Source organism: Dama dama, chromosome 2 (genome assembly GCF_033118175.1).
Source record: "Dama dama isolate Ldn47 chromosome 2, ASM3311817v1, whole genome shotgun sequence".
In the NCBI taxonomy this organism is placed as follows: Eukaryota; Metazoa; Chordata; class Mammalia; order Artiodactyla; family Cervidae; genus Dama; species Dama dama.
In genome coordinates this window covers 5,642,486-5,774,319 of record NC_083682.1, presented here as the reverse complement: position 1 = coordinate 5,774,319, position 131,834 = coordinate 5,642,486, and the positions used below count along the sequence as shown (strand labels likewise).

Here is a 131,834-nt window from a genome sequence, read left to right as displayed (position 1 = left end):
CATTACAAATCTATTAGATTGTTTATTTCTTGGGTTAGTATTGGTAGTTTAGGTCTGAAAGTGAAAGTGAAGTCGCTCAGTCGTGTCCGACCCTTTGGGACCCCATGAGCTGTAGACTGCCAGGCCCCTCCATCCATGGGATTTTTCCAGGCAACGATACTGAAGTGGTTTGCCATTTCCTTCTCCAGGGAATCTTCCTGACCCAGGAATTGAATCCAGGTCTCCCACACTGCAGGCAGACTTTACCATCTGAGCCACTGGGAAAGCTCTAGGTGTCTCTAGGATTTGTTCATTTCATCTAAATTATCTAATTTGTTGGGGTACAATTGTTCAACATATTGTTTTATTTATAATCCTTTTTATTTCTGTAATGTCAGTGGTAATGCCCTCTCTTTCATTTCCGATTCTGGTAATTGGAGTCATCTCTCTTTTCCTGTCAATTCCATTGATCTTTTCAGAGAACCAGCTTTTGGTTGAATCAGTTTTCTCTATTGTTTTCCTATCCTTCATTTCATTAATTTTCACTCTGATATTTATTATTTCCTTCCTTCTGCTTGCTGTGGGTTTAGTTTGCTATTTTCCCAGTGTCGTCTTATGGAAAATTAGGTTACAGCTATACATTTCCCTGTGAGCATTGCTTAAATTGTGTCCCACAAGTTTGGATATGTTGTATATTCATTTCCATTCATCTCAAAGTATTTTCTGATTTTACTTTTGATTTATCGTTTGATCCGTTGGTTATTTAGGAGTGAGTTACTTTTTACATATTCATGAGTTCCCAATTTTTTTTTTCTGTTTTTAATTCTAACTTCATTCAGTCGTGACTGGAAAACATCAGTCCGTCAGTTCAGTTCTCAGTTGGGTCCTACTTTTTTCGTCCCCATGGACGCCAGGCTTCCTTGTCCATCCCCAACTCCTGGAGTTGGAGAACATACTTTGTGTAATTGCTTTCCTTTCAGTTTTGTTGTGTTTTCTTTTATGGCCAAGCATATAGTCTGTCCTGAAGGATGTGTATTCTGTTGTTGTTGGGTGGAATGTTCTAAGGACATCTATTAAGTGTAGTTTATAGCGTGTTCAAGTCTTTTGTTTCCTTGTTGATCTGCCTACTCCTTCTTTCCCTTCTTGAAGGTGGGGTTATAAAGTCTTCAACTATTATTGAGTCAGACATTTTTTTAAAAATTTTTATTGTGGAAAATTTAAAGCACATAGACTAGTATAATATATTCATCACTCAAACTTTAACATGTATCAACATTTTGCTATTTTTTTTTTTTGGCTGTGCTGTGCAGCACGCGAGATCTTAGTTCCTTGACCAGGGATCGAACCCATGCCCCCTGCAGTGGAAGCACTGAGTCCTAACCACTGGACCACCAGGGAATTCCCAACATTTTGCCAATCTTGTTGAATCTACTCTTCCACACTTTTTTCCTTTTTTATTTTCCTTTATTTTTTTTTTTATTTTTTTTATTTATTTTTTTTTAAATTTATTTTCCTTTATTTTAAAGCACATCCCAGATGCCTTATCATTTCAACAGTACATGCATCTGTATGTGACTGTAACAGATAAGATGTTTTTAAACTGAGCCCTAACACTGTTAGCAAAAATGAACAGTTCCCCAGTACTTCTTAGTCCTCAATGCTCTGTTCATTTGTCCGAGCTGTCCAGGCAGCCTCTTCAAGGTTCCTGTGTGTTTCACAGCGGGAAGGCTAATTGGAGGGGGTCTTTGGAAGGGACAACTTTGGCCAGAGTTGGGGGGTGTGAGTCCTCATGAGCTCCTGTTTGGTCTGTTTCAGGAACAAATGTGGTATCTGGGGCTGGCGGTCTGAGAAGATGGAAACCGTTAGCGGCTACGAGGCCAAGGCAGGAGAGCCTAGTGGTGGGGGCTGGGGTAGGAGACAAGGCCCAGGAACTCGGCCCCTTCTCCGCATCCACCCCGTGTGGAGGGAGAGACTGAGCAGTCCAGGGGCTCCGGAAGCCCCGTGTGGCCCCCGCTGAGCCCACAGGGATCACCCACAGCACAGATCCCCACCCAGATCACCAAGATGAAGCGAGGAGTGTTTCCCCTCGTTAGTGACTCCCTGGGGTTCAGACCCCTCCGCCTCCACTGCGGGGAGCGAGATCTCACCTGTCCCTGGGGACAGTAGGCCTTGGGTCCTGTGCTAGTGAGGCCGAGTGTGGGGAACAGGCTCTGAGCCCCCAGCTCCCCGTGTGTCCCCCCTGCTCCCCAGGTGTACAGCGCCACCAACGTGGAGCTGGTGACACGCACACGCACGGAGCACCTCTCTGATCAGGACAAGGCGAGGATCAAAGGTAAACCCAGGTGCGCCTGCCTGCTGCCCAGTCACACCGTATGGGCGGGCCACCCATGTGCGGGGTCAGGGCCAGAGTGTCTGGGCCAAGCTGGGAGGTGTCCCCATTCCCATCTACTCTGCTTCCCACTACCCGGGAGGCTCCCAGGGTGGAAGGTGGGTGTGGGCAGTCTGGGGGCAGTGGCCCCAGGTCCCCTGATGGGCTCCACCCCTTCTCCTTAGGGGGAAAGACTCCATTCCAGTCCTTCCTTGGCATGGCCCAACAGCACTCCTCCCACAATGGGGTGAGCCAGGGCTGGGGGGCGGGAGCTGGGAGCCGGCTGGCAGGGGCCACTGGGCAGGGCCAGGCCAGCGCCTCCGGAGCGCTGAGCCTGGTCCTGGGGCCCACGCAGGCTCCTGTGCAGCAAGCAGCCAGCCCCACAAACCCCACAGCCATTTCCCCCGATGAATACTTTGACCCCAACTTCAGCCTGGAGTCGAGGAACATCGGCCGCCCCATTGAGATGTCCAGCAAAGTACAGAGGTGAGGTCTGGGGGCTGGTTGCAGGCTTCCCTCTGTGCCCCAAGCCGTTGTAGATTCCCCTCACACCCGGGGCCCCCTGGAGTTGGGGGGACCACTCACCCAGCCGGCTGCCTTCTAGATTATCCCCTGGGGGTAGGGGCCTGGTCTGCTTTGGCTGCCATGGTCCTCAGCACCATGGGGCTTTGCTTAGAGGCCTGATCGCTCTTCCTGGTGAATGAATGAATGAATGGATGGCTTTCTGTTCAACTGAATGAGCACCTGCTAGGGGCCAGCTTGTGGCAGAGGGGAAGGGTACGGGGCTGTCACACCTCCTGGCTTTGGGGCCTGAGGAATCATCTTCCCCTCTGAGAGTCTAGACACCCCACCCCCCCCCCCACCCCCGTCAGTAAAATGAGAACAGTCGCATCTGACCATCCGCTCACAAAATGCCGGGAGGCCCCGATGAGCTGTGAGGTCTAGCACTTCCCATGAGCCCGGCACTCTCCCGGAACTTCACGTGGGCTCCCTCAGCCAGGGGCTAGGATATGACCCTAGTCGTACAATCCTAAACTGTGTGTGTGTGTTGGGGGGGTGCTGGACCCCAGAGGAAGTGATGTGCGTGGTGCTGGCTGTGGGCTGAAGAGGAGGATGAGCCAGACTGAGCCTGGGGACAGCCCGGGCTGTAGGGCCAGAAGGACGTAAGCTCCCAGGGGAATCAGGCAGGGGCCGCTGAGCAGAGAAGGGGGCCCCCCAGGCTAGGTGGAGAGCATATGTAGAGGCAGAGTAGGTGGGCCTCAGCAGAGGGGCCACCAGAGCTTCCTCGACCCATATCCTGCGGCTGGCCGGGCAGGTTCAAGGCGACACTGTGGCTGAGTGAGGAGCATCCGCTGTCCCTGGGGGACCAGGTGACGCCCATCATCGACCTGATGGCCATCAGCAATGCTCACTTTGCCAAGCTGCGTGACTTCATCACCCTGCGCCTTCCGCCCGGCTTCCCGGTCAAGATTGGTGAGAGGGTGGCTGGGGGCAGCAGGAGGGTCCCAGGCAGCCCCCACCCCCCGGGAGTGGCGGCAGGGCTGGCTCAGGTGGCCCGTCTCCTCACAGAGATCCCCCTCTTCCACGTGCTCAACGCCCGCATCACCTTCAGCAACCTGTGTGGCTGCGATGAGCCCTTGAGCTCGGTGTGGGTGCCGGCGCCCGGCTCTGCTGTTGCAGCTTCAGGTACTGCTGCGGGCAGGCGTGGGGCCATGAGGTTCACCCGCCTCTGTGTGCTGGGGAGGGGGGCTGAGCACGACCCCTCTGCTGTGCCCAGGGAGCCCCTTCCCCTGTGAGGTGGACCCTGCCGTGTTCGAGGTGCCCGAGGGGTACAGCGTGCTGGGTGCAGAGCGCAGTGAGCCCCTGCGTGACGAGGATGATGACCTGCTGCAGTTTGCCATCCAGCAGAGCCTGCTGGAGGCGGGCACGGAGGCGGAGCAGGTGGGCTGCAGGCCGGGGCCGGGCCCTGGGCGTGGGCCGGGGTGGCAGAGGTGACAGCTTAGGGCTCTGGCTGCTGCAGGTGACTGTCTGGGAAGCCCTGACCAACACCCGGCCTGGCGTCCACCATGCCCAGGCCGCGGCCTACGAGGAGCAGCTTCAGCTGGAGCGGTGAGCTTGCTGGGACCTACCAGGGCCAGGTCTCAGCCCTGCCCTGCCTTGCGGGTCCTGCCAGCCCGGGGGGCTCTTGGCCGGTGGAGGGTAGGGAGCAGGGAGGTGCTGGCCATAGGACCCCACACCCTCTTTGAGGCCACGCTCCATCTTCAGGGCTGCCCAGCAGGGAGGGCGGCAGGCATGAAACCTGAGGAGACAGGACCCTGCCTTGTCTCTTCTCTCGGGTCTTCCGGTCCCAGCCTCTCTGCCCTTATCTGCACCCTCCACAGCCGTGGCCCAGCCCTCCGTCCCCTCCCCAGCCTTAGCGCTCATGGGTCTGCTCTCCCCTCTCATGCCTGGCCTGGAAGGGCCCTCCAGGAAAGCCTGCGGATGTCCACAGAGCCCGGGGGTCCGGGCTCCCTGCACCAGATGCCCCCATCCCCGGCCCCCCCCAGCTTCGAGGAGCAGCTTCGCCTGGCCCTGGAGCTGTCCTCGCGGGAGCAGGAGGAGCAGGAGCGCCGGGGGCAGCAGGAGGAGGAAGATCTACAGCGGATCCTGCAGCTCTCGCTCACCGAGCACTGAGCCCCGCCCTCGGGAGGGCGTCCGGGCTGCTCACCCACCCACTTTTGTAATTTATTTATTTATAAACACTCAGCTGCTGGGCTCAGGGGGCCTGGAGCCCTAGATGGGGGGAGCTGCCCTTTGACCAAGAAGGAAATAAAGAGACCCCAGCAGCAGGCTTGCTCTGCTCAGTGTGGGGTGGGGCTGGCGGGGCCGGGGCGGCGCGGGGGTGGGGGGTGGGGGTGGTATACCAAGGCAAGACACTGTGGGTAATGGCCTTGGGGCTTGGATTTGAATCCTGACCGTGGTCCCCTTGGCCTGTTTCCTCAGCTTTAAATGAGACCCCCTCCAACACTCAGGGCTGCTGGGAGGGTAAGATGAGCCGACAGGAGTCAAATGCCCTCACGGGGTAGGAGCTCTGTGAACGTCAGTTCCCCTGAGGCTCATCGCACCTTCTGGAGACCCGGAATTTCCCGGAATTCCCCGGAATCGGGAAGGGCAGAGGCTGGTTCTCCAGGTGGCTCGGAGGCGGTGCCGCCGCAGACCAGACCTGGGTTCCTGCCCCTACCTACCTGGCAGGTTCGACTGCAGTGACAGACAAGTCACTTCCCTCTGCCGCGGCTCTGAACCTGCTCAGCCCCGCCCAGCTTACCTCCAAGGTGGCCCCGAGGACCCCTTGTGAGCCTGTGGGTTTGTTCTAAATCCAGTCTGACACCCCTCAAGCCGAATGGAAGTGCCAGGAACAACCAGCCAAAAGAAATAAGTCTGGGGTTCCTCCACTTAAGACCCACCGTGTCTGGTCCTCTCCAAGACCTGGGTCCTCAGCCCTGCCTCCCTGGGCTCCACCTCTGCGGGGTAACAGAATGGTTGAGGCCCAGAGTACAGTTCAGGTGACCCAGCCGGGCGGAGCCGGGGACTGGGGCTGGGGCGCCTCCTGGGAGGAGGGACCGAACCCTGGAGCTCTGCGTAGGCTGCCTTTTCCCGCCGCGGAGGCCCGGCGCCTCACCTGCGCCCCGCCCCCGGCCCCGCCCCCGGCCCCGCCCCCAACGTGCCTTGAGGCGGAGACGCGGAGGGAGGGGCGGTGGCCACAGCGTGCGGGCTCCGCAGGCCGGGCTGGACGTGTGTCTGGCCCTTTAAGGTCCGCCCCGAGGAGGTGCCAGGCCCTGGTGGCGCCGGACTCTCCTTCCTGGTCCTGCGGGGCAGGGACCGCCTGTCCGCGGGGCCAAGGGAGGGCGTCGCGCCGTCCCGGCCTAGGGGCCCCCGGCCTGGCCCCATGGCCCTGGTCACAGTAAGCCGCTCGCCCCCGGCCAGCGGCCAGTCCACGCCTGTGGGGCCCACGGTGAGTCTGGCTTGGCTGCGGTCCTACCCACGCAGTTGGCTGCCAGTTGGGCCTGGGGGAGTGCTTGCTGCCCACGGGCAGCCGCCCCTCAAGCCTGGGGGTGTGCGGAGGGGGCCTTCACGTCTCAGGCTGGAGCGGCTTAGGGGAGATCTTGAGGCAACCAGGAACTCGGACCAAGGCAAGATCCAGAGCCCCGAGCGCCCGCAGAGGCCCTAACCCGTTCTGGGCCCAGACCTGGGCCAAACGCTCAGGCATCTCCAGCAGCGCTCCCACTCCCTTACCTCTGGTTGCCAGCCTGGACCTGGGCCCGGCTCCGCCAGTGTCTCCATGTGAAAAGTGGACTGGAACAGAAAAGGATCTGATACCTTTTCTGGTTCCTTTCCCCACTGCGGGGGGGGGGGGGGGGGTTAAGGAACGAGGGAGGGCAGAGAGGAACGAGGGAAGAGGGCGGAGTGGGGGGAGTGTGATCCCTGCACTCCCAACCCCAGCACCCTGAACCTGGGGAGGAGTCCTTTCCCATCACTTCACTCTGCCCTGGGGGCTGCCTTCTCAGCAGGACCAGGTGTCCCAGCGCAGAAGCCGGCTCCAGCGAAGGTGAGCACCTTTCCCCACACACGCACCTCCATCCAGCCACCAGGCTTGGCCACTGCCTTCTGGGAGGACTTGCAGCCAAAGCCCACTACTTAGTATGTGGGGGCAGAGTTGCTAGTGGGCATGGCCGGCTGCCTTTGCTTCCATCTTCCCCCAGTCAGTTGAGGCTCCTTCATCCACTATTCTGGACCTGGCTCTGGCCAGTGGTCCCACGTTATGGGGCAGGATGGGACACCTGGGTCCACACCAAGTTCACAGTTATTTCTTGAGTTAGTCAGATGGGAAGGGAAAGTTGGGCTCGAGGCTTGAGAGCCTCCAAGGCAGTGGTTCCCCGAGCACTGAGGCAGCATCACCTGGGAACTGGGTAGGGATGCACCTTCTCAGGCCTCCACTCCAGACCCGCTGACTTTCTGGGGATGGGGGCCAACACCTGATTTAACAAATCTTCAAGGCGGTTCTGGGGGGTTGGCTCCCCCGTCCTGAGGGGTGGGATGGGCCATCTCGGTGTCGCTTTTCCCCTGCTTCCCTGCCAGGCAGAGCTTTGCAGTACTCCGAGGGGCTGTCCTGGGACTGCAGGATGGAGGGGATGATGGAGATGCCTCCAGGCCCAGCCCAGAGCCAGCAGAGGAGCCCCCCAGGGAAGGTCAGCCCCACGGGGACCAGACAGACAACGGGCACGGGCCCCCAAGTCCTGGCAAGCAGGAGCAGAGTCAACACCTGCACCTCATGGTGGAGCTGCTGAGGCCACAGGACGACATCCGCCTGGTGAGGGCCCCGTCCAGAGCCCTCTGGTCCCCCGAAAGGGGAGAGAGCCACTCCTCAGGTGGGAGGGGAGAGTGGAACAGAGCCAGCGTGTGTTTGGAAAGCCTGTTTGGAGAGCCGTGGTGTGAGGGCAGGGGACACCCTGGGGAGCATAGAGGTTACCCAAACCATGATGACTGCTGTTTCAGCTAGAGTTGTTTTAACAGGCCGAGGTGGTGTCTTCAGGTCTCTGGAGAGAGCTGGGAGAGAATGGGGAGGTTTGTCCCACGTGAGCCTATAGGGCAAGATTAGGACCAAGAGCGGGGAATTACCCAGAGGTGGGTTTCTGTTCAACCAGCACAAGACCTTCCTGACCGTGTGAGGTGTCCACAAAGGGACTGGTGCTCAGGGGGGCCTGCTGAGCACCCACCTTGGGCTGGTGTCCTGGAAGGGCCCACATGGGGATGGGACACAGGTGGCAAAGTGAGAACCTGGATGCCTGTGGAACATCTCACTGTCTACAGCAAGATGGGAAAAACGAAACACAGTCGATCTTTTGTAAGGCAGAATTCATTTCACGGAAGCACCATTGTTTATTGTGAGATTGGGTCCTTAATATTTCTTTGGTAACAAACATTTCTTGAATCAAATTACGGTAATGGTAACTGGAAAGGTATTTTTTAAACTTCCTTCCTAGCAGGAAGAAAAAAAAAGGGTGATGTCATGCCCACGCTCCCCTTTTCCCCCCCACATACATCCCCTTTGAGAAAACTCTTTTTAAACATTTTAATGGACCATGAAATCCCAAAGCTGGGAACCACTAGACTGTAACCACTGATCTGGTATCTGTGGAGGGCGGGGGTGGGCAGAGTGGGAACAGGTGGAGGTCTGCTCCAGACCCAATGTGTGTTGGGTGGGGGTGGGGAGAACAGGTCGCCTGGGCCACTGCAACCCCACGCTTCTTCTTTCCCGTCTTCCCCAGGCAGCCCAGCTGGAGGCGGCTCGGGCCCCCCGGCTCCGCTACCTGCTGGTCGTTTCCACCAGAGAAGGTCTGAGTCAGGATGAGACCGTCCTTCTGGGCGTGGACTTCCCTGACAGCAGGTGGGAGCAGGGGGAGGAGGAACAGGAGGGCCCGGTGGGGAGGCGCTTGTACTGATGGACAGCCACTTGCCCTGTGTCCCTGCCAGCTCCCCCAGCTGCACCCTCGGCCTGGTCCTGCCTCTCTGGAGTGACACCCAGGTGTACCTAGATGGAGACGGGTAAGAGATGGCACCTGGAGAGAAGGGAGAGAAGAAAGCGGGGCCAGAGGGTGAAATAACCAGGTGTGATGTATGCCTGGGGGGTTGGTACTGGGGAGCAACTGCAGAACTCCAGGCTGGACCTACTCTCAGCACCACCGAAGATCCACTGGGTGAGCCTGGGCGAGTCACCTAACTTCTCTGGGCCTCAGCTGCCCCATGTCTGTAAACAGGGCTCATTTTGAAGCTCAGACGATGTGTACATGTTCTGAGGACCAGCTGGTTAGGTGACTAATGGGTAGGCCTCTTGGAGGCGCTGTTCTAGAGCCAGGTCCCACCCCACCGGGTCTCCCACAGGGGCTTCAGCGTGACCTCCGGGGGGCAGAGTCGGATCTTCAAGCCTGTCTCCATTCAGACCATGTGGTAAGGGGCGTGGCTCCACCGTGGCCGCAGGGGCCAGGGAGGGCCGCTGGGAGGACGGTGTGACCAGCCTCCCCTCTGTCCCAGGGCCACGCTCCAGGTGTTGCACCAGGCGTGTGAGGCGGCTCTCAACAGTGGTCTTGTGCCAGGGGGCAGTGCCCTCGCCTGGGCCAGCCACTACCAGGACAGACTGAGCTCTGACCAGAGCTGTCTCAACGAGTGGACGGCCATGGCCGACCTGGAGTCTCTGCGGCCTCCCTGCGTGGAGCCCAGCCGGTCAGTCCAGGGAGAGGGCTTGGGGGGAGGCGCACGGCAGAGCGGGGAAGGACCCTGCCCTGACAGGCTCGGGTCCCAGGCCCTCAGAGCAGCAGCAGATGGAACAGGCGATCCGGGCCGAGCTGTGGGAGGTGCTGGATGCCAGTGACCTGGACAACGTCACTTCCAAAGAGGTGGGCCGGGTGCGGGGGTAAGGGGGAGCTGGGCCCTGGGTGGGGACCCTCCGGCTGGGTGCCAGAGTGGTCGTCTCCTTGGAGCCTTCCCCTTTAGCTCTCCTCCTGTCTGAGCTGTTCCCACGTGCCTGGCCTCAGCTTCTCTGCCACGATGGGACACAGTACTGACCTCAGAAGCCCCAGAGGGGAGGCTGGGGCATAGGAGCCTTGTGAGGCACCCCAGCCTCGCCTCCCCTGCCCGCCTGCAGATCCGCCAGGCCCTGGAGCTGCGTTTGGGATGCCCTCTCCAGCAGTACCGTGACTTCATCGACAACCAGATGCTGCTGCTCATGGCCCAGCAAGACCGGGCGTCCCGCATCTTCCCCCACCTCTACCTGGTGAGCTGCAGGCTGGGGGTGGGAGGTGGGGATGGCCAGAGCCGGCAGAGACCGAATGACAGGCTCTCCCTGTTCCCAGGGCTCAGAGTGGAACGCAGCGAACCTGGAGGAGCTGCAGAGAAACAGGTGGGGTTTCCAGCCGTCTCAGGACTGCCCACCCTCCGTCTTCCCCAAGGAGAGACCTGGCCAGAAACTCCCAGAACCCTCTCCCAGCTGCTAACTCTGCTTTCAGCTCTGCCCCGGGGCTGCTCCCCTCCTGTGGGCTCAAGCCCGGACAGGCTGGTCTGCTGGCAGCTCCCTGGCCCCCTCTCCCCTCTCCCCAGCTCTAAAGCAGAAAAGCCCCTCTCTGCCTGACCACGTCTCTTGGAGAAGGAAGGGCCCCTCTCCGGCTGCCTGCTCCTGACACTTCAGTTCCTTGTCCACCATGGGCTTTCAGCAACCCTATGACAAGGGTCATAGGTTTTAGCTATTGCCCATCCAGCCAGGCCTAGCTGAGCTCAAAAACCCTTCTCTGGGGACTTCCCTGGAGGTCCAGTGTTAAGACTCTGCACTTCCAATGCAGGGGGTGTGGGTCAGGGAACTAAGATCCCACATACTGCACAGTACAGCCCCATTTCCCGCCCCCCCCCCCCCCAAAAAAAAAGGCCCTAACTGACTTCTGATGGTAAGATAAGATAAGGGCTTGTGCTGCAGACAGCCCGCAGCTACCTGGAAGGCGGGGGCAGGGAGGGGAGGACAGTCCTCAAGCCCAGTGGGGTAAGCCGATGTGCTCAAGGTCACAGTCACCCCTCTCCCCCCTGGGACTAGACCACACCCCCAACCCTCAGCACCGGGAACACCGAGCGCCTGGCGCGCACTGGCCCCACCTCAGCCGGCTCGTGCCTGGGCTGCAGGGTGAGCCACATCTTGAACATGGCCCGTGAGATCGACAACTTCTACCCCGAGCGCTTCACCTACCACAATGTGCGCCTCTGGGATGAGGAGTCGGCCCAGCTGCTGCCCCACTGGAAGGAGACACACCGCTTCGTGGAGGCCGCCAGGTGGGGCCGTGCTGCCTCGCCGCCCGCCACGCCTCAGCGCCTGCCTGCCCTGCCCTCCACTTTGCTGGCCCCAGGGCCCTCCCCCACTTTCCCCTCTTCTCTGGGCTGCCCTGCCCCCACACGGCACAGCGACGGGGTGGGGAAGGGGAAGCTGACCGCGTGTGGCCTCCACAGAGCACAGGGCACCCGGGTGCTCGTCCACTGCAAGATGGGCGTCAGCCGCTCGGCTGCCACAGTGATTGCCTACGCCATGAAGCAGTACGGCTGGAGCCTGGAGCAGGCTCTGCGCCACGTGCAGGAGCTCCGGCCCATCGCCCGCCCCAACCCCGGCTTCCTGCGCCAGCTGCAGACCTACCAGGGCATTCTGACTGCTAGGTATGCGGTGGGGGGACAGGGAAGGGGGTGTGGGGGTGGCCGCTGGGTCACCAAAGCTGACTCAGGGCCCCCCCTCGCAGCCGGCAGAGTCATGTCTGGGAGCAGAAAGCAGGTGGGGCCTCCCCAGAGGAGCCCCTGGCCCCCGAGGTCTCTACACCGTTCCCACCTCTTCAGCCAGAACCGGGGGGCAGTGGGGAGCTGAATGCCGTGGGGTCAGAGGACAGCCAGGCAGCCCCAAAAGAAGCGCCTGGGTCGCGGCGCCGTATCAACCTCCGTGGGGTCATGAGGTCCATTAGCCTCCTGGAGCCGCCCTCCGAGCTGGACAGCCCCTCCGGCGATGCTGACCTTCCAGAGGTGAGGCTGCGGCCACTGGAGGAGCTGGGCTGAGGCAGGGTGGGGGCCAAGAGGAGGAGGGGGTGGGTGGTGGGAGGATGAGAGAGTCCAGGACTGAGGCTTGGCTTGGCCCTGAGCAGGGGGCTCCTGAGCAGGCGGCCGTGCCCTGGTCTGCTCCTTTTCATCCCCTCAGCAGTGGAGGAGAGACAGGGCGGACAGGTGAGCCCCGCTCTCCACGGGAGCGGGAGCGCAGCCTTGGGACAGGGCCATCTGGTGGGCGCCACGGCCCAACAGGCCTAGGCTGGTGGCTGCAGGCAGCTCTCAGCCTGCCGAGGGGACTTGCTTCCTGAGGCTCAGGGCTGCCCAGACTTGGGGGAGCATCCTCCCCAGGCCAGGAGCTGCACAACCAACTGCTGAACCCAGACGGGTATGGACGACCTCAGCACCCCCTCCCAAAGCAGAGGGGCAACCCCTTGAAGGATGGGGTGCAGAGTGGTCACAGCACTCACACAGCCAAAGTTGCGGCTGGAGAGCTGAGCGCTCTCGCTCTGCTGAGAGCAGCAGGGCACACGTGTGAGACCAGAAGCTGGCCCCTGCCTTGGAGTCACCTCACACCCCGCTGCAACTTGAGGCCAAGGTGGCTGACCCGGAGGAAAGAAAAACAGCTCATCTCACAGAGGAAGGGGACATATGGGAGAGGCTTCCTGGAGGAGATGACACTGGGTGTGGAAGGCTGGGGGGAATAGATGGTTGATGGGGGGTGTCAGTGTTCCTAAAGGCAGGGTGTCCTCACTCAGCACCCATCTCAGGGCCTGGCATGGAAGATGTGTCCCTTGTGGCACACAGGACGGGCTGTACAAAGCAGTGGGGGCAAGAGGAGGGAGGAGAGGGGGGCTAAGAAGGGCTTCTGGGGGCCACTCGGGGGCAGGTGAGGAGCAGGAGCAGGAGGCCTGGGGTGCTGCCTTCCCTCCTAGGGAAATCTGACCTGTCAGTAGCTCAGTGTTTCTGTATTCACTCAACAGACATTCTGCATCTACCCTGTTCATGCCCAGCCCTGGAAAGACTGCCCCTGACTCTATAGTCTCACTCTTCCAGGTTTTCTCTTCAAAAGAATCTTCAGATGAGGAGACTCCCCAGCCCTTCCCTCAGCCCTCAAGTGCCAAGGGAGGCCGGCAGGTCCGCAGGGGGCCTTGGCCTGCCCTGAAGTCCCGCCAGTCGGTGGTGGCCCTCAACAGCGCCGCCCTGGTGGCCAGCCGGACCCGCGCCTTCCAGGAGCAGGGGGAGGCCGGCTGTGCGTCCACACCCAGGCACCAGAAGATTGTGAGGCAGGCCAGCGTGGATAGCAGTGGGGAGGAGGGCGAGGCGTGAGCCCTCACGCGTGCCCATGCCCCCTTAGACACAAGTCGAGGCACCCAAGCACAGCTCCTGGGGCGAGCACCCCTCAGTCCTGCCAGTCTGTTCACATTCCTCTTAGGAGGAGGCCACAGGCTCCTGTCACTACAGCCTCAGCGCCTACAGCCTTAAGTCTCCGACCCATGTCCACCTCTCCAAGGGCTCAAGATTTTCTCCATATTTGGGGATATGGTAGAGACTGAAGGTGCCTTTGCGGGCAACAGTACCCTAGCTTCATTCTCAACTGCTGCCTGAAACACACACTTGAAGCCACAGATTTAAAAAACAGAGTTTCCCAGTGCAGAAAGGCTCAGGCTCCCTCCCTCTCCCACTCCCGTCTGCCTCATCCCCCCAGCCCCGCCATTTCATTCCTGGGGCCCTCCAGAGAAGCAATGGCCCCTCGCCCGCCCCCCCGCCCCCCCCCCCACCAAGGCCGAGAGGAAACTCAGTCCTCAGAGCCCGGACCCCTCCAATGGGGCTGGCGGTCGGCCTCACTCACACGCCCTGTAAGCAGCCTGAGTCTGCTGCTGCCCCAGCGCCCTCACCAGCACTGCACTGGAGCCCAGGGCACCAGGCCAAAGAGAGTCTTCTTTGTGCTTCATGGCCTCTGGCCAGTTTTTCACAGTCTTAATAGTATCTCGCTTTGTACTCAGAAATAAAAAACATTTTCATACCATTTTCAATTTTATGATAAAGCCTGTCAGTCCACTCTTTCTCTGGTTACACAAGGAGTCTGGCTTCTCATTACCCCTTCCAGTCTCCTCACAGTTCCCAGGTATCTTGTGACAGGGCCATGTGGGCAGTGGTGTGTTTGGGGTGGGGTGGGAGGAAGAATGGGGAAGAGAAGAGGCGGGAGCTATCTCCCTCATCTCCCAGGGCAGGGCCTGGGTAAATGCTAGCGGCACACACCCCCTCAGGCAGGTCAGCAGGGGAACAAGTCTACACTGGGCAGCAGGTGCTTGACGCTGTTGGGGCAGCAGAAGGGAGTTACCTACGCGGAAGTGGAAGCTGCCAATGCCTATCTGGACAGGACCGAGCCTGTCCCGGAAACTGAGGTTCCTTTCAGACACTTGCTGCTAGTTCCTGAACACACTTTGGGTCCCAAGAATCTTCCTGCTACAATGCAAGAAAGCCTCATTTTCCAAGCCAGCCCACCACTGCCAGGGAAGAAGGAGCCTTGACGGGCCCTTCCCTCTGCCGAGGGGTTCTTTCTGTGCAGTTACAGTGTTCAAGAAGAGTAGGCAGGTCCATCATTGTCACTTCTCTTCCTGCTTCCCAAGATAATATAACACGGTGCCCTATAACACTAGTTTGGTTGGGGGCGGGGAGTGGGCGGGTGCAACTCCTTCCCTCGCAGCAGACCTCACAGATAGGAGCTGGTAGCAAATGTTCTTGTTAACTGAGATGTCATGCTCAGTTCTAAAAGTGAATCTCTCACCCAGACCATGGTTGGACCCCCAGCCCTGCTCTAACCCTGGTGGACAGAGACTTGGGTTGTAGCCCTAGCTTTATCACTTGCATGTTACTTCACCTTAAGTCCCTGTTTCTTTCTGTAAAACTAAAGGATTAAACTAGGAGATCCCTATGCTTCCCTCTCCTGCTTTGATATTTTAACAATACACGTCACCTATACATTGACAGAATTCAGCCTCAACGTGCTCTCTAGAAGAGGAATCGTTTTCTGTGGGTAGCAGGTTCAGGGTCACAATGTGAGGTTCAGAAAAGCTAGATCTGACTCTTGATCCACTAGGCTGATCCACCCTACTGAGCTGTCTGCAGGCAACCCTGGTTCCCACCCAGGCTGCCCTTTCAGCAGTCCGAGGCCTAGGCTGGGGGGAAGTGGGGGTGACAATGTTGGGCCGGAAGTCAAGGCCAGGCCCTGCCCTCCTGAAGTCTGAGCAGCTGGGAAGGCAGGATTCAATCAGGAACTCAGAGCTGTGGGGCCCACTATAATCTACGGACTCTGAGAAGTAAGAATTCACCACGTGGAGAAACAAAAATTGGAAGGAAAATTATCTGTATCAAAATTGCAGATAAATGATTAAGAACCATATGTATACTGGGAGTTTCCTGGTGGCCGAGTGGTTAGGATTCCAGGCTTTCACTGCTGGGGCCTGGGTTCAATCCCTGGTTGGGAAGCTGAGATGCCTCAAGCCAGGTGGCACCGTGCCCCACCCCCCACCCCCATCCCCACGCCAAAAAGAAAGAACTATATGTATAGACAAAGATCACACAAATTGCTAAAGGGGCAAAAAATACAGTATTAAAAAAAAAAAAGATATGAAAATAGTGTCTCCATCTGATCTTGCCCTCCAATCCTTCACAGGCAAACACTGTTACCAGCTTGAATCCCTCCAAAGACATTCCATGCTAAGTCATCCAATATATTTGTATATTCTTTTTAAAATATAAATTAAATCATTATTATTAACATCCTGCATTTTGACAATTTTTTTCATATCACAGAGAGCTGCACATCAGTACAGTAAGCTCTGTCTAATTTTAAAAATAACCACACATATCCTCTTTAATGGAATCCATCATTATTTAAGTGGTCATCTATCAATGATTTGTTGTTTTGTTTCCATTTCAAGTAATGCCTAATTACTTTGTATATACTTTCTTGTGCACACATGACCACTAATTTCATAGGAATTATTTCTAGAATCGCTGAAGCAGAGGTTATGTGCATCTTTTTTATTATTTTCATTTTTAAAATTTTATTTTTCTTTTTAAAAATTTGACCACGGATGGAACCCACGCCCCCTGCACTGGAAGCATGGCGTTCTAACCGCTGGACCGCTAGGGAAGTCCCACTACGTGCATTTTTAATTCTAAAAGGCACTACCCTAATTTCCTTACCATAAATTGCACTAATTTACAGAGAATGGGAATGCCTGTTTACATTCTCAAAGGACTGTCCAATCTGCACATCAATCATCTCATATAAACCTTGTAACACTCTCAAGAGGAGAAATGGGAGCTATTACAATTATCACCCTTTTAGAAATAAGGAAACCGAGGCCCGGTAGCTCCTGGGCCAACTCCCATCTCCACATCTTTCTCCCTCCGGCCGGCCCGGCTCGGCCCGGCCTGGGACGAGTCACCAGCCAGGGCATCCCCTCCTCAGGATAAATTTTCAAACGGCAAGACGAAACGCTCCGAAGACCGCGACCCCCACCCCCACCCCTCTTCACCTCGCTTCCCAGACGCCTCAGAGCCGCAGCTACCAAGAGAAACTACCTTTCGGCCTCCACGGCCTCTACTACCCCGGCAGCACCCAGAAAGGGCCCAGGCCGGCCGGGGAACCTGGAGGCTCAGAATGGACTGCGACGCTGGGGCGCCATCTTGCGTCCGTTCCTCTGGCCGTCGGGTGACAGTCTGGAAACCACATTTCCCAGTGTGCCTAGCGCCGCTGCGCAGGCGCGAAGATTCCCCCTCGCCCCCGTTTCCATAGGAACCTTACCCTCCCGGGTGCCGGCGGCTAGACTCTGAGGAGAGTCGGTTGTCGGTCTCTCTGTGGTGCCCCGACGCCAGGACCTGGTCCATAGACTGTTGAGGGGGCAAAATAGGAGCCCGAGGAAAGGAGACCAGGTGGCCCTGCCTTCGGGCTGGGGCCAGCGCTTCCCAATTCTCCTCAGCCTCCGGGCCTCCGCGTTCTGAGGCGAAAGGACCCGGGTTGGCGAGACCAAGTCGGGCACTGGTCTGCGCGGCCCTGCTGGTCCCACTCAGCGCTTTGTCACCCCCTGCCAAGAGCCTGCGCCCCGCCGACAGGTATTCCCGGGGCGCGGGCCGGTGAGTTGATGATTGGCGCCCCAGGTGAAGGTGCGGGTAGCATCCGGCAGGATAACGGACGCCCCCGGAGTTGGATTCCGCTCTGCCTGTGATGGATCGGGGACCCGCGCTCAGGGCTTCACGTCCCCCTCTGTGAAGTGGAGCTTGGCCTGGTACTCTTGCGCACATTGCCATTCCGTTGCAGAGCAGTTCCTGGCTCTGTGAGACCCAAGGAACATGTCCCTTTATCTCTCTGGCCCCAAGTTTCCTCTCTCTAAAATAAGGAGATTGAAGCAGATGGTCCCTAAGGTCTTGTCTAGCAGGTATGGGGTCATTGTCCCTCATTGCAGACCAAATGCAAAAAGGAAAAAAAAAAAAAAAAGGGACCTGAATGGTCTGGGCAAGAAGAGCCAGAGACGCTTGGGTTTGTGACTTTGGGCAAAGTGGCTACATCTCTTGAGGCTCAGTTTCCTGATTTGCAAAACTGGGGGTAATGATAGAACCATCTCAGGCTTTTGATGGTTAAATGGGAGTGAGTTTTTAGCCTACCTGTAATAAGTGCTGACCCTGTCCCAGCCATCAGTTCTGATACTTTCAAAAATATTCCTTAGCCACTGTGAGAACTTAATTTTTGGAGTCATTTCCTCCTAGGCAGGATGGTTTTATAGGCTGATCCTGATGGGAAAACCTAGGCCTTCTTACCCAAGGCTGGATGCTCAGAGCCGGTGTATCTCTTCCCTTCAGCCTCAGTACAGCACAGGATCACGAAGCAATCTTGAGTACCAGTGATGGACACTCCTTTGGCTCTTGTGGCTTTTGTGTCGTTCTTGGCTCTTCTTTTTCTGTGGCTCACTCTTCCCCAGAGATATTCCTCTCCCAGCTCTGACCCACCTGGGAGTGGGAAACTATGTACCACACCAACAGATTATTGAGACCAACAGCTGCTGCAAAGGAATGAGGCTGGCTCAGCAGCACCATCTTCAGGCTGGCTTCTAGGCCCTGCCCTTCCACAGGCCCGCCTAGGGCTGAACTTGTGCCAGGAGCTGATGCTGAAGCGGACCACTCAGAGCAGCTGTCCAGTGACCTGCGGAGTGGAGAACTTCTTTAGGATCTGGGATGGAGCTGTTACTTGAGGAAGGCAGAACAGAGAAGATTGAAGAGAGAATGGCTTGAGGACAGGACAAACCCTCCCAAGTCTTGTTTAGATGTCCCCTGGGATCCCCTGTTGCTCACAGAGGATGTGATCATCCTCTGAACAAGAAAACTGGGGAGAGGTTAAGTAGGTACGACCAAGGAAGGGATGGACCACAGCTGACACTCCATTTTCTCACTAGATGTGAGGTGGTGCAGGACGTCTGGGGGCCACAAATGCTCCTTTTCCTGGAGGTGTGACCCAAAGTGAGCTGTTACACCATCTCTCCAGTAACGTGTGCTCCCACCTGGGATCCTGCACTTCCTCTCCGCCCTGCTGCTCCAGTTTGCTCTACTCCACTGGCTGCAGGTAAGCGCCTGCTGAGTGTGTCAGGATTCCCGTGTAGTCAAGTGCCCCAGGAAACCTTCATTACTCCAGACCTGGTGCAGCTCAGGGCCTGCCTCCATCAGCCTACTGCAGGGTCATGATGATCTATTGCAATTCACAACAGCTGAAAAGTCTTATGACTTTCACTTTCCCATCTGTGGGATATTGAGTTTTTAGGTTTAGGTCACAGAGCCAGTGGTAGCACTGAGACTAGGGGTCTTTCTACAGCCTTGGCTGTCATTGAAGTCGTGCCATCTGCCTCCTGATAAAGTCACAGTCCGAGGCTAACCTGCAGTTAAACCAGAGCTCTCCTTCCTCCCATTTCAGCCAGAATTCCCAGTTCATTTTCCCCAGTTCTCCAGCCCAGCTTCTCTGTCATTGAGCATATTTGACCAGAGCCTCTCACTCTCACATCCTTGCAAGTTGCTGACTTGTTCCCATGGCAGCAGGTCTTACCAGTGCTGGCACTCTTTTCCTTTCTCTGCCAGGCTTACTGGTTCCCAGGCAGTGGCCCTGGAGGGTTAGGACATTTTAGGGAATTCTGTATCTGGGCTTGAGGACTAAGAATATGAAAGCCGTCTTCCCAATGGGTGGGGAGGCAAGTTGGTAACATCTGCCCAGTGAGATTCCCTGGCCTGGGCACTGATGCTACCCCCACCCCACTGGCACCCCTCAGTGAGCCTTGGAGGTAAAGTTGGGGAGGCAAGAGTGGCAGGGAGGGGCATACAGAGAAAGCCCTGGCTAAAGCGAGGCCCCACATATTGGCCTAATTCAGGCCAGACATAATTGTGGAGGTTAGGCGACAGTTTCGGTGAAGGAGGCTGCCCTGGAGGCTGGCATGGGGAAAAAGAGCTGATTATATGCACCCCACGTTATTGATCTTCACACAGCCTGAGACGGCATGAAGTTGGGCATGTCTTCACACCACCTGTCTCTGCAGGCCACGCTCTGCTATGCAGCTCATCTCTTGGTTTGGAGAACTGGCTCTGAGACCTCTGACTTTCTCCATGGCTTCCACTCTCACTGGTGGCTCAGCCCAATGCCTTGTCCAGTTCTGGGCACAGTCTGATTGTCTTCATGTCCCAAACGTTCCTGTGCTAGACTGAACTCTGCCTCTTGAGAATGTCCGCTCTCCTGCCGACTCCAGGCTTTTATTTCCTAAACAGAAATGGGAAGTTGGGGAAACTGGGAGGCTAAGTGCCATGGGGATAGAGTAAGTGGTTTGGGGGCAACAAATAGAATTATTTGAGGGTCAGTGGGATGACTAGCTGGTTGGCAGAGATCCCCCAAGTCCCAGTACTGCTAGGTGCCTTGTATGGCAGGTGTGGCTGGCTGGAGCAAGGCCTACAGGCTCTCCCTGCAACCAGATATGCTTCGGGTGGTCCCTGCTGCCCCACCTACATCCTGCTGCAGCCTCCCCCTCACCTCAGCCCTGCTATGTCATCTCTTCCCTCTCCTCCCTCCACTCCTGGCCCACTCATGCCTGGGCTGCTTAGGAGGGCTGAGCTTGGCCTGCATGCTGCAGGACTGGTGCTCTCAGGCAGATACTTGATTCCTCTCCTCTTACAACAGAAAAAGGACTCCGAAAATAGAGAAGGTTAGAGCAAGAGGACAGAACTACCTGAAAGCCAAGTGCAAAGGAATCAGGTTGAAGCGATGCTACAACCTGAAGGTTGTAGTCCAGAGAAGGTCTCAGGATACCAGTCAGCTCAAAGGGCCTGCTGGTCTCGGGGATGGGTTGTGGGGCCAGGTGAGGCTGGTCTAATGGAGAACTCTGTTTCAAGTTGGACCATTTGACAGCCAGAGGGTCTGTGAAGGATTCATTTGACAAGAAGACAGGGTTAAAACTAAACCTATTCCTTTTTCTTATAATTCTTCTCTTCAAGCCTTGAGCTTCAAACTTTTCTCTCCTGTTGACTTTCCCACCTCCTCTATTTATACCTAGGTGTAAATCTCAGGGTGATAACCCTTACTTTTCACATTTAATCAGTTATCAAATTCTGTGGGTCCTCCACAAAACAGTTGCCTTTTATTCCCACTTCCTGTACCTAACCCAAGCTCCTGCTCCCACTCCTAGACTACTATAATAGCCTCCTAACTGTGATGCCCTTTGGTCTGTCCAGAGTGTCCTAATTAGATTAACCTTTCAGGAGAATTGCATCACTTCACATGTTACTCCCATGTTTATTGCCTTCCATGGTGCTCCTGTTGCTTGCCAAGTACAGTACACACTCTCTGTTCTTTTGTTCAGGGCTTTTCCCAGTTTGGCACACAGCCTACCTACCTTTCTGACTTATCTCCCAGAACGTCCTAGTATGCACCTTTGACTCAAATCACACTAGATTACTCACTGTTTCTTGGAAACAATTTTCCTCCCCTTAACCTTTGTTCCTGCTGTTCTTTCTATCTAGAAGGGTCCTCTGTCACGTTCATTTATTCATTTTAAAATATTTATTGAGGGACTTCCCTGGTGGTTCAGTGGCTAAGACTGCGCTCCCAATGCAGAGGGCCCGGGTTTGATCGCTAGTCAGGGAACTAGATCCCACATGCCACAACCAAGACCCAGTGCAGCCAAATAAATAAAAAAGTTTTTAAAAAATTATGTATATATGTATTTATTGAATACCTTTTTATTTTGAACATTTTTAGATTTAGTTGAAAGCAGTAGTACAATGAACACATATCTAAATTCACCAGTTGTTAATCTCCTGCCACATTTCTTTCTTTTTGTTCCCTAGATTCACTAAAAATAAGTTTCAGGCATTAAGAGACTTCATCCCTAAATATTTTGGCCCATATCTCCTAAAAATAGAATATTTTCTCATATAACCACAATATCATAATTTTTAAAAATTATGGTAAAATATACATAACATGAAATTTACTATTTTAACCATTTTAAGTATATAATTGTGGCATTAAATTTCTTCACAATGCTGTGCAACCATCATCATTATCCACATCCTGACCTTTTTCATCATCCTGAAAGGAAACTGTACCTAGTAAATATTCCATCCTCCCCTGGCAACCTCTGTCCTACTTTATGTCTCTATGAATTTGCCTGTTTTCAGTAAGTGGAACCATGTAAGTAGAACCATACAGTATTTGTCCTTTTGTGTCTGGCTTATTTCATTTAGCATGATGTCTTCAAGGTTCACCCATGAAGCATTATCAGGATTTCATTCCTAAGCAATACTCTGTTGTATGTATAGATCACATTCTGTTTAGCTACTCATCTGTTGAGGGACACCTGGCTTGTTTCTGCTTTTTGGCTATTGTGAATAATGCTGCTATGAACACAGGTGTACAAGCATCTCTTTGAGTCCCTGCTTTCAGTTCTTTCAGGTATATATCTAGAAGTGGAATTGCTGGGTCATATGGTAAGTCTATGTTCAATTTTATGAGGAACTGTGGAACTATTTACCATAGCGACCAGGAAATTTCACAATGCAGTATTATTATCTAGGTTAATTAGGCCATAATAGCATTTCTCCAAATATCCCTAAAATCTAGTTTTCCTGCCTTCTTGTTTTTCATGACATTGATATTTCTGAAGAATCTAAGCTAGTTTTCTGGTAAAATGTCCCTTGATTTAAATTTTCTTTGAATGTTTCTTCACAATTAAATTCAGGTTAAACCTTTTTGCAAGAATACTACATGAGGGACATGTTCTCTCTGTTGCATTGTTTTGGTCATTTAATGTTGCTTTATCTCATTAATGTTGATGCTGAACCAAGACACATTACATACAGAAGTACTATGAGAGGAAGAAAAGGCAGATAGGAGACAATGAATCACACTTTTAAATTGCTGACAAAGGGAGAGTTTCAGTCTAGAGTTCTATATCCAATGAAAATATCCTTTAAAATGAAAGAGAAATAAAAACATTTTCAGAAAAATGAAAGATAAGAGAATTTATTGTCTGCAGACATGCACTATGAGAAATACTATGAAATTTTTCAGGCTGAAAGGAAATTTGGAAACTTGGATCTATAGAAAGGAATGAAGAGCCACAGAATTGATAATTCTGGGTAATTATAAAAGAATTTTTTTTCTTTTCTTAATTTCCATAAAAGACAAATAATTGTTTACAGCAAAAGCAATGTAAGTGTAAGGTGCAGTTTATGATATATGTAAGAATAAAATATATAATAGTACAAAGGATGGGAGAATAAATGAAATTAAAGCTTCTTTTGTGAAATGTGTTCAATTACACTGTGATAAATTAGTGATGCATGTTATAATTTCTAAAACAATCATTAAAAATAATAAAAATGATAAAAAGATATAGCTAAAATCCAAAGAGAGGAAATAAAGTATAATATTAATGATATTTAATATTGAATTATAATGTGTAGCAGGTATCTATATTAATAAGGAATACTATTAGATATATGCTATTAATTATATATGATATTAATATAGATTTAATATTCAGTTCCTCAGAAGTCAGGAAAAGAGCTAAGGAACAAAAGAACATGTGAGGCAAATAGAAAACAAATAGCAAGATGATAAACTTTGTTATGGGTTGAAATGTGTCTGCCACCAAAGCATATACTGAAATCCTGCACCTCAGATTGTGACTGTATTTGGTAAAGTCTTCTTTTTCTTATCTGTTAAAATTTAAAAAATTTTTTGGAGGTGGAATCTTTATAGAGGTATTACGTTAAAATGAGGTCATTAGGGTAGACCCTAATCCAATATGACTGGTTTCCTTATTGGAGAAGGCAATGACACCCCACTCCAGTACTCTTGCCTGGAAAATCCCATGGACAGAGGAGCCTGGTAGGCTGCAGTCCATGGGGTCGCTAGGAGTCGCACACGACTGAGTGACTTCACTTTCACTTTCATGCACTGGAGAAGGAAATGGCAACCCACTCCAGTGTTCTTGCCTGGAGAATCCCAGGGACGGCAGAGCCTGGTGGGCTGCCGTCTATGGGGTCGCCCAGAGTCAGACACGACTGAAGCAACTTGGCGGTGGCGGCGGCGGTTTCCTTACAGGAAGAGGATATCTGGACACAGACATGGACAGAGAGAAAACAACATGGAGACACAGGGGGATGATGGTTGTCTACAAGCGAAAGACTGAGGCCTGGAAGAGATCCTTTCCCACTCACCTCAGAAGGAACCAACCGTGCCAACACCATAATCTCAGGCTTCTTGCTTCAGAGCTGTGAGTAAATAAATTTCTGTTGTTTAAGGCCCCCAGCACAAAGCACTTTGCTATGACAGCCCTTGCGAACTAACACAGATTTAAACCCAACTGTATTAATAATTCCACTAAATATAAATGCTCCAGTTAAAAAACAGAGCTGGTCAGATTGAAAAATCAAGACCCAACTATAGTTGACCCTTGAACAGTGCAGAGGTAGGGGACACCAACCCACCCAGCAGTGGAAAATTTGAGTGTAACTTTATAGTTGGCCCTCCCTATCTGCAGCTCTGCATCCGCAGAGTCAACAAACCGCTGAGAGTTTAGTACTGTAGTACGTGTTTATTGAAAAGAAATCCATGTATAAGTGGGCCCTGCAGTTCAAATATGTATTGTTCGAGGGTTAACTATATATATCTAAGAGAGATATAATTTTAATATACAGATAACAGACCATAAACGATGAAAAAAAGATATACTATGTACATTAAAAGCTGGTATGGCTACATTAGTATCAGATAAAGTAAATTTTGAGACAAGGCGAAATAGCAGAGAAAAAGGCATTTCATAATCAAAAAAGGGTCAGTTGAACAGGAGGATATAATCCTAAATGTGTGTGCATGCATGGTCGCTTCAGTCCTGTCCGACTCTCTGCGATCCCATGAATTCTAGCCCGCCAGGGTCCTCTGTCCATGGGATTCTCCAGGGAAGAATACTGGAGTGGGTTACCTTGCCCTGTACCAGGGGATCTTCCAGACTCAGGGATCAAACCTGTGTCTCATGTCTCCCGCATTGGCAGGCAGATTCTTTACCACTAGTGCAACCTGAATCCTAAATGTATACACCTAATAGCAGAGCTACAAAAAATGAAATAATAATTGACAGAACTAAAGGGAAAAACTGACAAAAGGATAATTGCATTCAGAGATTTGAAAACCCCTCTACTGATAACTGGTAGAACATTTAGGCAAGAAAGCAATGGGATTTAGAAAATCTAAACAATACAATCAACCAACCTGATATAATTGACAGCATATCAGCAGGACAGCGTATCAGCACAGCACATCAGCAGGACAATCAAGAGAGGAGAAACTCTCTTAAAGAAAGTGGAGTTTAAAAAAAAAAAAAAAGAAAGTGGAGTTTAAAGAAACTCCACCCCATAAATGCAGAATACACATTTTTTTTTCAAGTACATATGGAATACTCACTAAGCTAGATTATATCCTTGGCCATAAAATAGATCTCAATAAATTTCAGAAGATTAAAATCTCATAGAATATGTTCTCTAATCACAGTGGAATTAAGTTAGAAATAAATAAATAATATATCTAGAAAATCCATAGATGTTTGGAAATTAAAGACTGTATTTCTTTATAACTAATGAGTCAAGAAAACAAATGAAATTAGAAAATATTTAAAGCTGAACCATAATGAAAGCACAGCATATCAAAAATTTGTATAGTGCAGCTAAAGAAGTTCTTAGAGGAGAATATTTAACTTTAAATGCCTATATCAGAAAAAAAAGAAAGTTTTAAAGTCAATATTCTACATTTCTACCTTAATAAGCCAGAAAAAGTTTGGTGGTTTCTCAAAAAGTTTAACAGAATTACCATATGATCCGGCAGTTCTACTTCTGAAAATATTCCCAACATATATTCATATAAAAACTTGTATATAGGTGTTCATAGCAACATTAGTCATATAGTGGAAAAGTAGGAACAACTCAAATGTCCATCAACTGTTGAATGGATAAACAAAATATGATATATCGGCCCAATGGAATACTATTCAGCCATAAAAAATAAAATAAAAGAGTCACATCTTGAGTACCTTATGCTAAGTGAAAGAAGTCAGACATAAAAGGCCACATATTGTATGATTCCACTTACATGAAATACTCAGAATAGGCAGGTTCATAGAGATAGCAGACTAGTGGTTGGCAGGGGAGAACTAGGACTGACTGTTAATAGAGTAATGAAAATGTTCTGGAATTAGATGGTGGCGATTATTGCACAACATAGTGAATGTACTTAAAACCATTGAATTGTACACTTTTTTCTTTAGTAATTATTTATTTTTGGCTGTGCTGGGTCTTCGCTGCTGTGCAGGCTTCCTCTAGTTGTGGTGAGTGGGGGCTGCTCTTTAGCTGCAGTGCGTGGGCTTCTCGCTGCAGTGGCTTCTCTTGTTGCAGAGCACCAGTTCCGGGTGCACGGGCTTCAGTAGTTGTGGTGGGCAGGCTCCAGAGCACGGGTGCAATAGTTGTGGCACACAGGCTTAGTTGCTCTGCAACATGAGGGATCTTCCTGGACCAGGGATTAAACGTGTGTCTCCCACATTGGCAGGCAAATTCTTTAACACTAAGCCACCAGGAAGCCCAAATAATGGCAGTTATATGACTACTATCTCAAAAAAGGAATAAAAGTAAAAATGAACAAACTAAACCCAAAGGAAAGAATAGTGAAGAGCAGAAATTAATGAAATAGAAAATATACAGAGAAAGAGCAGCAAAAAAATATTTAATTAATTAAAAAATAATATAAAAAGAACCACTTTGGAAAACAGATGGGCAGTTTCTTGTAGAATTGACTTACACTCAGCAATTTGACTGACATCTACCCGAGAGAAATGAAAATATGTGCCTATACAAAGACTTGTACCTAAATATTTATAACAGCTTGATTCATTAGAGTCCAAAACTAGAAATAACCCAAATGTTCATCAACTGATAACTGGATAACTACATTTTAATATATTTGTACAATGGAATATTACTCAGCAGCAAAGAAGTGCTGATATACAATAACGTGAGTAGATCTCACAGATATTATATTGAGTTGATGTAAGCCAGATATGCTGAATGGTAGCATTTATATGAGTTCCAGAAACAGCAAAACAAATCTTAGAATATAGGAATCAAGTTGTCTAAGATGGGAGAAGAGAGAGAGACAAGGTGCAGAGGAAAGTGGGGGAACTTTCTGGGCTGATGGAAATGTCCTAGATCTTAATTGGATTGGATTGGTAGTTACACTGGTGAATAACTGTTATCTTGGTGGGGCAGCCAAAATAAAAAGAAAACAAAATCTGTGTAGTTTTGTTGTAGATAAATGATACTTCAATAAAGTTAATTTAAAAAAAAAATCAATATACTGATACCTCCAATTCAACTCCAACACTTCAGAACTCTTTCCCACCTTCCCCAATTCCAATTTTTTCCCCCTCTCTACATGGCTTGTGGGATCTTAGTTCCCTGACCAGGGATCAAACCCATGCCCCCTGCAGTGGAAATGCAGAGTCCTAACTACTGTACAGTCAGGGAAGTATCCCTCAATTCCATATTTTATCTCCCTTTTTTCACAGTGAAGTCTCTGGTTCCCAACATCTATATATTTATTCATTTTTAAAAATATTTTTAATAAAAAGACAGCAAAACAGTTTTAGAATTTATATATCAATACCATTTATCAACAACAAACCTACTAAGTAAAGCTCAAGATTTCTTTTGTGTGTGGTTCTTTTGTTCTTACGAAGTCCATGAATTGTGTTCAAAATTTACAATTCTTATATTATTTTTCTGTGAGGTTATATTATTAACATATAGTTGGATTCATTTGCTACCATTTATATTCAACTTTAGGATTTTTGAAAATCTCTTTTGATACATTTTTAAATATGCAAAATGTTTATGTGGTTCAAGAGCTGAAATTATATACGAAAGTATATTTAGAGAAATCTCATTCCCGTCCTATCTCATCCACTTTCTTCTTACCTGCCCCAAACAGTAACCATTTTATTTGTTTCTAGTTTACTCTTCCAGTGTTTCTTTTTTCAGATATGTATCTCATTTCCCATTCTTTCTTACCCAACGATAGTATACTATGTATTTAACAGTTTGTCTGGTAATCACTCCATATCAGCTAATGGAAATCTTCCTCATTTTTCAAAATGGCTACACAGTATTCCATCGAAAGGGTTTGTTTAATCTGTGGATCAGAATTTAGGGTGTTTCCAATATTCTGCTTTCACGAATAATGCTGGCGAATATGCTTTTGCATATGTTGTTTCCTGTTTGTCGAAGTGACTCTTCAGGGTAAATTCCTAGAAGCGGGGTTGCAGGTCAAAGGTGAATGCCGTGTCATCTTGTCAGCGCTATCAGATTCCCCTCCATGGAGGCTGTGATGTTTTCTGCTCCTGTGTGTTTCCCCCAAGCCTTGTCAACAGACTACACTGGTCAAATGTTTCAGCTTTTACCAGTCTTTATTTTCTTATGTATTTATTTATTTTTGGCTGGGCCATGTCTTCATTGCTGTGCAGGCTTTTCTCTAGTTGTGTCAAGTGGGGGCGACTCTTGATTGCAGTGCTGGGGCTTCTCATTGTGGTGGTCTCTCAGGTCATGGAGCACAGGCTGTAGGGTGTGTGGGCTTCAGCAGTTGTGGCACATGAGCTCAGTATTGTGGTGCACGGGCTTAGTAGCTCCGAGGCATGTCGGATCCTCCCAGACCAGGGATCGAACCCATGTCTCCTGTATTGGCCAGGCGGGTTCTTTACCACTGAGTCAGTAGGGAAGCCCTTTTGCCAGTCTTGTTTGGAATGAAGTGGCATATCTTTTGATGTATTTAAGAGTAGACTGAAAACTCTTTTAGGCTTGGGACCCAAGCCACATATTCTCCACACTACTCACTCTAGCAGATGCCCCATTTGCATTTGTTAAATGAATGAATGAATGAATGGTCGGACTTATATTGGACTCATCATGTTTGCACTCTTGTGAAACCTGTTCCCATGACAAGTTCCCTCTTGTCCCAGTGTAGGGCAGTGCCAGGTGCCTGGCAGAGGTCTAGTGAACAAGGAGATGGGCCAGCTAGAAGAAGTGAGTCCTGGACCTTCCCACTGCCAGTTCAGTTTAGTTCAGTCACTCAGTCGTGTCTGACTCTTTGCGACCTCATGAATCACAGCATGGCAGTCCTCCCTGTCCATCACCAACTGCCGGAGTTTACTCAAACTCATGTCCGTTGAGTCGGTGATGCCATTCAGCCACATCTTCTGTCATCCCCTTCTCCTCCTGCCCCCAATCCCTCCCAGCATCAGGGTCTTTTCCAGTGAGTCAACTCTTCGCCTGAGGTGTCCAAAGTACTGGAGTTTCAGCTTCAGCATCAGTCCTTCCAATGAACACCCAAGACTGATCTCCTTTAGGTCCCACTTCCAAGACCCCACCAAACAGACAGGTAGAAGCCCCTTTTCTCCCTATATTCTCCCAGTGGAATATAGTTAAAAGAGTGTGGCATCATGAGTGCAGAAAATGCACAAAACCATCGCAGTGCGTGATACAAAACCCTTGTATCCTAGTGGAATTGTTTCTATTATTTTTATTTGTTTTGTCCATGCCCCACAGCATGTGGGATCTTAGTTCCATGTAGTACTTATTAAATAAACACATCAACATGGATATGGTGAGACTTTTTTCTTATTGATTGATCAAATAGGTAATATAAAGTTCAAGGTTCAAAAGTCTCATTTAATGGAAAATTTCCCCTCATTCCTATTTCCAACCCACCAAGTTACCTTCCTCTCAAAGACAACTGATGGTATTGAGTTCGTGGGTATCCCTTCAGAGATATATGCAAGAAAGAGGTGAATGCACACACATTTTAACCCAAACTGTAGCATAGTGTGCACACTGTTCTGTAAATCCTTTTTTTCCCACTTAACTATTTGTTTCAGAGCTTATCCTATTCTGTACCAATACATAAAGAGTTTCCTCAAACTTCTTCACAGGGTGCAGTATCCACTGTGTACTACTACTTACTTTCTGGTTGCCTTATTGATAGGTGTTTAGGCTGTTTATAGTCTTTGCTATTACAAACAGTGCTATAATGTTATTTTATACATACAAGAGTATCTGTAAAGTACATTTCTACATACGAACTGAAAGGAATCTGTGTACTGGTAATTGTGATAAACAAGGCCAAATTGGTGTCTTTGGGGTGTACCAGTTTACACACCAGCACTGCGGGGGTGAAAGGATCCTGGGCAGCTGTGCTCTTGAGAGCATGTAGAGACGTTGGCTGGATGTTGTCTCCACTCCATTGAGAGGTACTGGTGGTGTAGTCACCAAGTCATGTTCAACTCTTGTGACCCCATGGACTGTAGCCTGCCAGGCTCCTCTGTCCATGGGACTCTCCAGGCAAGAATACTAGAGTGGGTTGCTATTTCCTTCTCCAGGGGATCTTCTCGACCCAGGAATCCAACCCAGGTCTCCTGTATTGCAGGCAGATTCTTTACCAACTGAGCTATGAGGGAAGCCCAGAGGACCTCAGATGAATGCTTAGCGGGCTGGCCCAGAGAGGGTGCGGGTTTCAAAACAGGAATTGAACAGGATCCTGCTTCAGAAGTCGACAGCCTTGATGCCTTCCTTGACAAGAAGGCTCTAGGAAAAGATGGCTCCTGCCGTCGAGGTCACACAACCCGAAGAAGTGACTTAGGAGACCAAATTGCACTGGAGTTCAGGACTAGCCTCCAGAACTGGGACCTAAATGATTCTCACAGGCTGGATAGGACCAGCAGGTCAAATGGTAGGTGTGGGTGAGGCGGGAGGGTTCTCTCAACTCTGAGTGCTTTGTTGTTCAGTCGCCCACTCGTGTCTGACTCTGCAACCCCATGGACTGCAGCACACCAGTCCTCCCTGTCCCTCACCATCTCCTGGAGTTTGCCCAAGTTCACGTTCATTGCATCAGTGATGCCATCCAGCCATCTCATCCTCTGACGCCCTCTTCTCCTTCTGCCCTTGATCTTTCCCAGCATCAGGGACTTTTCCAGTGAGTCATCTATGCACATCAGATGACCAAAATACTGGAGCTTCAGCTTCAGCATCAGTCCTTCCAGTGAATATTCAGGATTGATCTCCCTTAAGATTGACTGGTTACTATGCAGCAGTGCCTGTGCTGGTTACTCTGGTGACAAGGATAACATACTCTCCGGCAGTGGAGATGCTGAAATGTCCAGTTGTAGCAGTGTGACACATTGCTACATAATAAAATATGAGCTTCCCTGGTGGCTCAGATGGTAAAGAATCAGCCTGCAATGCAGGAGACCTGGGTTCGATCCCTGGGTCAAGAAGATCCCCTGAAGAAGGGAATGGCAACCCACTCCAGTATTCTTGCCTGGAGAATCCCATGGACAGAGGAGCTTGGCAGGCTATAGTCCATGGGGTCACGAAGAGTCGGACATGACTGAGTGACTAATACTTTCACAGGAAGAGGAGGAACCCTTAATTCTCCTCAGGGAAAGTGCCTGGAGAGAAGAGCATGCAGTCAGGGTGGGGCTCACAGGAGGAGGAGCCAAGGGAACCTCCTAGTGAGGTGAGAGGCTTCCTCCTCATAGGAGGTCTCTAGGAAATGCCTGTCCCTTCAGAAGAGAAAGGACCGAAGTAGGGCTCAAGTATTACCCAGCACTTGTCCTGGGTGGAAGCCATGTGGAAGCCCCTACTCATCCTTGAATGCTGAGTTAAAGGGCCTTTCTGGAAGTCTGAGTTTCCAGAGTCCAGTTTACACCCATCTTGTGGCAGCGTTTACAGTTCTTTGGCACATCTTTTCTCTGTCTCCCACTGCAGTAAGCTCTTGGGGCTTAGGGACTAGGGTTCTGATATGCCATGACCAGCACGAGACCAGCACAAAGCTGGTTTCTAATTTAGGACTCAGGTGGATGAAATGGAGGCCAGCCTACCTGCCAAGGAAACTAGCAATCATGTTGCAGATGCCCTAAGTCCTCGAGGTGGTGTCAGCCCCGCTCAAGCTGGCACTGCTGTGGCTCCCATCTACTTCTAGACTAACTCAGAAACATCTTCCTTTCCCTGTTTACTCAAGTTTCTTGGTAAATTAGCTCCCTAAGCCCTCACGCTACCAGCGAGTTTGTCTGAGTTTGAAGGTGGATAAATGTTGCCACACCTGAGTCAATAAAGAATGAATCAGTGTGCCCCTCATTGATGGGTGTGGCATGGTGGTTACTATGACAGCTGAGCTGCCAGGGAGAACTGCAAAACAGGGACAGAGGGAAGCAGGAAATGTGGGGACCAAATTAGGGTGAGACACCCCGTTCCTTTCCATCTCCTCCTAACGAGATCTTCCTTGATATCTCTGGCATCATCACACCCGCGCTACCATGTGTGAGGTTCTCGGAAACCTCCCAGACACGACATGGCCTCTCCTGCCACTCTGACACTCTCCCCTCCTCTTTGCTAGTCGTTTTCTACCTTCTAGAGAGACTTTTCCCAAGTGTGACCTTTGGTCCTATCTGTGCCACCTCCCCCTGTCTACCTTTCCTCTCTCAGAGAACTCATCCATGCTCATGGGCTCGAATGTCAGTTCCCGGCATGTGATTCCCCTCAGTCCCCTGGATTCCACACACTCTCTGTCCTTGCTTCAGCACTTGACCTCTGGCTTCCTATTGCCTAATAGATGTTTCCATTCGGACGTCCTGTTGTCATCTCAAACTAAACATGCATGAAATCAAGCCTGTCCTCCCCTCCCAATTTCCATTTTTTTCTGCCCACAGCACCAGCATTCTCTCATCCATCCACGCTCAAAACCTGAGTCATATTTGACCACTCCTCCCCATCCTTGGCTACCCAAAGGCAAGTCTTGCCAGCTTCCTTTGTGACTTCTCTTACTTTGTCCTCTGCATTGTCTGCTCATCTGGGTCTCAGCACCCATGTTTTGAATATTTTAGAGCTTCCTGCTTGGTCCTCCTGCCTGCAGTTTGTTCCCCATCTAGCCTCTCATACCTGGTCAGACAGATTCTCCAGAATGACTACTTTTCTGCTCAGAACCCTGAGGCACTGTCATCACCATTGAGGAGTCCGCACTGCAAAGGCCCCAGGCTCAAGCCCCTGTGTCGGTCAGTCCCAGCCACCTCACCAGTGTCATCCCACGTGATATGGATGCAGGCTGTGCAGCGGGGCTCTGGAATCAAATCCCGTCCCTCACAGTCACGTGCTGTGTGATCCTGGGCAAGCACTTAACCTTTCTGTGCCTGAGTATCCTCTTTAGATCGCCTTACAAAATGTTTATAATTGTTTCTAGGATTGCTGTGAGGATAAAGGTCACTTAGGACAGTGCTGGGTACATAGCAAGCACTGAAACGCTAGCTTTGGGCTGTGCTGATTTTCACAGAGCAAGTGCTGTGGTCCCCACACGTTTCCCCTGGGTGCACACACCCACCCCTCCTCACGGCCTTTGCTTAGCCCACTCCCTCAGTCGAGAATGTTTTCCTCTGTCTGCTGACTCTTACGCACCCGTCAAGGGCCACTGGCCTCCCATTTCCTCCCAGTACACACTTGTGGGGTGCTTTTTACCGCGCTGCTCAGCCTCGGCTGGTGGCAGTGGGTGTGTCATGGTATTTGAAACCAGCCATAGGCCACATATGAATGCGTCTTCCTGGGGTTCATTTACTTGATAAGTAAGTTCAGCCGTTTTTGTTTTGTTTTGTTTTTGGCTGCGCAATGCACAATGGGGGATTTTCGTTCCCCAACCAGGATTGAACCCACGTCCCCTGCAGTGGAAGCTGGGCGTCTTAACTGCTGGACCACCAGGGAGGCCCCAGGTTCAGCCGTTTTTATGTTACAGCAACTACTTCAGACATACCATGGAATAGAATGAAAAACTTGCCAAAGATAAAACACACAACTACTAAGAACATTCAGAGTGGTCCCAGGGGCGAGTGTGCACTCCTTCTGCAGTGGAAAGGTCTGAGAAGCAGGGGCCTGATGAGTTGAGGAGCCAAGTGTGATGAGATTGAGCAGGGGTCATGTAGCAAGATGTGGCAGCCCTGGACTCAGGGCCCTTGCAGTGAGGCCCCCTGTGACACGCTGTGCTCGGTCCCTCCTGCCTGCCCCAGGGTAGCACTCGCAGTGCGCTGCTTTTCCACTTTCCACATGGGTAGGTCTTTCCGATGCCACCCTAAACACCTGGAGCGCAGATGTGGGTAGGAATGCAGGTATGCGGTCTCAGAGTGGGAAGGCAGACCCGGGTGGGAGTTGGGCCCTGGTGTTCACTGATGAAGCAGGGCACTTTTCCTCTCAGCCTCGGTTTCCTCATCTGTGAAAGTGGCTGATACTCACCTAACGAGATTGTTCTGAGCAGTCAGCTGGGTGACCCGAAGCGCAGCAGATGGCACGGGTCAGTGCTCGGTAAACATCCACTCCCTCCCAGTGTACCAGGCTGTCAGCAAACATCTGATTCTTGAATGTTCCCTCCCCCAGCCATGTCCTCCTCCCTGCATCTGCCCCCACTCCCTCTGCCTCCCTTCCTGTCACCATGGATGCTCTGATCTAAGGCCACACTCTTCCCTGTGCTAGTCCTGGCCCTCCTCACCTTCACAGACTTCACTCATCACACTGCCTCCTCTGTCTCCTTGCCCTCAGTGCCCCACCCCACTGGATCTCCCCCTTCACTGGGTCATTGTGCTGTGCTATCACCCTAACACAAAAGATGAAGCAGAACAACAAATAATAAATACCGTTCCTTGACCCCCACATCCTCTCTAGTTGCCACTTCTCTGCTCCCTTCACAGTGAAAGGTCCCTGAAAGGCCTGGCTTCCTCTTTGTCTCCACTTCCACCACCCCTCCTTCTGCGCCCAATCTAGGCCCAGTCCGATAATCACCAGTCCAGGGGAACCGCTTGTCTCCAGTGGCCTCCACATGGCCAAGTCCAGTGTGCACTTCTCAGGTTTATTTTACCAGCCTGTCAGAAGCATCTGAGACCTTGAAACACCCTCTGCCCAGGCCTCCCAGGCCCTCCTTTCTCCTGACTTCCTCCTGTTTGCCCCTCCTCAGTCTCCTTGCACAGGCCCTTGCCTCTAACTATACTCACTCAGGTAATCTCATGCCCACACATGGCTTTCATTGCCAGCTAAAGGATGCCCAAATTTCTATCTCAAATCGAGAGCTCTTCCTGGAATTCCATGCTTACGTATCCATCACTGCCTACTCCCTAGCTTGGATGTGTCACAGACCTCAAATCTGAACTCTTAATTCCCCGCCCCACCCTCCCCTTCCCGCAATCTTTCCCATCTTAGTAATGGGAACTCTGTTCTTCCAGTTGCTCAAGCCAAACCCTTTGGAGTTATCCTTGGCTCCTCTCTCTCTTAAACCCCACAGCCAACCCATCAGCAAGTCCTGTCAGTTAGTTCTTCCTTCAAGAGACAGAAGGAATCTGGCCACTTCCTACCTCCATCTCCTACCCTGGTGTGCATCACCATCACCTCTCACGAGGCCAACTCCAACAGCCTCCTGAGTGGTTGTGTTGCCTCTTCTGCCCCCCGCCCCCCACTGTGTTTTCTACCAACAGCCATCAGTTTGTCATTTGTTGGCTTAAAACCCATTGACGACTTCCTCTCTCGCTCAGAATAAAATCCAGGTTCCTCACCCTGGTCTGCAAGGAGCCCTGGGACCACCCTGGTTACCCGTCTGTCCTCATCTCCCCTCACCCTCCCCTCACTCCCTCCGCCCGGCAGCCCTGGTCTCCGTGCTGCTCCCTGACCGGGCTGGGAGCACACCGGCCTTGGGGAGGGTGTGCTGGCTGTGTCTTCTGCCGGAAGCCCTCCGGATGCCACCCTGTCGGAGAGCCTCCCCTCATAGCCTCTCGAGCACCCTTGGCACTCCTTGTCTTCTCACCCTCATTTTGCCCAGCACTGACCACTGCCTGACATAATACTTATGTGTTTGTTTTTGTCCATCTCCTCACCACTAATAATACCCCCAGAGGACCTCTTCAGTCCAGCACACAGCAGGTGCCCAGCAGCCAGGTGGGGCAGGGGGAGACTCGAAGAGCCTAGTGCACATGGCCCCTAGTCTCTGCACCACCACATACTTGGTCGTGCTTCTGAGCATCTCTGTACAACAGTCTAGGCTTCAGTGTCCTTCTATGTAAAACCTACTGGGAAGATGTTTTTGGAAACTTAGAGATGAATGTATTCATTCAAAGTACTTGAGGCATGGTCAGTGCTCAATAAAATGGGGACTAAAAAGACCACTTGGCTGCCCCCGGGCCTGCTTCCAAGGAATTAATAGTTCTGTCTCTAGCTGCCACAGGACAGAGCTGAGGCATCACATGAAGGCGACACCTTATAAGCACTGATTCCATTCTCCGTGTCCTAGGGTCCCCTAAGCGTTGTTGTCGATACAGCCAGTTGTCCTCCATCTCCAGGACCTGTCAGTTCCCTACCGAAGCTCCTCAGATGATGGCCATCTCTGAGCAGGTCCCGCGGGTTGAAACCCTCCCCCAACCCTGCTTTGGAGCCAGCTGGCCCCCAGTGGCAAGTGGAGGTGCTTGCTGGGAATGTGATGTCTGTCTGAACCTTATAAGTGGGCCCATGGGTCCTGCTCTGACAAAGGACCCATTTTTGTGAGTTAGGCAGCACTGGGCAGGCTAGGTGATGGGTTGAGTGGTTTTTTCCTGGCTGATCGGTGAAGGTGGCTAGAGTCGTTCTCCTGTGCACCACCAGGGGGCGCCAGAGGTTGCCCAGCGCTTGTAAGGACCGACGGTTGTTTTTTTTTGAAGGTGTCTCTCCTTCCTCTTCGGTCTCGGGTTAGGAGTGGAAGAGACACAAACACCTTGCAGGACAGCACGGTGCTGGTTCTCAGCCACCTGTCAACAGCCCAGGAAGGGCCCCATAAAGAGACTGGTCAGGTTTCCAGGCTCAGAGTTCTTTATTGATAAGCACTAGTGAACCCCTTGCCCTGTGAGCTCAGCCAGTTCTGCCCTCAGGCTCCCAGCCTGAGGTGCGGGTGCATCTTGGCCTCTGAGGTCATCTGCCTTCTGCCGGAGTCTGGTTCTGCCCAAAGCTGCGCCTGATTGGCCACATTATGCCAGGGACCACGGGCTCCAGGTCAGGGGTGTGGCAGGCTTCAGAAGGGTCATGGCCAGGCCCTTGTCCTCAGAGACCACTCTCCATGTAGGGGGCACCTGGCTTCCGCTGTGTTGATTCTCAGAGAGGGCCCTGGAACCCTGCTGGTTAGACCTCCAGATTCAGCCTCTTTCCTTCCCTGTGAGCCTCTTTTCTGCCAAATGCTCTCCACAGCAGAGCTGAGCCGCGGGGCAGCAGCTGGCTCTGGCTTGTGTCCGGTTCTCAAGTAGCAGGCGGGAGGTCTTCGGTGGCGCGTCAGAGGGGGTAGAAATGCCAGAGGCTGTGCAGGGGAGTTGGGATGGAGGGAAAACCGAGTCAGTGAAGTCTCTCCACTTGCTCTCACCAGCCCCAGCTCTTGGCCATGGCCTAAAGTCCTTGGCCAACCTCTGAGCACGAAACAGTTCCTTGGGCCCCAGGTGTACCCTTCCTCCACCGTTAGCTCAGAGATAAGAATAACGTAGGCACGCTTCTGCCTCCTGAGCCCAGCACCTTGTAGAACCTTCTTGCCTGCCCAGTGATGATCCCCAAGGCTACATCTACTTCTCCCGCAGGTCAGGACAGCCCCCATCCGGGGCCAGCAGGCTGGTGGTACCTGAAGTCCCTGCCCGACCCCCCAGAGCTCTCCCCAGCTCGTCTCTGACCTGCACTGGAAGCGGGGATCCCCGGGGTGGCTCTGTAGCACCTGACGCACTTCTGGGGGAGGCTTCAGGCCCATCTGCTCTGCCCGATGCCAGCGCTGCAGCCGTGTGATCCCTGTAGGAGTGGAAAGAAGACAGTCAGGCCTCGAGGGGTCCAGGCTAGAGAGTATGTTTGGAGGGGTGTGTCAGGACCTGCACACCCCCCGTCTCAGGAGGTGGTGCCCAGAGGGTCAGGCAGGGGCTGGGGTTGCTTGGGAGATGTGTGAGTGGCAGGACTGGCCCCTGGATGTGCTCTCGGGCCTAAGGGGCTCTCACCTGTGCAGGGCCCGTACTGCCAGGCCAGGTCAAACTGCCTCAGCAGCTCCAGCTCCGCTTCATCCACGCTCAGGGGTAGGGGCTCTTCCCCTGCAATGATATGCTGTTCCTCAGGCCTGCCCAGGCCTATGCCCTGCCGGGCTGGTCCCCTGCCCCTTGCCTCACAGCTGACCCACTGTTCCCCAGCCCTCACCGCCCCTCTGCCTCTGCTGTCCACTGGTGTAGGAAGTAGGCCGGGTGTCGGAAGTAGAGGACATACTTCACTTCCCCTTCCACTGCCCACGTCCTTTCATGTCCCTCGCGTCCACTCCTCCCACCCTCCCACATCTCAGAGACCTAGCTCTGGTGCCAACTCCCCCTTGCTGTGCCCAGCGGAGCCCTCCCTCCTCTTCACTACAGGGTAGGAGTCAGTGATGAGCCGTTTCCGGCCCATGGCGGCCACCCAGGCAGGCAGAGGCGGAGGCGACTGCCGGGAAGGAGAGGCAGGCCAGCGGGCACGAGAGAGACAGCTGCTGAGAGAGAGCGAGAGAGGGCTGGGGCCAGAGAGCGAGCCTGGGGCCAGCGATGGGCAGACGGACGACCCAAACAGCAAGGAAGTCGGAAGGTTCCAGGGAATGACGCGTCTCCCCACCCCCGCAAGCTGAGCGAAGAACTAAGCCAATGAGAGGCCGCCACTGAGGGGCGGGGCCTGGTCCCAGCCAATGGCAGGCGGTGAAGGCAGGGGCGGGGCAGTTGATGCAGCTGTGCTCCGGGGGTGGGGGGGTGAGGCTGTTGCGGGGGGGGGGGGGGGGGGACCTGTCACGATGCCCCAGACAGCACCACCTCCTCCGGCCACCCTCCACTGGTCTGCAGTGGGTCCCGGGGGACTTACAGAGCGTTATCCTTGGCCTCTCACTTCCCGTTTTCCCTTCCTAGGCAAATGTTCTTTTCAGCCTCACTAATCCCCGTGGCAGGTCTGTAACTCCCCAGAGCCCAGCCGGAGACTTCCACTCCCGCCCCTTGGCCCGAATAGCGTTGTGGGGGCAGGTCTGGAGGTCCGGAGAGAGTTTGGGCTAATCCAGACCCCTTCCCTGCTCCCACCCTGCCCCCACCGGCCCCAGGAGACCTGGCTGGCTGGAGAAGCCCAGGGGTTCTGAAAGCTCCTTTCTCACAGTCTGCGCCCAGAGATACTGCCCACTCTTAGTCCAGGCAAGTGCTTGCCTCTTCAACTGTCCCGGGGTCCCACAGCCTGGCCCTGCCCGCCCTCTGTTCAGGAAGATTCCACACGGTGCAGGAGGCCAGAGTGTGTTTGGACCCCTAGTCCTTCGTCAGTAAAATCTGTCCCAATGTGAGAGTATAAGCAGAAAATACCGACAATAAACCTAACACTTAAACAGTGTGCCAGGTTCTGTCCTGAGCACTTTCCCACATATTCTCTCAACTAAAATAGACAGAAATGATTCTTGAAAATAGGAAGTATTGAGGACTTCCTTGGCAGTCCAGTGGTTAGGACTCGGCGCTTACACTGCAGGGTGAACAGATTCAATCCCTCTTCTGGGAATTAAGATCCCACAAGCAGCCCAGTGCAGCCAAAATAAAATAACAGGAAGTAGGAAGTAGGAAGTCAAAGGCACGGTGGGGCCCTGATGAAACCATTGTCCCTCTGTGTCCCCCAGGAGCTCACAGGCCAATAGGCAAGCAGACAGACACACAAATGTCAGTGCAAGGATAAAATTCCTAACAAACTAGAAGAGGACGACAGGGTCAGAAATGAGTTGTACTGTGAGGCTGGCTTAGCCCTGGAAGTCCTCCTGGAGGAGGTGGGCTGCTGTAAACAGTGTCTCTCAGTTCTCCACCCATGACCTTTGTCCCTTGGGCTCCTGTCATCGCTGACTCACCCCTGTACCCGCCTCCTCCTCACCAACTTCCTGGCAGCAGGCAAAAGTGCTGGCCAGTGGAAGTCTGGGAATCAGTGCAGGGCCCGGCCCAGCGCTAATCGCCCTCCACAGATCCCATCCGGTTCTTGCTCCCAGGGGCACAAGGACCTGCTCAGGGCTTCTGCTTCCCCCTCTCCCGCTGCTCTGGGGTCTGGGCGCTCTGTCTCAGGAGGAGTGTGGGCACAAGGGAGGAGAACAGTCCACCAAAGAGGAGGTGCAGGAGCAGGAACAGGCCTTGTCTGCAGGGGCCTCCTCCCGCCTGGCTCTCCCCATCCCGTCCTGGAGGAGAGCAGAGTGGAGGAGTGAGAGCTCCTGGGTGCACTGCGCGAGCTGGAGGGCCCTTCCCTGCTTTATTGTTTGGGCTGGGCCGGGTCTAATCCCCACATCTGCCTCCTGGACTAAGGGGGGCCCGCACGGAGGGAGACAGGGGCCCTGCTGTGGTGGGGAGGAAGGCAGGGAGGCCCTCTCCACCAGGCGTGGGAAGGGCTTCGGCGTGGGGTCGTCAGGCAGGGCGCACTCCAGGGAGGGATGGGGCTCGGGCTCTGCGGGTCTGACCACCCCTCCCCAGAGGGCGTGTCTGGAGGTGCGCGGCACCCAGTTTCTGAGCCCACAAAGCCCTGAGGGAGTAGGGAGCCATGGGTGGGGCAGACCCCTCCTCATTCCCGGTCCCTCCCACCCCTGAAAGCTGATAGCCGTGGGGCCCTGCCACCGCCCAGGGAGCGTGAAATGGGGTATGTGGCTGGGCGGCCACAGCGGCTCCTACTGCTGCCTGAGCTAGTCCCCCTCCCCTCTGGCACCCTGGCTGGCTCCATGGGCACTGTCTGGGTCATCCCTGCCAGCTGCCCCCAGCCCTGCCTGGTCCAGGCCCTGCTAGCCTGCCCTACCCAGCCTGGAAGATGTCTCCCTTGGCCTTCGGCTTCTCCCAGTCCAGGTCATCAGTTCAAGTGCAGGCACCCTAGGATGGGCTTTCCGGCCTGGAGCTGAGCAAACTCTCCACAGGCAGCGTGGCCCCCTCTGCTAGTCATACAGCAGTGGGCTCAAGCCCCAGGGCCTGAAGGAGTTGGCATTCAGGGGTTTTGGGGCCATCCCTGTCCAGTTGGCATCCTTGCCCAACTTGGCATCTAGATTCCTAAGCTGTACTGGCAACTAGGCCAGACGTCCACCTGCCCATCCTCAGGTGTTTTCCTTCTTTGCTCCCCAACCCTGTCTGCCTCTTTGGCCCTTCCTTCCTGGAACCTCTATCCCTACTCAAGCAACCTCCTGGCCTAGCCCCAAAACTGCTGTCCTGGGGCCTGTCACGGTTCAGGCTTCAGGCTGGAAGGCCAGGCCAGAGGTCTGACTTGGGGGCTGAATTCTCTCTCTTTCGGGGAATTTCCTGAGACCCAGGTGTAGGTTCCTTGTCAGCCCTGATCCCCAGAGGCTAGTGATGAGACTAGCAGGAATGACCTCTACACCTTGGCCTGGGAACACTCAAGGCCCTTGCCTCACGGCCAAGTCCAAAGTCTTGGGGGAACCCAACAGAAAGAGAGAAAAGACCTGGAATAGGATCCCAGCACCTTCCTGAGGGCTGAGGCCTGCCATTGACTGCTCTGAGGGGAAGGGGGATTAGGCCTGGCTTAGCTCAGACAATGTGGCAGGACGGGGCGGGGGCGGGGGGGGGGCTCAGCACTGCGCATGCACCCTAAGAGCCCCTTCCCTCCTCACCCCCAACAATGGGGCCTGCGGGGAGGGCCCATCAGAGCTCAGAAGAGGGGGCAGGTGGAGAGAGGGGAGCAGCTGCCTGGGGCCAGTGGGGCGCAGCCGCCCTCCTTCCCTCTCCAGCACCCCCCTTCCTCAGGCCCTCAGGCCCTGCCACCCACCCTGAGCTGGAGATTCTGGGCACCAGACTCACACCCCTGAGCTCCGCTTCCCACCCTGTGGGGCCAGAATTCTTTCAGGCAGCTCCTCCTGGTCCCTGCTGACCCTCTCAGACATCCTCCTTCCTCCTACTCCAGGTTCTCTGGCCTCGTGGGCTTCAGGAGCCTGGGGGAAGGCAGAAGTTCCCCTGGGTCTGGGTTTCTGCCACTGGATGTCTCTTCCGCCCTGTCCCCACCAGCCCATCCTAACCTCCCTCCCATCACCTCCCATTTCACCTTGGCCTTCCCAGTGAAGTCCTAGGGAACTTTGAAAAGGGGCCCTTCTGGCCATTCCTCACCTTGGCCACCAGGTGTCAGACTTTGTCCAACTGGGAGGAAGGTCCTCCTTCAAGTCCATCCCATCAGCCTGGTCTTGTGGAGATGAGGGCCAGGTGGGGAGGGGCCTAGAGGTGACCTCTGAACTAGGAAGGCTGAGAGACACTGAAGGCTGGGGAGAGGGCTGCAGCTCTGGTTCCAAAACTCACAGTGACTCCCTCACTGCCCCCACCCCCACCCCACTGATGAGGGCTTTGTCCACTGCTGGGAAACTGGGGAAACAGGCTGAGTCAGGGCGCTCAAGACTTGAAGGGACAAAGGCAGGGACAGTTGTGGCTCCAGAGAATAAGGGGGAGCTGAGCGGGAGCCACCCGTCAGAGCGCTCAGCCTGGCCGGGATCATCGCCCTTGCCCTCTAGGTTAAGAGGAACAAGGGCCTCCCTTGGCCCCCTCCACTGTGGCAAGTGGGTGAAGAATATGTGTTTGTGTGAGAGCGGGTGCTTGAATGAGTCTCCCCACATACCAAGGGGGACCGAAGTCCTAGATATGGGTCAGCCTTTGCAAAAGCAGGAAGCTGGCAAAGCATGACTACCCTCCTGCCACCTCCCAGCAGAGTCTACTATACCCGCTCCCCCACCCTGAACGTTGCCTCACCCAAGTCACAGTTCTCCATCTGGTAGACATCCTCTCAAACACAGGTGTGTTCACAGGCACCCAAGAAGGGGGTGAGATTTCTTCTTCATGTGCTGTTGGGGGTGGGGGGCGACAGGGAAGAAGGCCTTCTCTCCTTCCCTCCCACCTTCCCTAGCCTTCCTAGGGACAGAAGGAGGTCTAGAGGTAATGCCCTCCTCCCCACCCCACCCCGTGGTGACTGCAGGGCCCTGTGTTTCAGGTTCTTAAATTGACCTCTGCCTCCCTGGGCCTCTGCCTATCAGTTCAGTTCAGTCACTCAGTCGTGTCCGACTCTCTGTGACCCCATGGACTGCAGCACACCATGCTTCCTTGTCCATCACCAACTCCCGGAGTTTACTCAAACTCATGTCACTTGAGTCAGTGATGCCATCCAACCATCTCATCCTCTGTCATCCCCTTCTCCTCCCGCCTTCAATCTTTCTCAGCATCAAGGTCTTTTACAGTGAGTCAGTTCTTCGCATCAGGTGGCCAAAGTATTGGAGTTTCAGCTTCAGCATCAGTCGTTCCAATGAATATTCAGGACTGATCTCCTTTAGGATGGATTGGTTGGATCTCCTTGCAGTCCAAGGGACTCTCAAGAGTCTTCTCCAACACCACAGTTTGAAAGCATCTATTCTTTGGCGCTCAGCTTCTTTATGGTCCATCTCTCACATCCATACATGACCACTGGAAAAACCATAGCTTTGACTAGATGGACCTTTGTTGGCAAAGTAATGTCTCTGCTTTTTAATATGCTATCTAGGTTGGTCATAACTTTTCTTCCAAGGAGCAAGCGTCTTTTAATTTCATGGCTGCAGTCACCATCTGCAGTGACTTTGGAACCCGAAAAAATTAAGCCTGTCACTGTTTCCATTGTTCCCCCCTCTGGCTATAAGATCATACTTAAGAGGTGGAACATGAGATAACCAACGACACTAACTAATGAAGGTAACCAGTGAAAACTCATCACCTCTCCTGAAGCAAATGTGCATGGAGAACCCATGACAAACCCATTCACAGAAAAGCCTGATGAGCTGTGGTTTGTCAGGAGCTGCCTGCCCATGGTCCACAGGGCCAAACCCAAAGGAAAGACTCAGCCCTGATGTCATAGTAAGGAACTATTTGGGGGAAAATGCCCTTTCCGGCTGGGTTCTCCTCTGTGTCCACCCCTGCCCCCTGCCACCATTTCCCTCTGCTCCCTGCCCAGCACCCCTGCACACAACTCACCAGCTCACAGCCACTCAACATGCACTCTCTAGCCCTCTAGAGCCTCTCACCCCTTGATTCTCTCCCATTCCTGCCTTGCCAGTTCTCACCCTTGGGAAATAGCCTCTCTTCACTCTGTCCGCCCCCTCTGGCCACCTCTGGCTTGCTAGGAAATGTCAGAGAATGTCACAATCCTTCCGATGAGTCCACAGCAGGGAAGTGTTGGCTGACGTCACTGGTGCCCCAGCGGCCCTTTTGACTCTCCCCTGCCCGTCCCTGATTCCATCCCCCAAACGTCTCAGTCCTTCTCCCCCACCCCACCCCCCCCACACAGCAACAACATGTCCTGCCCTCCTGCAGGTAAAAACGCCCACAGCAAACCACCCAAGCAAAACATCTCCCGTGATCCTGCCGCTCGTTCTAGATATTACCTTTGCCACTAAACTCCGGAGGGAATAGGTTTATTCTTCCACCTTCCTTCTTACCACCTCCTTCTTTAATCTCACAATTCAGTGTCTCTCAACTGCTCTTGCAAAGGTGGCCTATGACTCCCTGGTGACCAAAGCCAGTGCAGTTTCTCCCCACATCTCCTCTCCAATCTCCTGGGGCTGCCTCCTTGAAATGCTCTTCTCTTGGCTTTTCATGTATTGCTGTCTTGACGCTCTTCAAATTGGATCATCAAGTACTTTATCATTATGGGAAAATGCTTCAAGCATACAACAGTGAATACACGGTGGAACCTGCCCTCAAGATGCTACCTGGTTAAAAAGGAGGTGGACACAACCAGCCCTGGTCCTGCCCACCCTCCAGGAACGGTGTCAAATCCGCCTCAGGAGCACCCGCTGTGTCCTGGGTGCTGGGAATACTATGGGGACTGCAGATGCCACTTCCTCCCCAGTGGAGCTCGCAGACCAGCAGGGCCCTCACCCGCCTGGATGCCATCACTCCTTCCTTCAAATAGTATTTCGCCTGCGTCTTTCTGCACTTAATCAAATTCTGCCTTGGATTCTAGCATTTGGCAGAGGGTGGGGATGGGGCGGGGGCTGGTCCCTTTTCCTGGATCGTTTAGTTCCACATGCTAACTGAACACCTTCTTTGGGCTTGAGCTTGAGCCTGAGCTGTGTGCTGGAGAGGGAGATGGGGAAGACTTGGAATCTGCCCCCAGGAAGCACACAGTAGGCGGGAAGCACCTTCCTTCAGCCTGCATCCTGTTTAGCCCCTTGCCTGGTGCCTCACAGAACCACCTCTGGGTGGAGACAGCCCAGATGCCCTTTTCTTTCTATCTCCTTAGGCTGGCGGGTGGTGGGAACTGCAGGTGTCCCTGGCCACGCCTGGACCCCTCAGGGTGGGTGTGTCCTCCCCACTTGGCTCAGGTGATTCAGGGACCTTTGACAGAGCCCGGCTTGCCCCTCCCACAAGCAGGTTCGTGGCTCCCGCACCTGTACTCCCAGATCTCCCGCTTCCGGTGACTCTGCACTTGTCACCACCTCCCAGGGTCTATCTGCAAGAGCAGGCTTCTGTGCTTTTGTTCCTTCTGGGCTCAGGCGAGCCCAGTTTCTTCCCAGAGAGATTGCAGGCTCTATAAGGGCAGCAGCCGAGTCAGGTCCTGGCCTCCTTTTGGCGTTCCCACACCAGTTAGCACAGTGATGGGCAGGTAATTAGGTCTTCAAAATATCTGTCAACTGGTTGACATCACCCTCATTTGTTACTCCCTTCGTTTAGGGCACTGTCTGCAAGAGGCCCTGGTAAAATATCCCCGTATTACCTGGGAACAATTAGCCCATTGATCCACCCAGCAGCTCTTCACCAGAGTATCCTGATATGCTGACATCAGTCATCTGTGACTATGGATCGTTGGTGCCTCAGCCAGGCATCTTACCTTCATTGTGTCTCTTATCCCTTCCAACATTCTTATAAGGGTGTTAATTTTACCCATTTTACAGATGGGGAAACTCGACAATAGAGAGCTTTAAATCATTTGTCCAAGGTCACCTAGCTGGTAGGTTATGGACCCGGAATTTGAGCTTAGGTCATCCTTGACTGGGGCTTCCCAGGTGGCTCAATGGTAAAGAATCTGGCTGCCAAGCAGGTGACGAGGCTTTGATTCCTGAGTTGGGAAGATCCCCTAGAGAAGGTAGTGGCAACCCTCTCCAGTATTCTTGCCTGAAAAATCCCGTGGAGAGAGGAGCATGGCAGGCTACAGTCCATAGGGTTGCAAAGAGCCAGACATGACTGATCAACTAAACGACAACAACATCCTTGAACAGCATCTGTCTTATTTGCTTGCATTGCAATGTCAGTTGTTCTCTGACCTCTATTAATTTTATGTTGAAGAGCAAAGTGTAGAATCACAGCTGAGGCTTGTGACTTAGCCTCAGTCTGTCGCACTTCCTGGGAGATGAAAAGTATCTAGAAGGTGAGGGTTACTGCAGGGGGGCTCGGATAGGCAGCCACAGGTGGGGGTCCTGGGGAAGCTGAGGGACCTGGAGAGAGTGCCAGAGGGCAGACAGACAGCTTTGCACAGGGACAGACCTATGGGACCACTAACATGATCCAGGGGAGTGAGGTGGATTTGCAAAGGCCGGAAGGAGGAAGGGAAGTGACAGAGGGGAAGATACTTGGGAGGACTGCTTGGACAGCAAGGAGATTAAACCAGTCCATCCTAAAGGAAATCAACCCTGAATACTCATGGGAAGGACAGATGCTGAAGCTGAAGCTCCAGTACTTTGGCCACCTGATTTGAAGGACCAACTCACTGGAAAAGACCCTGATGCTGGGAAAGACTGCAAGCAAAAGGAGAAGGGCGTGAAAGAGGATGAGATGGTTGAGTCCACTGACTCAATAGGCGTGAGTCTTGAGCAAACTCAGGGAGATGGTGAAGGACAGGGAAGCCTGGCCTGCTGCAGTCCACGGGGTCACAGAGCCAGACACGACTGAGGGACTAAACAATAAGAGAAGAGGGCGGGTGAGGGGCAGGAGCGTCTTCCCGGTGGACCCAAGGGAGAGAGCCTCTTCCCCGGCTCTTGGCATCTCCTGGGCTAACCCTTGGGCTTCTGGCCCTCCATCAGCAGGTGTGGGAGCCTAGGGCTGGGGGTGGGCGGAGGGAAGGCCAGGAGAACACGGATGAGAGCCAGGGGTGGGGCAAGGTCAAGCAAAGAGATGACGTTCTGGGGCAAGCATTTTATTTGTTAATACAAGAATAGAAATTCTGCAATAAATATCATCTAATAAATAACATCTCCAAATAAATAAATATTAATACAACAAACTTAAAAGAGTCATGAGTTGGGTGGGGCTGGGGGGCAGGGCCTAGGGGAGCTGCCCCCGTACCCTGAAATGCTACCGCAATGTAAACTTTCAGGAAATTCTGTGGCTGTGGCTGTGGTTGCCCTCCCCAGCCTGGGCAACCCACAGATACCCTGGGAAAGGGGGCGGAGGGGAGGCACCCTGAAGCTGGCAAGAAAATTCAAGGCCGTGTCCTTTTGGATGACACCCTGTGCCACGGATCGCCTTGGTGACCCCTGGGTCCAGTCTGTCCCTGCCCCTCTGCTTTCTGTATTACCTCCATTGCAGACCCCACCTCTTCCATTTTTCATCACATCTCTTCCATCTGGACTTGGCCACCGTGCGTTTCCTGAACTGGATGTATTGAGTTGTTTGAGGGGTGGGGGAGCAACACCCATCTAAGGAGAGCAGGGCAGCCAAAGGGTTTCACCCCAGAAAGGCACATGTGATGGTGCCCCCCTGTCCCTGCCCTACAGGCATGCTTCCTGGAAGTGCCACTTGAGGGGGTGGGTGGGCGCTGGCAAGTGGTGGGCAGGAAGCAGGAAGCTGCAAGAGCCTCACACCGACTGCAGCCACTCTGGGTGCCCTTGAGCATGATGTCCTGTGGAAATGGGATGGGGCCTATTGCACCTCTTCCTCAGACCCGTAGGACTTAGGGAGGCCAGGAGGGGATGGGCCTTATTGCATCACACCCTCCTCCAAGTCCAGGGAGGCTAGAGGCTCACGGCTTCTGTCTCCTGGCTCAACAAGTGTTGGTGTACGCGTTTCTCCCTCCTAGAGTGGGAGCAGGGCTGGAAGGAGGAGGGGGAGTAGAGGGTGGTCAGAGATCAGAAGCCACGGGCCTCCAGGTGCAGGGTGACCGCGGTGGCTGGAGGCTGCATCTTCTTCTTGAGCCGGTTGAAGTCCTTGGCCGAGCGCCAGAGCCAGGTCTGCAGCTCCTTCAACAGCCAGAAGTCGTCCATCTTCTGGAGGAAGTCACTGTGGGCAGGGCCAGGGGCCCAGGTGGGCTCAGTCCCGGGCAGAGGCTGGGGCAGCGGGTAGCCCAGAGCTGCCATGACGCCTGCGATGCTGCCCAGCAGGCCCTGGAGGCTGGTGCAGAAGTGGGCCAGGCTGCGGCGCAGCTCGGCCGTGGCGGCCTGGCGGTTGAGGCCCCGCAGGTAGCACAGGAGGTGGCTGTAGGCCTCGTAGTTCTGGGTCAGCCGCAGTTTGTCGTTGAGGCTTCGCCACACCTCCAGGTTGACAGTGGCCTTGGGCAGAGTCTCCACCCCCAGCCGAGGGGGGTTGAAGTCAGGCTCGTTGAAAGGGGGGCCCAGGTAGTTCAGCTGTGAAAAGGAGAGGACGATGGGGAAGGAGGGGGGGGGGGCGGAGGAGCCGGCTGGCCTGCTGGGAGATGCTCGCCCCCAAAGCTTCTATTTCCTGCGTCCCCTGACACTGGCCCCGTCTCCATGCTAGGCATCCCCTAAGTTTCTCCAGGGGTGTCATTGGCATGGAGGTGACAGTTGAAGCAACGAGGGCGATGAGCTCCCCTATGGAGAAGTGCAGAAAGAGAAGAACACGCAGGAGAAACTCAGGAAGGATGTGCTGACGGGCTGAGAGCACAAGCCTTGGGAGAGCGCCCCGCAGGGGCGGGGCAGAGCGGAAGAGGAGCCCCGAGGACCCAGGAGGCCAGGCCACAGAGGTGAAGGTGGACCAGGGGAGTCCAGAGCCAAGAAGAGGAGCTCGAGAAGGCAGCAGGGCTCAGCAGCAGGGCTGCAAAACAGAGAGCAAGGAGAGTGAGTCTCAGGAACACCGTTGGGCTTGGCAGGAGCGAGGTGCCTGACGACCTTGGAGAGAACCGTTCCAGTGGCCTGGAAGCCAGATTGCAGGGGTTAAGGAGTGAGTGGGTGGAGAGGAAGTGGAGGCAGAGGGTGTAGACCACTCCTTCAAGAAATTTGGCAGGGGAAGCCCGGGGAAGAAAAAGGGTCGGGAGCTGGAGCGGGTAGCAGAGTCAAGCAGAGGTTTCCTGGACGGGAAGGCAGAGAGCGCGGGTGGGAAGGCAGAGGGCCCGGGAGCACCCAAGCTACGCCTGCCCCTTGACGAGCCTGGGCCACTCGTTGGAGGGCAGGGGCCACAGTCCTCGCTGAGCCCCGCCCCCAGAGAAGGGCTCAGAGGTGCAGGGCTGCCGGAGGCAGAAACGGGCCTTCTCAAGAGCTGGGCAGGAGGAAGGGTATGAAGACAGTCTAGGGAAGAGGACAGAGCCTTGCCAACCCTCAGGGGAGAGGCCTGGGGCCCAGGGAGAAGGCGAGGGAGCCGGCTCAGCTGGGAGAGAGAGGGAGAAGCAAGAGGCGAGGCCTGGGATAGGCAAGGGCCCAGGGGGAGGTTCACACGCTGACAAGCTCAGAGACAAACTAATTTCCTCGGTGTATCCTGGGGCTGGAGCCAGCTCCCCCGTCACCCTCCTCCCCCTGCTTTCCCTGGCTCCAGAGTAGGGTCTGGGATGTGGAAGAGGAACACGGGAAGAGGGGCCAGTTCCCCACGGTCCTCGGCAACCCCGACCCTCCTCCCTTCTCTCCTGGGCTCTCTGAGCACCTCCAGACCACACCCAGATCAGTATGGCATAGCCTCCATCCGCACCCCAAGCCCCCCCTGCCACTCCTGGCCGGGGCTCCCTACAGCCCCTCTTCTCCCCAGGTCCCCCTTAGGAGGCCCAGCTAGGATGGGAGAGGCAGACTGAAGGGAGGCCCATGGGTCCGGAGCAGCAGGGCCCCAGGTCTGGGGCAGAGACGAGCTGGAACACAGGCATGGGGGGTGGGGCCCTCCAGCCCCACCCAGCCCCACCCGGGCAAGAAACACCACAACACGGTGTAAACAGAGGAGACTTCCCCGGCCCTCAGGGGGAGGCGGGCGGCTGGGCCGGCAGCCAGTGCGGCAGCGGGCCAAGGCGGGTGCGAGGCCTGCCCACATGCCTAGTCCTGGGGCCAGGGATGGGGAGGAGGGGGCACCTTCCCCAAGAGGGAGGGCAGGAGATGGGCCAGCCAGGGGGACTGCTGGGAGCCCAAGCCCCTGCCCATCACCCCGTCATTTACCGGGACCCCCTCTCTCTTGGTGTTCTCTCTTCCCCCACCCCCGTTCGCCACCCAACTGCCAGCCCCTGAGCGGCCCCGGATACTCACATAGGTCCCAGCCAAGCTGCGGAGCTGGTGCTCCAGGTAGCGGGTGAGGTCATAGGTTTTCTGGATGGAGGGGCCGGGCCCCGGGTCTCCGGTGCGGTTGAGGGCTGGCACCGCAGGGACCTGCCAGAGCACGGTGCACAGGCACGCGAGCATCCCCCACGAGTCCCCTGTGGATGGGACAGGGAGGAGCGTGAGGTGGCCTGGCCCAGGAGGCAGCTGGCAGCCCCTCAGGTGTCTCTCCCCACCTTGGGCGGGAGCGGGGCGAGGGTGGGACACCAGGTGGGAGCAGGCGGAATGGAGGAGGGGCGCTTCCCGGCCTGAGTGTGCTCATGGAGGCATATTTGTGTTTGAGGATGAGGACTTGGCCTGTGTGTCTACCAGGAGGTACCGGAGAGCATCTGTGTGTCAGCTAAGAGTCTCCATGTGCGTGGGGGTACGTGTGTGTGTGTGCGTACGTGGGGGGGACAGGCCAAGGGATGTGAATCAGAATCAGCATTCCTGGGTTCCAGCGGTCCCTTGGCTTTCTCTCCCACCCTCTGCAGCTTAGGGGGAGCCCAGGGGTTGGGAAACAGCACGTCTCAGAGATTCAAGTTGAGAGAAGTCAGCCCTGAGAGGGACGCACAAGAGGCAGCCACGAGTGGGAGTCAAGCCAGAGGCAGGACGCAGGGTCAGGCCATCAGGGTCAGAGGCAAGGTGTAGCTGTGGACACCAGGGCTGGGCGGGCTGAAGGACATGGGGCTGGCTCGGGTGGGTGGTACATTCCGGGATTTGATTCCGGCGCGTGGAAAGTGCAGGGTCGCATTAGACTGAAGGAAATGTGGTGCTCGCTCTGAGAGGCCGGCTGCAGTGAGATTTGCCCCATGCTCATCTAGGGTATCAGATGGGGGAAAGTTAGACCTGAATGAGACCTGGGGATCGGTCTGCCATGAAAACAAGGTGGGGGTGGGGCAGAGACAGCATGTGATGTATTTGATGAGTCCCACTTGTCCGCTGCAGAGAAGGCAATAGCACCCCACTCCAGTACTCTTGCCTGGAAAATCCCATGGATGGAGGAGCCTGGTAGGCTGCAGTCCATGGGGTCGCTAAGAGTCAGACACGACTGAAGCGACTTAGCAGCAGCAGCTTGTCCACTGATGATGCTGAAGAGTTTGGGCCCCGCAGGATATCAGAGGCCAGGGGTCAGAGCTGTGAGGGCAGACTCGACCGTTGGGAAACATGATGTTCCCAGGTTTTAGGTGAGGTTCAAGGTCAAGAGCACTAGACCAGGATTCAGTGGGCCTTGGGATTGGCAATGGCCATGAGGGTTAGGAGAGAGTAAGGCTGTAATTGGCACTGGGCTAGGTTAGGTTTAAGGACTGGGTTCCTTTTAAAGTTTCAGGTTAGTTTATTGGGATCTGGCTGACTGAGTGTGGTTGAGGTTTGAGTCCAGCTGGGGGATGTGGTTAGGTTTGGGCAGGCAGAGGGTTGGCTAGGGCTGAAGTTTGTGCATTTGTTGATGTAGCTGTGTGATGGGGTGATACACGGAATGTCACTCAGTAGGGCTAGTTTGGGTTTTGAGCTTGGGGAGCTGTGAGGTCGACAGTGGTTTCCTTTTTTTAGTTTTGATTATATCCTGTCAAATTTTCTACAATGATATATGTTGCTTTGACAGAAATAAGTTGGATACAGGTTTAACAAGTTGATTGTACTGAAGAGTAATGGTAAGTGTGGAGTTAGGAAGAATTAAGACCAGGTTGGTTTAGACTTAGTCATATGCTGGGTCAGGGGTTTAGAGAGGGTTGCAGCCTCGGAGAGCTTAGGATTCACACAGTCTGGAAGGTCTCTGTGGAGGGCAGGACTCAGCTGGGACCTTCTGCAGTGGCCCGCTGGTCGGTCTGGCTCTTTCAGATGCATTGGCACCGGCTGCACTGATAGAGCGTGATAACAGCGTGCCTCTAGTCTCAGGGAATCTGCCGTCCTGAGTGAAGGGCTCTTGTTTGAGAATATGTGTGTGTGTGCATGCACGCACGCACGCACACACGTGCCCCACCCACGTGTGTTTTAGGACAGAAGGCAGGGCCAGACCCATAACTGCTGCCTGGGGAGACAGGCTCCCCTCTTCCTCTTCTCCATCTGTAGCCTGTGGCTTCCCTCCCAAATGGTCCTCTCCTCATCCTTCCTTTCCACCCCTAGCTCTTGCTGACTCTGAGTTCCCTTCTTTCTCCTCCCCCCACTTTTTTTGGCTGCGCTGAGCAGCACTAGGGGTATCCTAGTTCCCTAAGCAGGGATCAAACCCGTGCCCCCTGCAGTACACGTGTTGAGTCTTAACCACTGGACCACCAGGGAAGTCCCCCTGAGTTCCTTTCTATTCCCTGTTCTTCACATCCCCAGACAACTCCAGGCCCTTCTCCTCTGCTGCCCTCAGCCGCTGTCTGGCTGAGTGCCCAGGATCCTATGGGCACAGTGAGGGATTAGTTTCAGGGGCTGGAGACCTGCTGAGCAGGGAGCAGCCCTTCTGGGACTAAGTCCGGTCTCCTCCTCAGTCAGTGATGACGCCGAGGGTCCTGGCAGAATCGGCAGTGAGGAGCTAGGCTCGGCTCTTTACCCCACCGTGCTCTGGGCAGCCCTGCCAGCCAGGGTTCGAGGACTGGCTCTGCCTGGCCCACAGAGGGTGGGGCGGGGGTCAGGAACCCAGTTCTGGGCCTTGTTCTTCCCTCCCTGTCTGGGCCCTGTGGGACATCCCTGGGGAGGACTGGCTCCCTACACAGGGACGGCACAGGGAGAAGCCTCTGGAAAAACAAGAGCGAAGTCATCTGGGCAGAAAAACGGCTCATGAAATTAACCAGACAAGGCCGGTGTTTCCAGGAATATTTCAGTTCTGAGGTAACTGTGTCACTGAAGGCTGGGGGGGTGGGGGGGTGGGGGGAGAGAGCTGAAGGATCTGAGGGATCAAGAGGGAAGGAGCCTCAGAAATCCAGAGGGAGAAGAGGCAGGAGGGGAGTAGAAGGCCAAAGGGCTCTCCTCTCTGTCGGGATGGCCACTGCTCTGGGCAAGATGTCCCACCTCTCAGGCAGCAAAACTGAGAGCTGTCTGGGCAGAGAACACCTGTGGTTTAGCCGTGGGCCCTGGAACTCTTGCCTGTGTCCCTAGGAGGGCAAGTGCTGGGGGCACCCTGGAGTCCTCACACTCCCCCTCCTCTGCAGGCCAGGGTGTGCAGGTGGGCCGGCAATGGGGGGCTGTGTCCTGGGCCCTCTCCCCCAGCCCTGGCCCCCAGCCCGGCCCCCGCCCCAACTCTGCCTCTGGCTGCTGCCCACTGATTGTTTACATCCCGTCTTCCCCTGTGTTTATAAATCCGGCTGAGCACGTGAGGAGCTAATGAGAGCAGCTCACATTTCCTGCTGCGGGGGCCCCCCGCCACCCCCCCATCCTGGCCCCCGCCCCGGCCAGCCCCTAATTCCATCCAGATCCCTGGGCCCTGGGAACCAAGGCCCCCCTCATGAACACACACACACACACACACACACTCAGCCCACGCACGCGCATGGCCACCCTGACATGGCTGCACAGGCAGGCAGACCACATGGACGCATGTCTCTAGGCAGCTGCCCCCCTCAGCCCGTCTCCCCCAGTCTGACCTTAGTCGGGAAAGATAGGGGGCTCAGCAGTGCACACGAGCCAGGGCAGTCATGTGGGGAGGGCTGGTCAGCTAGGAGACTCTGCGCCTTGGACTGGTGGCTCAGAGCCGTCAGCCCGACAGGTAGGAGCTGGGAGGCGCTGCCCAGAGGCGCTGGGCTGAGGGTCCAAGCAAGAGTGAAGGCCCTGCCTTGAGGCCAGGCCAGGCTCAGCACCCTGGTGACCTCGGAGGGGTCAGTGGGGGAGCACCACGGGAACGCAGCCACTGAAGGGGTGCTGGGTCCACGGTGGTGAGAGAGTCAGGGAACAGCCCTGGGGGTCACCCCCAGCCCCTGTTCTCAGAGAAAGGCCCAAAGGAACAGCCCAGCTTTCCTGGTCTTCTGGGCTGGCTGCACCTCCGCTGTCTTCCTTCTCTCCCTTCCATCTCTCCTAGATTCCCTATCTCCTAGGCAACTGAGAAGCAGCTTAGGGAGTAGGTAAAGGGTGGGCCCAAAGTCAGGAGACCTCTCTGTCACCAGCCCATCCAGTGGCTGGGCTTGTGTGATGGGGTCCCACTGTGCAGCTAAATTTCAAACCACGTGGCCCTCTGGCTCTGCTGTCCTCTTCAGCAGACCCCTCCCTGCCCTTCTCTTCCAGCCTAAATGACAAGGAGAAACTGAGGCCCAGGGAAAGAAGCAGATGGGCGGCCGCCTCCCAGCCTTGAGGAGTGTGTTCCCACCCCAGGAGTTGGGCTTTTGTTGGAGTTGAGGGTCGGGGTTGTGCCACAAGAGGACCCTGGGTGGAGCCGGGCAGAAAGCAGGCATGGGGGGCGCGGAGGGGTGTGTGTGGAGGGTAGCGCAAAATGAAGGAAATAGTCCAGCAATGGTGTGGGTGTGCTTGAAAGGGTGTTGTTATCCAGAGAGTGTGGGAGGGGCTCGGGGAGCGTGCAGGAGCCAGAGTGTGAATAGACAGGTGGGATTGTGGGGAGGAATGTGAAGTGTCACTAACAGAGTAGCTAGTGCCGAGGGGGGTGTGCAAAAGTGTGACCGGCCCGCGCAGGGCTCTGCCAGGGGGAAAAGGAGCCATTACATCGGCTGGGAGGGGAGACCTCGGGGCTGCTGCGGCGGGACAGTCGCTGCCACTGCTGCCTGCTGCCTCCTTCCTCCCCCGGTTGGTTCCAGGGCAGCGAGCGTGTCTGAGCCAGTGGGGGCACCGGGTCTGCTCTGTCGGGGTGGGGGGCGGTGTATCCCCGTGTCCCGCGGGAAGGGCAGACTTGTGCTCCCGCAGCCGGGGAGGGGCTCCGTGGGGACAGGGAAAGCACAGAGGTGTCAGCCCGGAGGGGTCAGGGTCAGAGACCGCCCAACCGAGGAGCGCGTCCAGTGGCCCCCCGCCCCGCACAGGCGCTCTCCGAGGCTCGGACCGCGCCGGCCTAGCCGGACCTCCAGCCGCCCCTCCCCTCCCGGCAGCCCCCTCCTACCCCAGCGGGGCGGGCCGGGCCGGGCGCAGGAGGAAGCGGGGACGCGTCCTCTGGGAGGTGGGAGTCTGGGGAGGGCATCTGGAGCGCAGAGCGGAGTCGCTGGGAAGGAAGGTGGGGAGAGCCGGGATGAGGGGACTCTGGCGAGGCCCGAGGCCTGGGGGTTCCGTCGAGGGGCTCGGCCCGCTCGCCCGCCCCCCTCGCCTCGGCGGTGACCTCTCGCTCCTGGCCCCCTCCCTGCGGCGGCGGCGGCGGCGTCGCCTTCCCCCTGTGTGGCCCCGGCGCCCCCGGCCCCGCCCCCGGCCCGCTCCCGCCCGGTCGCTCCCTTCCCGGCGGCGGGGGCGGGGGCGGGGTCCGGGGGCGCCGGGGCTCCGGGCTCGGCCGGGCCGCTGCCCTTTCCCGCGCCGTCCACTCCCTGCCCGCCCTCCCGCGGGCCGCCGGGGCCGAGCGGCCGCCGCCGCCGCTCCCCGGCCGGTGACAGACTTTGCTGCCCGGTCCGGCCGGGCTGCGCCCGCCACCGCCCCCCCCCCCCACCCCGCCACGCCCGCCCGCACTAATCACTCCCAGGCCACCGCGGGCCGGCCCGGGGGGCTCGCGGCCGCCGCCCGGCCCCTACCTGCCGCCGGCTCGCCCGCCACAGGCAGCATGGTGGGCTCCGGCCGCGCGGCGCGCAGCGAGGAAGCCGCGACTCCCGCGGCCCGGCCCGGACCAGCCCGGCGCGGCTCTGCCCTCCGCCCTCCTCTCTCCGCTCGCCCGCCCTCCTTCCCGCCCTCCCCTCCCGGCGGGCCGGGGAGGGAGAGCGGCGCGGCCCGAGGTGTCGGCCTCCCCTCGCCTCCCGCCGGCCCGGCCTCGGGCTCCCCCGAGCCCCCCTCCCTCCCGCCCGCTTCCTCTCCCGGCCCCCTCCTCCTCCGCGCGCGCCGTCTCCTCCCGCAGACCCGCTCCCTCCTCGGACTCGCTCTCCCGACTTTGGCGCGGGGCTCGGTCCTCTGGGGTCCCGGGACCCCTCCTCGCCGGGCTCCAGGTGGCCGCCTCCCAGGTCTGCGGGTCGCCCGGGCCGCCCGCCGCGCTCCGGCCACCTCCTGGCCCCGCCGAGCGGACTCCAGGAATGCCGCGTCCCCGCCCGGCCCCTCTCGAGGGCGCCCGGCCGTGCCCCCCCGCCCCGGCCCGAGCCCCGCGGGCGGGGGCAGCGCCCGGCTCCCCAGCCCGGCCCCGGCTCGGGACTCCCCGGGGGAAGGACGGGAACCGGATCTGGCGGCTGCCGGGCGGGGGCGGGGGCCGGGGCCTCGGACGCCTGGCTCCTACCTGCTCGGAGGTCCATGGGGCTGGGGGCCGGGCGGGCCGGGCGCGGCTCCTCTCCCGGAGGCTGGCGGAGTGGGAGGGCGAGCGGCGGCTCCGGCGAAGCTTTAATAATCCCATCCGCCAGGCCCACTCGCAGGTTTTTTTCGCTCGGTTTCGGATTTTTTTTTTTTTTTTTTTCGGTGTGGGACATTCTGCAAACTTTTTTTTTTCTGACGTGTAAAGCTGTAACCACAAATTGTAGCGGCCCTCCCCGGGGTGGGGGGAGGAGGGGGGAGGAGGGAAGGGAGGGCTTCTGGGGCTCCTCTCCCTCCCACAGCACCGAGGGGGGGTGAGGTGAGGCGAGGCTGCGGCGGTACCACCCCGGGCCTCCTGGGGGAGGGGGCGGGAGGGCATCCGTCCGGCGGCAAACTCCCCAGAGGCAGGGGAGTGAGCTGGCCGCCCCTTTTCTTCTCCCTGGGTGTCGGCCTGGGGCGCCGGCCCCGGCCCGGCGGGGTCCGGCTCTCACCCTACCTCTGCCTCAGCATCTCTAACCTCCCCACCCCTCCGTCCCCCGCCCCCCCCCCTCACCCCGAGTAAACGCAGTGACACATTCTCCCAAATGCCAGCGAGCTGGCTTCGAAGCAAGTGATGGTGTTTTTCCTGCTGCCCTTTGTCTGGGCTGACCGCCCCCCTTGCCTATTGTCCCGCCGCCCGTCCCATTTCCAAACGCCGAGGCTGAGCGAGGCGCTCGGGCTGGGGCAGGTGACTAACCGGCTCACAATGCCCGCCCCCCGGGGGGGCGGGCAGAGGGCACCACAGGCCCACTGCCCAGTGCGGAGGGAAGAAGAGGGCACTTGGCAGAGGGCTCTTCCCTCCAGTTCACAGGGTTCTTCATTCTTCCTGCCCCTGGCCAGGAGAGTGCTCATGGGTGGGGGACTAGTAATTCATTAATCAGCAGAGGCACCGGACCAGTTTCAACACCAGAGGCTTCAGGGGTGACTCAGAGAGACCTTTCGGGTGCAAGGCGACGGAGAGACCCAGAGTCCCCACTTGTGAGATGCTTTCCCATGAAGACTCTGCTTTCTGCTGCCTTTGGGGTTGGGGCTGTGGGCTTTCCGGGTGGTGGGGTAGGGGTGGCTGGGCTGCGGAGTGCCCCTCTGTCCGTCCTTCCCTCGGGACTGGACAGGGACTCGCCAGGCGGGATCCCTTAGGGACCCACAAGCCCAGACCCTCCCTGGAGGGTCTCCCTGTCTCCCCACACAGAGGACTCCAAGGAGAGTGCAGAGGAAACGCTCCCATTCAGGGCGTGCAGACATCCCCACTCCACGACTTTTCTTTGGTCATTTGGTCTCCAAGGCTTGAGTGCTCTAAAGCCAGACCACCAATTAAATCACTTGGTAGTAAGTTGCTTTTGTTGTGGTCTATTTGCCGCCTGGAGGAGGGAGAGGTGGTGGTGGGCCAGACCTGCATGAGGACTCCTCTCAGAACGGCATCAGAGCCTGCACCCCACCATGCCCGCCCTGGTGCCCCCAGAGAAAGAAAGGTGCCCTGCCGGCCCTGCCCTCACCCCTTGAGGCGGGTGAGAGAAGGAGGCACGGTCCTGCCCAGAGCAGGGCTCCCAGGGCAGCTCTTCCCTTTTCTGCACTTCCAGAACTGAGGTGGGGGGGTGGGGGGGTGGGGAAGAAGTTTGTTTTCAATTACCTCACTGGAGTGGGACAGACTTTGTTGTTGGGTTTTTTTCTTTTTTTTTTTCCCCCTCTTCTTTCTTTTTTTTTCCACCCTAAACGAGGAGAAAAAGAGCTGGGAAAGGGGAGATGGCCTGCGGTGGGGGGCAGGGGCTTTTCTTGGGAGTCAGGAGCAGCTCTGATGAAACCTGCCTTGGGGGGACCCTTGGAGAAGTGCTCAGGGGGGCCTCCTCCCGCCCCTCCCCCAGCCAGAATGCTGGAGTTTCAATGACATTCTTGGCCAGCGAGCCGAGGATCTTTTGATGCCCATGCCAAGGTCAAGGAGGCAGATGCCCAGTGGGTGACAGGCACTGAGGCTGGCCAGGAGGTCTCCTAGCAGCTACCCTTTTGGAGGAAGGGGGGCGGGGGAGGGGAAGAGGGGAGCCGCTCAAGCCCTTCTCCCTGGGTTTGCAGCCTGCTCCTTGCGGAGAGTGTCTGCACAGACAATGTGGTTTGGATTTGGCCGAGCCCCTCAGCACCTTATAAAGCACCTTGCTGAGTCAGGGAGAAAGCAGCCCCAACACGGGAGAGAAGGAGGGGGCCAGGAGAGAAAGGGGAAGGAGGGAGAGGAGAGCTAAGGAGGGGGGCGCTGAGGGAAGAGGAGGGAGAAGAGAGAAGGGACAGGGCAGGAAAGAGGAGACACAAAGAGGCAAATCGGTAGGTGGGAGCAGGAAGGAGGGGGAGGCCGACCCGAAGAAGGAAGAGGAACCGGTGCAGTGGAAGGGGAGGGACACGTCCATGCCCTCCACCCCCACCCCGGCAAATGTTCACCTCGGGAGGCTAGAAAGCATTGGTTTGTAGGAACTGAGGTTTGCAGCTCTGGAATGGGGACCCAGGCCAGTTGGTGCAAGGATAAGTGGCTTTCCACACAGCGCCCCGCCCCCCCACCCTGGGGCTGGACGCCCCGACCCCATGAGCTGGGGAAGCCCTGTTCTCCCTCTGCCTCTTGTCTGGACTTGCAGCCCTGCCCTCTCCCCTCACCTGGGGGGTGGGGTGGGGGAGCAAGCCGCTCCCCTCCCCGTCTTCCCCACTGCCCAAGGGAAAATCATCTCCATCTCCAAGCTGCCAGTGCCCCTCTGCCATGTCTGGGCAAAGGCAGCATGCCGGCGATGAGCTGCCAGTTGGGCCGGGGTGGGGGCTGGAGTAAAGACAGTGCCTTTATTCTCCCAAATCCCCAAGGGGGTGGGCACGTGGGGGTGGGGGTGGGGGTGGGGAAGGTAGAAGGGAGGGGTGGAGAACCGAGAGCCCCTGCAGGGGTGTGGGGTGGCCGAGGCACAGGTGGCTGCCCTCTGATTTCCAGGTGGAGACCTTGGGGGCAGTTACTGCTCACCCGTGGCTCTCAGACAGGGAGGATTTCCCGGGCCCTTCCAGCTCTCACCATCTGAGATGCTTGGTGGGGGCAGGGCAGAGGCGAGATGAGGGGGGGTGGCCCTCGGAGATCCATCTGTCCCATGATGGCTCCCACAGGCATTTCCTGAGCCCCAGGTCTTGTAAAGGACAGAGGAAAACCCACCCCTGCCTTCAAGAATTTCAGAGTCTGGTGACAAAGGACACTCATTAAACTGAGATCAGAGGGAAGGCCAGCTCTGAGAGGAGGCGGAGCTTTTGGGTGGACGTGTGGCTGGATGGCAGGAGGGGTGGCTATAACCACTGGCTGAAGCCCTGAGGTCCCACAGGCTGAGGCCGGGCGGAGTGCAGGACGGGGAGTCAGGATGCTGGGCTTCCAACTGGCTGGCATGGCCTTGGGACAAGCCCATCACCTCTCCGAGGAATGGGATATGACCACCTCCCCAGGGCATGGTGGAGTATCAGTGAGCCGATGAGGGGGATATTGTTCTGATGCCCTCACTGGCCTTCTTCCAGACTTCACTCCTTACCATCCGCAGGGTTTAGCCGGTCAGGCCTCAAAGGGTGTGTCTGGGTAGGGGGCAGGGCTGGCACCCAGAGATGACTGAGCAGCCCTCCAAGGGGGTGCGGGTGAGTCAGTGTTGACTCAGGGATGGGCTAGGGTTCCACCCCTCCCTCCAGCCTCCCCACCTCCCCCCATAACTGGCACCCCCAGGGAAGGCCGTCTATATGCCCCAAAGACACCACACAGCTGCAGAATTGACACTGAAGGCACCCTGGCCGCTGGGATGTCGGGGGAAGGCTCTGGTCTGTGCCCTCTTGGTGGGTGAACAGGAGTGAAGTACTGGAGAAGCCACGGAAGTGAGTAAGGACATCCATCCATTCATTCATTCATCTCTTTGTTCACCAAACCTTCATGAGTTCCTGCTCCATGCCAGGCGCCAGGGACACAGAGCCCTAAGAGGACAGGAACCCTAAGAGGCCCTGGGGTTGGGGGGGTGCAGGTTCCACCCCAGAGACTCTGCCAGCCTGCTGCGATGCCTGGCGTTTCTCAGTGACACGCTACCCTTTTGCACCTCTCGGGCTTAACTCATGCCAAGTGTCAAAACTCACTGAGCTCTCACCACGAGTCAGGTCCTGTGCGAAGGCTTATGTGAATGATTTCATTCCATTCTTACAATAATCCTAGATAATAAGAACTGGTGTTTCCCCATGTGATACACGAGAAGATTGAAGCTTGGTAAGATGAAGCCACTTGGCTGAAGTCACACCAGGAGGTAGAACCAGGGCTGGAATTGAGAACTGTTGGCCTTGAGCACGGCTCCCTCTTCACCACACCCACCATGCAGGGACTCTTGAGAAGAGAAGAGGTTGGATGCAGAGACAACAGCATGTGCTGAGAACCCCCTGGCTCAGTCAGTTCAGTCCGGTTGCTCCGTCGTGTCCGACTCTCTGACCCCATGGACTGCAGCACACCAGGCCTCCCTGTCCATCACCAACTCCCGGAGCTTGCTCAAACTCATGTCCATCAAGTCAGTGGCTAGGAGGCATCCAACCTGGGGCGCCTCTGGTCTCTTCAGGACACTAGCACGCCCTCTGGGTCAGAGTCCCCGTGTGCCTGGAGCAGTAGACCTGGGCTCTCCTGCCCACAGCCCCCACCCATGACTGATGGGCCAGACACCCCACGTGGGCCTCCTGGGTCGGTGAGAGGCGCCAGCCAGGAGCACTTGCGTCCCTTCAGTAGACTCCATGAGCAGAGCATGGAGTTAGAACCATGGGATGAGCGCTGAGCCTGGAGTCAGATGGCGGCCTGCCCACAGAAGCAGGACAAGGGTTTCCCTGTGCCTCCAGAGGGCCGACTCTGCGGTCTGCAACATCCCAGGATGAGCGCCCCCTCAGGGTGCAGGGGCCACGGCGGGCAGGAGGGGGAGGAAAGGCAGCCTGCATGCCCCCTTTTCCTCCAAGGGCAGGAGTCCAGAGGGCCCTGCCTCACCCTGAGCTGGCTGTGATGTCAGCGGAAACCCCAGGACCCGGGCCTGGACCAGCTTGGGCCCCCTGAAGACACCGCGCTCCCAGCCCCCTGCCTCCTAGCAGCAGAGAGGAACCTGGCTGCTTCCTGCCTCTGCCCTGCCCTGTGGGGGTGGGGTGAGGCAGAGTTGGGGGGGCTCGCTCCCCCGTCTGCAAGGATGTCAGGGTGATGGATGTGTGAGGAGGGCAGGGCAGAAGGGATGTCCCCAGCTGCTCCCCTCCGTCCGTCCGCCAGGAGCTTCGCCCACCATTCTCCGGGATGTTCCGCTGCCCTGGCCAACCCATGCCGCGGGCTCTGTGACTCCGTCTCCCCTGGCAGAGGAGTGGGGTTACCTCTCCCTGGGCTGGAAGATCCTTATCCTGCCCTGCTGAGTCACTGCCGGTCCCCTCCCTCCCACCAGCCTTCTTCCTTCCGTCTTTCTCCAGACTGTCTGGGTTGCACAGGAGCCCCCGGGGGGTCAGAGGACAGCCGGCAGCTGCTACCTCCTTGGGGCCATCCCAGCACGGCTGGGAGCTGCCTTCATCAGCTGCGTGACCTTGGGCGAGTCACTTGACCCCTTCACACTCTGTCTTCTCTTGCATAAAACAGGGTGATGATAATGGTATCCTCCTCAGAATAAGGGATAATTGACTGGGCACGGCAACCCACTCCAGTATTCTTGCCTGGAGAATCCCATGGAGTCTGGCAGGTTACAGTCCATGGGGTCGCACGTTGGAAGCGACTTAGCACCCACACAGTACTTAACACAAGTCAAACCTCTGGCACTTAGCACGCAACAATGTTACATACTAATATTATCTCGCTCTGTCCTCCCATCTCTGCTCATGATGCTGCCCTGACCCCTGACCCCTTACCCCTGCAAGCCCCATGTTAATCTGCCTGCACCTTCTGTTCTTTCCCTTTGGCCTTCTTCCTGAGCCCTGTCCCCAGCACCCCCACTCTGACACCCCACACCAGGCACAGACACGGAACCCTGGAAAGTTCCGGAGCTGGGCAGCTGCTCAACTTTCCTCCAGCAGGTCCTGAGCATTGGCCTCGGCCTCCTGGACGGCCTCCTCGTAGGCAGTCAGCGTGCTGCAAGATGGACAGAGGCACAGTGAGCTCCGGGGCGACGAGGGGAGCCACCCGCCGCCCCCCAGCTGTGCCGGGTGCCAGCCCCCTTCTGCCTGCGAGGGGCTCCCCCATCCCTGGCCCCACAGACACCTCTCCGGGGCCCACCTCCTGGTTCCTGGCAGAGGACCCTGAACACATGTCAGCTTCCGCTGCTGACCGCTGCGAAACTTGTTCAATGAAACCAGGGCTCAAGAGCTCAGACAGGTGCAAGAAGGGCTCTGGTGCCCAGAAGGCAGGGGTCAGAGGTCAGGAAGATGTCAAGGGAAACTGTGAGGGTGGCTGGGGAAAGCCAAGCAGTTGGGGAACCACATTTGGCTTGGAAAGGGCTCCCGGGTGGGGAGGAGCTGGCACTCGGGTCTTTGGGGCCCAGTCAACCCCAAGGCTTTCTGAAGCACCTCCTATATGTATCTGCGGGACAGCATGGTCCTACGGAGAGCCGCACCCTGCCCACCAGGGGCTGGGGTCTGCGGGGACAGAGGGAAGATGGCTGCAGAGCCCCCCTGCTCTTGATGAGTGGTCTCCTCCCTGCCCTGCCCTCAGCTCTCTGAAGTCCCTCCTCCCCCCTGCACTGTAGTAAGCCCACCTCGGCCAGGGAAGATGGCTCCTGGGGCCCCTCTCCCTTGGGTGCCTAGCGCAGTGTTGGACACCGACCAGGGACCCTCGGGCGCCCACTTGCCCTCCCCAGGGCAGCCTGGTCTCTGAGCTGGAAGCAGGGACTGGACACGGTGTCTGTCTCCCTCTGCTGGTCCCTGAGGGCACAGCCGGGCCGGGCCACTTTCCCAGAGCTGGCAGTGCCCACGGCTCCCCAGACAGCTGACGGCAAGCGCTGGGGACACTGAGGCAAGAGCCTGGGAGTCAGACTGGGCTCCAGGCGGTAGGAATGTGGACGCTGCCTCCCGGGTCCCCGGGGCCTGAAGCCTGCCTCCAACAGGGGTCTGGGGGTGGTCTCAGGGAGGCCAGGTCATCTCCCTGATGTCTTCTCCACGGGCCAGGAGGCCCCAGACAGCTTCCTTCCCTTCTAACCCATGAATGGAGCTGTCATCCACAGATTTATCTAAACCTTTTGTGAAGCTATTTCTATTTCCAGCCGAGACCACATCTTGGTGTAATGAGTTCCATCGAGTCCTCCCCTGCTGGGGGAAGCACGCTGCCTTTGATTTGTCCTAAACTTACCTCACTTGCGCTCCGAGGGGGCCCTGTAACTCCAGCGTGCCAGGTTCTGGTGAACAAGCCTGAGCTTTCCCCTTCCCATCTGCGGCCTTGAAAAATTCCATCTCCTCTCCCCTTCATCTCCAGCCCTGCAGACGGAAGGGACCTGGTGTCTCAGCTGTGCTCAGAGCCTGGCAGTGCCAGCCCCCAGCAGCTGGCCAAGATGGCAAGGGCTCATCTTCTCCCTACGGGGGGCAGAGGGCACGCCAAGGGCCCAGGATCAAGCGGGGAAAAGGCCCCCACCCTGCACCTCTTCCCGGGGCTGGCTGACTCCTACCCCTACCTAAGCTCTCCCTCTGAGCAGTCTCCAGTTCCTGGCCTCCAGACCCTTCCTCTGTGAAGTCACTGTGGGGGGCGGTCCCTCCCAGTTCCTAGTGTGGATTCACCCTGGCCTCAGCCGTGTTGATGATTTATTCAGTCCCTGGTCCCGACCCCAGAATATCGTGAGGGGACACTCCAAAGACAGAGGAGCCAGGACACAGTAACCAGAGGAACAGCAACACTGACCGTGCGGACAAAGGGCTTTATGAACATTGAGAAAGTTCATCTTCACGGCCCTCTAAGATAGGGACTGTTAGCTGTTCCTCCCCCAATTTACAGATGAGAAAACTGAGGTTCAGAGAATATAAAAGCAAAGCGTTTATTTGCACAGAACCTGAAAGCGATGAGGCCACGATTCAGACTCAGGCACACAAGGGCCTAGAACCCCATGGTCCACCTCAACAGACAAACGTGGCTTCAAGTCTTGTGAACTTTCAGAATCCGACACTCTTCGGTCATCCGACCTACGTTTACTAAACCACTGCTACGTGCCAAGCTTGTTCTGGTTGCTGGGAGAAACGCCAGGGAAGAAAAAAAGGCCCAGGCCAGGCTTGCCTCCGAGGGCTGGAGGCACCTGGTGTGCCACAGACCCATCAGCTCAGTGCCCGTCAGCTCAGAACTCCCTCTCACACCGGGAAACCCCAGCGTCACCACGCACAACCCATCTCCCTTGTGTGCACAGCCCAGCCTCGGCAGCGTCAGGCCCTCTGGAAGGGATTTTTGTCCTGGACTCTCATTCCCACACTTAGAAAAGTGTGTCTAACACGTTTGTTTTTTAGTGTGTATTCAGATTGCTGCTGCTGCTGCTGTAAAGTCGCTTCAGTTGTGTCCGACTCTGTGCAACCCCACAGACAGCAGCCCACCAGGCTTCTCTGTCCCTGGGATTCTCCAGGCAAGAACACTGGAGTGGGTTGTCATTTCCTTCTCCAGTATTCAGATTGACTCTATTAGAAATGTACATTTTAAAAATTATTTATTGATGGTTGCGCTGGGTCTTCCTTGCTGTTCCAGGGCTTTCTCTAGTTTCGATGAGCGGCGGCTACTTTTGGTTGTGTGCGGGCTCCTCATTCTGGTGGCTTCCCTTGTGGGGCATGGGCTCCAGGGCTGGCAGGCTCCAGTAGTCGTGGTGCACGGGCTTAGCTGCCCCTCGACATGTGGAATATTCCTGGACCAGGGATCGAACCCATGTCCCCTGCATTGGCAGGCAGATTCTCATCCGCTGTACCACAGGGGAAGTCCTAACATGTGTTAAATGAATGAATTACTGAGCTCTGAGGATTCTGTGATTTCAAACCTAACAAGTTGGGTGAGAAGCAGTGGTTGAAATTTCCAGACAGATAATTATTTTCGAAGTTTGAAATGGTAACCACCTTCCTCCATTTCATATCTACCCCCAAGACACACACACACACACACACACACACACACGCACACACACTCCCACATAATCACATACTGTGTACTTGCAGGAGGCCATCTCTAATGTGGGGTATGGTGAAGACTGTAAGAACGTGGGGTTTTAAAAACTCTTGAGACATCATCTCATTCAACCCACTCACTTTATCAAGGAGGAAACAGACCCAGAGAAGGGCCTTGACTTGCCTGAGGCCGTCTGTGAGCAGCGCTGGAGTCCCCTGTGCCTCCTCCCTTCTGGACCTGGAAGGCCTTCTTGGCTACGCCAACTGCCATCCTGGAGAGGCTGCCTGACCTCCGATGGGAGAGCTCCCTTCCAGCCCCACAGCCTGGGGGAGCAGGCCTGCCAGTTCCAGCTCTTCCCCAGAGTGGGGGTGGCTAGCAGAGGGGCTCAGAGCAGTCAGAGGGCCCCTTGTAATCTCGGCACATCAAGTTGGGAAGGGGCATCTCATGCCACCAACCATATTGTACAGTCGCAGACACGGGAGGGACTCACCCAAAGTCACAGCAGAGTCAGTGCTGAGGACAGACCAGAGACCCAGGACTCCTGATTCCCAGCTCTAAGCTCCTTTCTGGTGTCTGAGCCCTTCAGAAGGGTCAGGAGATTCCTGGCTTTGGCAGGTGTGTGTGTGCGCACGCACACATACATATAGCTTAGGAAAGACTCATCAGAAGTCCAAAAGCATTTCTGTCTCCTCCCTCCCTACAGACAAAGCTATGGTTTTTCCAGTAGTCATGTATGGATGTGAGAGTTGGACCATAAAGAAGACTGAGCACTGAAGAACTGATGCTTTCTAACTGTGGTGTTAGAGAAGATTCTTGAGAGTCCCTTGGACAGCAAGGAGATCAAACCAGTTAATCCTAAAAGAAATCAACCCTGAATATTCATGGGAAGGACTAATGCTGAAGCTGAAGCTCTAAAACTTTGGCCACCTGATGTGAAGAGTCAACTCATTTGACAAGACCCTGATGCTGGGAAAGACTGAAGGCAAGGACAAGCGGGCAACAGAGGATGAGATGGTTGGATGGCATCACTGACTCAACGTACATGAATTTGAGCAAACTCCGGGAGATGGTGAAGGACAGGGAAGCCTGGTGTGCTGCAGTCCATGGAGTTGCAAAGAGTCATACACGAATGAGCAACTAGACAACAACTTCCTCCCCCCAGAGCCTTGCTCCAAAGCCTGGAGGCTACAGGACCCTACAGCCCCTTAAGAGTCAGAAGCAGAGACCTGGCTGTTCAATGAGTCACAGCTCCCCTTCCTGCCTTCCAGGGAGTGTTGGATCTATCTCCTGTTCCAACTGGGCTGCTCAGGCAAACGGCTGGGGAAGCAATGAAGAAGCCATGAAGGCTCGGCTGATTCTCACTGGAATAAAAAAGAGAGAGGGTGAGATCCAGGAAGGAGGAGTAAAATAAGGAGAAGAATAATGAATGCTAGGTTCTTTGTTTGGGGGGTGGTGGACTGGACAAAATGTGGGGTGACAGCTATCATCCACGGAAGGGTAGGACTGTGGGCAGGGCTTGGAAGTTTTAATCAATCACAGCACCGTGCTAAGAGGCAACCAGAGTCAACTCAGTTTCACTTGGATCACACACCTATTCACTGAACTCGTACTTACTGATCACCTGCTGAGGGCCGGGCCCTGTGGGAGGTACGGTGATGCAGTAACCAACACAACAGACTCAGTCCTGGCCTCACGGGGCTGACATCCTAGGGGCAGTACAGAAGTAGACACATGTGAAATAATGTTGAGTTGTGCCAAGTGCTGTGGATGACTCGGAGAAAGAGATTAGCTGGATGATGGGGAGGGGGCCTGGAGCAGGGAGGCAGAGAAGGCCTATTTGAGGATGGGCACCTGAAGCTGAGCCCTAGGAAGAGAAGGTGCCCGCGTGTGAGAAGGGGGAAGAGCATTCCAAGTGGTGGGAATAACTTATGCGGACAGCCAAAGGTGGAGAAGGATGTGGTTGCTTCCCAACCAAGCTGCAAAGGGAGGCCAGAGACAGGTAAAGAGATGGGCAGGGCCAGATCCTTCCTACAGGTTTGGGGTAGGGGTTTAGTTCTTGGTAGCTTATTTATTTATTTAGGCCATGCTTTGTTCCCTGACTAGTGGTGGAACTTGCGCCCTTGGCAGTGAAAGCTCAGAGTCCTTACCATTGGATCCTCAGGGAATTCCCAAGGGAGTTAGATTTGATGGCAAGTGCAGTAGTTGGAAACCACTGCAGGATCTAAACCGGGGAAAGGCATGACATGACTGACATTTTAGGAAGGTCCCTTTGGCGCTGTATGGAGAGTGGAGTGGAGGGGCAGGGAACCACTCAGAGTGCTCCCACCATCATTCAAGTGAGACATGATGGTGGCCTGAGCCAGAATGATGGTTGTGGACATGGGAGAGGAGGACCAATTTGTCACCTGTTTGGGAGGCAGAGCACTCAGGGCTTGCTGAAGGATTATAGTATGTAAGGGTTGGGTCAGGATGGAATCAAGGATGAGTTCCAGTTTACTGAGCTAAATGCCTGGGTACAAGTGGTACCAATTACACTGAACCCCTTAAAAGGCAAGAATAATCTCCCCCAGTAATCCAGGGAAACCTGGTGAGGGAGGAAAACTGAGGGTAAGGAGAGGAAGTGGGGTCCAGAATTGCAGGCCAGGAGCGCAAGGATCCCGCAAACGTGGCTTCCTTACTGGCGACAGTGCCAGAGGAGCAAGGCCCTAAAGGAACGCAGGGGTGTCCAAGGGTCCCTCAAAACACACCAGGTGCTGCAGGAAACCAGAGGTCAGGAGCCCCTCCATGACTTGCCCTCCGCTTCACTCATTGAGGACCGATGCTGAGGACGAGGGGAAGACCTGACCGGAAGACTGCTGTGTACGTGCTCAGTCGTGTCCCACCCTTTGCGACCCCATGGACTGCAGCTCACCAGACTCCTAGGTCCATGGGATTTTCTGGGCAAGAATACTGGAGTGGATTGCCATTTCCTCTTCCAGGGGATCTTCCCTACCCAGGGATTGACTCAGCCCTTTTGGCACCCTCCCTTGGTCTTTTTCAAACGGCCAGAGACGCAGGAGTCTATCATAAAATGTTTCCAGTGCTTTCCATCAGAGACTCTCTTTTTCAGCAGCCCCCATCCCTCCTCTGACAGACGCACTTCCCTCCCAACGGGCGGGAAATGCCCCACGCGCTGCTGAGAGTCTTTACTCTCGCCTTCTCCTGCCGGCCACATCCTTCTACCCCTTTCCGTCCGGAGAAGCTTCTGTTCTTCGGGATCAACGGAGGCTCGCCGAAGGCACGGCGAGCAGCCACCTCCCACCCCGGGATCCTGTAGCAAGGTGCGTTACCATCTTTTCAGAGCTGGTAGTTGCTGCTTCTGTCTGCGTCCCCGGCCCGCTGGGACGGGGTGAGACGGTCTTGCATCGACCCCGTACGCACCCCCCGGCGCCCGACAGACGTCCAGGAAATCCGTACTAATTTAGTGACCCCGGCCGGGCCCGCCCGCCCATCTCCGGATTCCGAGCCCACTGTTCGCTCCCGGACACCCTCTGGGTACCTCGCGTTCGGGCGCGCGGCCGCTGTGGGCCCAGCTGACCCACCCGGCTGCCCGGGGCGCTCGAGGGCAGAGGGTGGGCCCGGACCGCACTGAGGAAGCCGGCACTCCCGGGTCACGTGACAGGACCCGCCCCGGGCGCAGACTCCGTCACGTGACGCGCAGCAGGCGAGCGTCTTTCTCACGTGACAGAGCTGCCGGCCTGCGGCCCAATCAGGAGGCGGGGGCGGGGCTGCCGGGGGGCGGTGCGCGGGAAGGGAACCCCAGGCCGCCTGGAGCCGCGGGAGCGATCCGGAGGGGACCGTTGAGCTGGGGTTCGGCCCGTAGCCCGCCGCCTGCCCCATCCCGGTCACTGCGGGCAGCATGAAGTGTCTGGTCACGGGCAGCAACGTGAAGGGTGAGTCGGGGCCGGCCGGGGGCTGGAACCACGTGGGGCAGCCCGAGGCGCCCGCAAACCTCTGTCTCTCCCCTCTTCCCCGCAGTGCTCGGCAAGGCCGTCCACTCCCTGTCCCGCATCGGGGACGAACTCTACCTGGAGCCCCTGGAAGACGGGGTGAGGAGACCGGGTATGGGGGAGTGGCGTGAAAGTCCCAACAGGGAGCCCTGATCGGGGCTCGAGTCTCGCCCCATCAGGCAGGGTGCCCGGTGGGCACGTTTGCTGAGTTTAGCAGGGGCCTCCCCTGTTGCTGGGACGTCCCTTTGGGCCCTGTCATCTTCCCAGGCTGGTGTCCGAATCGAGAGCCCTTGCCCTCCCTAAAGTGCCTGGTGGGGGTGATTAGGTAAAAGGCACGGGGGGCTGAAGGCTGGGTCACGCCCTTGCTGTGGAAGGGGCAGCGCTGAGGCCCACTCGGTACTTGGGGAAGGCTGCATGGAGGACACCACGGATGACTGGAAGGAGAGGGCGGGCTTCCGCAGGTGATGGTAGAACAGAAGCCGTTGGGGCAAGTGCCTGGGCCAAAGCTGGCCTGAGGGCTGGGCCCAGCACTGCTGGTGACCACATCTTTCTCCCCACTTTTCCTGGCCCCAGCTCTCCCTCCGGACCGTGAACTCCTCCCGCTCGGCCTACGCCTGCTTCCTCTTTGCCCCCCTCTTCTTCCAGCAGTACCAGGTGGCCACCCCTGGTCAGGACCAGCTGCGCTGTAAGATCCTGATGAAGGTGAGGCGGGTCCCCCAGCAGTGGCAGGGCACTCCCCCAGGAACCCCTCCCCGTAGTGCAGTTTGCTCTGGGGCACACAGCAGGTGCCTGCAGGGGGAGAGATGTATACCGGAGCAATCCGGTGCAGAACGCAGGGCCAGGACTGAGTAGAGACATCCATGGGGATAATGGGCCGCGTGGAGAGGGTAGCTGAATCTTCCAGGGACCTGCAGGGAGTAAATGACTTTGAGGTTGGTCCTTGAAAGATAAGCACGTCTTTTGAAGGCATTCCAGACCAGGGTAAGAGCACGAACGAAGATCTGAAAGGGTGCAGATATCTGCATGTGTGAGGGGTCCTTTCCTGGTGTGACAGTGCTGAGCCCATGATGGGTCAGAGCCCACGGGGACTGGACGTGAGAGCCAGTTGGTGGAGGCGCAATGCTGAGCGGATGTGTTTCCCTCATCTAGTCCTTCCTGTCAGTCTTCCGCTCACTGGCAATGCTGGAAAAGACTGTGGAGAAATGCTGCATTTCCCTGAATGACAGGAGCAGCCGCCTGGTAGTTCAGCTGCACTGCAAATATGGTGAGTGAGCAGCTGGCTGACCCAGGGGTCCTTGCAGTGTGGGATTAGAGGTTGGCGAGCCCACTGAGACCCTGTCTGCCCATCCAGGGGTGAGGAAGACTCACAACCTGTCCTTCCAGGACTGCGAGTCCCTGCAGGCCGTCTTCGACCCAGCCTTGTGTCCCCATGTGCTCCGTGCCCCAGCCAGGTGAGCACGCCCCTGGTTGCACGCCGAGCCCTAGGCTTTTCTCTTCCTTCTTTCGGCCTCAGGAATCAGTTTAAGGAGGCACCTCCTCTGTTTTTCCTGCAGGGCATCTGTGACCCTCCAAGCGTTCATCTGACCGGGTTTGCTTTCAGGGCCTTGACTGGCTCTTTAAGGGCAGAGGCTGGAGTTAGGAACAAGGAACATGTTCCCTTGTTCCATGTTCCTGTCTCCTGAGTCTGTATTCTCCACCGCAAAGTCTGACTTGGCTTTCTGACCGCTCAGACCCACTCGGACTCCTCTTTCAAAGAACAGGTCTCCGGCTTGCCCTCATGTCTCCTCTGGCCTGAACACCTTTGAAGGTCCCTTAATTTTTGGGGCTCCGGGACTTGTAACCCTTCTCTGATCTGGTCATCCTTCTGGGATGATCCCCATTCAAGGGCAGCCTCTCTTCCTACCTGGCTGGGTTCTAGCCCTGAGGGGTCCTCAGGCCGCGGCTGGACAGGGAGGTCACGGTCCTGGAGGGCTGCCTGAATAACCAGCTATAGGAGAGGAGCCGTTCTGGGCAGTCACAGGGACCATGCAGGGCCTGGGAGATGGGGAGCCCAGCAGACGCCAAGGTCCCTGGAGAAGACCAGAGAGGAGTGGGTCCCCTCCCACCTGCCCATGTGCAGGGTGCCCCTTGCACTCGAGTAACCCAAGGTCTCATGTTTCTTTGCTTTTGGTAGCTACAGGATATGGTAACTTGAAGGTCCCTTTGAGCCCTGACTTGGTTTTTCTGAGTTGTGTTGAAATAGCACTGCCCAGGATTCCTTTGGGTAGAGAAAGAGGGAATCAATCCATGGTCCGGGTTTTGAGGATTTTTCTTTCTTTTAAAACGAGTGATGGTTTCTCTTTGTCTTATGGACAATTTCAAATTCATCTTAAGCAGATAACCAACTTCTGTCCCAGTTGTCTCGAGGCAAATTCCAGGTGTTATTTCACCTGTAACTCTTTACCAGCCTGTCTCTACTAGACAGGGACCTGCGGACTGTTTGTAAGGCAGTGTTTACGTGGACAGTGTGGGTCTGGTCTCCCAACCCTGGATGGGCAGGTGCCGCCTGCCTGGTTCAGTTCAGCCCAAACCGCCTGAACTTCCTGCTGCCTTCTGTGAGCCTGTTCTTGTCTGCCTCCATCTCTCGCAAGAGGACTGCTCTCCCACATCCTGGGAGCCTTGGATGAGGCAGGGACCGTGTCCTGCTGCTCCCGTGCTCCACCCTGGGGCCGTGCTAGGCCTGGCCTGGTTCTGGTTCTCTTCGGACGTTGGTGTGCCTCGCTGTCCCACCTCAGGTCCTCTGAGAGCAAAGCCGCTGGGCGGGGCCGAGCCTCAGGTGTGATGCTGTGCCCCCCTCACAGGGTCCTGGTGGAGGCTGTTCTGCCTTTCCCCCCCGCACTGGCTGAAGTGACGCTGGGCATCGGCCGCGGGCGCAGGGTCATCCTGCGTAGCTACCAAGAGGAGGAGGCAGGTGAGGGGACCGATGGGGCCTGGGGCAGAGAGCAGAGACTGGGTGGGGCGGGCAGAGAGCAGAGACGGGCTGGTGGGGCAGAGCCCGGCTTCCTCCTGTCGCTGCCCCCCCCCCGCAGACAGCGCTGTCAAAGCCATGGTGACGGAGATGAGCATCGGAGAGGAGGATTTCCAGCAGTTGCAGGCCCAGGAAGGGGTAGCCATCACTTTCTGCCTCAAGGAATTCCGGGTGAGGTTCCTGCCGCGCGCTCACCGCCCCGTCCACCCCTCCTCTCTGCCCTGCCTCCATGCTCTGCTTCTCCCTTCCCAGGGGCTCCTGAGCTTCGCAGAGTCCGCTAACTTGTCCCTCAGCATTCACTTCGATGCCCCGGGCAGGTAAGGCCCAGCCTTGGGATAGGGAGGGGAGCTCTGGGGTGCCAGAAGCCAAAGGGCCTTGACCACGCCTGGACCTGTCACCTGCCCAGGCCAGCCATCTTTGCCATCGAGGACTCTCTGCTGGACGGCCACTTTGTCCTGGCCACACTCTCGGAGCCGGACTCGTACCCCCAGACCCTGCGTGCCCAAGAGGAGCTCCAGCGGCCAGAGCCCCGGCTTCAGGCTCACAGGTGAGAGCTCCGCCCACCCTGTGCACCCAGGCTGGAGCCTGCCACTTCTAGCGTCTGCACCCCCCACGCTGTGCACCCCCCATCCCCACTTCCTGTCGAGCCCCAGCCCTGCAGGCTCAGCCCCACTGGTCAGCTGTACTCAGAGATCCCCCCACCCAGGGAAGTATCCCCAAGGTCGGGCTGGCTTCCTTCTCTGGCTGAGGCCTCCTCCCAAGCCAAGGAGGGAAAAGGGCTGCTGGGAGGCAGGGGGCTGCCTGGGATGGGGGAAGCAGGTGGCTGAAAGGGCAGGTGGGTTGGGGAGGATAGGCCCAGCGTAGTTTAAGCGGAGGAAGTTTGGCCTGGCCCTCCGCCCAGCATGTCCCTGGGCCCCAGTGCTCTCCAGTTCCTGTCCCCTGGGAAGGTGGGGGCTTGGGCCCCCGGTGGCCCAGCTCATTGGACTTGCCGCTCCCCTCCCCCAGCCAAGCTGAAGCGGCCCCCAGGATGCCTCCCTCAGGCCTCTACCTGAACTCTGATGAAAGGATTCTAGGTCGACCCCCTCCCGGAAGCAGCCACTTAAAACACCACCCCCCATCCTTTCCCCTCCCACCAAATCAGGAAGTAATAAAACCAAGAGGTCACCAGTGGTCACTAGGCTCCTGCAGGCCCTGGCTGAGCCCTCCAGGCCGGGCCCTAACTCTGTCCCCCGGCTGATAAACTGTCTCTGCCTGTAGCACGCCCCACCTAGACCTGGATGACTTTGCTGTCGACGACATGGACTCTTACATGATCGCCATGGAAACCACCGTGGGCAGCGAGGGCTCCCGGGCACTGCCCTCCATCTCCCTTTCACCTGGCCTCCAGCGCCCCTGTAGCTCCAGCCCCCACTCAGAGGAGGAAGATGATGACATGGAGCCCAGCACAGTGCCTGGGACTCCCCCGCCTAAGAAGGTAGGGGCGAGAGGCAGAGGGGCTTCCCTGGTGGCTCCGACGGAAAGAATCCACCAACCATGCGGGAGACCTGGGTGCAGTCCCTGGGTGGGGAAGATCCCCTGGAGGAGGGCATGGCAACCCATTCCAGTATTCTGGCCTGGAGAATCCCTATGGACAAAGAGAAGCCTGGTGGGCTACAGTCCATGGGGTTGCAGAGTCAGACACCAGGAAGCCCGGAGGCAGGGGCTGGGATGGGAGGCGGAGGGAGGGAGCAGCCTCCAGAGCTCATTCGGCTTCCTCTGTTCTCTCGCCAGTTCCGCTCGCTGTTCTTTGGCTCCATCCTGGCCCCTGCACACTCTCCTCAGGGCCCCAGCCCTGTGCTGGCTGAAGACAGTGAGGGCGAAGGCTGAGCCGGAGAAGTCCATGTTTGAGGACTGGGCCAGATGAAGCCCCGCCCCGCCCCTCTCCCAAGGCCAGCCAGGGCAGGTCTGCTCTCCTCCTTGGTGGATGGTAGAGGTGCGCCCTGCTGGAGCTGAGCTGACTGGTCCTGCCACCTCCCCCAGGGCCTTGCCTGGCCTGGGTCTTGTTTCCCTTCAACCCCCAATCATTCATTCAACCCTCAATCTATCATGTCTCTTCCCAGTCTTGGTGCTGAGCTGCCCTCTGCAGGGAATTCCCTCACCTCTTAATCCAACCCTGTGGCCAGAACTGGGGGACTGCCTTCTCTAAGCCCACCTCCCTAAGAAAGAAAAAAATCATTGTGGGGCTTTTGCCCCTGCTGATCCACCTTCTGCCAATCATGACCCGCCCCTCCCTCAAATCCTGAGCACACCACTGGGATCTCCTGTGACTGGCACACACTGTTTTGCTTGCTTTCCCCGAACTCTTTGGCCCTGGCTTGGAAATTCCAAGGGCCCCTGTGGACCTGAGCATGTGGCTGGGGTTTTCCTGGCTGGGGCCCCAAGCCCAGCAAGCCTCCCAAGTGGCTCTGGGCAGAAGGGTTGCCAGGCCCAGTGTTTGGGACAAGGGAGACAGAGGCTATGGCAAGAATCCAGCTTTGACCTTTATTCAAGAGACCAGATGGGTTGCCCCAGGATCTGGCTGCCAGCCCTGAGCCCAAGCAAGGCTGGAGATCCCCAGTCTGGCCCTGCTTTGCCCTGAGCTGCAGCCTTAGCCCCAGGATCCTGCCTGCAGCCGCTGTAGGTACAAGCGGGAAGAGCCCTGGGGGACTGGATGCTGCTATTGATTCATAAAAAAGAGAAATACACCAAGCCTCCGTGTTCCCCGTGATGGGTGGGCCTGGGGGGCCAGCATGAGCCCCCTGCAGCCACGTGATTTCTGTACAATCCACCATCCGGGGCAGAGGGCAGGCACACGGAGGCTATTTCTTGGCTTTGGCGGAGTTGCGGGGTGGGGTGATGGGCCGGCCTCCAGGGTTCAGGCCACTGAACTGCCCATATTTCCCCTTGTTCTTGTCGGCGGGCTTGAGGATCTAGAAGAAACAAACTGGTCAGGTTCAAGGGGCCGAGCCATAGGCCCCTGGGCCCACCCGCCCCCAGCCCGACCCCCACCTGGAAGGAGCACATGAGCGTCTCGTCCACGCTCATCATGGCACCTGCGTTGTCAAACTCGCCGCAGTAGTTGGGGGCTGAGAAGAGTGTCACCAGCTGCCGCTTGGCAAAGAACTCATAGCCGTCTTCTACTACCTGGACAAGGGTGGAGGCGGTTAGTTCAGGAGCTGCCTGCCAGTCCCGCTCTCACCCGGACGGGGGCTGCCAGCCCACCTGGTGTGCCCGGCAGATGAGGTCCAGGTCATGCTTGTGCAGGAACTTGGCCACCACCTCGGCTCCAAAGGTAAAGGAGACGCCGCGGTCGTTCTCGCCCCAGCCCTGCACATCCTTGTCAGGGTCAGACCACAGCAGGTCACAGAGCAGGCCCTGGTCAGGCACGTCTGTGGGCCGCATGATACGCCGGATCTGCTCCATGGACTGTAGGTCTGGGGACAGGCCTGGAGGGCACAGGGGGCAGGTCACCTCCTCCAGGCAGCCTTTGCCAATCAGCCTCTGCCCCCCACCTCTCCAGGATTCCTGGGAGCCTACACAGGCAGAACTCATCACCTTCTGCCTCTTCCAAGTCCCTGTCCCTTCAAGGAGCACACAGCTCCCTGGAGAAAGTGTTAGCTGCTCAGTCGTGTCCGACTCTTTGCAACCCCATGGACTGTCCAGGCAAGAAAGCTGGAGCGGGTAGCCATTCCCTTCTTCAGGGGATCTTCCCAACCCAGGGATCAAACCTGGGTCTCCCGCATTGCAGGCAGATTCTTTACCATCTGAGCCACCAGGGAAGCCCTGGAGAAAGGGGACAAGCAAACTCCACGCAAGAAGGTGAGGCCGTGACACGACGGTGCAGCCTAATGCTGCAGTGCGGGGGGACTTCGTGGAAAAAGTACTACCCGTACCAGGACTCCAGGGAGAGTTGTTCCTGGCTTCCGGGAACACATCTGCAGCTGACGCCTCTGTCCCAAGGTCCCCAGGGGTGCTCGCCCTGGGAGGCTCATCCTTCCCAAGCATTCACACGCCCAGAGCCATACTCACCTCCGTGGCAACAGAAGATCTTCTCGTCCACGATGGCAGCGATGGGCAGGCAGTTGAAGCAATCAGTGAAGGTCTTCCACAGTTTGATGTTGTAGCGTCTCTTGCCTGCCCAGGGGGAAGGAGACAGCTCACCAGAGGGCCTCTCTGCCCCACCCCTCAGCCCAGGTCTCCAGGCCTTCCAGGGCACATTGTGTGTTGTTCAGACACAGCTAGGAGGAGAGAACAGAAGGCAAAAAAGGAAACCGAACACCCGCCCCCCTACTCCCAGAACACCCACTGCCTCCCAGACAATTCTAAAGCAGCTGAGTCCCCAGGAACCCCAGAGTTCCACTTCTGGCACGACCTCAAGGTTGGCACCCACCCCCTGCACAAGAGCAGGGCCAGGTTGAGACGGGGTCTGGTTCATCTTGGCTTCTGGGTAACAGAGGAGTCCAGTCCTGACAGGCCTCCTAAGTGCTTAAGTACCGGATGCACTAGAGGGGAGTGTCAGCAGGTGAGGCCCTGCCTTAGAATCCTGGCAGCCCTTCAGTCAGCAGCCACCAGCCAGGTCCCTCCTGAGTGCCAGGACCCGCTCTAGGAGGGCAGGGGAGGGCGGCATGGGCTGGTCTACCTTCACGGTGCTCAGCTTAGCAGGTGTTTGTCAGACGCTGACACCCCAGCCACCAGGTCAGCATGAGGGTCGCACTGAATGGCAAGGAGGCCACTGAATGGCCCTTCAGGCCCAGAGCAGCCCAGGACGCTCTGCCCACTCACACTCGTCATAGAAGCCGTAGATGCGGTTGATGCTGGCACACTCGTGGTTCCCACGGAGCAGGAAAAAGTTCTCTGGGTACTTGATCTTATAGGCCAGCAGCAGGCAGATAGTCTCCAAAGACTGCTTGCCCCTGTCCACGTAGTCCCCCAGGAACAGGTAGTTACTCTCTGGAGGGAAGCCACCATACTCGAACAGCCGCAGAAGGTCATAGTACTGGCCATGAATGTCACCTGTGACCCAGGGAACCAGGTCAGCACTAGGGGCAGCCTAAACATGAACCCAGGGTCAGGGTCGGGCCCAAGGGAGGAGGGACTTGGGAGGGGTGGTGGCAAGGCCGCTTTCAGGAGGCCACGGGGACCTGGGCTGGAGGCTCACCGCAGATCTTGAGGGGTGCCTCCAGCTCCAGAAGAATGGGCTGGCTCAGGAAAATCTCCCGGGATTTGAGGCACAGACCACGGATCTCGTTCTCTGTCAGCTGTACATTCTTTCCAGGCCTGGAGCCCTGCACTGGGGGCGGGAAGAGGCGTCAGGACGCAGGTTCCTCAGGAGCGAAGAGGGTGAATGACATCGGTGACCCCACAGGCACTTCTGAGTGGGGGCGCCTGGGCCTCCCCGCCCCGCCTAGCCCAGGAGCAGCTGTTGCTGCTGAGCCTCCTAGGACCCCCAACTGCCCTCAAGGCGCTCGCGAGGGGACTGCTGTGCGCAGAGGCCACCCAAAACCTCCAAGCACAGGACCCCTTCCTGGGGGACTAGGCTTCTCGGGTTTCTCCCTCAGCCAAGAGCCCAGGCCAATCCTTACGCGCCACCCCCAACGCCGATCCTGCTCTGGAAAGGGGAGCAACCCCAGACCTCCCAGCGCGCCGCGATTGGGGTGGAAGGGGGGGCGACGAATGTGGCCACGGGACCTCGCGGCCCGTCCCCGCCCAGTCGAAGCTGGCCCTGGGAGGGGCAGGTCCACCCGCGCGCCACTTCCGGGCCGGGCAGGGGACCAGGGCGCGGCGGGCGCCCACCTCCCTCGCCGCCCCGGCCAACCTTCCAGCAGGCGTCCGATGATAGAGTCCAGGTTGAGCTTCTCGCTGTCGGACATGGCGGCGCCGCCGCTCTAGCCCAGCACCTCCGGGCCCAGTCCTGCCTCCCGCCCTCCCGCGGCCTCCTTCCGGCCTGGTGCTCCTTCCGCCCGCCCGGGCCCGCCCCGGCCCGCCGCCCCGCCTCCTCGGCCGCCCGCCCCGCCCCGCCGCGCCCGGCCCCGCCCCGGTCCGCCCGGTCGCTCGCCGCCCCTGCGCTCTAGCGCCTCCGCTGGACGCCAGGCCCCGGGCCCGAGGCGACCCGGGAGGCGGGGCCTCGGCCAGGGGGCGGGGTTCGGTTGACCTGGTGGGCGGGGCGGAGCCTGCAAGGGGCGGGGCTTCACGGGGCGAGGTCGACTCTAGTTCCGCCCTTGAGGAGTTACCCACCCTTGCACCGGCGATGTGCGGCCGGAAGTAGTGTGAAGTTGTTTTTCTCTTTCAAGGGCCCAGTAGTTCCTCCCACTTCTGCCCCGGGCTGGAAGGTGTTGTGACCTCATTGGTATCTCATTGGGTCTCTCCAGAGAGTGCAGATTAAGTCCACGAAGTGCAGGAAAGGAAACAGGCTCAAAGATAGCAAGGGTTGTCTTCAGATTGACGGAGAAACTCTTACCTCTAGGGTCCCTGTGGCCTGCAGACGGCTGACCAGACCCAGACACCTGTCACTGAACTCCGAGCTCATTTTGGTCCCCATTGACTATGGTGCATGCTACATCATTATTATTATTTTTTCATGTCTCATCCTTGTGTTTTGAGTAGCACAGTAATGCCTTACTGTTTGACTTGTCGAAAGCATTAACAAAAGAGGAAATGTTAAATAAAGTGTAATGCTCACTGGAACCCTGAATTGAGTATTTTATTTGCCGGTGACCTCACATCTGGAGGCAGCGTGGCCTCTCTATCTCTGGCAGGCCCTGGCTGCATCACACCCAGCACAAGAACCCAGGCCTGCACCCACCCAACCCACCGGGGTGGTGGGAGGAGCCCATGGCCCAGGGCCACTGGGGCAGGCCGGAAGAGCCCTGGAGAGGAAGGGGTACCCCCCCCACGCACTTGGGAGGGGCCCCCAGCGGGTTGCTGAAGCTGTGGCTGAGGAGGAAGTGAGAGGAGGAGGTGAGGTGCAGCAGGGAGGTAAGCTGGGCTGCTGAGGACAGGGGCTGGGCCTGGGTCTCCAGCAGGGGGCCTGGTCTTTCTGCACCATCTGGGCCTGTGCCCCACCCCAACCCTGCAAGAGGAGAGGGGACCGAACGGGTGTGGTGCGATACCCTGCAGCCTCTCCTCTTAGACCAAGTGAGCAGGTCCTGGGGCTGAGGCCTGGCTGAAGAGGCGCCCCGGCCCCAGGCTGGCCAGGAGCCCCCGCTCACACTGGCTGTCCCCACATCTTGCAGCCTGCAGCACCAGGGGTTGGTGGCGCCATGGCCCAGGCCCTGGGCGAGGACCTGGCGCAGCCCGGCGAGCTGCAGGATGACTCCAGCTCTTTGGGGTCCGACTCAGAGCTGAGCGGGCCTGGCCCATATCGACAGGCTGACCGCTACGGCTTCATTGGGGGCAGCGCAGCAGAGCCAGGGTAAGTGGGGAAGGGATGAGGGGATTACGGGGTGCTGGGCCTGATGGTGGAGGCTGAGTGCTGAATTCTAGAGTGAGGCCCAACCTCAAGGGTCCTCGAAGGGTCTGGGGACTCAGCTAGTATCACCTGTTTTCGGGTTCTAGATGGAATCTTAAGGTTAGCAGGGCTGTGGGGGGTGGGTCCCTGTGTGTCTCTTCCTCCCAGTCTCTGAGGGTTCCCAGAGGGGCTGAACCCGCTTCTCCTTTCAATCCGGCCCAGGAATCCCGAGGTCATAGAGCCCACACTTCTTCCCCTACCAGTCCTCCCCCTTCCCCAGGTGCTGATAGGAAGACAAGTTCGGAGATAAGATAGGGAGGTCACACCGCCATCAGAGACAGAATCAGGCTCAGAGAAGACTCCTGGTTTCTAGCTCTTGGGCTCTGTCTACTCAACTTCCCCGATGAGTTGTCTGTGTCCCCATCCTGGGGGACAGTCAACCAGCCCCTCCCCCAACACACACCTACACACCCTCTTCAGTGTCTCCTGCTGCCGCCCACATCGGAGCCACATCCTTTCCTGTCCCCATGACAACCACTGGCAACTCCTGGGTGACAGGTCACTCCCCACCCCAGAGATTCCCAGAGATCTCAAGGGCCAAGAGTTGGGCTCACCCAGGTAGCAGGAAAGGTGGTGGATGTGGCTGTCCCGTGTCTGGACATCTGGTGCTGTGTATCCCCAGGCCGGGTTACCCTCCTGCAGACCTCATCCGCCAGCGGGAGATGAAGTGGGTGGAGATGACTTCACACTGGGAGAAAACCATGTCTCGGCGGTACAAGAAGGTGAGGGGAGAGCGGTCCCACGCGGGCCTCCTTGACTTGTCCCCCTTTGCCTGGCAAAATTCAGCCTCCTGTGTCCCAGCACCTCCTGCCTTCGCTCCTTGCTCCTCGCGGAGACTCTTGCCGGATAGTAGATTGTGCCTGAGGCCTGCTGAGAGGAGCAGGGGAATCTGGTGTGGCTGGCCTAACGGGGTGCCCTGGCCTCACCTGCAGGTAAAGATGCAGTGCCGGAAAGGCATCCCCTCAGCCCTGCGGGCCCGATGTTGGCCCCTTCTGTGCGGGGCTCACGTGTGTCAGAAGAACAACCCTGGCACTTACCAGGTGAGGGGACTGGCAGGGGTCCCAGCCCCCTCCCCAAGCCCTTCACCCCTCTGGGCCTTCACCTCCACCTTCTTGCCCACCTGCAGAACCTGGCTGAGGCCCCGGGAGACCCGCAGTGGATGGAAACCATCGGCAGGGACCTGCACCGTCAGTTCCCGCTGCATGAGATGTTTGTGTCACCCCAGGGTCACGGGTACGAGGCCGGAGATGCCCAGGGACCCCCAGTCCCCGACCCCCAGGGGCTTTGGCCGAGTCCCTGACCCTGGCATCTCAGAGGACCCAGCAAGGCCCCTGAGGGGCCGAGGCCTGGGCAAGGGCCGCCAGAGGGTATGGGAGGGATGCCGGGAGGACTGGCCCCTGATGGGGTCTTCTGGCACAGGCAGCAGGGGCTCCTGCAGGTACTGAAGGCCTACACCCTGTACCGGCCGGAGCAGGGCTACTGCCAGGCCCAGGGCCCTGTGGCCGCTGTGCTGCTCATGCACCTGCCCCCAGAGGTGAGTGCCCTCAGCCCTGTGGCAGGGACCCCAGACCCAGACGCCCACCCCCAGGAACTCTGACTTCAGTTACCCGAGACCCTAGACCCCCAACTCTAGTGACCCAGGGGCCAAGGCAACCTGTGCCCTGGACCATGACCACCACCCCCCCCCCCCCGTCCCCCAGAACTCTGGCCTCCGGGACCTAGGATCCTCAAGTCCCACGCAAACCTGTCCTAGTGAGCCAGGGCCTCGTGATTGCCAACCTCAGTGACCGTCAAGCCCAATGACCTTGATTCCAGGAACATCGAACCCTGACCCCTGACCTTTGGCCCAATGATCTAAAAGTCTGGATGTTATCACCTTGACCTTATGACCCCTGATTCTGAACCCTGTGACCATGATCCCTGACCCCAATGACCCCAAGAACCTAACACTTGAACTTTGGGACCTCCGCTACCCTTGACCAGTGAGCCTCCACCCTGCAACCCTCAAATTCAGCCCTCTGAGCCCTGTGACTTCCGACCCCTACACCCCTTGGTAGGCCTCTTTCTAGGCAACGGGGAGCTTTGTGGTAAGACCCACCCCCCACAACCCCACCCCTAGCACTGAGACCAGGCTCCTGGCTCCAGAGTCACCCCAGATGGTGTCCAGGCCCTCCCCTGTGCCCCTCTCCCCCTGCGGTCCCTTCTGCGGTGGGCACTCAAGGCCTGTGCCCGCCCCCAGGAGGCCTTCTGGTGCCTGGTACAGATCTGCGAGGTTTACCTCCCCGGCTACTACGGGCCCCACATGGTGAGAGGCTGGGATGGAGCCCGAGGGCACAGGGGGAGGGCTGGCTTGGGGGTGGGAGCCTGGTGACTGGGTGGGGCCTGGGGTCGTGGTGCTGACGGACGTGGCCTCAGGAGGCTGTGCGGCTGGACGCCGAGGTGTTCATGGCCCTGCTGCGACGGCTGCTCCCGCGTGTGCACAAGCACCTGCAGAAGGTGGGCGTCGGGCCCCTGCTCTACCTGCCCGAGTGGTTCCTGTGTCTCTTCGCCCGCTCCCTGCCCTTCCCCACGGTGCTGCGTGTCTGGGACGCTTTTCTTAGCGAGGGTGAGTGGGGGGCCGGCCAGGTGGGCGGGGGGGCAGGAGGGGGTGCCTGGTGGGTGCAGAGGGTGAAGGTGCCAGCTCCGCTCTGCCCCACCGCTACCGCCGACCCTGATCCCGGGCCTGGGTGCTGGGGTGTGCCGAGGGTAACCCGCCCTTGGCCACGCATCACCAATGGGAGGAACGGCAGCCCCCGCCGCCAGCAGTGAGACCACCACAAGGACGGCTAGAGTCAGGGAGGCTTCCCCAAGGTCGATGGGGCAGGAGCTGGCGACACCACAGCAGTGGCACAGCTCGGGGACTGGGCACGGTGGGGGCATGGCAGGTGGAGCCCCCGGGCCCTCAGTGCGAGCCCTCGGAGGCCAGGCGCGGCTCTGGGAGCCAGGGCCACTTGAGTGAGTGAGACCTACATTCTGGTGGGGGTGGGGATGGGAGGCAGCGGTACCAAATTAACAAGATATTTATAGATTGTCATAAGTTCCGCGAAGAAAATAAAACAAAGGACGTGCCAGAGTGTAGGGGAGCGGCAGGAGAGGGCTGTTTAAATATGCTGGCGGCCGCCCCCTGGAAGAGGCAGCCACGTGGAGCCGGGTGGAGAAGGAGAGGCAGGCAGGACCCTGTCCGCAGGGTCCCGGCCACGGATGACTTGAGGGGTGCGGGTGTGGGGAGAGGTGCCAGGCCAAGAGCGGGGGGCAGTCAGAGCGAAGCTGAGCTGGACTCTGGGTCTTTGGAGCCCTGCCTGGTACCCCATCAGCGGCACACTTGCATTCAGCTCTATACAGTTTGTCCGGTGGTTGCATGGTAGAAATCCATCAGTGCATCGACTGAGCACCTGCTGTATGCCCATTTGGCTTCAGACTGGCTTAGCCTTCTAACCCCGGATGTCCAAGTCCCCATCCGCTTCTCCTCCCCTGCAGACTCAGACCTCGAGGGTGGGGTGGGCGGGGCCCCCGCATTTGATGACGGTGACGACGTTAGTAGTCCTGTTGTCCGTTTACACGGCACGGTGGTCACCAGGCCTCACTGGTCCCCTGACTGCTTTTCTCAGCAGACCCGAGGCTGCCAGGGAGGGGCTTTGAGGCTCCAGGAGCAGGCCAAAGTCACGTGCATGTGCGTGCCTGTGTGTGTGTGTGTGTGCATATGTGCCCTGTGCTCTTGGCCTAGGTGTGAGGTGCTGTAGCTTGAATCTTTCTAGAATCAGAAGCTCACAGATCTGAGCTGGAAAGGCTGTCCCGTCACCACCCAGCCCCTCGCTGGATGGGGCGAGGAGCCAAGGCCCAGAATGAGAAGGCCCGGTCTGAGGCTGTCAGTAGCCCTTGGCTCCTGGCAGGCCGCGCTGCCCACAAGCTTCAGTGGCTGCTGGGACCCGCTGGCCGGTGCCCCCACGTGGCCGACCAGCTCTCAGTCCAGGCGGCAGAGCTGCAGGAGGGTGGAAGGAGTCTGGCCAAGGACGGGTTTGGGCCCGGACTGAGAGCTGGCCCCGCACTGAGAGAGCCCCACCGGCCTGCAGGTGTGAAGGTGCTGTTCCGTGTGGGGCTGACCCTGGTGCGCCTAGCGCTGGGCACCACTGAACAGCGCCTGGCCTGCCCGGGGCTCCTGGAGACGCTCGGCGCCCTTCGATCCATCCCGCCTGCCCAGCTGCAAGAAGAGGTCTTCATGCCCCAGGTGGGTGCCCCTTGCCTGCCCCCTGCAGTGGCCCGGCAGCCCCCTGCACAGCTGGGGAAACTGAGGCCCGGAGGGAGTAGTCACAGTAAGCACGGGGCTCCCTACTTGTTCTCTGAGCAGCAGAGAATGTGGAAACCCCAGGCCTCAAGTGGCTTTTTGTGGCTCCCTTAGTCTGTCTCTTTGTCTGTCTGTCAGCCCCTCAGCCCTCAGCCACTTCCTGGGGCTGTGTACTGCCCGCCCTGCGGGGATCTCATCGTTTCCTGCCTTCCCCCAGGCTCAGTATCAACCACTCCCCGCAGGTGCACGGCGTGGCCCTGTCCGAACTGGAGCTGCAGCGGGAGATCAAGGCCCAGCTGGCCCAGCTGCCAGCATCAGCATCTGAGCCACCCCCGAGGCCGCAGGCCCGCCTGCCCGGGGCCCCGGCCATCTTTGAGACCCAGCAGCTGGCAGGAACCCAGGGGACCCCCCGGCCCGAGGTGCCCCGCATCGTGATACAGCCACCAGAGGAGCCCCAGCCACCCCGGCGCAAGCCCCAGACCCGAGGCAAGACTTTCCATGGGCTGCTGACCCGGTCCAGGGGCCCCCCTATCGAGAGCCCCACCAGGTCCCATCGAAGCTCCACCTCCTTCCTGGACACCCGATTCTGAGGGTAGGTCCCGCTTTTGAGGGTACCACGGACTCAGGGTCCCCCTGATCCCAACTGCCTGAACAGTGGATGCCAGCCTCGAAGTGGGCACCGCACTTAACAGCTGGGGTTGGATGCCTCGCTCCTTTCCCGTGGACTGCCTCAGGCCTGAGGAGGATGGAAGGCTGCAGAGTGGGTTTTGGAGAACCCAGGCCACCCTCCACCCACAGGGCTGCCCCGGTGCTTGGGCCCTTGCACGCATCAAGCTCGCACTGGAGGTGTGCGCGAGAAAGGGCACGGGCTGGGCCACGGGGACCCCAAAAGGCTCCTGAGGGGTCTGGAATAAAGTCTGAACAGAAGTCTGCATGTGGTCAGATCAATGCCCTCTGCCCCCCCAACCCTCCACCAGCCGCCCCCTCCCCTCCACCTTGGCTCCCCTCACGGCCCCGCCCCTCCTAGTCCCGCCCGCCCGGCTCCCCAGGGCACAGGGAGGCTACCCGTTGGCTGCCGGAAGGTGTTTACCAGCTACAGGAACCCACAGCAAGCACCCAGCCTCTTGGGGCCAGGTGAGGCTCCTGTGCCTGGGCTCCCCCAGTGGACGCTGGGCCCACATGTGGGACTCTGTCTCCTCTTCTGCTCCCTCCCCTTGCTGATTTCAGGAGCCCCACCAGCAGTGGGAGCACTCTAACCCGAGTCTGCACCCACCCCCCCCACCCTGGGTCCTGGTCCCGTCCTCAGAGAGAGCTGGCTGAGAACAAAGGCCTAGTGTGCCCAGACAAAGGAGAAAGGCCCCGCCGGCCCTTGCCCCCTCCTGAAACCCCAGCCGCACCCCCTGGGGACTGCCACCATGGAAACCCCCTCCCACACTCGCTAATTGCCCCCGTGGGTGCCCGAGGTGCCTGGGACAGGAGCCATCGCCAGGACAACGGGGCTGGTTCCGAGGCAGGCTCGTGTCCCTGCAGGGCCGGTCTCGGTGCCCTGCCTCCTTGGGTGCCCTCCCCCGAGGGTGGAGGGTGGAGGGTGGGGGCATGGTCGGACTCAGGAGTACCCGGAGAAAGTGACTGCAGTCTTGCTTAAATGGTGGAGTGGTCAGTGCACCCTTCTCAGTGGCTGTGCTGGAACACGTTGGCACCCTCAGACCCCTGATTCCAAATGGGCTGCTGACGAGTCCACGGCCACAGGAAGACGCTCACTCTGTGTTGCTATTGTTGTTTAGTTGCTAAGTCGTGTTGGACTCTGCAACCCAACCCCATGGACTGCAGTACGTCAGGCTTCCCTGGCCTTCACATCTCCCGGAGCTTGCTCAAACTCATGTCCATCGAGTCGGTGATGCCATCCAACCATCTCATACTCTGTTGTTCCCTTCTCCTCCTGCCTTCAGTTTTTTTCCCAGCATGAGGGTCTATATATACTTTCCTTCTTTTAATTTTTATTTATTTGTCTGCATCAGGTCTTAGTTGCAGTACAAGGGATCTCTAGTTGCAGCATGTGGGATCTAGTTTCCTGACTGGGGATCAAACCTGGGCCCTCGGCTTTGGGAGCGCAGGGTCTTAGCTGCTGGGCCACCAGGGAAGTCTCTGTGTATATACTCTTAGGGCGCTTACTATGTGACTGGCCAGGTCCCGGGTCCAGGGGCAGACCATCCCACTTTCAAGGAGCCTTTGGTCTGGAGGAGGGACTCACATGGAGGTCCAGACACAGAGCTGAAGTTTGCCTGGGCGGAAACTGAGTTTGCCAGGAGAAGAGGCAGTTGGGCCTGAGCTTTGCTGCCTACGGCAACCCGCTCCAGTATTCTTGCCTGGAAAATTCCATGAACAGAGGAGCCTGGTGGGTTACAGTCCATGGGGTCACAAAGAGTCAGACACGACTGAGCGACTAACTTTCTTTCTTTTGCCGCCTATGGCAGACCCAAGGCTCACCCCTCCCCCCACGTCAGCCACCATGAACCTGACACCCACACCTGTCCGTCCTCCAGGGGGTGCTCTGTCTCTCTCCTGTTCCCACCCACTCCCCCAGTTTCACTCCAGCCCTGGTTCTGAGTGTGGGGCAGCAGCTGGGCCCCTGTGAGTTAAAGAAAATTTTCTGAGCTCCCCCTTCCCTCCCAAGCTCCTACCAAGGTGCTCAGTCACTTCAGTCTTGTCTGACTCTCTGGACTCTTTATGACTTTGTGACTCTTCATGATTTCATGAACTGTGGACGAAGTTGTGTCCGACTCTTTGGACCCTTTCTGACTTCATGGACTGTGGCCCACCAGGCTCCTCCATCCATGGGATTCTCCAGGCAGCAATACTGGAGTGGGTTGCTGTGCCCTCCTCCAGGGGGTCTTCCTGACCCGGGGATTGAACCTGCATCTTTTATGTCTCCTGCATTGGCAGGTGGGTTCTTTACCACTGGTGTCACCTGGGAAGCACCCCCACCAGGGTACTTGGAGCTTAATAATAACGCCCTCCCCTGCAGCTCACAGACCACTCTCTCAGACCCCCACTCACCCACACACCCTGTCTCTGCAGGTGGCACTGAGCCTCTGTAGAGAAAGGGGGACCCAGCCATGTTGAGTGTCCAGCCCAGGATCACAGAGAGAGGCAGGGCCAGCTAGACCATGCCTTGGGCTTAGAGCCAGAGTCTGATGGACTCTCAGGCAGGGAAGCAGGCAGGTGGGGGCCTGCAGGGAGTTTATGGGGTCCGCCCTGAACTCCCTGCCTCCCGCCACTCAGCTCTTCTGCCGAGAGGTTAGGGGAGCAGGAAGAGCAGCCTTGGTCCTGGGCTAAGAACCCATCCTGAGGCTGGAGGGGAGGCCACAAGGCGTTCCCCACGGATCTGGACCCTGGGGCAGGCGGTCTCCAGCAGGGCCCCTCAAGCAGGGGCTGAGTCACGGCCTTATCTACTCAGAGAAGCATTTTCTGGGCCGTCCTTCCGCAGGTCCTGTTATCAACCTGGGAAGCCTGGGCCCAGGGGTCAGGCCAGAAGAGGACCACTCCCTCCTAGTGTGAACACTTCTATACACACCGTTCCCACAGGGCTGCGCTACCCCTATGGCACCTGGGGGCTAGTTAGCAAAAGATGTCCCCCCTCCAGGTACATGAAGCCCTGCAGGACCACAGGGAAGTGACGGCTCAGCAGGGCAACTTCATACAGTGAGCAACCTGCACAACCGCACTCCGGGGACTAGCAGCCCCAGCTCCCTACACCTCTGCCTGGAAGGGGGCTCGGAGGAGGCGGGGCACGCACCTGAGAGTACTCAGCCTGTGGGAACCAAAGCTGGGCTGGCCTCTGCCTGGGTCAGTCCAGGGGACAGGGACAGGAGTGTCGGGGAAAGCAAAGAAGTGGAAGGGCAGACGGACCCCTCGTGGTTGGGGGGCATGGTCTTATCTCGACTGCCACCCACCCCAAATGTCCCCCCATCCCCACACTGTCCAGAGGTCAAGCTTGGACTTCCTGTAAAGTCCTGCTCAGGGTGGAGTCCTGTCCCCAGGCCGCAGGTGGCCTTGCAGCAAAGCCACAGAAGCAGAGCCCAGAACAAAGGTCACCTCCAAAGCTGACTGAGCCCCTTTGTAATCATTGCCCAAAGCGCCCCTGATCATCACTAAGAAGCTTCCTGACTCCTAATTTGGCAAAGATGCCCACTCCAGTAAACACCCTATGACGCCCCAATCAATCACATAACTCCCACCTTCCAGCAGGAATTTTCTTTGTCTTGAGGCTATAAAAATTGGCTATTAACCCACAAAAACTGTCGGCTTTCTCTGCTCTGTCAGGAGGTTGGCCCACTGCACTCACAGTGCCCACTTTCTCTCTGCTCTTTGTTCTTAATAGACTCACTCCCTTCTGAAATGCTCTGTGTCTGGAAATTCTTTTCCAACCCGTGTTCAGACTGCCTCAACACATAGGAAAGGCTGTCTCACTCTCTCTGAGCCTCCATTTCCTCCTACAAATAGTGGGATAACAGCAGCTCCCACCCCAGCCCCAAGAGCACTCCACTGGGGTCATCTTTACTGGGATTACTGTCTAGTGGAGCTGGGCAGTAGCTCAGGCATGGCCTCGCCTCACCCCACCCCTACCTGGCTCAGCTCCGCCTCGGGTGACCTCCAGGCTCTCCTGGCGTAGACAGAGCAAGACTGTCCTGCCAGCCTGCTTGCCCCCACCCCCGCCGAGTCCCAAGGCTGCCATAGCTCGACCCTGATTTTCCTCTCTGTGTCCACAAGGCAGATGCCATCACAGCTGATGCCCAGCCAGGGCAGTCTGGGGGTGGGCACAGGACCACGCCGCTCTATGTGCATATGCTCTGGCATAGGGAAGACCCCAGCCCTGCCCCTCACCAACTGTGTGGCCCTCAGCAAATCACATCGCCTCTCTGAGCCTTGATTGCCTCATCAATAAAAGGCAGAGAATCACAACTGCTATGGGGTAGGGTTAAGTGAGATACGGCACGTAAAACACTCCGTAATGCCTAGGACAAGTCAAAAAACATTTGCTAACACTATTGCCTTCTGCCAGGCGCCCCGTGCCCAGCCAAGCCTGGGCTAAAGTAGGCATCATAATCCCCATTTAAGGATGAGAAAACAGATGCTGCACTGCTTGTGTTAAAAACAAGACAGCAGGAACTTCCCTGGTGATCCAGTGGCTAAAACTCTACGATCCCAATGCAGGGGGCCCAGGTTTGATCCCTGGTCAGGGAACTAGATCCCACATGCTGCAACTAAAGATCCCATGTGCTGCAATTAAAGATCCCATGTGCTGCAACTAAGACCTGGTGCAGGCAAATAAATAAATGTTAAAAAACAAGAACAAGACAGCAGGCCCAAGATGGAGTCACTGATGCTAAGCCCTCCATCACCCAACTGAGACAACTTAATTACTGGCTCAGTTGGTAAAGAACCCATCTGCAATGCGGGAGGCCAGGGCTTGATCCCTGAGTCAGGAAGATCCCCTGGAGAAGGAAATGGCAACCCACTCCAGTATTCTTGCCTGGGAAATCCTGTGGACAGAGGAGCCTGCTGGGTTACACAGTCCGTGCGGTCGAAAGAGTCAAACATGACTTAGCACCTAAACCACCACCACCAATACAGCTCCAGCTCTCCTGGAAATTCTATCTTTTAAAGCAATCAATCTGGAATCACCTGACCAGCACTAGTGAGGTCATCTACTCCTGCTGTCCCCTCAAAATAAAGTGACTTTGCAGGGAATTCCTGGGCAGGCCAGTGGTTAGGACTCTGTGCTTTCACTGCTGAGGGCCCGGGTTCAATCCCTGGTCAGAGAACGAAGATCCCAAGCCATGCGGCAAGGACAAAAGAATAAGGAGGAGAAAGTGACCTTGCAATAACCAACCCGCTTTTCTGCCTGAGTATAACTTTTGTGTCTGCTCCCTTCTGCCGATTAAAGTCTTTATCTGCACAACTCCTTGGAGCTCCTTTCTGCTAGCTGGATGGAATGCTGCCCAACTCATGACCCGTTGGATAAAGCTGACAAGATCTTTAAAATGTGCGCTGCTGAATTTTGGTTTTTAATACGTGCTAAGTGTCAACGCTCGTGCTCTTTGGTGACGTCCACGCCCTCACCCCTCATCCTTTCCGTGGATCTCCGTGGAGCTCAGGGTACCCACGCAGAGAGAGGATGGATCTTCTAGGGTGGCCGTGCCTCATTCCAGGTGCCTGGGCCGGCCACGGGGAGGAGCAGAGTGTGGATCTGGAGCAGGGGGGCCCAGAGCAGCCCTGGAAAGCTGGGTGGGGGGCTCCGGATAAGTCACTTCTCCCCCCAGTCCCTGCTTTGGTAGATGGGGGTGGTCCTCACAGGCTGCTCTGTCTATAGCTGTAGAAAGAGCTCAAGGCAGCCATCTTTGCCCCCACAAGTGCTGCGGGGTCATCAGTCCTTCCCCTCCAGCCTGGGAGGCTCTAGGGATCCACCAGGGGATCTCTGGAGAGAGGGTCTGCAGGGGAAGACCTGTAACAATCACCTCCCTGTCCTGGGCGCCCAGCACAGGGAGCTGTGATCATTTCAACCAGTCCTGGGAAGCAGAAACACACATATAGGAGGAGCAGATGAAAGGGGAGGTGCCGAGGTCCCGCAGCTGGATCGAGGGGGGAACTCACCTAGGGGGACACACCTAAGGAGAGGGTGTGAGTCTCTGGCTGTGTTTTCTGGGGGGAAACATGTGAGTGTGAGCCAGGTCTCTTGCGGTGTGCTTCTGTGGCTGTTTAGGTGGGTGTGTCTGGGGGTAAGGATGTGTGCCTTGGGAAGATAGTGGGTATAACTGTGGATGTCCAGTGGACCTGAGTACTGATAGGCAGGGCAGATCGTGTAGACACCCCCTTTCTTTTCCTGTGCTCAGACCCACGGGAACTCCCAGCCTGGCCACCCCCTTCCCGCCTGGCCGCCCCTAGGGCAGAGGGTGTCCCAGGGAACTGCGACTGCCCTCGTGGGGCCATCTTACCCAGTGGTCACTACTCTGGAGGGTCCCGGAGAGGTAAGGAGGGACCCTGGGGATGTACAGGGACCCCTGTTCAAGAGAGCTTTTCTGGGCATGCCATCTGCTATGGGGCAGGGTGCCCTTGGCAGACAGCTGTGGTTGGGGGTGCTTGGGGAGTTCAGGACTCCATCCAAGGGCAAGGCACCAGACTGTGAGCCCCACCAGCTCTCCTGGGCACTCCACCCCGGGGGGGGGGCAAGCCCTGGTACCAGTCTCTGCCAACTTGCCCTTCCCTCCCAGTCCTCCCCCTCTATCCTCTCTGCATCGCTCTTCTACTGTGGGTCTCTCTATTTATGCCCCTCCTCCTCTGTCTTTACTGTAGCCCCTAAGTCTGTGACCCTCTGGGATGCTCGCTGTCTGTTAGAACCTGGCTCTCTCTTCGACTTACTGTAGCTCTAAATGTCTCCTGTCGGTCCCCCTGTCTTTCCCTGGCCCGCCGGCCGCCCTACCTCTGACCAGGTCGGGCCGCGCCCACCCCGGCCCCCGTGACCCCAGGTTGGGATGGCTGGCGGAGGTTTTGGCAGGAGGGTTGGGGCGGGTTTTCTGGCCGGAGGCCGGCGGGGCCCGGCCCCTGCGCCCCGCGCCGCCCCCGCCCGGCACTGGGCATGCCCCGGTCGCTTCTATATAAAGCGGCGCCGCCGGGGCCGGGCGCTCTGCCGCCGCCGCCGCCGCCGAGTCCCGCCGAGTCCGCACGGCCCCGCAGAGCTGCTACTGCGCTCCAGGTACCCCGGCTGCTGCCCGCGCCCCGGGGAGAGCCAGGGAGGGGGCTGCAGGGCAGGGGCCGCGGGGACAGGACCTTGAGCGCCCGCGACCCCCGGGGGGACCCGCGACACTACCTGCACCCCGCCACCCCGCCTTTCCCAGGCAGCGCTTGCACACACGGGGGACCCGGTGCGTCTAGCCGCTGGAAGGGCTGAGTGCCAGGACCCCCAGCGCTGCCGCGCGCAACTCGGGATGTGTGAGCTCTGGGTGCGCCGCCTTGGGGTCCCGGTGTCAGAAATCCCTCTGTTTCCTTGGAGTGGGGGTGGGGCAGCCTTGGACACCTCGGAGCTCAGGCAGGAGAGGCACGGTGGCTGCCACCTCTCCACCCGCTGGGTCTTAGGGGCTGGACGCTGCGGGGTGGAGACCCTGGCTGCCCTGATTCCCCGTCTGTCTCTCTCCCTCAGCCTCTCCCATCAGTCTCAGCCTCTCCACCTGTACGATGGTGAGTGTCCTCTCCTCCCTCCCCACAAAGCCTGAGACCCTAACCAGCGGGAGGACACAGAGGGCAGCAGCGGGCACTAAAAACCTAGCCCTGGCATGGCCTGTGCAGGCAGCTCAGACCCGAGACCAGCTGCGCGCACACCCCTCAACTCCCCACCATGCGCCACGGGACAAGCAGCTGCTGGGGTGCCAGGCACTCCGTCTCTCCCCATCAGCCCCGGGAGGCGGGCACTCTCCATGCCCTCTGGCATTCATTCATTCTGCCACATTCATTATTGCTGTGTGCCCGGCCCCATTCTAAGTTCGGGGACATAGCAGTGAACCCAGTTTGGGCTCTCAGGGGATGCAACTTCTAAGAGGAGGCACCAAGGCTCAGAAATGTGGCACCAGGAAACTGGGATTCAAGTCCAGGTTGGAGGCCCAGACCTCTGCCCTCCCAGCTGCCTGCAACAGGTTGTCTCCTGATGACCGAGGGGATTCTCTGGATCCAAGCCATATCAGGACCCCGGGGGTGGACAGGGAGGGCACCAGGCAACCCCAAGGCCCAAGGAAACCTCATGACTTGTCCGGGAAGGCCCAGCCTTTCCCCTGGAGGACAGGCCCACCTGTGTCCCCACCTGTTCACCCTGAGCCTCTGAGCAGGAGTCAGGACTCAGCCAGCCTCAGAGGGGCAGGGTATAAGATTTCATGCAAAGAGCACATTTCCATGACTCAGAACATCTGAAAAGAAGGACACCAGCTTTTTCCTTACCGGTGCCTGGCCCAAGACTGGCCACATAGCAGATCCTTGGGCCTACTTGGAGAAGACGCTGGGCCGGGTTCACCTACATGTTTAGGTCTCGGCAGAACTCCATGATGGTCTGTGGGTCACTGAGGCCAGAGAGAAGAAAACAGCCCAAGAGTGATCGCTTGGTTCATTCGTTCATTTATTCTTCAGTCATCAAATGCTGAGCAGCATGACAATGTGCCAGGGCTGTTTCAGGTGCCAGGGTTACCTTGATAAACAAAACAGGCAAAAACCTCTGCCCCTGTGAACCAGGCTGGGGCAGACCTGGGTGTGGGATGACAGGGCAGTGGTCCTGCTAGAAGCACATTGCTTTCTGTCCCCACCCCTTGGGGCACCGCACGTACAGTTTGCAAAGCGCTCCCAGCTGCATGTTCCTGCTGACAGGCCTTCACCCTCCAATCCAACCCATCCTCTTTGGTTCCCAGGCCTGGGTCTGCCCAAGGTTAGGAGACGGGGGGGGGGGGGTGGGGCTTAGACCTTTGGGTAACTTAATGTGGCCCTTGCCCACCCTGCCCAAGACCCACCACTTCTGCCCCCCTCAGCTCTCCCTGGATCCGCTGGGTCCCGAGTGGGACTGCCCCCTGGGCTCCAAGGACCTGGAGGAAGAGGAGGGCCCGTGGGGCGGGGGCTCTGGCCTGCCGCCCCTGGGCTGCTTCCCTGGCTCCTGGCGCCACGACGTGGGCCTGGACTGCAAGGGCTCCCCCGAGGGGGCGGACACCCAGGCCTGGACCGTGCACTACTACAGCCTCCTGCAGAGCTGTCTGCAGCAAGCGGGCCTCCCGGAGACCCAGGACCGCAGCCAGGTGCCCCGCACAGGTGCCCGAGGGCTCCAGGGAGGTGGGGGGCACCCCTGGGGGGCGGGGGGCACCCTCAGCCCAGCCTGCTTTCCACCTCTGTCAAGGTCAGCCCCTTCCCCCCAGGCTCGGACTCGGTCTGAAGCCAGGAAGGTGAGGTCAGTCCAACTCCGGCAGGCAGGCGTTTCAAAGGGCAATTGGCACAAGTCAGGTCAGAGATCAAGGCTTCCCTTGGACATGGGATTTGCAATCCATGTCCAGTGGAGCCAACGCTTCTGTAGAAGTGTCTTGGGAGTTGCTGTGGAGGCAGCTAGCAGTTGGGACCCAAGACTTCTCCCCTGCTTTATCTGTTTTATGTATCAGGCAGCCACAGAAGAGCCTGTGTGGACAGAGACTTTACAGCTAGAATAGGTGAACATCACAGGCTTGGTCTCAGTGTAACAGAGGGGGAAACTGGGGTGCAGCGACTCCTCACCCTGCTGCGGACCAAGGGCCGCACAGAAAGTGGCAGAGCTCAGGCTAGAACCCAGGTCTCCAGGTGTCCAGCCTCCAGCGTCTTCTGGGCCAGCTGCAGAGAGAAGGGGGCAACATCACAGAGCAGGGGGGGGCAGGCAGCCTCCCCTTCCCTTTCCAGCCTCCTCTGTCCCCTTTACTGTTCTCATCCAATAACCGGGAAGGACCTGGGGGCCCAAGGGTGAGGCCAGGGCCACGGGGGCAGGGGAAGGCGGGCAGAAAGACAGCAAGGGGAGCCCCTGGAGAGCTTGGCATCATTTTCTTCTCTCTCAAGGCTGCCCTGGGGCGGAGGTGACCCTGTGCATTCTGGGGTCCCCCAGCACCTTCCTGTCCGTGCTGCTGGAGGCTGGGGTCCAGAGCCCGGGTGAGTGTATGCCCAAGTTCCCCCACCCCCTCCTACGGAAAGGGCAGCCCTGCCCTGGCCCGGCCACATCCCAAAATACCCGCCGACCCTGGCAACAGCCTGCATTCCACTGGACCAGCTGCCCTGCTCCGGAGGCGGGGTGGGGGGGGGGTGGTTCTGGGAGCAGCTGCCCCCTACGACCCAGGGGCCCAGGCAGGAGGTGGAGGGCATGGGGGCATCAAGCCTTCCCTGGCCAGCAACCCTCCTCTCTCTGCCCACAGGAAACATGCTCCTTTGCCTGTCCCCCGCTTGGCTGACAAAGGTGCCAGCCCCAGGGCAGCCGGGTGAGGCAGCCCTGCTGGTCTCCAAGGCCGTGAGCTTCCACCCGGGGGGCCTGACATTCCTGGATGACTTTGTCCCCCCTCGTCGGGCCACCTACTTCCTGGCCGGCCTGGGGCTGGGGCCTGGCTGGGGTCGAGAGGCAGCTGAGCTCGCCCGCGACCTGACCTGCCCCACCGGAGCCTCAGCCGAGCTGGCCCGGCTGCTAGAGGACCGGCTGCTGACGAGGCGGCTGCTGGCTCAGCAGGGCGACGTGGCTGTGCCAGCTACCCTGGCTTTCACCTACAAGCCACCAGCACTGCTGCGGGGAGGGGATGCCAGCCCGGGACTACGGCTGGTGGAGCTGAATGGCAAAGAGGGCCAGGAGACACTGGTGAAGGAGGAAGTGGGGGCCTTTCTGCATTCCGAGGCCCTGGGTGATGCCCTGCAGGTAACCGGCTGCTGCCCCTGAGCCTGTGCAGATGCCAATGGGAGGGGACCCCCGGATGGTTACAGGTCGTGCCAGGACGCCGTCCCCAGCTTTGAGCCCTCGCCACTGCCCCATCTCTGTGATAACCACCTGCTTTCTTACCTCTGTGTCCTGACTGGCTCCTATGGTATGAGTGTCCCACCCTGCAGAGGCCTGGGTGGTGAGGGCACCGCCTTCCCCTCTCTGTTGCAGGTGGCCGTGAAGCTCAGTGGCTGGCGCTGGAGAGGGAGGCAGGCCTTGCGTCTGTATCCACGAGCTGAGCAGGGCCCAGTGGTGGACACAGTGCTGGCGTTGCTGGAGAAACTGGAAGAGGAGGAGAGTGTCCTGGTGGAGGCTGTCTGCCCACCTGCCCGGCTCCCCTTCCCAGGTGAGGGCCGCCTGGGCCAGCCCAGGGTGGCGCTTGGCTTGGCCTCCCGGCTGCTCTGTGCTCAGGCCTCACCGCCTCTCCCCAGGCAGCCCTCCCCCCGGCCCTGAGCTGGCCCTGCGGATCTGTGCGGTGGTGTGTCGGACACAGGGTGACAGGCCCCTGCTGAGCAAGGTGAGCCTGGCTCGGATTCAGGTCACAGTCCTGCTGCCGCACCCCAGTTTACTTTCACTGAGCTTCTGGGGGACCCCTGGGCAGGGAGGACAACATCTCGGGGGTGGGGACTTTGGTTGCCTCTGGAAGGCCTCCTGGTCTGACGCCGTTCTTTCCTCTTCCCCCCATTAGGCACATCAGGAGCCTTACCTGGTATGCCATGCTGGCTACCAGGGCCCAGGGCTGAATCCTCTCCCCCTGGAGCTCTTGCCCACAGAAGAGACTGACCCAGGGTCCCTGATACCCCTTAGGAGGGGTCTCCAAGCTGGGGAGTTCAGGGAGGCTTAGGGATCCTCCTAGGTACACAGCTCTGGGCCAAACTGAGGAGAGATTCAGTCTTGCCCTCAGGGAGCTTTAGGGTTGGGCCCACCAGGCTGGCATAGCCCCCCTCGCCAGCACCGGAGCTGAGGACCTAGGATCAAGCATACTTGGCACCCTTAGGGAATAGAGACCCCCAGCTGGGCCTGGACGCCTGGAGAGAATCCCGCAGGCGGACCAGATGAACAGTGACGGGGAGGGGGATTTGTGCAGTCTAAGTCACCCTGGAGGACAGGACTTGTTGAATGTCTAGGGAGGAGTGTGGCCGGGATCGTGGCATGGGGGAGGTGTGCTGGGGGCCGGGAATGGTCCCAGGAGGGACCAGCGCCCTGAGTCGCCTCCCTGCGCAGGTGGTATGCAGCGTGGGCCGTGGGGACCGGCCTCTGCGACATCAGAGCTCCTTGCCCCGGACGCTGGAGGCGGCGCTGGCCCAGTACGGCCTGGCGGAGCCTTCTCAGGTGGCAATCGTGCGGCAGCGCGTCAAGGCGGCGGCCGAGGCGGCGCTAGCCGCCGTGCTGACCCTGGAGGCCGGCCTGAGCGCTGAGCAGCGCGGAGGACGCCAGGTCCGCGTTGACTTCCTCGGTGAGTGCGCGGCCTCCGAGGATGAGGACCGGTGGAGGTGGGGGGCGGATCCCCCCGGAGGCCCGAAGGAGGCCTGCACTGAGCCCGCGCGCCCCCCTGCCCGGCCCAGGGGTGGACTTCGCCTTGACGGTGGCCGGTCGTGCGCTGACCCCCGTGGCCCTGGAGGTGAACGGAGGCCTGTGTCTGGAAGCATGTGGCGCGCTAGAGGGGCTATGGGCAGCGCAGCACCTGGGCCTGGCGGCCGAGGAGGCGGCGGCCGCGCCGCTGGTGGAAACGATGCTGCGGCGTTCGGCGCGCTGCCTCATGGAGGGAAAGCAGCTGCTGCTGCTCGGCGCGGGCGGCGTCAGCAAGAAGTTCGTGTGGGAGGCGGCGCGCGACTACGGGCTCAAGGTGGGCGGGGCTTTGAGTCCCGGTGGGCGTGGCGGAGGCGGGGCCCGGGCGGGGTCCCGGGAGGTGTTGGCCTCGGGGCGGGGCCTATGCGGGGCGGTCCAGCTTGGGGCTTCCCAGGTGGAGCTAGTGCTTAAAGAACTCGCCTGCCGGTGTAAGAGATGTTAAGAGACCAGGGTTCCGATCCCTGGGTCGGGAAAATCCCCTGGAGGAGGGCACTGGAGTGGTCCACTCCAGTGTTCTTGCCTGGACAGCCCCCATGGACAGGGTGCCTGGCAGGCTACGGTCCATAGGGTCGCGGAGAGTCGGACACGACTGAACCCACTTCAGTTGCCTGTTGCCCCGCCCAGGTTAGAAGTCTCAACTTTTTTTTCGGCCCCTCGCTGAATTTTGTTCCCTCTGGGAGTAAAAAGCACCCCCTCGGGCCACTGGGCCACCAGTGCCAAGCCCTAACCCTGTTGGTTTCCCTACAAACCCAGGCCAGACTGTGCCTGCCAGTGGGAGTTGACCAACCCTTTTTGACACCGTCTCTCACCTAGATCACTCCCCCGACCTACCTCCCTCCTGCAACTGTCTTTCCTCGGGCTAAATCTTATCCCCTGGTGGCTCAGACGGAAAAATCCATCTGCAGTGCTGGAGGCCTGGATTCGATCCCTGGGTTGGGAAAATCCCCTGGAGAAGGGTATGGCAACCCACTCCAATATTCTTGCCTGGAGAATTCCATGGACAGAGGAGCCTGGCAGGCTACAGTTCATGGGGTCGCACAGAGTCAGACACAACTGAGCGACTAAGCACACAGCAAATCTTACTGAGCTCCCAGTTTAAGCACTGCCTCCTCTAGGTTGCCTTCCGTCCCCTCTAGGCTGGATTAGGTGTCTCACCTCTGTACTTTTCACTCAGTCTTCATCAAACACGCTTTGAGCGCCCAGTGCTGGTGAACCCTTCTCCCCCGAGGGCTAGGACCATATTCCAGGCCCCATCCCACTGCCCAATGCCCCACACGAGCTGATCTCGGCATGTCACTGTTCTGTGGTTTCTGTAGATACACCTGGTGGAGTCGGACCCCAACCACTTTGCGTCCCAGCTGGTGCAGACCTTCATCCACTTCGATGTCACGGAGCACCAGCGGGACGAAGAGAACGCCCGGGTGCTGGCGGAGCTGGTACGGGCACGCGGCCTGCAGCTCGATGGCTGCTTTTCCTACTGGGATGACTGCCTGGTGCTCACAGCCTTGCTCTGCCAGGAGCTGGGCCTGCCCTGCAACCCGCCGGCCGCCATGCGCCTGGCCAAGCAGAAGAGCCGCACCCAGCTGCACCTGTTGTGCCGCCGTGGCCCACCCTGGCCCGCGCCCTCCCTCTATGCTGTGCCCTGCTGTCCACTGGAGAGTGAGGCCGATGTGGACAGGGCTGTCTGCCAGGTGCCCCTGCCAGGCGTCATGAAGCTGGAGTTCGGGGCTGGCGCGGTGGGTGTGCGGCTGGTGAAGGATGCCTCGCAGTGCCGCGAGCACTTTTCCCGGATCGCCCGAGACCTGCAGGGCGAGGCTGACCACCCGGGCATTGGGTTGGGCTGGGGCAATGCCATGCTGCTGATGGAGTTCATCGAGGGCACGGAACATGATGTGGATCTGGTGTTGTTCGGCGGGCGGCTGCTGGCTGCCTTCGTCTCTGACAACGGCCCTACGCGGCTGCCTGGCTTCACTGAGACCGCAGCCTGCATGCCCACTGGGCTGGCCCCGGAGCAGGAGGCACAGCTGGTGCAGGCCGCCTTCCGCTGTTGCCTGGGTTGCGGGCTGCTGGACGGGGTCTTCAACGTGGAGCTCAAGCTGACCGGGGCTGGGCCGCGGCTCATTGAGATCAACCCCCGCATGGGCGGCTTCTACCTGAGAGACTGGATCCTGGAGCTTTACGGTGTGGATCTGCTCCTGGCTGCGGCTATGGTGGCCTGTGGCCTGCGGCCTGCCCTGCCCGCCCACCCCCGCGCCCGGGGCCACCTGGTGGGTGTCATGTGCCTGGTGTCCCAGCACCTGCAGGCGCTGAGTTCCACCGCCAGCCCCGAGACCCTGCAGGCTCTTCACGACCAGGGCCTGCTGCGCCTCAATCTGCTGGAGGAGGCCCTGGTGCCTGGCGAATACGAGGAGCCCTACTGCAGTGTGGCCTGTGCTGGGTCCAGCCCAGCCGAGGCCCGTCACCGCCTGCTGGGCCTCTGCCAGGGCCTGGGCATCGATGGGCCCCACTACCCCGTTGCCTACTTCTTGTCCCACTTCAAATAGCGCTGGGGCCAGAGGGCAGGGGCAAAGTGCTGGAGGGGGGCGCTGTGGTACCCCCTGCTCCCTGGAGCTCTCCCTGCTTCTCTTCCCGCGGCCCCGCCCCACCCTGGGCTGGTCCACTCCAAGGCCCCAGGTCTTTCCAGAGCCCAAGGCTCTTTCGACACCAAGGCCTCCTGGACTTGAGGGCCACAAAAGAAAAGATCTGGTGAGCTGCTGCGGGGCCTTCTTGCTGTCTTGAAGGCCTCTGTCCAGCCCCACGGCTGCCCAGGACGCTAGCCATGGAGAAGCAGCACCCGCACACACAGAGACACACACCCTGCCCCCAGGTTGGTGGGAGTAGGCCCAAACTCAGCCCATCCTTCCCATCCCTCCAGATCTGTTTCTCTTCCTGCTGCCTACAGAAGAGAGCCCAGCTGGCCCCTTGCCTTGAACAAATCCCGAGAAAACCTGAGACTAAACCCCTCATCCTCCTACTCTCACCCCCTCATTTAACAAATTCTAGATAGTTCTAGAGCCTGCTGACAACTTTTGGCAGTGCCCCGTCTGCCTTATTCGGCCTGAGCAGTAGAAGCAGGTGACCTGGGCTCAGCAGTAACCATCTCCCCTCCAGGCAGACACTATTGCCCCATTTTACAGATAAGGAAACAGGCTCAGAGAGGAAAAGCCACTGCTTCAGTGTCTTGCCACTGTGACTGAAGGGAGGAGGACAAGATGCACCATCCAGATTTCCGCTTTTATTAAGCTGTACCCGCCCACTCAGCTTCTTGGCCCCGCCCACCTCCTTACCCTCATTCATATGTGGTCCTGAGACAGGCGAACACCCCTCCCATGCAGTGTGCACCTTATCCGCCAAGCTCTGGTGCTTTGGCCTCAGGTACACCTAACTTGCATTGGCAGAGAAGACTACACTCCTGTCCTCATTCAGGGGAGGCTGCTCTAAGAACTCTTTCTCTGAGCAGCACAGGAGCTGTGGACAGCTCCACAAGCATCCCTCTCCAAATAAAGGCTTATGGACTAGTGACATGAGCAGAGTTTGGGCCAGGTTCTTGCCACTTGGACAACACTTCTCAAGCCTGGGTAGACAGGGGACATGGAAGGGGGAAGGAGAGGTAGTTAAGGGCTAGCTGTAGCATCTAAAAAGTCAAAGTGCTAGTTGCTCAGTAGCTGGCCAGGCTCCTCTGTCATTGGGATTCTCCAGGCAAGAATACTGGAGTGGGTTGCCATTTCCTTCTCCAGGGGATATTTCCAACCCAGAGGATTGAACCTGGGTCTCCTGCTTTGCAGGCAGATTCTTTACCATCTGAGCCACCAGGGAAGGATAAACTGCTTACACTGCCAGGCCTCTTGGTTCACCACTGGCAAGGGGCATGCCAGGGGCACCCACACCAGGACCCAAACCTGAGGGTTTCCTGAAGGTGGAATTACAGCAAGGGCCAACCCCAACCAGATAACCCTTCTCCAGGCTGGAGACTGAATTCTGTCCATTTGAATTCATATCTAGCCTCCACGGTCCAACTGGAATGCACATCCAGACAGTTTCCAAACTGTCGGAAATCATTCAAGGTCTGATCTGGCCCAATTCACACCCCCAGAGTCCCATCCAACAAGAATCCGTGCCCACATCTAAACTGACAGACCGGGTTTGGCATGTTCATTATTGTAGTGTTGCCAAATACAAGTTCTTGTGCCTGACGCACAGCCCAAGCCTGTATTTATGGGTGGTTTGATGAGACTCGAAGGGAGGAATCTGGGGAGGAATCTGTGGTTCAGACAGTAAAGAATCTCCCTGGAGTGTGGGAGAAAGTGAAAGCGAACTCGCTCAGTCGTGTCCGATTCTTTGCGACCCCATGGGCTGTAGCCTACCAGACTCCTCAGTCCATGGCAATTTTCCAGGCAAGAGTACTGGAATGGGTTGCCATTTCTTTCTCCAGGGAATCTTCCCGAGCCAGGGATTGAACCCGGGTCTCCCGCATTGCAGGCAGACGGTTTACCATCTGAGCCACCAGGAAGTACTCAGGTTCAATACCTCGGTCGGGAAGATCCCCTGGGGGAGGGCATGGCAACCCACTCCAGCATCACTTTCACTGGCATCAAAGCCCAGCAGTGAGCTGAGTACGGAGCAGTAAATGCTCTGACTTTCAAGTCCTCCAGCCGAGAGGCACATTAGCGAAGTCGTGATGCAGCCGCCGGTTCCCTTCAGGGTCGAACAGAGATACTGGACCTGCCTTTCGCCGCCACCCAGACAGCCCGGCAGCGCAGGGCTCCACCGGGGCTGGGAATTGTGTTTACGCTCAAACCTGCATGCACTTCCGACTATCCACGCCCAAACTCGCCCCAGAACCAAAACAGTCGCCTCCCAGGAGGCTGTCGTCCGGTGCCGCCCCCGGGGAGCTGTGTTGGGAAGACTAGCGGCCGGCCGAAACCTGGGTCCGGCTGGATTCGGCATCTCAGCACTCTGGAACTACCACTCCTGAGATGCCTTACGGCAGACGCCATCTTTTCCAGCCGCAGACTCGAGGGCGGGGCAGTCTCTTGCGTCATAGGTGCGCGACGCCGTCGCGGAGTGATGACGTAAGACCCCAGACTCCCGGCCTGTCAGTCAGAGCGCAGCTGGGTGCGCGCCGGTGGGCCCGCTGGGCCGGCGCAGCCATGGCGGCGGTGTTTGACCTGGACCTGGAGACAGAGGAAGGCAGCGAAGGCGAGGGCGAGCCAGAGCTCAGCCCAGCGGTGAGTGGTCCGCCCGGGCGCCGTTTGGTCCCGGCTCGATCCCGTCGTCCAGGCGGTGGGATCGCCCGGGCACCCCGTAGCAGAGTGGGCTCGGCTCCCGCAGACGCTGGTTTGTCTCAGATCCCAGCCACTGTTAAGATCTGACCCTCCCCACACCCCGATCTATCCTGCACGCTCCCGGCCCTTCCCCTGCGTCTCCCTATCCTGCCCTCGCCTCTCCTCCCCAGTCCGGGTCCATCGCCTGTCGGCTCCGTTCCTGACCCTCTCTTCTGGGCTAAGCAGTCCAGCTTTGGGGAGAGGGGGCCTGGCCCCTCCCTTGGCTCTTACCCCTCGGTTTCTCACAGGACGCGTGTCCCCTCGCGGAGTTGAGGGCGGCTGGCCTGGAGTGAGTGAGGGTCGTGTTGGGGGAGGAGGGAATGGGCTGGGGAAGGGGACCTGAGGAGCGCAGGAGCGCATTGCCCCCGTTAACCTCCTGTGTCTGCAGGCCTGTGGGACACTATGAGGAGGTGGAGCTGACTGAGAGCAGTGTGAACCCAGGCCCTGAGCGCATCGGTCCCCACTGCTTTGAGCTGCTGCGTGTGCTGGGCAAGGGGAACTATGGCAAGGTACTGGCTCTCCTCCTTCGTGACTGGCCTCATAGCCTCAGTTTTGCTGCACCAAAGGGTCTCAGAACTAATTAGACTTGTAGGGACTACCCTGGTGGTCCAGTGGTTAAGACTCTGCACTTCCAGTACAGGGGTGCAGGTTCTTTCCTTGGCCGGGGAACTAAGATCCCACCTGTGGAGCTGCCAAAACATTAAAAAAAATAATAAAATTAGACTTGTAAATCAGCCTCTGATTGAACTCAGAGGGAAGGAAGGAAGAGCAAATCCTCTCAGAATTGGACTTGAAATCTTTACTGCCCCACCCCTGGGTGGGCCTAGGCTTTCTTGGTCCCAGGACCAGAGCTTCAGGGTGGAGCTTTTTGAAGATAGGTATGGAGAGGGAGGTTGATCCTGTCTCCCCTGCCCTACAGGTGTTCCAGGTGCGAAAGGTACAGGGCAGCAATCTGGGCAAAATATATGCCATGAAAGTCCTGAGGAAGGTGAGTCATTCATTTTGCCTACAGCTCATCACTGAGTGACTGCCATTCCCAGTGCACTCCGCTGGGCTTTTCGGGGACAGCAGTGAATGTGGGAGAGGAGATGGTCACTGTCTTGAACATTTGCTTGTTTATCATCAATTTCGATTATGTTGTTTTGCTGCACTTCTCAACTGTGGACCCTATGACCTCCCAGGGGACATTTAGCAATGTCTGTGTACATTTTTGAGTCATGACTATAGGGGGGATGCTACTGGTACCCAGTGGGTTGAGGCCAGGGATTCTGCTAAAGATCCTGCAGTGCAAAGATAGCCCCCCACCACAAAGAATCGTCTGCCCCAAACATCATGAGTGCAGAGGTTGAGAAACACCATGTTGTTCAGTTGCTAAGTCATGTCCGTATGGGTTCTGCTTCTTGGAAGAACTCACCCACTGGAAAAGACCCTGATGCTGGGAAAGATTGAAGGCAGGAAGAGAAGGAGACAACAGGATGAGATGGCTGGATGGCATCACCGACTCGATGGACATGAGTTTGAGCAAGCTCCAGGAGTTGGTGATGGACAGGGAAGCTTGGCTTGCTGTAGTTCATGGGGTCGCAAAGAGACGGACATGACTGAGTGACTGAACTGAACTGAAGTCATGTCTGACTCTTTGTGACTCCATGGACTGCAGCATGCCAGGCTCCTCTCTTCCACTATCTCCCGGAGGCTGCTCAAACTCTTGTCCATTGAGTCAGTAATGCTATCTAACTACCTCATCCTTTGCTACCCCCTTCCCCTTTTGCCCTCATTCTTTCCCAGCATCAGGGTCTTTTCCAATGAGTTGGTTCTTCACATCACATAGCCATGCTACTAGGATAAACCAGTCCCTGGAAAGCATGGTTGCTGAGAGCAGTAGACTGTGGAGAAATATAGCGGGGTGATAGAGGCTGGCCAGGGAGGGTCATGACTGCAGGGGCTGAGGGAGTTCTGGGCACCCACCTTCTAACCCATCCCTGCCTCTGCAGGCCAAAATTGTGCGCAACGCCAAGGACACGGCACACACGCGGGCTGAGCGGAACATTCTGGAGTCGGTGAAGCACCCCTTCATTGTGGAACTGGCCTACGCCTTCCAGACTGGTGGCAAACTTTACCTCATCCTTGAGTGCCTCAGCGGTACGGACGGGGACGCAGCCGGGGGGCGGGCAAGGCCAGAGAACCAGAGCAGGGAGCTCTGGCGGGGAACTGGGAGAGATGTGGGGAGCAGAATGGCGGGGGGCCCCCACCTCATCCATCCCTCCATCCATCCATTCATGCATGCATACATTCATTTATTCAGCAAACGTCTGTCCAGAGCCTCTTGTGTTCCTCCCCTGTGTTGGGGTGAATGGGAATGGTGGGAGTTGGTAGAGATGTCCAGAGGGTTGTTCTGTCCATTTCCACTACGACTCTGTCATGTCCTGGTCCTCTCTCCTGCGTGCCCTGCATCCAGTTAGACCCTAGTCCAGGTGGCTTATTCTCTACAGGGTCCATTCTCTCTGCTCTCTTGCGGGGAGGGGAGGAATCCCAGTGCTTTCTTCACTGGCCTCCAAGGCTCCAGCTTACTCCCTTCCTAGTGTCTTCTCCACGAATCCCAGGGTTGGCATCTCAGAGCACGGGATTGTCCCCACACTCCTGCCCAGAGCTCCGTGCCTCCCCGTACCTGCCTGGATGGCCTCCTTGGGCCCGGTGTCTCCTGCTTGCCGGGAAGTGATCGGGGCCTGTTCTTCCTGCTGACCTCAGCTGTACCAACGAACCCCGGGGGCTTCATTCCCTGCATGCCATCTCTGCATGCCCTTAAGTCTCACCGCTGCCATGGACTTTCTCTGTCCACTCCCGTGGGGCTGGATTGTGTCCGCCTGCCCCCTCAGTGAGGGTTTTGGGGTTAGGTTCTCAGAGCTGTATCCTCGGGCTGGCGTATCCGAGCGTCCGTGTGTGTCCGTCTCCCCATTAGACTGAGCGCCCTGAGGGCTGTGGCTGGGTCTCTTCATCTCTGTCCCCAGCTTCACCCCACACAGGGCCGGGCACCGAGTAGGCGTCGGTAGATGTTTGCTGAATTGAATTGAATCCCCACGGCAGCTCTGGGAGGCAGGTAGGGCAGGAATTCCGAGCCCCACTCTCCCCGAGAACAAACCGACACTCGGCGAGCAGAGGAGCTTGGTCCCGGCACGCAGCTGCTAACGTGTTTGTGTCACAGGCGGTGAGCTTTTCACGCACCTGGAGCGAGAAGGCATCTTCCTAGAAGACACGGCCTGGTGGGTGTTACCTCTTGCCTCTCCCCTGAGGGGATCCAGGGCCTGGGCCTGGCTCCAGCCCCACCCTGGCCTTCACTCTGTCCTGTCCCTGCAGTTTCTACCTGTCAGAGATCACACTGGCCCTGGGCCATCTCCACTCCCAAGGCATCATCTACCGGGACCTCAAACCTGAAAACATCATGCTCAACAGCCAGGGTGCGCAGGTGTGGGGAGGGTTGAGCCCCATGGAGGGCAGCAGGGCTGGGCCCTGACTCTCTAACATTTTCCCTCAGGCCACATCAAACTGACGGACTTCGGCCTCTGCAAGGAGTCGATCCATGAGGGCGCCGTGACCCACACCTTCTGCGGCACCATCGAGTACATGTAAGTGGCCTCCGGCGGGGCCCAGGGGCGGGCAGCACAGTCAGGCAGGGCTTGGTCTGACTGGCGGTTCCACCTGGCCCCCAGGGCCCCTGAGATTCTGGTGCGCAGTGGCCACAACCGGGCGGTGGACTGGTGGAGCTTGGGGGCCCTGATGTACGACATGCTCACTGGATCGGCAAGTCCAGCCTCCTCGGGAGGGTGGGCGTCCGGGCGGGAGGAGGGGGCCCCTCCCCGGGCAGGGGCGGCCCATGGGAGGCCTGCAAGGCGCCTCTCACCCTCTGCCTTCTCCAGCCGCCCTTCACTGCAGAGAATCGGAAGAAAACCATGGACAAGATCATCAGAGGGAAGCTGGAGCTGCCCCCCTACCTCACCCCGGACGCCCGGGATCTTGTCAAAAAGGTGGGTTCCCTCTTGCCCTCGGTCCTGCCCCATCTTCTCTCCCAGGCCCTGCATGCGTGCCTGAACCTCCCTGGGTCGGGGTTGCTGGACCCCCCACCCCGCTGACACACACACACCAAACACTGTACGTTTGGAAAGAGAGCACTTGCTATGGGGTCCGAGACGTCAGCTGTCATACAGACCAGCTGCCAACCCTGGACAAGTCTCTGCGCGTGCGTGCTAAGTCGCTTTGGTCATGTCTGACACTTTGCAACCCCATGGACTGTAGCCCGCCAGGCTTCTCTGTCCGTGGGATTCTCCAGGCAAGAATACTGAAGTGGGTTGCCATGCCCGAGTCCTAATCAGTGAGACTAGCTGCTCTCCTCAAAAAGGCAGGGATCGAGGTGGGGAGGGCAGACGTCCCATCCAGATTGTATCCCCATGAATTTGCCCTTGGGGCGATGCCAGCAACCAGACACCTTTGCAAAGGCTTCGTGGAGAAGGGGGTGCCTTTGGACCAAACCTTGGAAATCCTGAGGGTGTCAGTAGGGAGACCATACTCCAGAGCCCCCACCACAACCCACAACCCCCGTGTCACTTTTCCTCTCCCCCGGGCCCATCTCAGCACACTTGGTCCGTAACTCTGCCCGAGACCCTGACCCTCTGCCTTTGTCCTGCAGTTTCTGAAGCGGAATCCTAACCAGCGGATTGGAGGGGGCCCCGGGGACGCTGCTGATGTGCAGGTGAAACCATCGTGAGGGGGCATGGCTGAGCTCCCGGGGTGCCTGGGTGCAGCGGGCGGGGCCTCAGGGCAGAGGGTGTTTTTGAGGGAGCCAGGGTTTGAAATGTTGGCATGTTCCTGGGCACTCTACTCACAGAGGCACCCCTTCTTCCGGCACGTTAATTGGGACGACCTCCTGGCCCGCCGTGTGGACCCCCCTTTCCGGCCTTCCCTGGTGAGTGGAGGCCCCGCTGGCCTAGGGGTGGGTGGGGGACCTTTCCTGGATGCCTCTGACCCTCCCTCCCGGGCGCCCACAGCAGTCGGAGGAGGACGTGAGCCAGTTTGACTCCCACTTCACGAGGCAGACGCCGGTGGACAGTCCAGACGATACGACGCTGAGTGAGAGTGCCAACCAGGCCTTCCTGGTGAGGTCGGGGGCCTGAGGGCCGGGGGCTGGGGCTGGGCCGGGGCCGGGGAGCCACTGACCCTGGGCGTCGCCCGGCCCGGCCTCTGCCCCAGGGCTTCACGTACGTGGCGCCCTCGGTCCTGGACAGCATCAAGGAGGGCTTCTCCTTCCAGCCCAAGCTGCGCTCCCCCAGGCGCCTCAACAGCAGCCCCCGGACCCCCATCAGGTACCGTGGGGGCGCAGCCGGCTCCAGCTGTGGCTGTGCTGCCAACCCCAGGGCCGCCCTGGCCGTCTCGTGACCAGCCTCAGCCTCCGCTTGCCCGTCTACTGCGGGGACTCCTGTGGGTGGGCACGTGACCACACAGCCTGAGCTCCAGGCGGGGGAGCAAGGGGGGAGAGTCGCCTCTCCTGACCCTGGGCCAGAAGATGCTGATTTGGCCTCGATTTCCCCTGCAGCCCCCTGAAGTTCTCGCCCTTCGAGGGGTTCCGGCCCAGCCCTGGCCCACAGGAGCTCGTGGAGCCCCCGCTGCCTCCCCTGCTGCCTCCGCCACCGCCCCCAAGCACCGCCCCCCTCCCCATTCGACCCCCCTCAGGGACCAAGAAGTCCAAGAGGGGCCGCGGGCGCCCTGGGCGCTAAGAGAATGGGTGGGGATGCAGGCGGTGGGACCCTGGGCCAGTTCCAGAGACCCGGACCCGTGCCTCGGGGTGCAGGAGTGACTGGTGTGAGTGGGTCTCGGTTGGGGTGGCCGTACCCTGGAATCATGACCACCAAGGGCTGCAGGCTATGGCTGCCGGTCAGCGGGCCGCCCGCCTGGCCTCCTGCAGTTGAGCCGTGCCCTTGGAGAATTAAAAGTATCAAATCATGGCACTGACCTGGCTCTTCCTTGGCTTCCGGGGCAGAGGTGGTGCCCGGACGAATCCCAGCTCAGGGATGGGAAGGGTCATGACAGGACCACAGATCCGTGGAGCTGGAGGGATTTTATTTCCGCCCAGAGCCCCTGGGGATGAATGGCCTTGCTGGAGGGGCCAGGGATATGCAGACTTGGGGACAGAACTACCGGGGGGACTGGGGCTGGCGTGACAGTCCAAGGCTCTCCAAGCGGGGGTGACCTGAGTCCAGGGCAGCTGCGTCCAGCTGCGGCAGCTCGGAAGCAGAGGGACGGTGGCTGGGGTGTGGCCGCAGGGCCGTGCCTACAGCGCGGTGACGTGGAGGCCCTGGCCGCCGGCTGCCCGGGAGCTGTCGTCCCAGGCCGCGCTCCCAGCGAAGGCGTGCAGGTCACTCAGCAGGGCCTCGGCGCTGCCCCCTGAGCCCGCTGGCCCCTGGCAGCCGAGGCCCAGGCCACCCTCCGCATCATCGTCGCGCGCTGTCCCGGCCGACTCGGGGGCCTGCGGCGGGCTGGGCCCCTCTCCCTGCCGCTCCTCTTCCTGGGATCCGGGCTCATCTCGGCCACTGACCAGATCGTAGTCATCTTCCACGTCTGGCTCGTCCTCCTGCTGCTCTGGGTCCTCATCTGGTGAGCCCAGCTCGGCCCGGAGCCAGCGGCCTGGCGGGCTGGCCCAGAGCAGGCGGCGAGTGCGGCCCCAGAGCGCGGCGCCCAGGCGGGCCGGGTGGTAGTAGCCCCCTGAGTCCCGGCTAAGGCGGCGCCAGGCCAGTGCCAGGCCAGCGACCAGCAGCAGGAGCAGCAGCAGCAGCAGAACAACAGTGACTGAGGATTTGGAGTCCGTGGCACTGTTGCCCGAGCCCAGGGCCCCGGGCAGGGCCAGGAGCATCCAGAGCCCTAGGGTGCAGGGCAGATCCTGTGGGGAGACGGGCAGAGGCTCACTGCTTGGGTTGGTTGTCTCTTGGGCAAGTTTGAAAAGCCCAGGTGCTTACTCAGTCACGAAGGCCCATCCTGGCTCTGCGATAGCCGGCCACCCGTGCCCCGCTGCCTCCCACTGCACCACCGGAGCCTGCTCCTGCCTGGGCCCTGTGCCCTGGCTGCACCTTCAGCCTGGAACACACCGTCCCCCCGAGAGCCCCCCGGCTCCCGGCTCGCCCTGGCTCAGGGTGCCTTCAGTCAGGCCTCACCTCCGTGGATGCCTACCTTGACATTCACCCCTGCGGCCCAGCCCTGTTCACCCACCCCTCCCCAACACAGGGGGATCGCTCTGCTTGTGTGCCATGCTTATCGTTTTATCTTCCCACCAGGAAGACAAGGATCTTTTTGGCTTAAGCACCTAAACGACTCCTAGCCCAGAGTAGGGGCTCAAGAAATATTGGTTGAGTGGTTTAAGACTCTGCCCCCCCTCCCCGGGGAGGTCGGGGGATGGAAAGGAAGGAAGGCAAGGCTGGCTCTTCCTGAGGCCCAGGAGGGAGGCACCCAACCCCGAGGCAACTCTTTTCTTCCATTTGGCCAAGTCCCAGGACGGGGGTCACTGAGACCCCTCTTCCTGCCAGCTGTGGGACTGCCCCAGCTGCAGCGTTTCCGTTCGACTGCGTCCCTGGGGGCCTCAGGCTTGCAGGGCCAGGGGCTGGGGAGGCGAGTGCAGCTGCCGGAGGAAGCCTGCGGTCGGAACAAGGCAGGTGGGGGGTGTGAGGGGGGAGGGGTGCCGAGGTGCGGGCAGGCCTTTCCCCACCCGGCTGCCTGCCTGCCTGGCTCCCTGGCACCTGGGATGCAAGTCCATACGGTGCGCATGTCCCAGGCTCCGGAGCAGAGCAGGTGAGAGTCCCTCTGGGGGGTCTTGGGGGGGGGGGGGTTGGGCACATAGAGTGGGGCGCTGAGGGCCACCCCCTGAATCCCAGGGAGGCCCAGGTCTAAGGTGAGGTGAGAGAGAGGCCCAGTCTCCGCCCCATGTTTGTCCCGCCCGGGTCACCCGCCTCTGCCCACGAGCAACCCTACCTGACTGCTCAGTGTCCCTGTGGGGGGGTCCTTCCTTAGCTCCCGGGGGGCCCAGACGTTCCAGCCCTGACCTCCTGCAGCCCCTGCCCCCAGGACCCAGTCGGCCCCATGCTCACCATCAGGCCGTTGCCTCTCAGCGCTGGGTTCCCACCTCCAGCTCTGGCTGTGTCGAGTGCAAAATGAGAGCAGCACGGCAGCTGGGGTTCATCGGCACTTCCGCTTCCTGCCCAGAACACCCTGCCCAGCCCTCCCACATGGGACCCCGGCGGGCCCCTGGGGCCTCTCAGGACCACCCTGATTCACAGCAGATCCTCAGCGGCCTCTCCTCCTGCCAGGCTGGGGCCATGCGGCCTGTGGCCCGGCCTCCGAGAGGAGGAGGAACTGGGCATCCGGCTCAAAGCAGGGCAGGCCCTGGAGGCATCCGCAGGGCTTCTGCCTCCGTTTTCCTACCTGACAGATGTCAGGGAAAACGGTGGGGGGGGGGGATGCTCAGGGCCCCCTCTCTCATGTCTGTGAGCCCTGGGGGTGTCCCGTGTCCCCAGGTGCCCAAGCTTCCTTTCCCAGCCCCACCCTTGTAGCAGAAGGGCCAGCCTGGTTTTTAGAAACAGCATTTTATTTGGAATGAAAATATAGAGCCCAACCCTCCTGCTTCCTCAGAGCAGGGAGCAGGAGGGCTGGCTGGAGGCGGGGGAGGTGGTCCCTCACAATAGAAGTGCTCCTTGGTACAAAAATCCTCGAACAGTAATGCTGCCCAAAGCCCAAAGCCTGGCGGTGGCTCCAGCCTGGGCCCGCGGGAGGGCCCCCCAGAACCTGCCCCAGAAGCCCTCAGCAGGAGCAGGGGGGCAGCCCACCCGCAGTCAGTGTGACAGAGGCTGAGTGAGACGGGGGTGGGGGAGGAGGTGACGGGGAGCAGCGTCCGCGGGCCGGGGACCTAGGCATCTCCGTTCTCTATGCGGCCGAGCTGCTCCTCCAGGCGGCCGATGCGCGCGCCCTGCTCCTGGACCAGCGCTCTCAGTGCTTGCAGCTCCTGCATCACCTCCTCCAGCTTCCCAGCCTCCTGCGGGGACACCAGCAGGGGGCCCGGCGTTGCGGGGCCGCAGCCCTCCCCACATCTACCACGGGGCAGGGGCCCGGGGCCCAGAGAGGGCAGTGAACGGTTTGGGCAGGCACAGCAGACCTGGGCAACACCACCCCGCGCCAAGGGGCACATACCCCGGCTCCAGCGAGGCTGCCGCTGAGCGCGGCGATGTTGGTGGAGGCCGCAAGCACGGAGGGCCCCGGGCGGGGGGTACCAGGGGCCGTGGCAGGCCGGCTGTCCGACAGCACGTTGCGCCGGTTGACCTTCAGGTCCCGCTGCTTACTGGGCACGTAGGCCTCCCGCAGGGAGATGAGGATGGGGCTGGCGTCCCGCCCGCTCACCCACTCCTCTGCCTCCAGGGCTGCCTCGGGCCCGGCTGTGTCTGGATACAGATCATCCTGAAAGAGGTCCGACTGCCCCGGGGGCGGTGGAGGGGGGCCCGGGTCAGCTGGGGGCCCACCTGCAGGGTCCTCTGGACCCTGAGCAGACACCTCCTTGCCACTCTTCTGACCTCCAGGCTGGCAGCCCATCAACCCGTCTTCCAATGGCCTGACCCCTAGTGACCTTTCTAAAGCTCCAATCTGTCCCTTCACTTCCTTCCGGATGCCACTAACAGCTCCCTCTGAAGACTCTTCCCTCTGAAGACTCCTCCCACCTCCCCAAGCAGGGGCCAGCTCTGTGCTTTATGGGACTCCGGGAGCCATGTCAGGGCCCTGTGGATTGTGAACTGGGGCAGGCCCCGTTCCCTGGACAGGCTTGGCACGCTATACAGCACTCAGTTAACGCTGGCTGCAGAGAAATGGAGCTCGTTCACGGCTCTCAGCTGGGGCCCCGAGGCCAAGCCACACGTGGCTGAACCCTCACCTCCTGGGAGCCTCCACTGCAGCCAGACTCCTAGCTGTCATCGCTCCCACCTCCGAGCCTTCGCTTGGCTTACCACCCACCCCTCATGGAGATCGTACCCCAGCCAGGAGGCTGCCCCGCGTCCGTCCAGAGCAAGGCCTCAGCTCACCCTGTGTCTCATCGCTGCTTGCCCCGGTGGGGCACACTGGCGTCCATGCGGCCCACTGACTACACTCGCACTTAGCCATGTCCCACTCACAGGCCTCACCTCGGTCACCCCTGTGTGGTCTGTCTGCTAGAGAAGGGAGCAGGTGGGCAGGAACAAGGCGGCCTCACCTTTCTTGGCACAGTCATGACAATGGGCTCACACTTGCGCTCGTGCAGTTTGTAGAACCTGGGAAAGGGTGCGGAGGGAGGACCCGTGGGTGGAACCTGCCTTTCTACCAGCTCTCCTGGCTCCCTCTGCTCTCCATATCCTCCTTCCCCTGGACCCTCCCATGGCCTGACCCCGACTCCGGAGCCTCTGTGGGCCAGCTCCTGTTTCTGAGCAGCCTCCTGTGATCTGACCTTTCACCCTGGGTGCCTAGGGTCCAGCTCCCACCCCCAGCCCTATCCCCCTACAGCTGGCCTCCTCAGCGGCCCTTCTTACCGGGCAATCTCACACTTGCTGACCTCCAAGCCCCTCTTGGGCATGCTCCCCATGCCCCTCTGGGGCTCTTTACTGGTGAATGTATTCAGGAAGTGGATGTAGGGGGGCTCGTCTGTGATCTCAAAGTACCGGATGCTGGAGTCGCCCTGGAGAGCGGGAGGGGCAGGGGTCAGCACCAGGGCCTGCCTCTCTTCTCTACCACCCCACCCCCACCCTGCCCGGCCCCACCTTGCCGCAGACGTAGACCACGTTGGTATCAGGGTCATAGAAGGGTAACAGAGCTCCGTTGCTAGAGTCCAACTCTTGCAGGGCCATGGGCTCCCCGAAGTTTTCCTGGCACATGGGTTGAGGGGCAATCGGGCCAGGTCAGAACCTGCTTCCTCCCCTCACCATCCCAGCCCTGCTTCGACACTGGCCCTGACCAGCCTCACATGCCAGCCAGCACTGCCCCTAACATTCTTACCCTCTGCCCACATGTTGTGCCCCACTGGGCCCCGCTGGCTCCCCTCCACCCAGTGGTCCCAGTTTTCCCTGCCTCTTCCAGGCCTTCAGACAACTTCCAGGCCACCAACCAGGTGCTGAGAAAGTCCCCAGGGAGCCAGGGTTCAGGGCAGCACTAGCCCCTTCCTGGGGGGCCCCTGGAGGTCACTATACAGGATAAGGCTGGGGGACAGAGCACTTCAGAGGAAGGGCTGGGAGGCTTCCTGGAGGAGGGGGCCTCTGCACTGGGGCTCCAAGGATAGCCAGAGTAGAAACAGACAAGCAAAGGAGGGAGGGCCTTTCAGGGGCCAAGAACACTGCTGCGGGCAGATGTGGAGGCAGGCCGGGGAGGCCAGAGAGCAGGGACAGGGAGAGAAGAGGCCGGCAGGGCTGGGGTCCTGGATGCCTGGATGCCTCAGGGGCCAGGCTGAGAACCTGGGAGGGACAGGCCTCTCCAAGTGACTTCCGCCCTGCTTGCCCAGGGTGGAGCCTGTCCTGTGTCCGCCCCCTCAGGGAGGCCACAGCCACTCACTGGGTCCCAGAGCGCCAGCTGCCGCTCGCTCATGCGGCTGAAGCCCGTGGTGAACACCTTGCCGTCGGCCAGGAAGATGGCCCGCATGGGCCGGGCTCCCTCATGAGCCTTCTCCCGCTCCTGCAGAGGAGACGGAGGGATTGGCCTGTGCAGTGCCCAGAGAGAGCCCCTCGGCCGGCCCGCGGTCGTCCTCACCCTCCGGGCCGCATACCGCCACCAGGGTCCCCCGGCGGGGGTCGACGACGCGCACGCTCTTGTCCTTGCAGGCGGTGCAGAAGAGGCTGCCGTTGCGGTTCCAGCTGACGTTGTAGATGAGGTCGGGGTGCAGGCTGTCCAGGCGGTACAGCTCCTCCGCCGTGCCCACGTTCCAGATGAGCACCATGTTGTCGCAGCCTGCCAGGCGGGGGCGCCGTCAGCTCTGACCACCCTCTGGGCACTAGAGCCGGCGTTTCGATCTCCGTGGGCCTCAGCTTTCACGTGTGATGGGGCTGGGAGAGGGTGTGGCGAGGGGCGGGGCGAGGGGCGGGGCCAGTGGCCAGGGGGCGGGGCCAGGGACCACAGTGCACACCTGCGCTTAGCAGCACGTTGCGGGCAGTTGGGTGCCAGGTGACGATGCCCACTCTCTTGGTGTGCCCCTCCAGCACCACCACCGGCTCTGTCAGCGGGGAGACCAGCCCGTTCTCCGGGATCTGCCACACCTGTCGGGGCACGGGGGTGGGGAGGGGGAAGCGGGGAGGTCAGCGGAAGTCCCTGCTTGGCCCCGCTGCCAGGAGCCTTGAACCACACTTGCGACCCCGCCCCGCCACCGCCCCACGCCTTACCATGACCATGCAATCCTCCGAGCCGCTGGCGATGACTTCGTCATTGTGGGGGCACCAGTCGATGTCCAGGACAGGTCCTGTGTGTCCACACACTGTTGGGTAGGCCTTGTCAATGCGGCCGGTCTGCAGGCATGAGGGGAGGTTGTCAAGGGGGCCCCAGGAGGCTCCGTCCCTCCCAGAGCTTGAGTCCTCCCCTCCATGGGCGCGGAATGACAGGGGGTGATGCCGCCTGCCTGGCACACAGGTGCCCCAGGTGTGACTCTCGCTCTGCCTGCTCCTGACCCACCTCCATCTCACAGGTGTCACCAGGTGAGCAGGAAAAGTTGCCTCTGACCCTGATTCCTTGGCAATAAAAAAAAAAAAAAACCCACACCTTCTTCATGTGTGTTAGCACCTCCTGGGCAGTAAATCTGGATTCTAGCGCCTGCCCAGAAGTGTGGGGATGGGCACTTTATGGGCTGTGAAGTGCGTGGAGACCTGGCAGATGTAAGCAAGCTGGCTCCGTCTCTCCCCAGCTGCGACGGGGCCCACCTTGCTTAGCGGGAGCACCAGGAAGGCGCCTCCCCCGCTGGCCTCCACAATCACTGCCAGGAACTTGGGGTTGACGGCGCAGAAGGTGCTGTCCCAGGTGACACGGGACACTCGGATGTCCTCATAGCACTGGTCATTCTTGACAGGCTGCCCAAACACATGTCGGAATTTGCTCTGCCGGACCACTTTGCGAAACATGACTGCAGGGTGGAGAAGCATAGGTCAGCCTTTGCCCATGCTGACAACCCCTAACACTCCCAGGGCTCCAGGAAGGGTGGTGGGGAGGATGCAGCCCATGATCTGGTCCTTATAACCTGCCCGGCTCTCAGTTTCCCGGGTTACAAAATAGGCTCACAGTACAGGACTGGCTGCCTCTCTTCAAGGGGGACCTGAAGGTATAAATGCATTGACCTCCAGCAAAGCCATTGCTGAGACCTGAGGGGTTTGGGGGGCCTCTCCCAGGCTCTGATATGTGTGGGGGAGGTGGGAGGTGCCCAGCCAGTGCAAGCCTAGCTTCTTGGTGGGTCTCAGTTGCCAGCAGGACCCTTTCCCCCCAGGATTTGGTAGCAGGATGATGGGGAGGACAGACAGAAGAGGCAGGAATGATCTCTGCTGGGGCGCTGCATTAGGCCATAGTGCTGGGTCCCACGGAATGTGCAGTGCCTGCAGGAATGTGCAGGGAGCCCCAGGCCTGTCCAGGAGGTCCGGCAGGACTGGGCGGGGTCTGGGCGCCGCTCCCAGCCGCCAAGCCTCCGAGCTCGCTCGGAACCGGGTCCAAGGTGAAGCAGGAGTCTAACTTCAAGGATTCTGGCTCCTCAGCGGGGAGACTGAGCAGCCAAGGGGAGTTGGGACTGACGGTGGGGCGCCGCGGAGGGGAAGTGCTCCTCAGACTTGCGACCCCCATCCCAGCTCCCCGCGATCTGCCCCCGAAGTCCCGCCCAACACCCCCGCCCGCGCCCCCAGCCCCATCCATCGCGCTCACCAGGGACGCCGAGAGGCTGCAGCACCGTCCTCGGGTGGCTCCGGATCCCAGTCTCTGGGAAGCAGGAAGCGGGAATCAGGAAGTGACAGAGGAGCAAGAGGCGGGGGGCAGGGGGCGGGGCGGGGCTCACGGGGGCGGGGCCGAGGTCACGCGTGGAAGGGCGGGGCTGGAGGCTGCAGGCTGGAGCCTGGTGGCCAGGAGCACGAGGAGAGCGGCCGAAGACTCCAGGGGCACTGGGGCGGGCCCTGGGCGAGCCCCGCCCCTCCGAACTTCGGGTCCTTCTAGGGCAGAGGGGCAGGGGCCGGGATGAAGATGGGGTTGGAATGGTGCAGCCTGGCCGCAGACTCGAGCCGGCTCCCCGTCTTGCTCCTCTTGTCGGTCTCCTCAGGAGTCGCCAGGGTCGGGTGCAGCCCTGCCCTCCCAGTCCCCCACCTCAATGCGTACTTCCCGATGGAGTCCACCTCGACTCCAAGATATACCCTGATGCTGGGAAAGACTGAGGGCAGGAGGAGGAGGGGCGACAGAGGATGAGACCATTGGATGGCACCACCGACTCAATGGACATGAGTTTGAGCAAGCTCCAGGAGATGGTGAAGGACAGGGAAACCTGGTGTGCTGCAGTCCATGGGGTGGCAAAGCCAGAGTCGGACAAGACTTAGCGACTGAAGGACAATATATTCATGTGCCTCTTAAGTTACAGAGGTACCAGCTCTTGGTACAATGTAAATAAAACAGCGGTGTTTTATGAGGCAAGTGGAAGGCCCAGCCCTCCCATTCTTCCTGGTGCACGCACACCTTTGGGTCCTGCCCGGCCTCCTTAATAAAAAGAGAAATAGTGCTATGACCTCCAGACCCCTCACACCTTCCCCGCTTTCCTCAACCACCTCCCTGCGAAGCCTGGAAGTTTGTCCCAGACACCTCCCTCCTCCTGGCCAGCTCCTGAGACTGGCCTCTCCGATCTACCCATCCCCCTCCCACCCTCGGAGGCTTCAGTTCAGTCGCTGTATGTTCTTAATCATTACCTTGTGTTATATTGTATAACTATTGTATATTTGCTTTCATTTATTTTTTATTTTTGGCCACACTGAGAAGCTTGTGGGATCTTAGTTCCCTGATGAGGAATCAAATCCACAGTCAGCAGTGAACACGAGAGTCCTAACCACTGGAGTGCCAAGGAATTCCCTAACTATCTGTGTATTTGCTGTTTGTCTGTCTCGTCCCACTAGGATGTCAGCAAATTGAGGACCACACTTGCCCTTGTTTCTCTCTGGATCCCCAGTACCTAGAACAAGACCTAGCACACAGTCTGTGTTCAATTAATGCATATTGAATGAATGAATGAACAGTAGCTCTGAATGCGTAATTGAAAAATGTTCATATTCACACCTCTCAGAGTCCATGTCCGGTCCCTATGAAGGAGAGGGAAGTGTGTCTCTCACCTGTAGAAGGCATGAGTCTTCCAATGGGTCACAGGAGCCCAGCCACATTGAGTTTGTTAGGAGTAAGGTGGAGGGGCTGTGGAATGTGGGGGGTAAGCCCTCCTTTCATCCCCTCTGGCCTTGGGGATACATGTTTCCTCCAACACAAAACCTTCCTCTGTGGGCTAGCAGGAGAACTCCTCTTTATCTCACAAAACCCTTCATGATGCTGCTCTTTCTCCTGGATAGCAAGTACCCATTATGAGTGGGGGTCCCTCCTGGGACCTTGAAGGAGGGATTCTCCAAGAGGTGGGGTTAGGAAGATGGACCAGAGTTGATGCCAGGTGGCTGGCACTGAGGATTTAATCCCTGATATGCCTGCCGTGTGAAAAGGCTTTAGGATCTCTATCTGGGAGAAGGAGGAGGGGCGCTCTGCAAGGGGGCCATAGCGCAGACCCTGCCCTCAGGAAGTGTACAAGTCCAATGGGGCGGGGAGTGTGAAAACATTTGGAAAGTGGAGGAGGGGGCTGTGTGGTGGTGGTGGGGGGGGAGCGCAATGCCTGGTGGGCAGGACACTGCCACATGGGCTCTGGTGGGTCAGCACTGTCCCGGGCCTGAGTGAGACCCAGGGATGGCCACTGGCATAATCAAACTAATGGCTAACAATTATTAAGCACTTACTCTGTGCCAGGCAAGGATCTGTGAACTTCACAGGGATTAACACTCAGAAAATGGAACCACTATTATTATTCCCGTTTTACAGATGAGGAAACTGAGTCTCAAAGAGGCGAAGAGCCTTGCTGAGGCTCACACCCTTGGTGAGTTGTGGAGAACCAGGATTCAAACAGCTCTGAGAGGCCTTGGAGGCCATGCCCTAACATTCAAAATGGAAGGCTGGCTAGAAGAGCACTTGACAAGTGCTTGATAAATATTTGCTGAATGAATGAATTCAACAAATTTGTGCCTGTCCAGAAATCTCACTCCCACCAGCTTCAGTGGCCAGAATTCCAGGAAGTACTATGATTATGCTGCTGGTATCACCACCACCACCACCCAGCCTGCTTCCATCCCTGGGTTTGGTTAATGATCACAACAGCCAAATTTGCAAAGGGAACATTATCACCCCATTTTACAGAGGAGAAAACTGAGGCAAAGACAGGCCTGGGAACCAGAACCCAGATCATACTGAATCACTTCAGCCTGCCTTTGTAGCAAGCACTGCTGGGAAGGGTAGCACTTAAAAGGTCATTGTCCTTTACACCTACTGGTAAGGGCACCCCTCAGCTTATAAAGGTCACAATGCTGAGCTTAAGGGAAAGGGTGGGGGGTGGGGGTGGGGGGTGAAAGGAGAAAGAGTTCATGGTTTTAGAACCCCAGTGACTGGGAGAAAGCTGGGTGGGGTGAGTGCCAGAAGAGAGTGACGGGTATGAAAAGGAAGTGGGGTGGGGGAGTCTGAAAATAGACCTTTAGCACTTCCTAGTTTTTCTTGCAGGGTCTGCAGCTGGAGACGGAAGAGGCCGGCTCTGCTTGGAGACACTGTGTGACCTCCAAGGGCCCTGTGCTGTCCCTGGAGCCACTGGTTCCCGGAGTTTTCTGCTGGGACATCTTCCCGTCTCTGCATCTGGACTGAGAGTGTGGGAGGGGCTCAGGCAGAGGCAGGACCAGGGCACTCGGTGCCTCCTCCGTGGTGGGGGGTGGGCAGGTGAACACTCATTGAACTCTCAAATGTAGCAGACTTGAAGTCCCCTGGAGCTGCCCAAGGCACAGAGGAGGGCCCAAGTTCTCTCAGGCCACCTGGCCAACTGCAGCCCAGAGCTGGTCATGGGCACAGCTGATCTGCCCAGAAGCTCACAGGATCCTAGGGGCTCCGGCCAGGTGCCCCCTCCTTCCATCATCCCCAGCCCCTGCATCCCTGGATGTCCACGAAGCATCTGTTCACTGAGCCCCTTCTGTGTGCCAGTTCCTGCCAGCACCTCACACACCTTCTCATTTAATCCTCACGATGCCAGATGCAACAGGAGCTCGGAGGGTGAAGCGGCTTGTCCAGGATCACCCGGAGCCAGACTGGAGTCCAGGCTTGCTCGCTCTTGCCTCTGTGCTCACCACCTTGCTGAAGGAAGTCTGGCCCCAGCCTCACTGCCTGTTGGGGTTGGGGATTGGAGAAGGCTGCCAAGTCTGCCTGTGGGCCGCTAAGGCCCCGGGCTCCCGATGGCTCCTGCATGCTTCCCTTCTCTGTAGGGACTTCCTCCTGGGCTCCTTGTATCCAGGTGAGAGATCGGCATAGGGAGGAAGGCAGGGAGGTAAGGATGGAAGGAAAGTCGGATCAAGCCTGAGGAAACCACCCTGCCCATCTTTCTCCTGCAGGACCGAGGCTAAGGAGGGGGCTGTCTGTGGGGCCTGGAGGGCATTGGAGAGCCGAACCCACAGGACACCATCACCTGTGGTAGCCTGTGGGGGGTGGTGGTGGTGGGCCACTGTGTAGGGGCCAAGCCTGCAAGAGCTTGCTGGGACCAGGGACGTGATGTTCAACAAACCGTTCGGGATTTTGGCTGCTTCATGTTCACATCCCCCAAGCCCAAGGGACTCGGTAGGGGTTTTCCACGTGAACTTCCCCACGGTACCCGTCCTCCTCTCTGATGGGCTGGTTCCTCCGTCTCCCCTGGCTCTTCTGCTGTCCTGGTGGGCCTGGACTTTCCCGAGCCCTCACGTGGGGCCCGCGCCTGGGGCCTCTTCTTGGGGAACGCCGCTGGGGCCTTCTCCCTCAGAGGCAGCAGGCGCGGCCAGGTTCACGGCCTCTAGGGTGGAATCCATGGCTGGCGTGCAGGAGGCTTCCTCACAGGCACTGGGGTCTGAGCTGGTAGTGGGCCCCGGGGGCTGGGCCTTGGGGCTTGCCTGTGATTGGGCCCCAGAATCCAGCTGGGGCTGGCCCTCGTTGTCCTCCTGTTGCTGGGTCATGGGGTTCACCCGTGTCTGGGATGTGGGGTTCACCTGTGGCTGGGTTGCAGGGTTCAGCCGGGTCTGGGCCTCGGGGTTCACCTGTGGCTGGGCCACAGGGTTCAGCCGGGTCTGGGCCTCGGGGTTCACTTGTGGCTGGGCCTCAGCCACTGGCCCTGGTACCGTCTGGTCCCCAGAGTCCACTTGGGTCTGTGGCTCAGCTGGCATGAAGCTGCCCGGCCACTCCTCACAGACAGCGGCTGCAAAGGAGGCGAGCACGGTGCGCAGCAGGGCCCGGAGGTCGGCGCTGGCCAGGAGGCAGAGGAAGGGACTGAGGCAGCTGTTCAGTAGGATCAGGTAGTCAGAGTAGACCAAGGCCTCCCAGAGCAGGTAGCCGGGGTAGAAGTCCCACAGGAAGGCCAGGTACAATAGCTGCGCCAGCTGGTAGGGCAGCCGCAGGACCACGTAGGCTGACAAAATGGTCTTGGCCACACGGGCGAAGCCGCGGCAGGCCGGGGCCCCAGGCTGCTGGCGGCGGCAGGGCCGGCAGGCGGCCGCCTGGGTGAGCACGTGGCAGACGAGCAGCACCAGGAAAGGAAGGAAGCCTCCCAGGATCTCCAGCATCCGCAGCGGCAGCTCCTCGCTGTCCCAGAAGTCCAGGCAGATGACCAGGTCGTACCACCAGACGGCGGCCTCGGGGAAGACCAGCCAGGGCACGCTGAAGAGGGTGGCCAGCACCCAGACCCCGGCACAGACCCAGAGGGGCAGGCGGGCCGGGCGGCACCCAGGGTACCAGCGAGGGCACAGCACCAGCAGGCAGCGGTCCAGGCTGAGGGTGGCCAGCAGGAAGAGGCCGGAGGAGTAGGACACCCCCCAGAGGAAGTAGTAGAAGCGGCAGGCGGCCGTCCCCAGCGGCCAGTGCCCGCCATGCTGGATCTCCATGATCTGGAAGGCCGCTGCCGCCAGGAACAGGAAGTCAGAGAGAGCCAGGCTGAGCAGGAGCAGAGCGAGCCGCGTGCCTGCACCCTGCCGGGCCTGCGAGCCGGCCAGCCATGCCATGAGACCGTTGGCCGGCAGCCCCAGGAGCAGCAGGGCCACCAGGAAGGCCGTGTCCCAGCCACCCTGGGGGTAGTCCTCATCGTCGAGCTCTGTGCGGGGCCAGCGGCCAGGGGCACCCGGGTTGGCTTCCATAGCAGGGTCTATCTGGGGTCCCCAGTGTCTTACTGGACATGGAGTGGGCACCCGGTGAATCAGTGAAGGCATGAATGACTGAAAAGGAGAGAGAGGATGCTGAGCATCTCCGTGAAAGTTGCTGTCCCTCTCTGGGCCATCATTATCACCTTTGGAGTGGTTAGTGTTTGCCAGGGTCTTTAAACAGATTAGCTTACCTAGCCTTCCTGCAATCCATCCTACAGGGAAGCAGAGGAGGGTGACCTATGCAAGGTCAGAGATAGGAATGTGGGCACCAGGACTCTAATTATTCTGCTACCTGGGATCCCGCTGCATCCACACAGACCAAACAAGAGGCTTTCAAATTCATTTCAATATGATCTTATAGCAGAACTCCTATGTGAACTAAAAGAGCGTGCTCAGATTAAAGGAGGGCGAGCACCCTTAGGACTCCAGGGAACAGTTTAGAAACCACTTGGGAAATCCAGTGGTACACTGGTTAGGACCTGGCCTTTCCCTGCTGTGGGCCTGGGTTCAATCCCTGGTGGGGGGACTGAGATCCCTCAAACTGCATGGTGCGGCCAAAACAAAACCACCCCAAATGGTCAAAGCGTCACAGGCTCCCTTTTTTGTCTGTATCCTGGGTTCAAGAGTTTGAGATTCAGACTTCCTTGGTGGTCCAATGGTTAAAGATCCATGCTTTCATTGCAGGGGACAGGGGTTAAATACCTGGTAGGAGAACTAAGATTCTGCAAGCCATATGGTGCAGCCAAAACAAACAAACAAAAAGATTCCAAAGGGAAAGGCTTAGGGTCGCCTGGGCCCAAGAGTGGACAGGGAGTCTGGGGCGGGGGGGGGGGGGGGGGGGGGGGTGGCCTCCCTTGTCCCCTGGGGTTACTCATTAGAAAAGGGGGTAAGGGGCTCAGCAGCATGATGAGGATGAGGGTGGCTGAGTCCCAAGAGGCCTGCCTCCTTAGTGGGGGGAGGGAGGCTCCCTCTGAGGTGGAAAAACCAGATGTCCCGGAAAGCCTGGGTCCTGCCTGTGGCCCATAGCTCAAGCCATTTGACCTTTAGCCTGTGGTCTCCCCACCCCCAGGGCCCTTACTCAGGCAGACCCCACTCTGCAAGCTCCAGTCCTTACTGGATCAGAGCCCAGGGCACCCCCTGAGGCCCCAACTGGTGAGGCCTGGCTTACCTGTGAGGTGCAGGCCGCTGGCTGGAAGGAGCAGGGGGTGTCTGCCCCACGCCGGGGCCTGCTGTCTGGTGCCCTGCAGCACTAAGGCTGCTGGCATGAAACCCAAGCTGAGAGGACATCAATCTTTCATGGGGCTGCTCGCCGGGGAAACCCTAACCCTAGCCCAGTGGGGCCAAGTGACCAGCCAGGCCCCCCATCCTTGACAGGGCCGGATGGCCAAAACCCCCTGCCTGGGCCCCTCCAGCTCAGAGCAGGCTCTGCGACCCCCAGGGTGTACCTCCTCTGATGTCACCCCCGTGACCCTCAATCATCCGTGATCCCAAGTCCCTATGATCTGGCCTCTCTTCCTTCCTTTCACACACCCCCTGCTCCGGTCGGGAGATCATCCAGAGAGGGGTCACTTGTCCTCTCTCCCACCTCCCACCTTTGTACACACTCTTCCTCCTGCCTGAGCTGCTTCCCCATGTCCTGTGGTAGCTGAGTCCTGCTCATGTCAGACAACTGGGCTCTCTGATGCTTCAGCAATACTGCTCCCATTTTATAGATGAGGCAACTGAGACTTAGAGAGGTGAGTCTGCTGGGTCTCCCAGCTCAGAGTGGCAGAGCTGGAGTCTGAAGCTCACTGCGGCCACTCTGTCCTGGCACCCCATGTTGCTGAGGATGTTTCCCTTGACTGATCGGCTCTGCCAATCTGGCCACCTGCAGGCAGGGGGGGGATTAGGGCCTGGACTGCCTGACTCACTTACCCTAATCCCCCTCAGGGCCGGATCCCTGGTCATCAGCCCTCGGGGTGGCAGAGTATAAGCTGCTTTATGGGTCCTGAGAAGCAGGGGTGCTCCCTGGTGCGGCTTCTCTGAGCCCTGTCACCCCTCTCCACATGGCTGAAGAGCAGGTGAGGGGGCGGCATGGCCCTGACCCAGCCCCCAGACCACAGAAGCCCCCTGAGGGGGTCCTGGCTTCCAGTAGTGGCGCTGAGGGACCCCCCTTGACGAGGAAGAGAAGCAGCAAGAGGGAGAAGGGGCTCCGAGGGTCCCGTAAGGTCACCGGCAGTTCTGGGGAGCAGACCCCCAAGCAGGGCCCTGAGGCCCCGGGGAGCAGCAAGAACCCCTCCAGGACCGGAGAAGGGCAGGAGGGGCCGGCCCCTCGTCGCCAGTCCCACCGGCACCGTCCTGGCCCCCAGCACGATGCTGCTCAGAGGACATACGGGCCCCTGCTCAACCGCATCTTCGGGAAGGTCAGGGGGTCCTGGACCAAGGTTGGGGGGCCTGGGGGTGGGGTTGGGACTCATGGGCTCAGGTTCAGCCCACCCTTCCCCTAACACTCAAGCCTCCTCCAATTTCTGCTCCAGACTCAGGAGCCGGGTTGTGGGGGCAGGGTTTCTGCAGGGGTGGGGGGGCGGGCGGCATGGGCAGTGGGTGGAACTAGACCGCCAACCCAGGGGTCTGTGGCAGCTCGGGGCCTCCAGGAGCAGGAACGGGGTCAACTCTTCTCCTGGGACTTCGCTGCCTTCTCCGGCCCTTGTGGGACGGGCCCTGCCCAGGCCACCGTGGCCCGGGGCTGGAGGAGGAAGGCTGACCAGAGCCCTGACTGGCCCCGGGGACATGCTGGACTGTGCCCCTGCAGGACCGAGAGCTAGGCCCTGAGGAGCTGGATGGTGAGCGCCCCCGCTGGGAGCGGCGGGTGGGCGGTGTCTCAGAGTCTGGCTGGCTGCCTGCGCCTGACCTCCCTCCCCTGCAGAGCTTCAGGCCGCCTTCGAGGAGTTTGACACGGACCACGACGGTTATATCGGCTACCGGGACCTGGGCGAGTGCATGCGGACGCTGGGCTACATGCCCACCGAGATGGAGCTCATCGAGGTCTCTCAACACGTCAAGATGCGGAGTCAGTGCTTGACCCCGCCTCCCCGGGGTGGGGCGGGGCGGGTGGGCGGAGCCACCTGGCTTTGCCACCGGGGTCCTTTCCCAGTCTCAAGGTTACCGAAAGGAGGGGTGTTGGGCGGTGGCTCTGGCAGTCAGATAGGGGTGGTGGTGGAGTGAGGGGGGTGGCGTGGCAGTTTCCAGGACAGTTTGACGACGTTGGCCCCAGGACACGGAGGGTAGGGGGACTAGGAAGGCACCGGGTGATCCACAAGAGGTCCTCCGGACTCAGGTTGGGGACCCCCATCTCTGACTGAGATAAAACGGTCCGTGCTGGTACCAGCCACCTGGGCTGTCTCTGCCTCTCTCTGATCATCCTAGAAAGAGTCTTTTAAGGTTTGGTGAGGCCGAGCCAGAGAGAACCTTGGCCACTCCTTGCGATTAAATGTCCGACGGGCAGCCCTTGTGTGAGTATCAGTTCAGTTCAGTCGCTCAATCGTGTCCTACTCTTTGCGACCCCATGGACTGCTGCACGGCAGGCTTCCCTGTCCATCAACTCCCGAAGCTTATTCAAACTCATGTCCATCGCGTCGGTGATGCCATCCAACCATCTCATCCTCTGTTGTCCCCTTCTCCTCCTGCCTTCAATCTTTCCCAGCATCAGGGTCTTTTCCAATGAGTCATCTCTTCACATCAGGTGGCCAAAGTATTGGAGTTTCAGCTTCATCATCAGTCCTTCCAATGAATATTCAGGACTGATTTCCTTTAGAATTGACTGGTTGGATCTCCTTGCAGCCCAAGGGACTCTCAAGAGTCTTTTCCAACACCACAGCTGATTTATCAAATATCAGGCTCCTTTCATCCCAGGACACCAGCAATTTTTTCCCTTACAGTTCCCAAAATGGAACGTGATTTACAATTGATGTGAATATTTAGTGTCATGCCTCTTTCTTTCTCCTGAAGCTATTCATGGACCATTGGTGCTTTTTATAATTGATGGCCTCCATAAACTACCTGTGTATGCTTCTAAGGTGTCTTTACTGCTACCTCTGATGTTCTGGCACTTTACAACCATAAACTCCAACCACAATAGCACCCTGTCCTCCAATGAGCAGGCAGGTCCAGCGAGTCATCCGAGATCACAGCATCAGTGGGAGAGCCAGGTTTTGAGGCCGGGGCTGTCTGGTTCCCCAGCCTGGTCTCAGTCCCCCACACCTGGTGCTTCACTGAGAGCCCTTGAGCATCTTGCCCCCAGCAGAGCCCGGGGCTGCAGCCTCCTACCCCTGGGGACATGGAAGCTGGTATTCTTTCTGGACACAGAGCGGGTGAGGGGCTGGGGTCCCTCCATGGGCCCCAGTCCTCACCACTGTGACCCTCTGCCTGGGTCTGCAGTGGGTGGCCGTGTGGACTTCGAGGAATTCGTGGAGATGATGGGCCCGAAGCTGAGGGAGGAAACAGCGCACATGCTGGGGCTGCGGGAGCTGCGAATTGCCTTCCGCGAGGTGCGGGGGGGCCCGGGGGGCCGGTGGGTGGGTGGATGCTGGGTGGCATCCTTAGTGGCCTCACGGGAGACTGGGAACCTCAGCCTCTGGAGGCCCCGAGCCCTGCTGCTGGTGGGACTAGGACTGTGAAGGGCGTTGGAAAGAGTTTGGCTCACTCCCGGCTGGGGGTCTCCCCAGGAGGACTTCCCCAAGGGCAGGGGGTTCACGGCCTCAGTCTGGGAGGAGGAGGAGGGTTTGGATGGAGGAAGTGGGGGTGTCCAGCAAGGTGGTGGCGGGTGCAGGAAGAGGGTAGGAGGGCTGAGCCCTGCCGGAATCGCAGTTTGACAGGGACAGGGATGGGCGGATCACGGTGGCAGAGTTGCGGGAGGCAGCACCGGCTCTGCTGGGGGAGCCACTGGTGGGTCCTGAGCTGGACGAGATGCTCCAAGACGTGGACCTCAATGGGGACGGCACCGTGGACTTTGACGGTGAGCGTCCTCCCAGACCAAGCCCCATCCCTCTGGGTCCCTGGCTGAGCCCAGTGCCTCCTGGGATCGCTAACCTGGACCGGCTCAAGCCCCGCCCCTTCTCTCCTGCAGAGTTCGTGATGATGCTGTCCCGCCACTGAGCTTCCTCTGGCCCCAGACACAGCAGCAAGGTCCATGATGCACATCCTCCCTTGGAGGCCCCAGGATGAAAGAGACCCAGCAGCCCCCGGGCTTCTGCTCTGACAACCTCTGGCAGGAGAGCCGGCTTGTGATGTCACAAATCGCCGCCCCCCGCCCCCGGCTCATTCTCGCCTTCCTTCCACCAGAGCAGCCTGGAGGAAACCTACCCTCGACCACCCGTCATTCCCTAGTGTGACAAGGTTTGACTCTCTCTAGCCCCTTGGGAGGTAGGGAGCTCCCTGGAATTGGCAGCATTCAGAGATGGAGCAGTGTAGGGGGTGGTTCTGGTAAAATGGGAGCTAAGAAAGGTGGCTGGACTCCTCTCACTCCTTATATGTGGAAAAAAATTTTTTTAAGCTGAACTTAAAAGACAGGGATGGTCCCGGGCACCAGAGACAAAGAGAAAATCCAAAGCTGGGTGGTGGGAGGAATCAGAGGCTGTGGAGGCTTCAGGGGTGGAGAGGTTTGGGAGTCTGGGATCGGACACCCAGGAGGGACAAAAGACCTATAAGAGGTTGAGGAGCAGAACATGACCTCCATATATTCCAGGGTCTCAACAGGTTACCCTGTTCTTGAAAAGGGGGCCAAAATATACCGCTACCCACAAGCCTGAGAAAGTGACAAGGTGCAGATGTTCAACCTCGAGTGGAAAAAGTTACCCCAGTGAACCTGAAACTCAGGTCTGCATGTCAAGCAGGAGTGTGGTCTGTCTCTGTGGTGTGAAAAGCAGAAGAAATAGGAAAAAAACAAAAAACTGCTGAGAAAGACACTCTTTCAACCCAGGGCACATAAGAGTTAAAAAAAAAAACCCCAAATACCCCTGTCACTTCTGAAGATGAACTCATGACAGAGGATGACAAATCACATAAGGAAACAAATCACCATGAGGGAGATGCAGCAGATGCAGTAAACAGGAGAGTCAGCACTCCAAAGTGGAAATCATAAAACACTCTAAAAGAGACCATGAAGTAAATGCAAAAACAAACAAACAAAACAGACAAAATAAACAAGAGAGACTGTATCTGTAACAGCATGGTATGAAAACTGAATAGAAAGGTTAAAAAAAAAATGACCCAATAGGACTTCTAAAAATAGAGGATATGGCGATTGGAATGAAAAAAAATCAAGGGATAAATTAAACAGATTGGACACAATTTAAGAAAAGATTAATGAACTGGAAGCTGTATCTGAGAAGTCCCCCGTAGGTAGCATTGAGGGATGAATGACAGAAAATATTAAAGAGTAGTTAAAAGCTAGGTGAAAGAGTAGAGTGAAAAAGCTGGCTTAAGACTCAACATTCAAAAAACAAAGATTGTGGCATCCAGTCCCATCATTTCATGGCAAATAGGTGAGGCAAAAATGGAAACAGTGGCGGATTTTATTTTCTTGGGCTCCAAAATCACTGTGGATGGTGACTGCAGTCATGAAATTAGAAGACACTTGGTCCCTGGAAGAAAAGCTATGACAAACCCAGACATTGTACTAAAAAGCAGAGACCTCACTTTACCGACAAAAGTCCATCTAGTCAAAGCTATGGTCTTTCCAGTTGTCATGTATGGATGTGAGAATTGGACCATAAAGAAGACTGAGCGCTAAAGAATTGATGCTTTCGAACTGTGGTGTTGGAGAAGACTCTTGAGAGTCCCTTGGACTGCAAGGATATCAAACTAGTCGATCCTAAAGGCAATGGCACCCCACTCCAGTACTCTTGCCTGGAAAATCCCATAGACGGAGGAGCCTGGTAGGCTGCAGTCCATCGGGTCTACAGTCGGACACGACTGAGAGACTTCACTTTCACTTTCACACATTGGAGAAGGAAATGGCAACCCACTCCAGTGTTCTTGCCTTGAGAATCCCAGGGATGGGGGAGCCTGGTGGGCTGCCATCTATGGGGTCGCACAGGGTCGGACACGACTGAAGTGACTTAGCAGCAGCAGCAAAGGAAATCAACCCTGAATATTCATTGGAAGGACTGATGCTGAAGCTCCAATACTTTGGCCACCTGATGTGAAGAGCTGACTCACTGGTAAAGACCCTGATGCTGGGAAAAATTGAGAGCAGGAGGAAAAGGGGGTAACAGAAGATGAGATGTTTGGTTGGTGTCACTGACTCAGTGGACATGAGTTTGGGCAAACCCCAGGAGAGAGTGAAGGACAGGGAAGCCTGGTGTGGAGGACAGGAAGTGCAGTTCATGGGGTGAAGGATAGGAAGCTGCAGTCCATGGGGTTGCAAAGAGTCAGACACGGCTTAGCTACCAAACAACAACCACCACAGTCATTAGGAGTCTCAGAAGAAGAAAATGTAGAAAATGGGCATGAGGCAATATTCAAAGAGATGATGGTTAGAAATTTTCCATAAAGACTTCCACAAAGACAAGGGCCCAGACTGAAGGAGCACATTCGAGCCGGAGAAGGATAAATAAAAGGAAATGTATATCAAGATGCATCCCAGTGAAACTGCGGAATACAAAAGGAAAATCTCATAAACAACTCGGGAGAGAAGTCAGATTACTTACCAAGGATTAGCAACTAGACTCTCCAAAGACTTTTCTTTTCACTGACAACAGTAGATGCAAGAGGAAAATGGAATAAATTGTTCAGTGTGCAGAAGAAAAAGAAGTGCCTGCTGAGAAGCCAACACTTAGCTCATCTTAGCCAAGAATGAGGATGAAATATAACAACACAAGGCAGAAAGGGTTTATCACAAACTCTTGTTGAAGGGATGGCTTCAGTAAGAAGATAATTCAAGGTAGAATGTGTACTAAATAACAGTCAGAAAAGAAACCAGTAAAGATACTGGTAGCTCTAAAGAAGCATTAACTATAAAAAAAAATAATTTGGGGGATGTTAAAACAAGAAGGGACTAAAAATTAGACAAAAATAAAATGTCAGATGGGAAAGAATACTTTAGATATGCTGAAAACTTTTTCTTGTTTTTCCTAGAGTAGGAAGGTTCATTGAGATTTTGTTAATCATGTAAGGGTAACCACTAATATAACAGAAATAGAGATAGAATGTTCCATTCTCAACAGTTTAAGCAATAGAGGAGGAAAATGGAGAAAGTGAAGACTTCTTGACTAAGCTAGTAGAAGTCTGGGAAAGAGGAAAAAAAGCAAAGAAAAATCTACAGAAAACATTAAAACAGAAGGTAGAAATAATTCTTTAAAAAAATATAATAAGTATAAGCAAGTTAAGTTTTTTTTTGGTTAAAAGTTGGAGTTTCAGTCCCAGAAGAAAATATCAGTGTTAGACTGGGGTCCCTGTAAGTGATGGAGACCCCAAACAACAATGCCTTAAACTGGATGGACATTTATTTCCCTCACAGGAACAGTCTTAGTTGAAATCCAGCTGAATGGTCTTCAGGCACTTAGGCTTCTTCTGCTGGCTGCTCTGCCACTCTGAGGGTGTAGCCACATTTGTTGGTTTCCCACCTGACAGAATGGGAGCAGAAACAAAGAAGAAAGGGCACAATCAGCAGGAACCACTTACACCCGGTTAGGGAGGGCTCTGCACCTGGGACACCTGGTTGCAAAGGGTGCTGGGAAATGCAGTCTTTATCTTGGGGGACCTTGTGCCCAGCTAGAAACCAGAAGGTCTTCTACTGCAAGGGCAGAGAGCAGATCTCAAAAGGCAGATACCCAGGCTCTTCCCCACAGCTGAGTGCACATATAAGAGACACATTCAAAGCATAATGACAACTGAAAGGCTGAAACTGACAGCTTGGAAAAAAGATTGACTAGGAGAGAATTAACCAAAACAAAGCTAGTGTGACTACAAAGTGGGCTATGGGGGGAAAAGCGTCGGGGGTAAATGGAGTCACAGTCCGCTAAGGAAATCTAATGTTCTTAAGCTGCATGCAACTATTAATGCACTTTCCAACTAAAAAGAAACCATATTTAGAGTTTGGAGATTCATTATTTCCTGAGGATGGTGTTGCTGTCAATCCAATTTGGATTACATAAACTAACCAGCAAAAAATCAAGCACATTGGTCACATTGAAACTTTAAACCTTGCGATTCAGTGTTCTGTCAACACGTTCATATGGACCAAGCGTTGGCAACCTTTTTCTGTGAAGGGCCAGATAGTAGAGTTTAGGCTTTGCGGACCACATGATTCCTGTTGCTCTTTATAGTAGTTTGCATGGCTGAGCAGCCAAAGTCAATATACAAGTGTTGCTGTGTAGGGAATTTGACAAATCATAATTAATTGAATGCAACTTACTGACACCAAAATTTGAATTTCATAAACTTCTGTGTGTCACAAAAGCTTATTATCCTTTCGCTTTTTTCCCAACCATTACTATAATGTGAAAACCATTCTTAGTTGGGGGCTATATCGGGCCTGTGAGGTATAGCTTGCAGATCCCTGAAATAGTCTTTTTAAAAAAATTTTATTTTTGGCTGTGTCGGGTCTTAGTTGTAA

General features: G+C 57.5%; 13 protein-coding genes and 2 long non-coding RNA genes across 27 annotated transcripts in view; 7 read left to right on the top strand and 8 right to left on the bottom strand.

The window, feature by feature from the left end:
* The window catches only part of ANKRD13D (ankyrin repeat domain 13D), a 12,048-nt gene extending 6,050 nt beyond the window's left edge, over positions 1 to 5,998 (top strand). For 3 of the 4 annotated variants that reach the window (XM_061162588.1, XM_061162605.1, XM_061162615.1), the window contains exons 7-15: positions 1,795 to 1,861; positions 2,230 to 2,311; positions 2,533 to 2,594; positions 2,703 to 2,833; positions 3,663 to 3,820; positions 3,917 to 4,033; positions 4,125 to 4,288; positions 4,368 to 4,456; positions 4,807 to 5,175. In XM_061162588.1, coding sequence (XP_061018571.1) covers positions 1,795 to 1,861; positions 2,230 to 2,311; positions 2,533 to 2,594; positions 2,703 to 2,833; positions 3,663 to 3,820; positions 3,917 to 4,033; positions 4,125 to 4,288; positions 4,368 to 4,456; positions 4,807 to 5,020 — 1,084 coding nt within the window. In that variant the 3' untranslated portion in view covers positions 5,021 to 5,175. Of the gene's footprint in view, positions 1 to 1,794; positions 1,862 to 2,229; positions 2,312 to 2,532; positions 2,595 to 2,702; positions 2,834 to 3,662; positions 3,821 to 3,916; positions 4,034 to 4,124; positions 4,289 to 4,367; positions 4,457 to 4,806; positions 5,176 to 5,329 lie in introns of those variants that run through there. The other variant, XM_061162597.1, reaches the window with a different exon arrangement.
* Positions 5,999 to 6,096: 98 nt separating this feature from the next.
* Positions 6,097 to 13,970, top strand: SSH3 (slingshot protein phosphatase 3). Of its 2 annotated transcripts, none has more exons than XM_061162573.1 (14): positions 6,097 to 6,338; positions 6,895 to 6,932; positions 7,463 to 7,694; positions 8,653 to 8,771; positions 8,858 to 8,929; positions 9,266 to 9,331; positions 9,416 to 9,604; positions 9,684 to 9,777; positions 10,026 to 10,154; positions 10,234 to 10,280; positions 11,048 to 11,194; positions 11,369 to 11,569; positions 11,650 to 11,923; positions 12,998 to 13,970. In XM_061162573.1, the coding sequence occupies exons 1-14, from the start codon at positions 6,273 to 6,275 to the stop codon at positions 13,268 to 13,270; spliced, it is 1,947 nt and encodes a 648-aa protein (XP_061018556.1). In that variant the 5' UTR covers positions 6,097 to 6,272; the 3' UTR covers positions 13,271 to 13,970. The 2 variants fall into 2 exon arrangements, with proteins under 2 accessions (XP_061018556.1, XP_061018547.1); XM_061162564.1 differs by having other exon boundaries at positions 6,892 to 6,932.
* A 118-nt stretch (positions 13,971 to 14,088) lies between these two features.
* LOC133070449 (uncharacterized) lies at positions 14,089 to 24,054 on the bottom strand. Of its 2 annotated transcripts, none has more exons than XR_009696151.1 (3): positions 23,705 to 24,054; positions 20,209 to 20,396; positions 14,089 to 18,152 (listed from the first exon to the last, which is right to left on the bottom strand). It is a non-coding gene; the product is annotated as an uncharacterized LOC133070449 (long non-coding RNA). The 2 variants fall into 2 exon arrangements; XR_009696150.1 differs by lacking the exon at positions 14,089 to 18,152 and adding an exon at positions 18,185 to 19,745.
* A 12,367-nt stretch (positions 24,055 to 36,421) lies between these two features.
* On the bottom strand, positions 36,422 to 38,220 carry POLD4 (DNA polymerase delta 4, accessory subunit). Its single transcript, XM_061162550.1, has 4 exons — positions 37,927 to 38,220; positions 37,591 to 37,680; positions 37,279 to 37,390; positions 36,422 to 36,917 (listed from the first exon to the last, which is right to left on the bottom strand). Exons 1-4 carry the CDS (start codon positions 38,021 to 38,023, stop codon positions 36,893 to 36,895), a joined length of 324 nt encoding a protein of 107 aa, XP_061018533.1. The 5' UTR covers positions 38,024 to 38,220; the 3' UTR covers positions 36,422 to 36,892.
* Positions 38,221 to 46,719: 8,499 nt separating this feature from the next.
* On the bottom strand, positions 46,720 to 56,514 carry CLCF1 (cardiotrophin like cytokine factor 1). Of its 6 annotated transcripts, none has more exons than XM_061162675.1 (4): positions 56,359 to 56,504; positions 55,060 to 55,158; positions 49,992 to 50,158; positions 46,720 to 48,161 (listed from the first exon to the last, which is right to left on the bottom strand). In XM_061162675.1, the coding sequence occupies exons 1-4, from the start codon at positions 56,372 to 56,374 to the stop codon at positions 47,667 to 47,669; spliced, it is 777 nt and encodes a 258-aa protein (XP_061018658.1). In that variant the 5' UTR covers positions 56,375 to 56,504; the 3' UTR covers positions 46,720 to 47,666. The 6 variants fall into 6 exon arrangements, with proteins under 6 accessions (XP_061018658.1, XP_061018700.1, XP_061018646.1 ...); XM_061162717.1 differs by lacking the exon at positions 56,359 to 56,504 and adding an exon at positions 56,022 to 56,158; XM_061162663.1 differs by lacking the exon at positions 56,359 to 56,504 and adding an exon at positions 55,673 to 55,725.
* Positions 56,515 to 69,264: 12,750 nt separating this feature from the next.
* Positions 69,265 to 74,955, top strand: RAD9A (RAD9 checkpoint clamp component A). 2 transcript variants are annotated; one of them, XM_061162635.1, is made up of 11 exons: positions 69,265 to 69,428; positions 69,514 to 69,584; positions 70,059 to 70,187; positions 70,635 to 70,749; positions 70,837 to 70,936; positions 72,326 to 72,435; positions 72,554 to 72,663; positions 72,745 to 72,809; positions 72,899 to 73,039; positions 73,750 to 73,966; positions 74,263 to 74,955. In XM_061162635.1, the coding sequence occupies exons 1-11, from the start codon at positions 69,395 to 69,397 to the stop codon at positions 74,356 to 74,358; spliced, it is 1,188 nt and encodes a 395-aa protein (XP_061018618.1). In that variant the 5' UTR covers positions 69,265 to 69,394; the 3' UTR covers positions 74,359 to 74,955. The 2 variants fall into 2 exon arrangements, with proteins under 2 accessions (XP_061018618.1, XP_061018608.1); XM_061162625.1 differs by having other exon boundaries at positions 72,554 to 72,809.
* Positions 74,956 to 74,993: 38 nt separating this feature from the next.
* PPP1CA (protein phosphatase 1 catalytic subunit alpha) lies at positions 74,994 to 78,480 on the bottom strand. The gene is made up of 7 exons (XM_061162649.1): positions 78,326 to 78,480; positions 77,669 to 77,800; positions 77,293 to 77,523; positions 76,540 to 76,644; positions 75,733 to 75,956; positions 75,520 to 75,654; positions 74,994 to 75,440 (listed from the first exon to the last, which is right to left on the bottom strand). Exons 1-7 carry the CDS (start codon positions 78,378 to 78,380, stop codon positions 75,330 to 75,332), a joined length of 993 nt encoding a protein of 330 aa, XP_061018632.1. The 5' UTR covers positions 78,381 to 78,480; the 3' UTR covers positions 74,994 to 75,329.
* An 864-nt stretch (positions 78,481 to 79,344) lies between these two features.
* Positions 79,345 to 85,268, top strand: TBC1D10C (TBC1 domain family member 10C). Of its 2 annotated transcripts, none has more exons than XM_061162535.1 (10): positions 79,345 to 79,467; positions 79,743 to 79,921; positions 80,640 to 80,739; positions 80,950 to 81,057; positions 81,144 to 81,250; positions 81,437 to 81,551; positions 82,257 to 82,322; positions 82,433 to 82,622; positions 84,127 to 84,281; positions 84,581 to 85,268. In XM_061162535.1, the coding sequence occupies exons 2-10, from the start codon at positions 79,770 to 79,772 to the stop codon at positions 84,926 to 84,928; spliced, it is 1,341 nt and encodes a 446-aa protein (XP_061018518.1). In that variant the 5' UTR covers positions 79,345 to 79,467; positions 79,743 to 79,769; the 3' UTR covers positions 84,929 to 85,268. The 2 variants fall into 2 exon arrangements, with proteins under 2 accessions (XP_061018518.1, XP_061018508.1); XM_061162525.1 differs by having other exon boundaries at positions 79,392 to 79,485.
* Positions 85,269 to 94,019: 8,751 nt separating this feature from the next.
* Positions 94,020 to 97,634, bottom strand: LOC133065909 (uncharacterized). The gene is made up of 3 exons (XR_009695030.1): positions 97,523 to 97,634; positions 95,920 to 96,120; positions 94,020 to 94,721 (listed from the first exon to the last, which is right to left on the bottom strand). It is a non-coding gene; the product is annotated as an uncharacterized LOC133065909 (long non-coding RNA).
* Positions 95,017 to 100,050, top strand: CARNS1 (carnosine synthase 1). The gene is made up of 6 exons (XM_061156380.1): positions 95,017 to 95,778; positions 96,010 to 96,184; positions 96,270 to 96,355; positions 97,063 to 97,294; positions 97,404 to 97,684; positions 98,724 to 100,050. The coding sequence occupies exons 1-6, from the start codon at positions 95,239 to 95,241 to the stop codon at positions 99,948 to 99,950; spliced, it is 2,541 nt and encodes an 846-aa protein (XP_061012363.1). The 5' UTR covers positions 95,017 to 95,238; the 3' UTR covers positions 99,951 to 100,050.
* A 2,464-nt stretch (positions 100,051 to 102,514) lies between these two features.
* RPS6KB2 (ribosomal protein S6 kinase B2) lies at positions 102,515 to 108,763 on the top strand. The gene is made up of 15 exons (XM_061162486.1): positions 102,515 to 102,674; positions 103,019 to 103,059; positions 103,159 to 103,279; positions 103,690 to 103,758; positions 104,762 to 104,909; positions 105,970 to 106,027; positions 106,122 to 106,222; positions 106,300 to 106,390; positions 106,475 to 106,565; positions 106,682 to 106,789; positions 107,449 to 107,511; positions 107,647 to 107,724; positions 107,807 to 107,914; positions 108,009 to 108,121; positions 108,352 to 108,763. The coding sequence occupies exons 1-15, from the start codon at positions 102,597 to 102,599 to the stop codon at positions 108,530 to 108,532; spliced, it is 1,449 nt and encodes a 482-aa protein (XP_061018469.1). The 5' UTR covers positions 102,515 to 102,596; the 3' UTR covers positions 108,533 to 108,763.
* A 91-nt stretch (positions 108,764 to 108,854) lies between these two features.
* PTPRCAP (protein tyrosine phosphatase receptor type C associated protein) lies at positions 108,855 to 111,087 on the bottom strand. Its single transcript, XM_061162511.1, has 2 exons — positions 110,891 to 111,087; positions 108,855 to 109,692 (listed from the first exon to the last, which is right to left on the bottom strand). Exons 1-2 carry the CDS (start codon positions 110,891 to 110,893, stop codon positions 109,087 to 109,089), a joined length of 609 nt encoding a protein of 202 aa, XP_061018494.1. The 5' UTR covers positions 110,894 to 111,087; the 3' UTR covers positions 108,855 to 109,086.
* Positions 111,088 to 111,369: 282 nt separating this feature from the next.
* Positions 111,370 to 116,807, bottom strand: CORO1B (coronin 1B). The gene is made up of 11 exons (XM_061162498.1): positions 116,691 to 116,807; positions 115,709 to 115,908; positions 115,178 to 115,300; positions 114,925 to 115,054; positions 114,568 to 114,749; positions 114,357 to 114,476; positions 113,573 to 113,677; positions 113,345 to 113,490; positions 113,032 to 113,089; positions 111,987 to 112,265; positions 111,370 to 111,831 (listed from the first exon to the last, which is right to left on the bottom strand). The coding sequence occupies exons 2-11, from the start codon at positions 115,904 to 115,906 to the stop codon at positions 111,706 to 111,708; spliced, it is 1,467 nt and encodes a 488-aa protein (XP_061018481.1). The 5' UTR covers positions 115,907 to 115,908; positions 116,691 to 116,807; the 3' UTR covers positions 111,370 to 111,705.
* A 4,004-nt stretch (positions 116,808 to 120,811) lies between these two features.
* On the bottom strand, positions 120,812 to 123,504 carry GPR152 (G protein-coupled receptor 152). The gene is made up of 2 exons (XM_061158662.1): positions 123,408 to 123,504; positions 120,812 to 122,265 (listed from the first exon to the last, which is right to left on the bottom strand). The coding sequence occupies exons 1-2, from the start codon at positions 123,502 to 123,504 to the stop codon at positions 120,812 to 120,814; spliced, it is 1,551 nt and encodes a 516-aa protein (XP_061014645.1).
* Positions 123,505 to 124,284: 780 nt separating this feature from the next.
* Positions 124,285 to 127,448, top strand: CABP4 (calcium binding protein 4). The gene is made up of 6 exons (XM_061156374.1): positions 124,285 to 124,641; positions 125,031 to 125,061; positions 125,145 to 125,288; positions 126,656 to 126,765; positions 127,085 to 127,232; positions 127,344 to 127,448. Exons 1-6 carry the CDS (start codon positions 124,285 to 124,287, stop codon positions 127,370 to 127,372), a joined length of 819 nt encoding a protein of 272 aa, XP_061012357.1. The 3' UTR covers positions 127,373 to 127,448.
* The last annotated feature ends 4,386 nt before the right edge of the window (positions 127,449 to 131,834 follow it).

Coding starts and splice junctions, on each gene's coding strand:
- SSH3 (XM_061162564.1), top strand. CDS start 6,273: ATGGCCCTGGTCACAGTAAGCCGCTCGCCCCCGGCCAGCGGCCAGTCC. Junction 9,332..9,415: donor GTCTCCATTCAGACCATGTG/GTAAGGGGCGTG, acceptor CCTCTGTCCCAG/GGCCACGCTCCAGGTGTTGC. Junction 11,570..11,649: donor CAGGGCATTCTGACTGCTAG/GTATGCGGTGGG, acceptor CCCCCCTCGCAG/CCGGCAGAGTCATGTCTGGG.
- POLD4 (XM_061162550.1), bottom strand. CDS start 38,023: ATGGGCCGGAAACGGCTCATCACTGACTCCTACCCTGTAGTGAAGAGG. Junction 37,681..37,926: donor GGAGTTGGCACCAGAGCTAG/GTCTCTGAGATG, acceptor ATATCATTGCAG/GGGAAGAGCCCCTACCCCTG. Junction 37,391..37,590: donor GCAGTACGGGCCCTGCACAG/GTGAGAGCCCCT, acceptor CCACTCCTACAG/GGATCACACGGCTGCAGCGC.
- CABP4 (XM_061156374.1), top strand. CDS start 124,285: ATGGCTGAAGAGCAGGTGAGGGGGCGGCATGGCCCTGACCCAGCCCCC. Junction 124,642..125,030: donor TCAACCGCATCTTCGGGAAG/GTCAGGGGGTCC, acceptor GTGCCCCTGCAG/GACCGAGAGCTAGGCCCTGA. Junction 127,233..127,343: donor CGGCACCGTGGACTTTGACG/GTGAGCGTCCTC, acceptor TCTCTCCTGCAG/AGTTCGTGATGATGCTGTCC.
- GPR152 (XM_061158662.1), bottom strand. CDS start 123,504: ATGCCAGCAGCCTTAGTGCTGCAGGGCACCAGACAGCAGGCCCCGGCG. Junction 122,266..123,407: donor CAGCGGCCTGCACCTCACAG/GTAAGCCAGGCC, acceptor CTCCATGTCCAG/TAAGACACTGGGGACCCCAG.
- CARNS1 (XM_061156380.1), top strand. CDS start 95,239: ATGGGGGCATCAAGCCTTCCCTGGCCAGCAACCCTCCTCTCTCTGCCC. Junction 96,356..97,062: donor ACAGGCCCCTGCTGAGCAAG/GTGAGCCTGGCT, acceptor CTCCCTGCGCAG/GTGGTATGCAGCGTGGGCCG. Junction 97,295..97,403: donor GGTCCGCGTTGACTTCCTCG/GTGAGTGCGCGG, acceptor TGCCCGGCCCAG/GGGTGGACTTCGCCTTGACG.
- CORO1B (XM_061162498.1), bottom strand. CDS start 115,906: ATGTTTCGCAAAGTGGTCCGGCAGAGCAAATTCCGACATGTGTTTGGG. Junction 113,491..113,572: donor TGGTCTACGTCTGCGGCAAG/GTGGGGCCGGGC, acceptor CCCGCTCTCCAG/GGCGACTCCAGCATCCGGTA. Junction 113,090..113,344: donor AGCAAGTGTGAGATTGCCCG/GTAAGAAGGGCC, acceptor ACCCTTTCCCAG/GTTCTACAAACTGCACGAGC.
- TBC1D10C (XM_061162535.1), top strand. CDS start 79,770: ATGGCCCAGGCCCTGGGCGAGGACCTGGCGCAGCCCGGCGAGCTGCAG. Junction 79,922..80,639: donor GGCAGCGCAGCAGAGCCAGG/GTAAGTGGGGAA, acceptor GTGTATCCCCAG/GCCGGGTTACCCTCCTGCAG. Junction 80,740..80,949: donor TGTCTCGGCGGTACAAGAAG/GTGAGGGGAGAG, acceptor CCTCACCTGCAG/GTAAAGATGCAGTGCCGGAA.
- PPP1CA (XM_061162649.1), bottom strand. CDS start 78,380: ATGTCCGACAGCGAGAAGCTCAACCTGGACTCTATCATCGGACGCCTG. Junction 76,645..77,292: donor CTACGGCTTCTATGACGAGT/GTGAGTGGGCAG, acceptor CCCCCTGGGCAG/GCAAGAGACGCTACAACATC. Junction 75,957..76,539: donor GATCTTCTGTTGCCACGGAG/GTGAGTATGGCT, acceptor TGTGCCCTCCAG/GCCTGTCCCCAGACCTACAG.
- RPS6KB2 (XM_061162486.1), top strand. CDS start 102,597: ATGGCGGCGGTGTTTGACCTGGACCTGGAGACAGAGGAAGGCAGCGAA. Junction 103,060..103,158: donor TTGAGGGCGGCTGGCCTGGA/GTGAGTGAGGGT, acceptor CTGTGTCTGCAG/GCCTGTGGGACACTATGAGG. Junction 107,512..107,646: donor GGGACGCTGCTGATGTGCAG/GTGAAACCATCG, acceptor CTCTACTCACAG/AGGCACCCCTTCTTCCGGCA.
- RAD9A (XM_061162625.1), top strand. CDS start 69,395: ATGAAGTGTCTGGTCACGGGCAGCAACGTGAAGG. Junction 69,429..69,513: donor CACGGGCAGCAACGTGAAGG/GTGAGTCGGGGC, acceptor TCTTCCCCGCAG/TGCTCGGCAAGGCCGTCCAC. Junction 70,937..72,325: donor GTGCTCCGTGCCCCAGCCAG/GTGAGCACGCCC, acceptor CCCCCCTCACAG/GGTCCTGGTGGAGGCTGTTC.
- CLCF1 (XM_061162663.1), bottom strand. CDS start 55,703: ATGCTGCCTGTGGCGGGCGAGCCGGCGGCAG. Junction 55,159..55,672: donor GGCGGGCGAGCCGGCGGCAG/GTAGGGGCCGGG, acceptor CTTCCTTCCCAG/CGACTCCGCTCTGCGCTCCA. Junction 50,159..55,059: donor GCCCGGCCCGCCCCGCTGGG/GTAGGAGGGGGC, acceptor TCCCATCCACAG/GGGACTCGTGGGGGATGCTC.